Source organism: Elgaria multicarinata, chromosome 2 (genome assembly GCF_023053635.1).
Source record: "Elgaria multicarinata webbii isolate HBS135686 ecotype San Diego chromosome 2, rElgMul1.1.pri, whole genome shotgun sequence".
In the NCBI taxonomy this organism is placed as follows: Eukaryota; Metazoa; Chordata; class Lepidosauria; order Squamata; family Anguidae; genus Elgaria; species Elgaria multicarinata.
In genome coordinates this window covers 2884276-3006171 of record NC_086172.1, presented here as the reverse complement: position 1 = coordinate 3006171, position 121896 = coordinate 2884276, and the positions used below count along the sequence as shown (strand labels likewise).

At 42.5% G+C, this 121896-nt stretch overlaps 2 protein-coding genes and 1 pseudogene across 5 annotated transcripts in view; 1 reads left to right on the top strand and 2 right to left on the bottom strand.

Moving 5' to 3' along the window:
- The first annotated feature begins 16056 nt into the window (after nucleotides 1–16056).
- On the top strand, nucleotides 16057–101458 carry ADARB1 (adenosine deaminase RNA specific B1). Of its 4 annotated transcripts, XM_063115922.1 has the most exons (10): nucleotides 16057–16225; nucleotides 42850–42924; nucleotides 59471–60399; nucleotides 68770–68884; nucleotides 70503–70671; nucleotides 79492–79640; nucleotides 80473–80641; nucleotides 87925–88106; nucleotides 99132–99310; nucleotides 100230–101458. In XM_063115922.1, the coding sequence occupies exons 2-10, from the start codon at nucleotides 42897–42899 to the stop codon at nucleotides 100404–100406; spliced, it is 2097 nt and encodes a 698-aa protein (XP_062971992.1). In that variant the 5' UTR covers nucleotides 16057–16225; nucleotides 42850–42896; the 3' UTR covers nucleotides 100407–101458. The 4 variants fall into 4 exon arrangements, with proteins under 4 accessions (XP_062971992.1, XP_062971991.1, XP_062971989.1 ...); XM_063115921.1 differs by lacking the exons at nucleotides 99132–99310; nucleotides 100230–101458 and adding an exon at nucleotides 91151–91367 and having other exon boundaries at nucleotides 16143–16225; XM_063115919.1 differs by lacking the exon at nucleotides 16057–16225 and having other exon boundaries at nucleotides 42862–42924; nucleotides 59425–60399.
- Nucleotides 101459–104843: 3385 nt separating this feature from the next.
- LOC134391929 (retinol dehydrogenase 7-like) lies at nucleotides 104844–105797 on the bottom strand (annotated as a pseudogene).
- A 10681-nt stretch (nucleotides 105798–116478) lies between these two features.
- MED4 (mediator complex subunit 4) overlaps nucleotides 116479–121896 on the bottom strand; it is an 18888-nt gene continuing 13470 nt past the window's right edge. The window contains exon 7 of the mRNA XM_063115916.1: nucleotides 116479–117396. Coding sequence (XP_062971986.1) covers nucleotides 117224–117396 — 173 coding nt within the window. The 3' untranslated portion in view covers nucleotides 116479–117223. The remainder of the gene's footprint in view (nucleotides 117397–121896) is intronic.

Genomic DNA, 121896 nt, shown 5'->3' with positions numbered 1-121896 from the left:
AAGAACTAGCTCCATTGCCAAGCACACTTCAACAAAGACCTCGCCAACTGTCGAGCGGCCAACCCCAAACTGCTCTGCTGCATTTTTATAGAATCCCGGGTTAGCCAGCTTCCAAATAGCAATTGCCACATGCTTAGCCACTGAAAGCGGCTGCCTCATGACCGTCTGGTTCCTCTGGAGTGCAGGAGTCAGCTCAGCAACGATTTCAAACAGCGTGGCTCGAGTCACCCTGAAGCTCTCGATCCACCTTTCGTTGTTCCATACTTTCAGAACTAAATTCTCCCACTAGTCCTTGCTACTGGGACGGACCTAGTAGCGTCTGAAAAAAGCAGGGAGACGAATGAACTCTGTGCCTAACACAACAAAGTTCCTCTCCTGCTCCAGCTGCTGCAGGAACAGCATCCTCCATCTCTGGTGCATGTTCATGATTTTAAGGAGTCGCGAGCGGCGACGGTGGTAATCATCCTCGATCACAGACAGTGCTCGAAGAGCACATAGGAGTAAATTGATGGAAACAGCCATGATGCTGACTAACTCCATTTGGCTATCCATCTTCTCCACAAAGATCACAACGAACGACCAAACAGGGAATTCTGGGTTTGGAGGAATTATTTAAAAAAGAGGGGGAGCAAGAGAGAATGTCACAAGCATCCCCCAAAGCCAGCCCCTAAGAAACGCCCACTTGGGACGGAAGGGACAGAAGTGTGAACCGCTCAGACGAAACGAAACGAAAGAAAAGCCGCATCAAGCAATAAGAAAGAGCCGCCTCATTTAGGAACGTTCTTTAAAAAGGCGAACTTAAGCGATTTCGGAACGACGTGTGGATCTGCCCTGGGTTACTGTTACCATTTGTTGAAACTGTTTTTGTTTAAATGCTGGAAGCATTTCTTTATTCTAGCATCAGCGTTATAGGTTTTTGACTCCCCTTTCTTTATTACTTGAATTCTGTACTTGCCTTTCTTTTATTTTTATAAATTTGTGTTACTCTCACCCTGTTGTTGGATCTAATTACATATCTAGGAACCTGAGGTTCATTACAACAGCTTTAGAGGAACATGCGTTGCTGTTTGCATATTAAGCTGGATATTACTGGGGATAATGTTTGGTCACTGAACGTAAGTTGCCAGATTCACACGCTTGGGCTTGGCACAAAGTTGACAAATTGACTTGGAAACCTATATGGACAAATCTTCTAGGAGTCCCCAAACTGCAAACCATTTTTTCCAGGGCAGTGCAACCCCATCCAAAACAGATGAACTCCCTAATTCCCAGACTTGGGACCCACTTCTCTACAGTGCCTCCATCTTATCAGGTTTCATTTTCACCTTATTGGCTCTCATCCAGCTCACCACTTATGTCCAAGCACCCATCTAGGTCATGCATGGCTTCTCCTGATTTGAGATGTAATGGAGAAACAGAGCTGAGTATCATCAGCAAATTGGGGGTTCTACAAAGTGGGAACTTAGATGGCAGGAAGCTCATCAAGCCTGCTCCCTGCACCCTGCACTCTGCCCAGCATTCCTGTGCTTACCCTGGACTTGGATGCACCCCCAGCAATGCCCACTGGCTTAACCCTCTCCGAGTGACAGAGAAACAACATGGTGGCCATGGAGCAACTAAAAAAAATCACTATAAAATGATACCACGAAAAGATACCATTTCAGGGGGTAAAAGCCGGGTGTGGCTGCAAATTGCCAGCTGCGTGCTGTATTTATTTATTTATATTTATATGCTGCTTTTTTTCCTCCAGGGAACCCAATGCGGTGTACATAATCCTCCTTTTTGATCAGGTAACCTCCCTTGTGGACTGTGGGAATGCTGTGGACGTCATATATCTTGACTGCAGCAAAGCTTTTGACAAAGTGCCCCATGACATTCTGATTAACAAACTAGCTAAAAGTGGGCTAGATGGAACAACTATTAGGTGGATTCACAGTTGGCTACAGAATCGGACTCAAAGAGTACTTATCAATGGAACCTTCTCAAACTGGGGAGAGGCAACGAGTGGGGTACCGCAGGGCTCAGTCCTGGGCCCAGTGCTCTTCAACATTGTTATTAATGATTTGGACGAGGAGGTGCAGGGAACGCTTATCAAATTTGCAGATGACACAAAATTGGGTGGGATAGCTAATACCCTGGAAGTCAGAAACAAACTTCAAAGTGATCTTGATAGGCTGGAATGCTGGGCTGAAAACAGCAGAATGAAATTTAATAGGGATAAATGCCGAGTTCTACATTTAGGAAATAGAAACCAAAAGCACATTTACAAGATGGGGGATACTTGGCTTAGAAATACTAACAAATGAGAAGGATCTTGGAATTGTTGTAGATCGCAAGCTGAATATGAGCCAACAGTGTGATATGGCTGCAAGAAAGGCAAATGCTATTTTGGGCTGCATTAATAGAAGTATAGCTTCCAAATCATGTGAGGTACTGGTTCCTCTCTATTCGGCCCTGGTTAGGCCTCATCTAGAGTATTGCATCCAGTTCTGGGCTCCACAATTCAAGAAGGACGCAGACAAGCTGGAGCGTGTTCAGAGGAGGGCAACTAGGATGATCAGGGGTCTGGAAACAAAGCCCTATGAAGAGAGACTGGAAGAACTGGGCATGATTATTATTATTATTATTATTATTATTATTATTATTATTATTATTATTTATTTATATAGCACCATCAATGTACATGGTGCTGCCTGGAGAAGAGAAGATTGAGGGGAGACATGATAACACTCTTCAAATACTTAAAAGGTTGTCACACAGAGGAGGGCCAGGATCTCCTCTCGATCCTCCCAGAGTGCAGGACACGGAATAACGGGCTCAAGTTAAAGGAAGCCAGATTCCAGCTGGACATCAGGAAAAACTTCCTGACTGTTAGAGCAGTATGACAATGGAATCAGTTACCTAGGGAGGTTGTGGGCTCTCCGACACTAGAGGCATTCAAGAGGCAGCTGGACAACCATCTGTCAGGGATGCTTTAGGGTGGATTCCTGCATCGAGCAGGGGGTTGGACTCGATGGCCTTGCAGGTCCCTTCCAACTCTGCTATTCTATGATTCTATGATTATATGAAAATGTCTTCTGGTTCCTGACTGTCACCCCTTTCCAGGGAGTTTCCTCTTCATCAGTGTTCCTCACCTCAGCATACGCCACTTCTGCTCCAGCTGGCTGTTGCTCTTCAATCTCTTCTGCTTCTTGTTGGTGTTGCAGATTGACTGTTCTAAGAACTCTTCACCTTCTCTTATTCCTTGGTGGGTGGACATTCGCCACTCAAGAACTCTCACTTTTTCTTCCAATAGTACAACCAGCTTGCACTTGTTGCAGGTATACGCCATGTTGATCTCATGCAGGAACATGAACATTGCACACACTTTGCAGGTCACCACCACTAGAGATTCCTTTCTGTCCATATTGTTTATTTCCGTTTTGTTTCTGCCTTTCCAATTGCATTGGACTTGCCTGTGTTTTGTCCTATACTCTCTGAAAGTACACAACAAAGTCCCCTACTACATGAGTGTATCTTACAAGAACAAAATTTGTTAGGGACCTCCCCTTTGACCTCCCCCTGCCAAACTCCTGTTTGCTCTGAGTTCACTTGCTCCCTTGGAGCTGGCTTTCTTTTGTAGCTCCTAGTTCAGCTGGGGCAGCTCCTCTGCTCTGTTCAACTAGGAGTCAGGAATCAGAATGAGACTCCCCGCCCACTCAGCTACTGAGAACAATCAGGCCACACCCCTTCAGGCCCACGACCTCCCCAGGTAACTGGTTCCATTGTCATATTGACTGTTATAGCTCTCCCACACTAGAAGCATTCAAGAGGCAGCTGGACAGCCATCTGTCAGGGATGCTTTAAGGTGGATTCCAGCACTAAGCAAGGGGTTGGACTCAATGGCCTTATAGGCCCGTTCCAACTCTACTATTCTATGATACTGTGATTCTATAGCCCTGTAAGGTAGGTTGGGCCAGGAGTCTGTGACTGGCCCAAAGTCACCCAGTGGGTTTCCATGGCTGAGTGGGGACTAGGACCCGGATCTCCCAACTCCCAGTCCAACATTCACTACACCATTGCAGCAGCACTGCACAGCCACACCAGGATAAATAGGCCATATGTAGACACCCCTTTGGTGACTTCCCCCCCCCCCAAACTTACAATGGTTTCAAATATGTTAAATAGCATTTGAGACAAAATGGTACCTTGAAGCATAATTGCCACAGGGACAAGGTACAGTCACTCAACATTACTCTCTGGACCCTACCCTGCAGATAGGAGTGGAACCATTGTAAAACATTCCCAATCCTCAGAGCCAGTCCAGGGGGAGATCTACATGTAGGCGAAATAACGTTAGTAATGGGTTACCGTGTCTGATTGCGTCTTTTGTAACATTATATCTCTGCCACTTTCTCTTGTTATGTTTCTTCTCCTGCAACATTTTTATAGCATTGCATGAGATCTTTTGTGTCCAGGACACACTGTATCTTCTTACATTGCATGTTTCCCCTTGTTTGTTTACTGATCCGCCCACTGTTGTGTCTCTCAGGTGCTTGTGCTTTCAATGGGAGACAAATGATGAGGTAATCCACAAAGCTTTTATTAAGCAACAAACGTCTCTTCAACCTGAATAGAGTCTACCTCTTTGAAGTGACCCCCCTAGGCAAAACTATGCAAACTAAGCAAGACAATTGTCTGTTCAAGAAGAGCGAGAAGTTACTTCTCAAATGCCCATAACTTATAGAATCATAGAATAGCAGAGTTGGAAGGGGCCTACAAGGCCATTGAGTCCAATCCCCTGGTCAATGCAGGAATCCACCCTAAAGCATCCCTGACAGATGGTTGTCCAGCTTCCTCTTGAAGGCCTCTAGTGTGGGAGAGCCCACACTAGAGCCCACCTCAAAGCGCCTGTTGCATTGGTAGGTTCTGGCGTATTCTCTCTGACTTTCTCACAGCTTCTTTACACGACGTGTATTTCAGCTTCCGGCGGATCTTAGCATCAGTTAGTGTTTTGGAATACTCGCTCCGGGAAGAAAGCTCACTTCCCAGTGTGTGTGTAGGATTGGCCTTGAGGAGATAAGCTCTGGAGAAGGCTGACTCCCAGCTGGGGAATCACCCGTGAGAGCTTCCTCCTCCACTGGTACAGGCTGGCTGGTGTCCGGCGCTGCATCTTCTAGTTCTGAATCTGATTCTGATTGATTACCTGAAACACCTTCTCCCGAAACAGGGGCAGTAGGGTTAGACATGACATCCACTTCCTGTTCTCCTCCATTCTCACTCATCTCCCGCTTGTGCTTTATCTGCGCTTGCGCTCGATTTGAAATAGTCTTGGCAGGATTGTTAAAGTGTCACTCGCTGTCATCATGGATCCCAGTTTGTACCCCCCCAAAACAGCTTTGGACGCCATTTTGTTCCCATAGGATTGCATTGGCCTAAAGAAACACCTATAACTTTATTTTTGAAGCCAGAAACATGAAAGTGAGTTTACAGATACCTTGGAGATGCTTATGTGTGCCCAATTTTAGATAGATCTGTACATCGGTTTTCTTGCAATGAATGTTTAAAAATGTGATTTCCAGTCATTTCAAAGTGATATAACTTCCTCAAGATACACACATGTAACTTTGCAATGTGATAGAATCTAAGTAGGGATTGTTGGATCCTGGAATGGATCTTGGTTATGTTTTCCATTGCTTTGTTAATTGCTGAGGATCTGGAAGAACAGAAGACTCAGCAGAAACTTAAAGGTCAACTCTACACCTGGACATTGAGTGTCATAATTGAATAATTGTCTAACTGATTGTCTTCAATTAAGGGTTGCAAGGAGTTGCATCATTGTACAGGTTGTCTATAAAAGTAAATGTGTTTTCATGTTCATATACTTCCATGTCCCTTACCAAACTTGATGTGAGCTGTATTGACTGACCGTTTGTAAGTATTTGTATCTGTACTGCCATAACTAACTTATATATTTATTTGCCAGTAAAAGGTTTATTTTAACCTACATGAATCTTTGTCTTAATTAACGTCTTTGCTGACTTGGCTGAGAACCGCTGCAATCTCTGCTAGTCTCTGGAAGGCCCAGACAGAGACTTAACACAAAAGGTTATGTGCCAGATGAATGTTTGGGTCTTCTACTGTTATGTGCCAGACAGCCAGTAAGCTATTTCGTATAGCAGGTGTCTGAAAATCACATGGAGAGAACTGGCAAGAGTGGTTTTGAATTTAAAGGGGGCACTGAGGAAGCTGAATCTGGATAGCCGGTCAGGCCCTAAAAGAAATTAAACCACTGAAGGGGTTGTATACCAGAAACAACCTGTTAAATTGAAAGTATGGCATTAAACGTTGCGAACACTGTCCCTATTGAATTACTTACAGACAAAAATTATATGTCATGGTCATTTAAAATAGAAATGAGCCTGAGAAATCTTGGTCTGTGGGAAGTTGTAACAGATGCCCCAGCAGAAGATTTGAATGCAGCAAATTTACAGGAGTGGAGACGTTGCGCTGAGCGGGCAAAAGCCCACATTGTTTTGTCCATGAGGAATGACCAACTGTCTTATATAAGCAGAGAAGACACTGTTGATGTTATCTGGACTAAACTTAGAGCTGTTTATGTTAGAGATACCGCAGGAGCTAGAATAAGTTTAACCAGAAAGCTCTACCGTACACTTATGAAAGAGGGAGCAGATGTAAAAGCCCATTTGCAGAAATTAAGAGACTGCTTTAAAAGTCTAAATGCAGCAGGCTTACCTCTAAGTGACGAAATGAAAGTGTATGTGGTTCTGTCGAGCTTACCACCGTCTTGGGATGTGCTGGTGACAACTTTAGAAGCAATGCGGATCCAGGACATGACTTTAAATATGATATCGGGCAGATTGATAGAAGAATGTCAAAAGAGGACTTTGAGAAAGTCAGCCCAAAGCAGTTCAGGTGACAAACCAGACGCGTTTTCAAAATGGTCTGGGTATGAAGGGGTTAAGGCTTTGGTGAAGAAGGAGGAAGACGAGTCAGCGTTTTCAACTTCGAGAAAGCCCAAACCTAAAAAACCTCTACGGTGCTTCAGGTGCCAGAAGTTGGGACATATGCAAAAGGATTGTAGAGTCAGATTACAATCAGAGCCCAACAAAGAGGAAAACCCCCGAAAGAAGAATAAATCAGTGCAGCTAGTCACGGCAGAAGCAAGGAGTCAACTCTGCAGGCAAGCGGAAGGAAAGAGCTTCCGGTGGATCATAGACTCTGGGTCTTCTACTGTAATTTCGAATAGACCTGAGTTCTTCCGGGACTTCAGAGACTCTTTTGAAAAATTTATCACGTTGGCTGATGGCAAGAGGATCCAGGTGTCTGGCGAAGGAACATGCAGCTTACCTTTTTTAAAGGAGTGCTTTGAAAATGCATTGTTTGTCCCCAGTTTGAATTTTTCCCTTCTAGGAGTGTCAAGTGTAACAGAAAAAGGTTTCTGTGTGTCTTTTGAAAAAGACAAATGCTTTATTCGTAAGCATGGACTCCTAAGAGGAACTGCAAAGCTGCAAAATGGATTGTATTTCATTGAGGACAATCCAAATGAAGAAGAAATTGCAGAGGTGCAAGCAGGTTGTATGGAAACTTATGAAAATGTTCCTAACCATGATAATTGCATCCATGTTTTACATAGGAGACTTGGACATTCAAGTTTTAAAGTTCTGAACAAAACTCTGAGTTTTTCAGAGGGTGTAAAAGTTCAGAAGTGCAAGAATTACTTAGATTGCAAGATATGCAAGGTTGCTAAATCCAAGGTGAGAAATATTCCACGTGTCAGAGACTGGCAGAGTCAACACGTTCTGGGACTGGTCCACATGGATTTGACTGGCCCGTTTCCAGAGAGCTATGGAGGAGCCAGATATGCTTTAGTCATTCTGGATGATAAGACCCATTTCTCGTGGGTGTATTTGTTAAAGCACAAATCTGAATGTTTAGGCACGGTGAAGGAATGGGTTAAATTCATAGAGAGAAAACTCCAGAAGCAGGTCCGGGAGCTGATGACGGATCGTGGAGGTGAATTCCAATCGAGTGACTTCAAGCAGTTTTGTAAAAAGACTGGCATAAGTCATAAATTCTGCAGCCCGAGGACCCCCCACCAAAACAGCAATATTGAGAGGCGCATCGGCTTGCTGAAGGAGAAGATGGAATGCCTGATGAAAAATGCAGAGGCAGAGCCACAACTGTGGGGAGAAGCGTTTGTAGCAGCTAATTATCTTTGCAACAGGACTTGGACTAAAACCATAAATAACATTCCTTTCTTTTTACTTTACAGCAAAAAGCCAAACCTTAAGCACTTGAGAACTTGGGGGAGTTTTGCAATTGTAAATGTTCCACTCTCACAGAGACGGACTTTTTCTCCCAAAGGGATCAGATTACGCTTTGTAGGTTATGATCACAACAACTGGCAGTTCCTGTGTGAAGGGGGTAGGATAGTGGTCTCTAGGTCAGCTAAGTTTAGTGAGGCGAATTGGAAAAGTGTGCATGACAACCCGGAAGTGCTGGTAGAACTTGATAGCAGGCAGGAGCCTGATTTATTGGTTAACTGTCCGAGTATAGAGGCTCAAGAATTAGCAGAGCAGGAACAGCAGGAAGAAGCTCCTAGACGCAGTCAAAGAGTAAATAAAGGCGTACCACCTAAAAGGTACGGCTTTGAAGCTTGCTGTGTAAATTATGAGCCTAATTCTTACTCTGAAGTAAAGAAATTGAATTCTTTAGAAAGGCAGCAGTGGGAATGTGCCATGCAAAGGGAGTTAGACAGTCTCAAAGAAAACGGAGTGTTTGAGGAGACAAGTTTGCCAGCAGGGCAAAAATCTCTAACTTGCAGATGGGTATTTAAACGCAAGCAGCTAGAGACGGGGGAGCAGAGATTCAAGGCTAGACTGGTCGCCTGTGGGTTCAACCAGGTTAAGGAGGTTGACTATGACCAAACTTTCGCCCCCACAGCCAAATCAGAGACTTTGCGTTTGTTTTTGACTATTGCAGCCAAAGAAAACCTTAAAGTGAGGCAATATGATTTTCAGACTGCCTATCTCAACGCGCCAATCGTTGAGAAAATATATTTAAGGAAGCCTGAAGGTTTAGAAACAGATGACAACACCGTGTGGTTTCTAAAGAAGGCGATTTATGGGTTAAAGCAGAGTGCTAGGTGTTGGAATTCTTTACTAAACGAAACTCTGGTGAGTGAAATGGGATTTGTAAGGAGCCTAGCTGACCCTTGTCTTTATACAAAGGGAAAAGGTAAAGCCTACAAGGCTATTTTGATTTATGTTGATGTTTTGATAATATCTTGTTCTAGTGACGCTGAAATCAACAAAGTAGCTGAGCAGCTGAGTAGCAGGTACAATTTGAAATCCCTAGGTGTTGTAAAGAATTATCTAGGAGTTGAAATCAACAGGGCAGAAGATGGAAGTTTTTTGTTGAGTCAAAAGCAAAAAATTCTGAGTCTGCTGGAACGGTGTGGAATGTCTGAATGCAAACCAGCAAAAAGCCCCATGGAATTGGAAGCCCTAAAGAATTTACAAGGAGAGGACTTTAGTGATCCAGGCTTGTATCATTCGGTGGTGGGAATGTTGATGTATTTAGTGCACTGGTCAAGGCCAGATTTGTCTGCTTCTGTCAACATTTTAAGCAGGTTTGTTGCTAAAACAACTGTGCCTGCTTGGCAAGCAGTGAAAAGGATTTTGAGGTATTTGAAAGAGACCTTAAATCATAGCTTGAAGTTATCTGCCGATGCAGATAAGGAGCTGTTATGTTATGTGGATTCAGACTGGGGTGGCTGTGTCAAGGACCGCAAATCCACGTCTGGATATGTTTTGACATTTGGAAAGGCACCAATATGCTGGAAGTCCAGGAAGCAAGTGTTTGTCTCAATATCATCTTGCGAGGCTGAGTATGGTGCTCTATCTGAACTGTGTGGAGAAGTTACTTGGCTAATTCAATTAATAAAAGACTTTAAGGTCTCGGTGTAGAAGCCAGTAACTGTTTACTGTGATTCACAAGCATGCATAGGTTTGGCCAACACAGAAATGTTCAAATCTAAGTCCAAACATATAGCTATAAAGTATCAAAACGTGAAGGAACACATAGCAAGTGGAAATTTAAAGTTAGTTTATTGTGAGTCTAAAGAAAACCTTGCAAACATGTTCACAAAACCACTAGGTCCCACCAAACACAGGGAAGTTTGTGAAGCGTTAGGTTTCAGGGAGGAAAAATGTAAATAACTGTACAATGTGTTGTTTAATCAAGTGTAAACATAAGAAGGGGTGTTGGAATCCTGGAACGGATCCTGGTTATGTTTCCATTGATTTGCTAATTGCTGAGGAGCTGGAAGAAACAGAAGACTCAGCAGAAAACTTAAAGGTCAACTTTACACCTGGACATTGATGTCATAATTGAATAATTGGTAAACTGATTGTCTTCAATTAAGGGTTGCAAGCAGTTGCATCATTGTACAGATAGTCTATAAAAGTAAATGTATTTCCACGTACATGTATTACTCAGAATATATCACTCAGAATCACTCAGAGATGTATCAGAGCTGTATTGACTGACCGTGTGTAAGTATTTGTTATCTGTGATTGCCATAACTAAATTATATTTTTATATGCCAGTAAAGGTTTGTTTAAACCAATTCAAATTTCAGTCTTAATTAGTGTCTTTGACTTGTGCTGGAAACCGCTGTAATACTCTGCTACAAAGTTATTGGCCAGAAGCCTAGTCTGTGCAATAACTAATGAGGTTGGAAAATCTCCCATAAACCTCAATCATATAAAACCTTAACACCAGAAACCCAGTCTGTGCCATAACTAATCAGCTTATAAAGCCATAGCTCAACAGGGCTTTAGGCATGCCAATTTTGAAGTACATAGGTTCATCCACTGATTTTTAGTAATTTAAAAAAAGATTTTACTCTCAAACCATCCCCCATTCTCAAAAATGCATTAATCTCCGTCATTTTTCAAGATACACACATGTAACTTGGTAACATGATAGCTTCTAAATAGGACTTTAGACATGCCAAGGTTGAAACATATCAGTTCATCCCCTGACTTTTTAGGAATTTTTTAAAGTTTGAGGTTTTACGCTGTCATTTTTCAAGATACTCACATGTAGCTTTGCATCCTGATAGAACCTAGATAGGGCTTTAGGCTTGCCAATTTTGAAGCACATAGATTCATCTGCTGATTTTTAAAAAAGATTTTACCATACCCCTTTCACAAAAATGCATTCATCTCCATCATTTTTAAAGATAAAGAGAGGAAACTCAGCACCATGATAGCTTCTGCATAGGGCCTTAGGCATGCCAAGTTTGAAGCATATCAGTTCATCCCGATTTTTGGGAATTTCTACAACTCAAACCTCATTGAGGACTAGTATCTTGAGAAGTAGTTTCCCAAAAGAGAAAGGAAATTACAGATACAGACATGAAAATTAGCACCATGGTAGGTCTTCAGAAGGGCTTTAGGCAGACCTAGTTTGAAGCATATCAGTTTCTCCCCTGATTTAAGGATTTTTTTTAAAAAAATTGAGGGTTTAAAATTATTTTTTAAAGATTTTCTTTAAAAAAATCTTTAAAAATCTGTGTCAGACTGAGGCTGCATTCAGACAACACAATAGTCAGTGATGGGGGTAATAATAAACTTGACAGTTGTTTATCTAGGGGTTACTCCCCACACAACATGAAAATAATTAACCCTGGTTTGGATTAGGGTCAGCTTGAATTGACTATTACTCTACTCTGAGTTGACTCACTCATCCCCTGCCCTATCTCTCCCCTCAATCCTTCTGCTAGTATTCCATCTATCCATTGCTGCTGAAAATCTATCCTGCCAGCTGGACTGGAGCATCAGCCACTGCTTTGACCAATCTTGCCTTGTGATTCTGTGGCTGACAAAATAACCATCAGTGGCTGAGGAAATAACCAACTTGCCCTCCACACAACACGATAACCAATTGTGGTTCAAATAGCCAACTCTGCATGGTTGGTTATTTGCGTTGGTTATTTTAACCAAATAACAATCCGTTGGTTAAAAAACTCCCTCCACACAACACAATAATCCATAGTGGGTTAAATAACCAACCGTCAGCTATTTAAACCACCATTGGTTATCATGATGTCTGAGCACAGCCTGATTCAGCTAACCTTTGTTTTGTTTTTTCAAACTACCAGCCCTGTGGCAACACAGGATTTACACTAGTACAAGTGTGTGTGTGTGTGTGTGTGTATATAAATATATATATATATATATATATATATATTATAATATGTGCACTTATGTATAATGAAGAATATTACATAATTAAAGCAAGGGATTTAGAATGGCACCTTTTTGCCTCTGCTAATGGCAAACTCTATTAAACTCTTTTTCAAGGTAAAGACCAAGTTGATAAGTACACCTACCACTCTTTACCTTGGAAAAGAATGCAATAGAGTTTGTAAGAGTGCCCTTGAAAAAGGGTTTTATAACCCAAAACACATCAGACTTGGAATAAACGTCTGCACAATCATCCAGCTTACAGTGTTTTTTGTTCAGGAACTTGGTTTTTTTTTCCTTCAGTCTGCACATTTATTTTAGTGCCTTCTCGTTTTTTTTGGTTAGAGGAACAATTACACATCATAGAGGTGCCTCTAGGCAAGAAACACTGGGGAATTATAATGACTGAAAAACAATTTAAGGCTTCTTTCATATTGAGGCCTGGTAGCATTGGAAGAAGGTCCATCTCCTTGTCCTCTGTTGTAGTCATAATATGGTTTGATATCAAATTAATTGTAAAAGAAACCAAACCTGTATTATTTAATCCATACAAGCAATGTATTGGACACATCAAAAATATTAGGGAATGTTTCCAAAAGTTGGAGATTTTAGAGATGGCCGCCACTCTGCAGAGGCCACCAGTGAGGGAGGAAGCTGCAGCCGGGCACCTCTTCACCATGCCTGGGTCCAGCTCCAGCTGAGAGCCCCCTCCCTCCTGCTGCCAACTGTCTCTGCAGAGGCCACCAGTGAGGGAGGAAGCTGCAGCCGGGCACCTCTTCACCATGCCTGGGTCCAGCTCCAGCTGAGAGCCCCCTCCCTCCTGCTGCCAACTGTCACTGCAGAGGCCACCAGTGAGGGAGGAAGCTGCAGCCGGGCACCTCTCCACCATGCCTGGGTCCAGCTCCAGCTGAGAGCCCCCTCCCTCCTGCTGCCAACTGTCTCTGCAGAGGCCACCAGTGAGGGAGGAAGCTGCAGCCGGGCACCTCTTCACCATGCCTGGGTCCAGCTCCAGCTGAGAGCCCCCTCCCTCCTGCTGCCAACTGTCTCTGCAGAGGCCACCAGTGAGGGAGGAAGCTGCAGCCGGGCACCTCTTCACCATGCCTGGGTCCAGCTCCAGCTGAGAGCCCCCTCCCTCCTGCTGCCAACTGTCACTGCAGAGGCCACCAGTGAGGGAGGAAGCTGCAGCCGGGCACCTCTCCACCATGCCTGGGTCCAGCTCCAGCTGAGAGCCCCCTCCCTCCTGCTGCCAACTGTCTCTGCAGAGGCCACCAGTGAGGGAGGAAGCTGCAGCCGGGCACCTCTTCACCATGCCTGGGTCCAGCTCCAGCTGAGAGCCCCCTCCCTCCTGCTACCAACTGTCTCTGCAGAGGCCACCAGTGAGGGAGGAAGCTGCAGCCGGGCACCTCTTCACCATGCCTGGGTCCAGCTCCAGCTGAGAGCCCCCTCCCTCCTGCTACCAACTGTCTCTGCAGAGGCCACCAGTGAGGGAGGAAGCTGCAGCCGGGCACCTCTCCACCATGCCTGGGTCCAGCTCCAGCTGAGAGCCCCCTCCCTCCTGCTGCCAATTGTCTCTGCAGAGGCCACCAGTGAGGGAGGAAGCAGCAGCCAGGCACCTCTCCACCGTGCCTGGGTCCAGCTCCAGCTGAGAGTCCCCTCCCTCCTGCTGTCAACTGTAACTGCTGAACTTTACAACTAAGATTGTAGTGCCTGAATTTGCTTTCCTTTCCCCCACCCTCCTCCCTCCCAATCCCCTTTCCTTTTGTGTCATGTCTTTTAGATTGTAAGCCTGTGGGCAGGGACTGTCAAGAAATACTTTTGTAAGCCGCTGTGAGAGCCTTTTTTGGCTGAATGGCGGCATAAAAATCCCTAAATAAATAAATAAATAAATAATGTGATCCAGCATTGAATTTAGGCAAATACATATAAATCTAGCATGTGCATCACCAAAACACATCTGTCACTTTTCACCTTGGATTATTTTAGGTTTCCAGTGACATAAGATACGTAGTTTGATTAAAAACCTCCCAAGACCAAACAGTGCTGGCATGCAACAAAGGGTCTCAGAGTCACATGTTTGTGCAGGAAGTAGACAGGCGTTCAAAGTCTGGATGTGCAAAGTGGTGTCAATGCACAAACCTTGAGAAACTAATGAATATGTGAGAAGTGTGAATGGGCGAAGTAGTGTCTGAAGCCCAGAAAACCCACCCTAATGTTAGAGTAGAGAAACTTGTGACATACACAAGTTTCAAAAATAAAATAAAATTGGAATTTAAAAATAAAAAAGTCAGCCAGCCAGCAGCAAGCCCAGTTAACAGCACCAGTAGCTTGCAGTGGAGTGAGGATGCAGTCAAAAAGATATTTGAAGAAAGGGGAGATTGTATCACATAGAGTATAGCAAAAGCTTCAAAATACAGTAAAAGCTACGAAAGTAGAAGTGAGTGAAGTTAATTTCAGATACATTGAACGTCTCACTTGTTCTTTATTTCTGTGATTTTAAGATTAAGATGTTATGTAGAACAGAGTTGTCTTAAACGCGTGCTGTAAAATCAGACATGTGACAAAGGCTATGTTTGGGTGAGCACGCCCCCTTGGTGCTGGCCATGCTGTCCTCCTTTTTGGTTTCCAAAATATGGTCAGCCTATTGATTTTTATTGGAGTGTTACACTATTGCTTATGTTACCTTCTTTGCGCACTTTACACCTTCTTAGTGATACCAGGACATTGGTGGGCACATAGAGTCATTTTCCATGAAGGGGAAAATGATGGATCAACAGAAATGTAACTTTACAAAATAATAGGCAAACTGGGAGGGGGGACATTATACAAAATGTGTATATTGAATAATTGGATTTTAGCTTTTAACATGAATAGAATATTGGGTGTTTCAAAATAAATCGCATGAAATACTGTACGGGCATCTGATGCTGCAGCTTGATGTACTCAGTTGACATTTATTAGTATACTGTGAAGCACACAGGTTTTTATTGAAGAAGGTAATAAAGTAAGATTTTGAACTGAAATTAGCTCTGTAACTTCTGTAGATTTTATTCTCAAACTTCATTTTAAGGGCGTGCTTAGTCAGGAAAAAGAGTCCTACAATTCCCAGCACCCCCACTCCCTTTCTAAAAGGTTAAAATGCCTCCGTTGAGGTTGTCACTGACAATAACAGCTTTAAAGTAAAAAAAACACACTCATCTCACACCCACCACTGGAATGGCCCCCGCGACCCCCCCCCCGCAAGCTTCTCCAAAAAAGGGATTCAAGCCTTGGGGTGAAAGACGTTGGACGCCCCTGGCAGCAGCGGAGCGTTTTATGGGAAGGGAACGCCGCGACGCCGCTGGGCAGCCCGGGGGGGCGGGACTCGTGAGGGAGGGGGGGCGCGGCTCCCCTCCCCTCCCCCCGCCCCCGAGGGCCACGGCGGCAGCTGAGGCGGGGAAGAAGGCGGCGCGGCCGCCTCTGATTGGCGGCTCTGCCCCGGGAAAGGAAAGCACGAGCAGAAGAGGCCGTCGCGGAGACGCTCCCGCGCATGCGTTCCAGAGAGCGGTGACCGCTGGGGCTTCCTTTTCCTCCTCCTCCCCCCTCCTTTCGCAGCCTCCCCCTCCCTCCTCCCCCTGACGGCGACGCCAATCAGCGCGGAGAGGCGCGGGAAGCCGCTCGGGCACCGGCTGTGCGCTTGTTCCGCGGGGCTCGCGCGAGGCGGCCTGGTGGGCGGAGCCAAGCGCGCGCGAGAGAGAGAGAGAGAGAGAGAGAGAAAGCGAGAGAGAGAGAGAGCGCTGCCTGCCTGCGTCCCTCCCTCGCTCGGGGCCGGCGGAGCGGCAGGCAGCCCGGCAGGCAGCCAGGCAGGCGCGGAGTCCGCGGGCCGAGGGAGCGCGGCGGTGACGTCCGACCTCCTGCGGCGTTGGCGGCAGAAGGGGCCAGTGCGGCGCCGAGACGAGGGGCGGCGGGCGCGGCTGCCAGGGCGCTGCGAGGTAGGCGAGCTCCCCTCTCCCCCCCCACACACACGCACGCACGCACGCACGTCCCCAAGCCGCGTCCCCCCCCCAGCCCCAGCCCCCCTGCCCGGCTCTGCGCGCGTCGGAGGCATCGGTGGAGGGGAGCCGGACTGCGGCGACAGGTGCAGGCGCGGAGAGGGAGGGCGAGAGAGGAGCCGCCTCCTGCTGCTGCTGTCCAAGGTTTGCTATGGGTTGCCCCCTCCCTCTTCTCCCCGCCGCGCCCCGCGAGCTTACTGCGAGAGAGAGGCGGGGGAGGCGCGGGGACGCCCCCCCTCAGCCTGCCCCCCTCTCTCCCGGCGCGTCCGCGCAACGCTCCTCTCCGCTGCGCCTCCCTCCACGCAGCCAACGCGGCATCGACGCACGACAGCAGCCGCCCAAGGGGGCAGACTCTGCAGGGGGCACAAGGGGTCGCAACGCTGTCTGACTGCGGGGGTGGATTGGCCCGAGGGGGGCGGGCGGGCGAGATGCCATTTTTAATCTTCCTCAAGTGATAAACTCTCCACAAGTAGAAAACCAGCACAGCAGGAAGCGGTCTGTGCTGAGAATTCTTTCCGGTGGTGTATGGAGTGGGGTGGGGGGTGTTGTTGTTGTTGTTGTGTTCCTGGAGAGAGCATTGAAAACGGCATCCTCCTACCTGCAGACTTAGAAGTGGTATAGTCCATGCCATAATTCTACCAGCTCAGGCTGTTGCATGTGTAAATGAGTCCTATAGGCAGACCTGTGGCACATACAGAAAAGGGGGGGGGAACAACCTGAAGCCATTTTTTACCTGCTTCAGATAGGAAAGGCCATCCTTGGGTACCAGCCAGGGTGCACACAAATAGCCCAGATACTCCTAGCGTTCAGAGACCTACTTTGTTCGGACTTAGTAGCACTGCTTTGAGATTTTACAAACATTTAAGCTATGGAACAATTAGCACAGTCTGTAGTTCTTGCATTTCACTTCCCTCTGACTTCACCGTTAACGTTTTTCCCTTCCTACCGCCATATGTATATATAGCTGCCAACTGAGGACAACACTTAATGCATCTGAATGAAGTTCAAAAAGCTTACACTTAATTTGTTAGGTTTTAAGGTGCCACAAGGCGGCTGTTTTGGATGCAACAGCCTAAGAAATTATTTGCTTCTTAAAGTCCATCATAGGGTCGAAAGGCAACTTAATGCAAATCATTTCCTTTGGAGATTAATGGGACAAAACATGACAGCTGACCATTTACTTTGGCTTTGTTTGCCTCTTATTCAGTTAGTTATGTATAGTCTATAAATCTCTATTATAGGTTCTACTCCCACTTTTTATTGTGAATATTAAAACAGAACAAAAATACATCATGAAAAACAAAAATAAAGAAACATTACATATATAGGAATATCATCATTTTTTCCATCAGATATGCCATACCTTTTAAAAAGGGAGAGAGAGTTATGCATAGATTTCAAGAAAAGAAGACCATATATCTATGTATTTATCCACTTGCAAAGTTGCACCAGTGTAACACCTGTCCAAATAATGATAGCGTTGTTAACTCCTCAGTTAACCTCCTTTATGGGAGGTGTGAATTTGTCCTTCCAATGTGATAAGTCTTTTGGCTGTTGTAAGGGCTCTGAAAACCCATTTGCTTAGACCATGTGTTACTTCCAAGAAGCCAGTAGATAGTTTAGCAGGACGTGCACATCTTTCCATATTAAAGATTCTTTCACTACAAAGTTTATCCTTATGACCTCCTTCCAAAAGTGGGCAACTACTGGGCATTGCCCAAACATATGAATTAAAGAAGCTTTAGGTGCATTACATTTCTAACAGTTATGCAAGTTAGACAGATCCTTACTGAAAAGGTGTTGTGCAGTCCAATAAACCCAAAACAATATGTTTTGCTGAATAAGATGTAGCCTAAGATCCATAGAAGGTTCAGATACAGAGGGCTAGGGCAACAATCCAATAGGGCACCCCAACTCTCTGTTTCAGTCCTGTCTTAAACCATGGGTATTTTATTTATTAACTACTACTACTAAATGCTTGCATATATGGTTTTCAGCAGCTGAAACGTGTCATTTCAGCTGCTATAACTGTTTCTAACAGTAGTGGAGGCTCTGAAGCTGTAAAAGCGGCCGGACCAAACCTAGATTCTGCAAGTGTTGCAACTGCAAGTATTGACATTCAGCCATATAGGTAAATTATATTTAGCACATAAATCAGAAAATGACAAAAACTCATCATCTGGGCCTATTAATTGATCCAAAGTAAGAACAATCTTATCCATCCATGTCCTCAACAAGAACACTTTCTTTCCAATTCTTAAATCTTGATTTCCCCATAAGGACAATTTGGCATGAGAGAATGGATCGAATTGTAATTGACGTGATACTATACACCACACCTCTCTAGCAGCCAAGATTGTAAGAGTTTTTTTATTATTATCCTATGTCGAGAACCGAGCGCCATCCATTTGTGAAAAGGTTCTAATCACAAGGATTCCAGAACTGACCAGGGTGGCAAATCTGAGCAAACTCGAAAAGACCAAAACTTAGTACAAGCCAATAGATAGGCCCGATGATACAAAGCAAGGTCTGGAAAACCAAACCCACCTTCTTTATTTTAGGTTACATACTTAAATGTCACCTCTATTTACATAAATAAATTCTCTTACACTCAGTGAAAATTTAAAAAAATCAAATCTGGTTTTAATGACTGATACCACTGAGGTACCTAATGCCTTTTTATTTAGTTAACAAATCAGCAGCATGATTGCAATATGGATTATAAAAGAGTAACAGTTGGTCAGACTGGTTCAGATGCAAAAAAGATCAAAACAAGCTTATTCTGCATTAAAATTACTTGAATTTTGTTTAAAATAGGATTAAAATGGAAACATGGGTTTAGTTGACTTCCATAGTAATGGATTTAAACATAAACTCTTCGGTTACTTACTGTCAGTTTCCAGCAAATGGAAGCAGATAATCTTTTACTTTGAGGGAAGAGTGTTGCATATCCTGTCAACTACTTTGGCTTTCTAAAAACTGTTATTGGACTCCTGCAGAATCTTTCTCTTGATGATGGGCAATTTTGCATAGAGATATTTTGAAAAGATTATGTGTAGAGTTGTTCCTGTATGAGGATTAGTGCAAGCAAGTACTCTTCAGATAGTTTATTTTTAAACAACAGGAAAGGGGCAGATATAGCTGCAGCTCTTCTAATTAACAGAGATATGAACAGAAATATATATATTCTCTAGAGATTATCATACTAGTTAGCGGGAAAAAAGCAAAATGTTTTACAGGGTTCAGCTTAATGCAGAGCGGGTGTTCATGGAATTATGGAACATTTATTTTAATGTTTTCTTGAGGAATGGCAGGACAACAGGACTACATATATATTTTGGTGTTTTATGAATTGTGAATCTAAGAACTGAAGAGATATAGAAAAGTTTATGCATGCATGATGGAAAACTAATGATAATATCTATTTTATTTATTTAAAATACATGTATCATCCCTTTCTTTGTGAAGTTCAAGGCAACCAACAGAAATAATAAAGTACAAGAAAAGCAAAAAAGTGAGGCTATGATGAACCTGTACCTATCTTTATGCAGACATAACAGCTGATATAACCTCAGTTTAGAGATTTTCTGAGAATGTAAAGTTGTTTTAAAATAGTTCAAGATAATGCAATTGTTCATAGCTCAGAATGAAACAAAATGTCAAGATTTGTTTCATTCTGAGTGCTCTTCAACATTTTTATTAATGATTTGGACGAGGAGCTACAGGGAACGCTTATCAAATTTGCAGATGACACAAAATTGGGTGGGATAGCTAATACCCTGGAAGACAGAAACAAACTTCAAAGTAATCTTGATAGGCTGGAGTGCTGGGCTGAAAACAACAGGATGAAATTTAATAGGGATAAATGCCAAGTTCTACATTTAGGAAATAGAAACCAAAGGCACAGTTACAAGATGGGGGATACTTGGTTCAGCAATACTACAAACGAGAAGAGTCTTGGAATTGTTGTAGATTGCAAGCTGAATATGAGTCAACAGTGCGATATGGCTGCAAGAAAGGACAATGCTATTTTGGGCTGCATTAATAGAAGTATAGCTTCCAAATCACGTGAGGTACTCGTTCCTCTGTTCGGCCCAGGTTAGGCCTCATCTAGAGTATTGCGTCCAGTTCTGGGCTCCACAGTTCAAGAAGGACGCAGACAAGCTGGAGCGTGTACAGAGGAGGGCAACCAGGGTGATCAAAGCCCTATGAGGAGAGACTGAAAGAACTGGGCATGTTTAGCCTGGAGAAGAGAAGATTGAGGGGAGACATGATAACACTCTTCAAATACTTAAAAGGTTGTCACACAGAGGAGGGCCAGGATCTCTTCTCGATCCTCCCAGAGTGCAGGACACGGAATAACGGGCTCAAGTTAAAAGAAGCCAGATTCCAGCTGGACTTTTAGAGCAGTACGACAATGGAATGAGTTACCTAGGGAGGTTGTGGGCTCTCCCACTCTAGAGGCATTCAAGAGGCAGCTGGACAACCATCTGTTGGGGATGCTTTAGGGTGGATTCCTGCATTGAGCAGGGGGTTGGACTCGATGGCCTTGTAGGCCCCTTCCAACTCTGCTATTCTATGATTCTATGACATGAGGCTTGTCTATACAGGTTCTTTACCCTGACCTAAATGCACAGATTTGTGTTTCAGGACACATGACGCAGCCGTCCATTCACTGTAGCGCCGGGTTTTTAACGTGAGAATGCGCATATTTGTAGTTGCAATTTACCGCAACATTTAGCTCAACGGCCAAGTTATGTGTCATTGGGGTTGTTAAATCACATTTTGATATGTGGGCATAGCTTTCAGGGCAGGACAAAGTGATTGGCCGATTCCCCGCCTCCTCTGGCTCCCTCGTTCCTTCCCGCCATTTTCATTTTAAATTATATTATTCTGTGGAACTCTGCATATAGAGCTTATAATATTAAAACAAAGAGGAGGAACAGGCAGCCAGAGGGAGGAGACGTGTTCAGTCCCTCTTTCGCTCCTTGGAGAAAAGCCTCTGTTTTCTTTTTGGAGGGTTGTCCTTTGCAACGTGCTACTTCCCCCCCTCCTCATGTCCTCCTTTGTTGCCTTGTTCCTCTCCCCCCCCCCCCCCCGCTCTCAGTTTTTCTCTTCTATGAATCTGCGGAGCTCCGCAAATAAAATTTATACCTTCGCTTGTCTATACTCCATACCATTGCATGTACGCATGTGCACATTAATAACTGCACCCTAAAAAATATATTCAGGAGATAAATCGCTGTTGCTGCTGCAGTGTGACATTCTTTGCCTAGATTCAAATCAACGAAAATTTGGGTTTATATTCAATAAGGAGCAATCCTGTTGTCATATAGACGGGGACATGAGCATCATGTAGTTGTGAGAAACTATTTTTGAAATCTCAGTCAGGGAAAAAATAAATGAGAATTTGAAGTTGACATTCTTATCCAGTTTTTTTATATTTAGGATATCTTTATTTCGGACTAGATGTAAGTTAAAAGTCCTACTGTTAATAATTTCTCTGTCACATTCCATGGACAAAGCACTTTACATCCTCTATGGCCACAGCTAGACCTAAGGTTTATCCCTGAATCATCCAGGGTTTGCACCTGCCTGAGCACTGGATCCCCTGTGTGTCACCTAGATGAACAGGTTTGGCCCCTGGATGAATCAGGGATAAACCTTAGGTCTAGCTATGGCCTAAGTTTCTCCATCCTCGCAGTATTGTTCTGAGGTGTATCACTTGAATTCTCATTTTATGCATGGAGAGCTAAGGCTGAGAAGTAATTACTTGTCTGATCAACCAATGTCGCATTTGGCGCTTCAGCCCAGTTTCAGGTGGGCCTCAGCACTCCAGCCTGTTCAGTGTTCCTTGCTTGTCTGCCTTTTGGTTGTACTGAAGCTGCCAGCAGCAGCAGCAGCAGCAGCAGCAGCAGCAGCAGCAGTTCCCTGCATTCACAGTGCAAAGGCAAGTGTATAGGGCATTCTCAGACCAGCACTAGGTTTAAGACCAGCATGATGCTAAGTCCCAGTTAGGATAAAAAACAGCAGCTAGATTACTAATTGCAGTTTCAGGGCCATCTTGAAGGGCAATACTACATATTGCAGTAATCCAAACAGATTCCTTGTCCTGGTAATTTAGTCCTTTAACTTATGACAGTACATAATTGACTTTCAAATGATACGTTGCTGGTTCAAATGTCCTGGAAGGCATTATTCTGGATGAACTGACTGCATCATAATTTTGAAGAACAGATTGATTTAAATTCCTGAATTCTATTTTTAATTGAGGTTGAAATTTGCCAAATACCTAAATCCATTTTGGTTGATAATTTAAGGTTTTCCATTTCTGCTAGTTCATTTTATTATGCTCTCAAAAGTGGTCATTGAATAATTAAAATGTATTGTGATTATGTCTGACTAAATATAGCAGTTCTAGTGTACTGTTATTGCTACTGAATTTGCCAGTTAATACGCTGGCACCACGTGAGATACATCGGTACAACTGTGTGGATATGTGCATGGGCAGGACAGGGGAGAGCAGGCTTACATGATACTCCTCATCGTTATAGCCCACAATGATGGAAGAACTTTGTGCCATCCCCAGAGTAAGTGTAAGGGAAATTCCTCTCGTTCAGCCCAATAGAGAAATGCAAGGTTACAGGATGGAGGACACTTGGCTCAGCAATACTACAAGCGAGAAGTATCTTGGAATTGTTGTAGATCACAAGCTGAATATGAGCCAACAGTGTGAAGTGGCTGCAAAAATAGAAAATGCTATTTGGGGTGGCATATAGCTTCCAAATCGCACGAAGTACTGGTTCCCCTCTATTTGGCACTGGTCAGGCCTCATCTGGAGTATTGTGTCCAGTTCTGTGCACCACACTTCAAAAACAATGCAGACAAGCTGGAGGGGGTTCAGAGGAGGGCAACTCGGATGATCTAGAAACAAAGCCCTATTGGGGAGAGACTGAAAGAAGTGGTCATGTTTAGCGTGGATAAGAGAAGGCTGAGGGGAGACATGATAGCCCTCTTCAAATACTTGAAAGGTTGTCACAGAGAGGAGGGCCAGGATCTCTTCTCGATCATCCCAGAGTGCAGGACACGGAATAATGGGCTCAAGTTACAGGAAGCCAGATTCTGGTGGAACATCAGGAAAAACTTCCTGACTGAAGCAGTATGACAATAGAACCAATTGCCTAGGGAGGTTGTGGGCTCTCCTACATTCAAGAGGCAGTTGGAAACTGCCTGTCAGGAATGATTTAAGGTGGATTCCTGCATTGAGCAGGCGGTTGGACTCGACGGCCTTATGGGCCCCCTCCAACTCTACTATTCTATGATTCTATCATTGCTCCCTCTCTCCCTGCGCCTCCTGCCTCACTCATGTTGCCATAATAGAGTGTAGGACATGGTAGAACTCTGCCCCCAAGCATAGCATGCTAACACCTGACCATGAAGCTCATTTCGTGAGTTTGGGCCACTCACTGGCTTTTAGCCCAACCTACCTCACAGGGTTGTTGTGAGACTACAATTAAGAGGCGGCGGCACATGTATGCTGCTTTGGGCTCCTTTTAGGAAAGAGCAGGATTTTATTTATTTATTTATTTATTTATTTATTATTTTTCTATATCACCCCGTAGCCAAAGCTCTCTGGGCAATTTACATAAGATAAATGGAAGATGATGATGATGATGATAATTCTTCCAAGTCCTATCTGAGCATCCTTGCACTCTCTTTCCTGCTTGGAGCATTTGCTCTCCTTGTGTTGGTCTGTTGTTACATATGATACCTCAGTCAGTTTTCCTTCAGTAAATTGACCTCCAAACAAGCTGGATGAGATAATATCCAAACAGAGCATTGAACTTCAGACACTCCTCTGCCTTTATCAGTTCACCATCCATTTTACGGCTTTGCAGAAGTTCCTGTTCAGTGACCACGTCTGGTGACAAACCTGCCAAAAATCTGTCAGGCCTTCTAAAACCATGCATTCTATTTTTAGAAAGCTGATGGATTGGTGATTTCTGTTTTTTTACGTGCTAGTATACTGACTTGCTGTAATTTTGGGGGCCAGTTGCAGTAAAAAGACAAAGCATCTCACATAAGCTTTGAAGATGTAACTTCTACTTCTTCGTGATCACTGTGCAGTCACACATATGGGCTCTGTGCCTGGGCTGAGCCTCATCTCGGGAATATTTTCTAGCTGAGTATCATTATTTTTGGTGGGAACCCTCCCCCACTGCCTCAGTGCACATTCTCCAGCTTGTTCCCACCTTCCCCTCAGTTCCTTTGCGACCACCTTAGCTGGTGCCTTGTAGGGACGTTTCTCCATGGACATCGCTATAGCTGAGTTTTACTTTATGCCTGGAACGCTCTTCCAGAACATTTGAGAACTACAAGTTCAACCACAGCTTTTAAAGCTCAGCTAAAAAAATTTTTTTTTCCTAAAGCTTTTAAAACTTGAGTTTGTTCTGACTTTATACTGTTAGTTTTACCCTACCCTGTGCCTGTTTGCATTCTCTTCCCCTCCTTATTGTATTATTATGGTTTTATTAGAATGTAAGCCTATGCGGCAGGGTCTTGCTATTTACTGTTTTACTCTGTACAGCACCATGTACATTGATGGTGCTATATAAATAAATAATAATACTTCAAAATTCTTCCAACTGTTTCAACTTTTCTTAGTATTTTTTTTAAAAAAAAAGTTTTCACTTTGTGTAACTTTAGCACTTTTTGCATGGCCCTAAATGCCCCATTTCAAAAGTGTGTCTGCTGTGGATGAGCACTCTGTCGTTTATGCTTGGGAGAATCACACATAGTGGGAACTTTCCATCACTGCCAATGGTTCTCTAAGCAGATGAGGAAGCCCAGGTCTGACAGCTCAAAGCGGAGCTGTAGAAACAGACCCTTCAGAAGGTGGATAGACCGAATCCCGTCATGGAAAAACATACATCCTCTGCCACTGCCAGGCTTCGACATCAACTGAGCCTTCAGTGTCGATCGCCAGAGTGGACCTGCCTACTCCAGGCTGCTCCCTTTCCATCTACCGCTAAAAAGCAGACATGGAATGGGCCAGGCTCCATATGCGGCCCCTATAACTATGGCTTCTACAGTGTTTAAGCAAGGATTGGAATGCGAAACACTCCTTTCTTGATGTTCCAGATACAATTTCCCATTCACTTCGTTGGTGGACACAAATACATCACCTGTTGAACAGCATACAATTCCAGCAGGCACCTCCGCGTCATGTTCTCACTACAAGCGGATGGGGAGCGCATTGTGGCCCTCTGCACTTTCAGGGTCATTGGTCGAGATGGGAGGTGTCCAGTCACATCAACTTCCTTGAACTGGAAGCCACCTGGAAGGCTCTCATAGCCTTCGAAGTGTACCTAAGGAACCGTCATGTCCAGGTGCTTACAGACAATACGACAGTATTCTGGCATATCAACAAGCAGGGTGGTACTTGGTTGCCAAAACTTATTCATCTCACCCTCAACATGTTTCAATAGATTATCCCAAGGGATATCCGGCTTATGGCTCTCCATATTGCAGGAGTCGACAATATACTGGCAGATTCTCTCAGCCGTCAGCTTTGCCAACATCACGAGTTGCAACTTTCAACGAGAACACTCAGTCTTCTCTTTCAGAAGTGGGGTCAACCAACAGTGGACTTATTCGCAACTGCAGAGAACAAAATGTGCACTGATTATTGTTCGAGGGCAGGCATAGGGCAAGCATCGATGGGAGACGCATTCCTCTACAACTGGCATGGGACCCTATTGTACCTGTTCCTGCCCTTTCCTCTTCTACACAAGGTGGTTTCCAAGATAATAGGGGACAAAGCGGACTACATCTAAATCGCCCCCTGGTGGCCCAGACAGGTGTGGTTCACTCCTCTCATCTGGGTAGCGAGAGGAGAAACTTACCGTCTATACCATCTCTGTTATCCTGCGATCGGGGACAGACATGCCACCCCAATCTCAAGACCCTAAAACTCACAACATGCTGAAGTTGACACTTCATCACGATACCGATAGCCACCCCAATGCTACATCGTTGACACATATGCCAGCAGGCATCGAAGAGGTGCTCAGTGAAACCAGCCACTGAAAGGTCATATGCCAGGAAATGGGCTGCTTTCTCCTCCTTTGCAGCAGCCAATGCCTTCTTGACTGACAATTTTTCAATTGTGACCACTGACATTTGCTAAAGATTATAACATTGACATCCGTTCCTGAAGTGATTGTTCGTTCAGTAGAGTGGTGCTCTGTCTTCAGTCCTACAGTGACACCTACCCACCTCCGCTAAGTGAATTAGCTTGGTAGTGATGCACAAAGGCCACAAAGAAGAACAGGTTGCTTATCAGTAACTGTGGTTCTTCGAGTGGTCATCTGTGCAGTCACACAACCAGTGTCAACACATAGATTGATGCTGAAGAGTTATTTCCTCTCAGTACCTGGATTGACGACAGTATGGTCACAAAGGAACATGCTGGAGCATGCGCACTGAGGTGGTGGGGGAGGGTTCCCACCAGAAATAACAATATTTAGCTAGTAAATAGTCCCAAGATGAGGCTCAGCGCTGGCTGAATACAACAAAGCAGTCCGAATCTGGAAGGCTAAGGCCTATAATAAGCTGAGGTTTACAAGGAATTCTGAATATAACAAAAAATGATCCTTCATCTATATTTGGGAAAAGAAAAGAAAAAGGAAGGTAGGTTTGCAGCTTTGGGAAGATGCTGAAAATGTATATAAGAACTTAAGAGCCCTGATGCTGGATCAGACCAAGGGTCCATCTAGTCCAGCACTCTGTTCACACAGTGGCCAACCAGCTGTTGACAAGGAACCCTTAAGCAGGACACAGGTGCAATCGCACCCTCCCACCCATGTTCCCCAGTAACTGGTGTATATAGGCTTACTGCCTCTGACATATGGGTGATGGTGAAAAGGCGGAACTATTCAACTCCTATTTTACCTCATTCTTCTCCTATAAGGGGAATTGTTTTAGACAAAAGTAGAACAAATAATCTAAAGAGAGAATGTGCAACCCAGAATAGGTAAAAAGCTGTCTTGACCGCATTTAGCGGCATTAAATTAGTTCAGGTCTCAGAGCAAGATGAATTTCTTGGAGAACAGACAAGATGCCAGAGAACTAGAGAAGGGCAAATGTCCTAATCTTCAAAAAGGTGGGAAAGGCTGATTTGGGAAACTACAGACCGGTTAGCCTGACGACTATACTAGGCAAAATTCTAAAACATATTATTAAATGGGTAGTCTGTGAGCGTCTAGAAAAGACTGCATTGGTTACTAAGAGCCAGCATGGGTTTATCAATTCATGACCAACCCTATCTCTTTTTCTAATAGACTAACCTTACCTCCTTTTCTAATAGTGATCTGGTGGATCATGGGAATGCTGTGGACATAGTATATCTTGATTTCAGTGAAGCATTTTCTTCCATGAAGAAACCTTGTCGACAAGGTGGTAAAATGTAAGCTGGGCAATTCTACTGTTAGGTGGATTTATAGCTAGTTGAGCAACCATTCCAGTGAGTTATGATTAATGGCTTTCCATCAGCCTTGAGTGAATTCCTGAATGGAATGCCAGAGGACTTTGTCCTATACCCTGTGCTCTTCAGTATTTTTATAAATGACTTGGATGAGAGTGTAGAAGGGATGCTTATTGAATTTACAGATAGCACAAAGCTGAGAAAAATAGCTAACACATTAGAATACAGAATCAAGATTTGAAGTGATATTGACAGGCTGGCACACTGGGCCAAAACCAAGACTGAGCACGCTGCTCAGGGCTGCTGGAAGCGGGAAGGTGCATGCAGGTGTACACACACACTCTGTCTCCATCGATCTGGGCATTGACTTTCACTGCGCTTAAGAGTGGGCTAGAGAGGATACCCTGACACCAAAACATCATGACACCATCTAGTTTAGGTCTCTCTACCACTATAGCTGTGCTGACTTTAAATCAGTGTATGTAATGTACCAACAGAGAACTATCTCAAGGGATACCAGTGTAGAGAGCTTCTACCAAATCCTTAGAGAGATTGTACCCTTAGAGATATAAAATTCTGAAATAGCCTCTTTGAAACAGTTACGTAGTTATGTAGTTTCTTTGTTGATGTCTAGAAAGATTAGATGGACTTACGAAATACGTGTTCATTTTAAACTCGATATCCCTATAGTGACTGATTCATGGCAGAAAGCCTCCTGCACCTGCATCTAAAGCTTCAGCTGTGCCATTTTTCCGTTTGGACCAAAAGGACTCATTTTTAAAAAAAATGCTCTCTTCAAAAGACTTGATTAATTCTTGTTTTGTAAAAGAGGCACTTGCTTGCTGTTGGGTAGTGTTTTCCAGAAAGATAATCTGAAAGGTCTGGGTGAGCCACCATTCCATGTTCCGTAGAATGATATATGCACCTGAAAGAGTTTTGAGTCCAGTTAAAATTTAATATCTGGTTTGGACAAGAAAGAATCTTTGTCTCATTTGGCATTTGATGAAGAGGGCTCTAGTTTATGAAAGCTTGTGTACGATAAATTTGTCTTTAAGGTGCCATAGGGCCCTGGTTTTCTTAGAACACCATTACTTGTCTGGAGTTTCTGTTTTTGAGCCAATATTTGTGGTAGTAGCATAATGTTTGTAGCAGTGTGGCATTAAACTTGGTGATCTGTTTGTCATCATGTTTTTTTCTCTGCTCTCCCAAACAAGGACAACTAGGGCATGAGATCTCTACTATGTAAGCCCCAGGCCACAGCTAGACCTAAGGTTTATCCTGGGATCCTCCAGGGTTCGCCCCTGCCTGAGCACTGGATCCCCTGTGTGTCACCTAGATGAAAAGGTTCGACCCCTGGACGATCCAGGGATAAACCTTAGGCCTAGCTATGGCCCCAGTTTACTCTTTTAAATGTATTTTGCTTATGTATCTTCCCTTGTTATATCCTTTATTGCTTATGTTGTATTTTATGAATTATTTTAATTGCTGTAAACTGCCCAAAGAACTTCGGGTATTGGACGGTATAGAAATGTAATAAATGAATAAAAAAATAAATACATTAACAGATTATTTATAAGCAGCTAAAGATAATACTTTGCTTATTATCTGTTGTCTCCAGAAGGTTAGCTGCAATATAGATATCCTGAAGGGAAGTCAGCTATTTCCTGGCTGATGATTGCAGCTGCTGCCTTTTTCTTCCTTTCTGAAAACAGGAAACAATGAACCATGAAACAAAGTTCTGGGGTTCAGAATTAGTAAGCTATAAACAAACTTACAACAAAACAAAAATTGGGGGTGGGGAACCTGCGAGTGAAACTTTTGCATTTTGTGCCTTTACTTCAGCAATGCAACAAGGAAAGATCACTTCGTTTACTTAAGAGTCAAATGCAATAGTACACAATGGCTGCATTTGGAAATCACTTTAATAAGATGGGTTAGCAAGCTACTCATAGTAGCTTATTCTGAAAATAAGCTACTGTTATCCCCCACATGATCAGATAAATAAACTACCATGCGTAGTTTATTAAGCTACTGAGTGTAATCTGAGCCACCCACTCCTCCTCCTGCCCTGCTGTAGACCTTCCACCTCAGCACTTGCGCTGTTTCACCCATTGACAACATTGCAGCAGCCTGTTCTAACCTTCCACAATATCCCAATGAAAGGGGAGGGTGTAATTCACTGCTTCCAATGGTAGCTCTAAACTGCTGGAAGTATGCAGGATTGGGACCAAACTTCATACACCGCCTCCGCTAGTCAGAAGGCACCTGATGCATCATCAAAACCCTGCGTGATTACGCACAAAGGAGCGGAAAGGGGATGGAACAAATAAACCCAGGGCAAAGCTCCATACACAGCATCCTCTGACAGGGATGCACACAAGGCAAAATGACAACCCTGTGCAACTACCGCCACCTGACTTAAGATGGTGTTTGACACTCGGGTGTTGTGGGGTTACAGAGTGCACTGCTGCAGGAAGGCTTAGGGTGTGGTCAGGCTGTGAGCACAATCAGTTGCTAGGCAGACCATGAAAATAAAGATCTGCAGACTGGAGGAGAGTGGCAGCAGCGGTTTTGGCCGCTCTTGCCAAGCAACACTGTAAGTGACAAAAAATAACCCACTGTGACTGTCACCCGACCTGATAACCCATGATGGGTTAAATAACCAACTCTGCAGAACGTGGGTTATCAGAGTGGGTTATTTTAGCCAAATAAGACATCATACAAGGACGACCACGGGTCTGGAAACAAAGCCCTATGAGGAGAGACTGAAAGAACTGGGCATAGAATCATTTCATAGAATAGTAGAGTTGGAAGGGGCCTGTAAGGACATCAAGTCCAACCCCCGGATAAGCGCAGGAATGTTTAGCCTGGAGAAGAGAAGAAGGGATAATTGACTGAGGGGAGACATGATAACACTCTTCAAGTACTTCAAACATTGACACACAGAGGAGAGCCAGAATCTCTTCTTGATCATCCCGACCATTGGGCTGTTGGACTACAGGAAGCCAGATTCCAGCTGAACATAAGGAAACCTTCATGTTAGAGCAATATGGCAATGGAACCAATTACCTAGGGAGGTTGTGGGCTCTCCCACACTAGAGGCATTCAAGAGGCAGCTGGACAGTCATCTGTCAGGGATGCTTTAGGGTGGATTCTATGGGTTTAAAAAATCCTGACAGACAATATGATAACTCATAATATTAATATATAGGCAGAATTTGTATGTTCTCAAAATTGCCAGAAATCCAAAATAAACAAAACTTGACTAGAAGGCTGCTCTGTACAAACTAGTTTATGAACTGTCCACCTACTTCTTCAAGTTGAAATTCAGCATAATAAAGAATTTCACAAACTTTTGTAGAGGAATAATAAATAATAACTTTTAAACCTATTGTCTGCTAAGGCTAGTATTTATTACAGTTTTATTATTGAATTTTATGGGCAATATCCAGTATTGCTGTTGCAGTCCCACCGTTTCTTTTGCAGTAGCATTAGCAGTGTTGGATACTGCCCTAAATGAACAACTCTCAGAGCTTTGCAAGAGTGATAGATCAATAATTCTGTTAATGTATATCCTAAATCATTCAGTACATCTAAGGTATGGGAGGGCAACCTCTAGTCAAGGGGCTGCCCAGTCTGGCCTGCAGAGGCTGGACACCCTCTGCAGGTCCTGCTCCCTGGCTTGGGGAGAAGAAAACCCTCTGGTCAGAACCTGCCTTAGGTTGTTGCATGAGGAAAAATGTGAGATAAAAATGTAATAATAAAATTAAAAAAAGAATAAAATATCAAGGGGATGCCCTTGCACTTGACCAGGGTTTGCAGAACTGGATTCTGCAAGTTCCGGCCAATCCCTTTCTGCACCACTCATGCCTCAATCAGGATGCAAGCCAGATAAGAAGGAGGTGCTTGACTTGCTTGGGGCTTGCAGGAGCTGGTTCTCCAAACTCTGCAAGTCCCTTCCTGCCGCACTGGCAGACACATGAGGGACAGGAAGGTACTCTAAGAGCCAGGGAGTGGACATTTTCAACTCTTGTCCTCCCAGAGCAAGGTCCCCCTGGGGGTCGTATTGTTGTGATTCCATGCCCCTCCTGCTGCAGGTGCGAGATAATAAAGCCATCTGCTGTGTAATCCACAAGGCTTTATTTGACAAAAAACAACTCTTCTCACCTGAATTTTATTTAATTATTTATTTATTGCATTTTCTATACCTCCCAATAGCTGAAGCTCTCTGGGCAGTTTACAAAATTAAGACAATTCAAAACAAAACAACAGTATAAAACCATAATATAAAATACAATATAAAAGCACAACCAAGATAAAAACAGCAGTAATGCAAAAATACAAATTTAAAATACAAATTTAAAACAGCAAAGTTAAATTAATTTATAGACTGTTAAAATACTGGGAGAATAAAAAGTTCTTCACCTGGCGTCTAAAAGAATATAATGTAGATGTCAAGCAAACCTCCTTAGGGAGCTAATTCCACAGCTGGGGTGCCACAGCAGAGAAGGCCCTCCTCCTGGTAGCCACCTGCCTCACTTCCTTTGGGTGCATGAATGCTAGGAGCTGTTTTCTAAGCTTAATTTGACTAACAAAGCTAGACAGTTGCCTTCAACTGAAGCAGGACTTTTATCTACAATCCAAGAGGCAGTTTATCTCGGGGAAGGTCTTTTGGGAGGAGCTTCTTGCAAGCCGCTACCATAAGAGACCGCCTCCCACCTCCTCTCAACTCTGCCCTCTTGATCCTGCAGCAGACTCTGGGATCTGTCAACTCTGATGTTTCTTCCCCCTCAAACAGAGGCTGAGTTCCCAGGAAGTGGAGGAGAGGGTCTCAGAGAGGGTCTCTGAGCCATCTGCATTCTTGCAGATAAGCTGCTGGGAAGATTCATCCTTGTCTCCCAAAGAGTCTTGGAGAATCCTCTCCCCTGCTTCCTGTGCTGGCTAGTAAATTTCTGGTCCTTCTTTGTATTCTGAGTCTGCTCGACCCCCCGAAACCCCTTCCCCAGCACTAGGGAGAATAGGTCTGATCCTGACACATATAATGTCAGGGGCTGAGGCGTGGTATGGTGTGGTGGGGAAGAGGCAGGGACGGGTCCCCCCTGACATCATTGGGTCCTGGGCCCTGGTTGCTAAGTAGCACACATAGAGGATGATTTAAAAAATCTATTGCCTGTACATTACTGCTGCTTTTGCTTGTGTGTCTGAAATACAATATCTTGGGATAATACCTTTAAAATAATATCTGAATCGTAATTATGGGGGAAAGCCCTTTGTCATAGTCCCATGGTGAGATAGTTTGGTGCAATATGTATTAAGTAACAGTACAATTCCAGTTTTCTCAGTACCTCTCCAAAAGAGTACACTGCGGACAAACAGAAAAGGTGGAATCCACCAGAGAAATAAGCAAACCCACCAAGTGCTTTAGGAGTCCTCAGCCCAATATACAAGACCTCTCCTCTTACAGAGAAGCTGAAGAGGGCTCCTGCGGGTGGTACTGCAGCTTTGGCCAGTAATTGTAAAATTAGGGACAAATAATGATGCTATTCCATTTTGTTTTCAATACTTCATTAAATAGTTGACTGATAGTATTTTAGAAATGCCCTGTTTCTCTCCCAATTCAGTAGTCTGAATTTCTGTGACTGAAGTTTTTACTGGAAAAACAGCACCATCTTGCGGACAAAATTAAAATATACTGGATACAAATTATTCAATATTTGTCTAATTTTATTTTGGGGTGGGGGGATTTTAAAACAAAACAAAACAAGGAACCCTAGGGAGGGGAAGTAGTAGTACTAATAAGCAAAAATAACAAGGTGATGTGGAATTTTAAAGACTAACAACATTATTATTATTATTATTATTATTATTATTTTAAATTTATTTATTGAATTTTCATATAAACTAAAAAATACATAACTTGCAAATTATATGACTAACACTAAATGATCACACAATCATATCCAACAAATAATACTAATAAGTGCACCCACCCACCACAGGGACCAACTAAACTGCCTAATTAAACATCCTTCCAGAATTGTAGTGACTCTTTTGAAGGTGTACATCCTTTCCTCTTTGATAAAACAAAATTTAAAAATATTCCCCATATATTTTCAAAATCATTTCTATTCGATAGTCCTCTTTTAACTTCAATGCTACATGTTAACTTATCATTAATAGCAATATCCCACACCTCTTTATACCATTTTTCTATTTGGTAGTCACCTTGCACTTTCCATTTTCTTGCTATCATTAGCCTTGCTGCTATCAATAAATTTGTGATTAAATCTTTAATAGTTTGAGTCCCCTGGACCTTATCATAAATTGATAATAATGCTATAGTAGAACATACCTCTAAATTTAACCCAGTTATTTTATTTATCTCTTTAAATACCATTTGCCAAAATTTCTGTAAATATTTACAACTCCACCACATATGAACATAGGTGCCAGTTTCCTGGCATCCTCTCCAACATAAGGCTGGATGTTTCTTATCAATTTGATTTAATCTTACTGGTGTTAGATACCACCTCCAAACCACCTTATAATAGTTTTCCTTTATCCTTACCGACATGATTTTCCAAATACGCATATCCCATATCTTCCCCCAGCTCTGATTACTTATTTGTCATGTTAAATCATGATCCCATGCCATTTTAAGATAATCTTGTTGGCCCTCACTTTCCAACAACATTTTGTAAATTTCACTTGTTATACCTTTTATAATTATATTTTCTTCTTTATCTTCCCTTTGTGTAATCATCTTTTCAAATCTTGTATACTCTCTACATTCTTTATTTTTCTTTATCCATTTAGTTATCCATTGCTCTATACCAAGATATCTTTCTCCCTCTTAACACTTCTCCTGTTTTTTACTACTCATCTTTTCCACCCAGTCTTTTAATTTGATCATTTTCTGTTCTCTTAATGCCATATCCAATTCCTTTTTTAAATTAGCTGGAAAGTTTTCTAACAACAAACTGGGGTCAATGGGGAGGTGGCTGATATAAATTTTTCTTTATGCTTTACCCTAAATCTCTAAAATATTCTTTAAAAGGGGGTTTTCAATTCTTTCCAACAACTTCTTAGTAGGTTTACTAAAAAAAATATTTTCTTGTTTCAAATCAAGTTCTTGTGATTCCACCTACTATCTATAATATATCTCAACTGATATATTATAGTAAAACTTTAAATTAGGGAGACCCAATCCTCCTGTTCTCTGAGATTTATACCATCTTTTCTTATTAACCCTTGCTTTCTTTATCCTCATTACAAAAATTGTTAAACATAGTTTGCCAATTCTTCAATTCTGCCTTCCGATACTTTAATTGGTAACATCCTAAATAAAAAATTAATCTTAGGCAGAATCTTCATTTTAATAACTGCTATTCTACCAAACCATGAAAATCTCATTTTTCCATAATCCTCTAATTTTTTCTTAATCTCTTTCTTTAATTTATTAAAGTTTTCTTTTTCTAAACTATTTAAATTTCTTGTAATATTTATACCTAGGTATTTAATTAAATTCCTTACTTTAATATTAATTTTCTTGCTAGTCAAATCTTGCTCTTCCACTTTTTTATAATTAAACAGCATCATCTCTGATTTGCACCAGTTTACTTGCAAACCTGTCCTTTCCCCGAACTCCTTCAAATGTAATTCTATTCCTTCTATTTTTTCCAGTGGGTTTTCAATTGTTAGTAGAGTGTTGTCTACTAACTTATCTTATATATCTTATCTTATACTAACTTATCTTAAATCTTTTCTTTATTCCCTATCCCTTTAATACTTTTATCCTCTCTAACTACATTAGCTAAAATTTCTATAACCATAGCAAATAGTGAGAGGGGGCATCCTTGCCTAGTACCTTGGCCTAAGGAAATTTGCTCTGTTATTCCATCGTTCACTATAACTGATGTGCTATTTTGTAAGTATAGTTGGTTTATCAATCCCTTAAATCGGTCTCCAAACCCCAAAGTTTCTATTATCATTCTTAAAGCTGGCCATTCCACACAATCAAAGGCCTTGATACCCAAAGCCATCAACCCTGCTTTCAAATTGTTCCTCTTAATTATATTTATTATATTCAATACTCTCCCAATTAGGTTGGACATCTGTCTTCCTGCCATGAAGCCACATTGATCCTTTTTAATATATCTGAACATAAACTTATTCATCCTTTTTGCCATTATTGCCATCAGTAATAATACAACTGTATTATGGCAGGGGTCCCCAACCTTTTTGGACCCATGGATGCATTAGGGAATTTGAGATACTGCTGTGGTCACTGCCACAAAATGCCTAATCAATGGGTCGCTGCTTTGGCATCTCCTTTTGCGTTTATGGATGTTAAGCTGCGTCTTGTTCAGCAAAAACGGGTGCTCTGTGTCTATTGAACACTGCAACATCTCTTTAATAAGGGATTGTCTAATTCAGGTAATTCCTGGCAGTGCAATACACTTAATGCTTCTTTTAATCATATGTTTTGGTAATGTCCAGTAGTTGTTCCTTTTTGTGGGGAGGATTTTACACAGAAAAAAATTGTACTGGTATTTTAATATTCACTGATGTATATGCTCTTTTAATTTTTTTACCTGCTTTATAGAAGTTAACAAATGGTCAGGGTAAATGGATTCTCTGCACCTTTTGACAGTTAACACACTAATATTGGAAGGATAAACATTCACCAGCTTACGAGTCAGACTCGTCCTTGGTCATATCGGCCCCTCAATCCCTCCCATCCCTGGATCGCGCTTCGCCATCGGAAGATAGTGCTCATTTTGTGGAACAAATCCTACACATGACCCAGTCTTTAGGCATTGATATCCAGCAAACATCTGAGCAAATTTCCGACCCATTGTTCGATGCCATTTATGCAGACAACACACCACCGGTTGTGAGACCGTTCCTGCTGACTCTTCTCCACACCTCCCACCAGTCATGGAAGGCACCATCTTCTGTGACGCCTACCTCCAAATGTCTTGAGAGCCTTTATAAGATACAAGAGGATGCTTCCTTTCTTTTCATGCATCCTAAACCAAACTCAGTCATTGTTGAATCTTCACAGGGTTGCTCGAACAAGACACACACAGCCCCTGTAGATAAGGAAAGGTGCAGGCTCAATATTATCAGGAGGCGGATCTACTCTTCAGCTGTGCTCACTTTTGAAGTGTCTAACTACTTGGCAATGATGGTGTGCTACCAGATCATCCTTTGGGACAAAATTTCATCCCTGACTGCTCACCCACGTGATGACCAATGGGAAGTTGCTCAAATGTTCCAAGCCGAGGCTTTGATGCTTTCCCGATTACAGCTTAACTCTTTGCGCCATTTAACTGACTGCGCCTTGAAATTAATTGTTGGGTCTATAGGCCTCCAATGCCATGCCTGGCTGAGGTCTGTGGGCTTAACACCAGAGGCTCGTTCCCACATTGAGGACCTCCCTTTTGACAGAGAAGGGCTGTTTTAACTTCTCAACAGATGATGATATGGATACCATTCAAAAAGCCTTTTCTACTGTTAAAAAAATGGGAATCTCGCAACCAACCCAATATTCGACATACTAGCGCTGCTTGTAAGGCCCCAACCCTCTTTCCAGAGCTGACCAGCAAGCCAAGCCAGGCTGCTATCAGCAGACACATCAACAGCACAAGAAGCAGGCTCCATCGCCTCACTTCCACCAACCACGCACCAAATTGGACAGCTTCGCTAAACACGTGTTTGACAATCAGCAGCATCCACCTCGAGCAACTCTCTTTGATGCCATCCTGTTCCCCTACCACACCATGTGGGCCATGATCACCTCAGTCACCTGGGTCCTCTCCCATCATCTGTGATGGATATCAAATAGAGTTCAAGGTCCCCCCTCCTCTTGGCACCATGTGTATCACCACACCATCACAAGCCCTTCTGGAAGAATCTCACCTTCTCCTTGAAAAGGGTGCAATTTAACATGTAACATCTGACCTCCATAGTGGCTTCTTTTCATGCTATTTCACTGTGCTGAAACAGGATGGGAGATTTCAACCCATTCCCTTTCTTTCATATCAAGAAAGTTTAGAATAGTCACACTAGCCATGATCTTTCCGCTCCTCCAGCGCGACCACATCGGTCAGTCTCAGAGATGCCTACTTCCATATTGCTATCCACAGAAATATCTCTGCTTTGATATCAGTATGGAAGTCTTTCAATTCCAAGTCCTTCCCTTCAGTCTCGCCACTACCCTGAAGGTATTTACAATGTGCATGGCAGCTGTCTGTGCTTACCTTCAGATGTGGAAGGTCAAGATCTTTCCTTACCTCAATCATTGGCTCATAGTAGCCCTGTCACAGCTATCTGCCCTACAAAACACAGCACTAGTGTGTCAACAATGAGAAATCTCAATTCATCCCTTCCCAGAGGATTTCATTCATCAGTGTGGACCTAGACTCTTGCGCCTTTTGAGCCTATCTACCAGAAAACAGGTGGACAGACTGACAACAATCGGCCACTGCGTGAACGATCCAAAGACTACTAGGCCTAATGGCCTCCACTGTTTATGTTGTCCAGTGGGTGCAGCTGTGGATGTGCCCGCTCCAGTCCTTTCTCCTCTGCTTGTTCGACAGTACAACCGATCCACATAGACTTCACCTCTCCATACTGGGGAGAGACCTTACCTTCAGACTTTACAATGGTGGATGAATCCATCCAACCTGTCAAAAGGGATGCCCTTTCTCCACCCAACCCCGTTGAAGACGATCACGACCGACGCATCGAACCTTGGATGGGGCACCCATCTTGACTGTTGTGTTCATGCCTGTTCCCTCTGGCATTCACACGTGCTGGCAAGCTGACATGAAACATGCACATCAGTGAGACTTCTTTAATTGAGGAAATCACAAAGTAGACAAGCTTAATGGTTAGAATTTCCAAAAACACTTAAAGCTGAATGATGGTTAGAAAGCTTTAAGCTCTTTTTTCTGAAATGATCCTTAAGGCAAATACTCAGAGGGTGTGTGTCTATAGGGTACACCAGTAACTGCTTTGAGCTTCTCCAGATGCCACAGATGCTGGCACCTCAAAGGAACATGGCCAATCCCCTAAAAGAAAGTCCCAGGAAAGGTTACTCTGAGCCACCAAAGCCGGGCAGAGAGATCCGTCACACACTTGTCAGTCTCAGCCTACCACTACTGAGCTGACCCTGTTACCATGACTCCTCAAGCCCAGGAGTCCCATCCTTCTGCTAAGGACATATGCAAATCCAAGTCTATGAAAAGCCTCACTACTTTTCACAGTTCTTCGATATCCAAAGTCCAAATAGCAAAGCGTCCATGTGCAGAGTCATTTCAAAGTCCCAAATGGAGATGGAATCCAAAGCAGGAGGGAGGCCAGGCATTGTGTCGAGAGATGAAACCTAGCAAAGCTTTTTCAGCTTTGCATCAGCATTTAAGGCCTATTCAAAGCCACTTGACAGACAGGCCCCCTGACCTGTAAACCATGCCCACGTGCCAAGAGGGTGGGATGTTACAACCCACTTCGAAGAGCGGCCCCCACTTTTTCCAAAACAGTCTGAAGTTCCCAGAGAACCAACAGCTTCAAGGTCGAGAGACAGGGAGTGAACAAGCTACTCCCATGGGAACTTCTTACATAGATAAGCTTTCAGAGAACATCTGACATTCTCAAACCATTTCTGAATTTATCTACCCACTAGGTACAAGGCCTATACCTGACATTGACCATCTCCAAATGCAAGTACTCTGGTCCGACTCCGAACGTCCACTCCGCTTCAACACCCTCGAACTGCTTGCAGTGAGGAAGACACTGGTCGTGTTTGAGACTGAAATCCGACATCACCACGTTCGAATCCTTTCGGACAATATGTCCGTGGTTTGGTACCTCAACAAACACGTTGGCATGCATTCAGTGCGCCTCTTAGCCCTGACTCTCAACATCTTCGACTGGTCGATTCCAAAGGGAATATCCCTGACAGCCTTGCATATTGCTGGGCAAAACAACCAACTTGCAGACACTTTGAGCTGCACCTACCTCATGACCCATGAATGGGAACTTTTGCCAAAGTTACTCCACAACCTATTCAGGTGATGGGGATCACCAAAGATAGACTTGTTCATGTCACCGACCAACACAGTTTGCAGACAGTTCTGTTCGCGGGTGGGCCATGGCAGGTCATCCCTTGGGAATACTTTTCCCAAATAAATAAATAAAAGCACAACAATTCCAAATTCAGCACATACAAAAAAACCACCATTAAAAAGAGCTGAAACTGTAACTAGAGTTCTAAATGGCTGCTGGGACACACTGGCTCTGTTTTCAACAAGATAATCAGCAAGATAATCACTGGTGAACATTTTATTATTAATTATTACATTTATAATAGCCAAAGTTCTTACAGCCAAAGCTCTCTGGGCGGCTTACAAAGATTAAAAACATTAAACATTTAAAACCCAATATACAAACTTTAAAACCATAAAAAGCATAAAAACTGACTACAGGTGGCAACTCAGTCAAAAGCCTCATGATGTGACCATGGCCAATTAAGCCTTGCTTTTTCCTACAATCATCCCAGCCTCTCATATTAACTTTGAACAGGGGCTGACCAGCTAACTTTAAGGCAGGGATATGAAACCTCAGATCCAGTGGACAGACACAGTCTATTTATCTGTTCCCTCTGTTTCCCCTGCTTACTTGAGTCATCACCAAACTCAGGGAGGATACAGCGAACACCATATACTCATTGCACTATGGTGGCCCCAACAACCTTGGTGGCCCCAAAGCTGCAGTCAGCCCTGGCTCTGACGTCCAATCTCTCAAGTGTGCAAACAAACTTACCCCACCCCCACTGCACCCACTGGTACCCCAGAGGATCCTCTCTGTCATGCTCAACTCTCTAACAGGAAAGCCCTTTGAGCCACTAGCATCCGCAAGCCTCAGAATGTTGACACTTAAGGTTACCTTTCTAGTTGCAATCACCTCAGTGCGCCATGCATCGGAACACTCTGACCTCCTGTACCTCGCCTTTCACATCGTTAAAGCTGTACTCTGCCTGGACCCTTCCTTTCTCCCTAAGGTGCTTAGTGCTTTCCACCTCCACCAGGACATTGCTCTGCCCACATTTTTAAAGGACCCTTCCTCTCCACTAGAGTGCACACTCCACTCACTTGACATCCACCGGGCACTTGCCTTCTACAAATCACATACAGAACCCTTCCGGAAATCACCCCATCTTTTTCTGAGTTATGGGGGACCTAAAAAAAAAGAATGCCAGTCTCAACAGAAAAGCTCTTGGCATGGATTACTCAAATGATCCAACTTGCTTATGAGCTCCAAGGACTCCAACTTTCCGGCCCGGTGAAGGTCCATTCCACTTGAGGAATGGCGACATCTGTAGCCTTTGTTTCAGATGTCGCCATTCCCAGGCTGCTGTCTCGAGTCAGTCAGTGAAAGTCCAACTTCCCTGCTGCTGATGGTGACTTCTGCTTACTTCCCAGAATTCCTCAGGCATATGCAAATTAGCCCTACCACCACCTAAGATCCCAGGCTGCTGTGTCAAGTCACTCAGTCAAAGTCTAGCTTCCCTAGGGCTCATGGTGACATCTGCTTACTTCCCAGAATTCCTCAGGCATATGCAAATTAGCCCTACCACCACCTCAGATCCCGTGCTGCTCATGGTGACTTCTGCTTACTTCCCAGAATTCCTCAAGAGCATGCAAATTACCCCTACCACCACCTCAGATCCCAGGCTGCTGTCTTGAGTCAGTCAGTCAAAGTCCAACTTCCCTGCTGCTCATGGTGACTTCTGCTTACTTCCCAGAATTCCTCAGGCATATGCAAATTACCCCTACCACCACCTCAGATCCTGTGCTGTTGTCTTGTGTCAGTCAGTCAAGGTCCAACTTTCCTGCTGCCCATGGTGACTTCTGCTTACTTCCCAGAATTCCTTAGGAGTATGTAAATTACCCCTTCCACCACCTCAGAATCAATTTACACACACAAACACACACACACACACACACACAGAGCATTGATGCCTGAAAAACAGATAATTTTGGAGATGTTAAAGCTCCCATTGGGCATAGCTCCCCTCTGTTATTAAGTTTGGAAGCGGCCCATCTCTGCTCTGGAAGATGGAATGCTAAAGTAGATATGCCCAAAGCAGCTGAGTGACTTTGGCCTAATTCTGGTGGGGGTTGTGGTCTTCCTTTGACACCCCCTTAGCCAGCGGCAGTTCTATCCAGACAAGATACTCTTGCTTTGCTGTCGCTATGTAAATTACACATCCCATCAAAATGAAGTCGTTCACATCCGTACACCGTTTCACTGCTGTTCTGCTCTGTTGTCCTGTATTACTCTGATGACTCCAGCTCATTCATTCTTATGAAACCAGGCAGGCAGTCTTGTTTTAGCGTTTTTAACCAGGTCTGTTTTAATATTATTAACTGATTCACATAGGACTACATCATAGATTGTTCTTCTTACATGGGTGTTAAAATATAATCCGCCAGTGTGTGAATATATGTAACAGGATAAGTATGTGTACATCCTTGCGCTAAATATAAAGCTAGCTTTTTATTAATATTGTATAATGAGTAATATAATATAAATTATTTTATATTGCTAAGTATCTTTCTCGCAAATGCTCTTTCAATGCCAAATAATGATTGATAGATTCAGAGATTCAAAGGTCATCTGGCAGCAGCGGCACTAACAGTGGTTTCACACAGACCTAGCAGAGTAGGGAACAAGGGGATAGTCCAGTAATGTTAATGCCACCTGCAAAGCATTTAGAGCCGGGAGGTCTGGGTTCATATTCCCAAGCTGGAACAAAGCTGAAGTGGGTAACCTTAGGCCACTTGTCCCTACCCCATGGCTGTTTTGAGGAGAAAATCCCATATACGCTAATACCTTTGTTTCTTGAAGAATGTGGCAGATAAATTAATAATACACTTTTAAAACTAGAACAAAAGTGCACCTGAGTTTAAGAAAGCACATTATTAATTTGAGCTAGCACTCTAGAATCTAATGTGGTCCTATGGCATAATCACATGAGCTTAAACTAAGGTTACCATTTTTTGTCTTTCAGAAAGAATCAGTTTACGCCAGTCTAGAACCCTGAAGAACTATTTAACAATGGACATAGATGATGAAGAAAATATGAGTAAGATGTGTATATTACATGGTGCTAAAACTCTTGACTGTTTCTGCAGACTGTCAATACTTATGATTTCCCAGTCAGTAATCTTTTGCTTTAAGTCTGTATGAAATCAAGATGATTTCCCTCTTTTTGTTGTATGAAATAAGATACACTATAATAGTGAAAGCTCATTGAATGCTTATACAGATAATGAGCACAGTCCTGGAAAAAGGACACCTAAGCTGTAATCTTATTCACAACTGCTTGAAAGTAAGTCCTATTGAACTCAGTGGGGTTTACTTCTGAGTAATCATGTATAAATTTGCACTGGGAGGATTGGCGGAAGCTTTTACAGCCTTTCCGTTTCCCATTTTGCTGTTAAGAGCAGCTTACTCACTTACCTTGGGGCGAGGGCGCAGGAGATTCCGGATCCACATCTCTCCATCCCCCTCCTCTCCTTGACCGCTGGAACACCCTGCGGCGTCTCCAGCCTCTGTGACGTCTGTTCTTAAACCTCTCCTTCGCTGCTGCCACCCTATTCTTTATCTTCTAAGAGAATGAGGGAATCCTAAACCTTTGGGTGTGAGTGTGCACACTGTGGTTGTTAAGCTTCCCCTTAAAATGCCAATGCCTATGCCACTTGAAAAGCTCCCTCTTAAGGTAACGTGGTCCTATGAAGTGGTGCTCCAAAATGCAAGAGAGGCTGACATTAAAATAAATATCTGTCACCCCGCTCATGTACTTGTGGGGTTGAAGGAGTGTTAGATCTCACCCAATAGTTCTTAAGTGATTTGAAGGAGGTATGATAAAGATATGATTGCCAACATATGAATACATATCCATTTCTTTTCTCTCACTGACTCTAATCAGATGGGTTTCCAAGTTTGTGAAGCACTGCAAAAACCTGCAAATCTTGTTGTCACAGACAATAATGGCATGAGTGTGCATACCATAGCGGTAGGGAAATGCGAATCGGACTAATGTGAGCTTGCCAAAGTTCTCGTAATTCCATCTTTTCTTTTTGCGTGAAAAACTGCATATTTTTCCAAATGTTTGCATCAGTTGTGTGCATATTCGAAACTCGTGTATTCTTCTCTCATTGTTTAAAGCATATTTAGGCACATTAAAAATACATATTTTTTCATGCGCGTTTTTCAAATGCATACATGCTGTCAAACACTTTTGATTTCATCCTTGAATCACATTCCAAATTTGGAAATGTACACACTTTTACGGATCATGTCTGAGAGCTTGTCTTGATGAGGGGAAAAGAAGGGAGAAATGAATTCTCAGGATGCTGAACTTTCTACAATAAAAAATTCAGCATCCTGAGAATTCGTTGCTCCTTTCTTTTCACTTCATGGGATGCTTTTCTCCCCCTGCTTTTGCTCTTTGTCTTCATGAGGGAAAAACCCCGGGATGGATCTGCGGTGGCCCCAGGTCATTTAGATGACGCAGCAGCCATGGTGGAGCCATCCCAGCGCTTTCCCCTGAAGCTCCAGTTTAAAAAAGTCAAGGACAAACCGCCACTTTTTCTTGTGAGCAAGGCGCAGATGCGTATTCGCCCTCTGTTGCTCCAGGGTTACTTGGAAGCCTTGCTGCCACCTTCAACGCTGAAAAAGCTATTGTCCCTCTCCAGCCTTAGTCTTTTTCTTGGGTTGGTCTCCTTGCAGATGGTGTCTCTTTGCCTTTTATTTGACTGTGTACAGTACCAGAAGGAGCAAGATACATTGGCCAGGATCCATGCAACTAATTCCCCAAACCCATGATCGACTTTTAAGGGAGTTAATTCTTGTAAATTATCTTATGTGATTGAAGATAGTGGTGTATATTATGTATATTGCTTTTGAGATGTTGAAGGGAGAAATACCAAATACCAATATTTCTTCAATTGCGATGCCCCACCCAGGGATGGGACATGCATGTCCCAGGAAGCACAGCCACACAACTGAGCAGGAGGAGCAGAGCGCGACTCCATCTCGCTGGGGCAGCCCCATGCAGGCTCAGGAACGCCGCCGGGTACTGACAGTGGGGGGACCCTTGTGGGTGTCCCCACCCTGTGGCATGAAGGGTTTTTTTCATGGGAACCAGCACCGATAGTAGGTGGGAGGATAGAGAGGTGGGGGTGGGGTGGGATCAGCTAGTCAACACACAGTTCGTTAGTAGTCAACTCATGGTTGATTATGATCATGTTGTGTACCCCTTAAATAGTCAACCGTGGAGTTGACTATTAACACACGATTGACTGTTGTGTCGTCTGAACACAGCCACTGTGTTGTCATATTGTTGTGATAATTCTTAATTGGTTGGGATTGTCCAAGATAGGAGGAGGAGGGGACCATCATAGCAGCAGAGAGGAGACACAACTGTGGATGGGGAAGCAAAAAAGGTACAATGAAAGAGTTTTTAACTTCAAGCACTCTGCCCCCCTCCTTTCAGACTGATCAATTTCACAGGTGAATATTAGATGCAGCACTTCTTTTCCTTAGTTTAATCCCATGGTACCTTGGTAACACATGATTCTCTGAGCATACCTATTCATGTTCATCATAATGTTAATAATGTTCCTGTGTTTGTATCCTGTCCACCCCAGTTTGTCCACAGATGGATAATGAGCTTAGAGCTTAATATATTTTAACAGCAGTTTGAGAGTAAACCAAGGATAAGCAGTTTTCAGGTATTTACCACACCACATCAGTAACTTAAATCTTTGTCCTAGGTTCCTCTGTAACTTAAGAATTTGCACCCATATGGCCTCAGTCCTACATCTAGCATGAATCTCGTTAGTGAGTCTTAAATGTATATAGGTGGCACTTTTCATTAACTTACCCTTGATATTCCATGAGACATGAAATCCAAAAATGTATATGCAAAATTCAGTAGATAATAGCCACAGAAATTTGATTTTTTTAAATTTTAATTCAGAGCAACACTAACGTGTTTTTAAAAAGCAAAAAGGAAAGAAAACTTAATTGCTAGAGCATTAAAATACTTAGGCTGTGTACAGATGTAACATTTTGAAAATTATTTATCTTTCCTCTTAATGATGGCTCTAGCTGTAATCCTGCTTCAGTAGCTGGAGGGGGGAGCCTTGCTTCAGAGAGGATAGTCTTGCTGCAGGGAAAAAAGGTTTGTTTTCCCTATTTAAAAAAAGAAAATTAAATTAAAAACCTGCAGATCTAAGCTGTAGTGCTGGAGAGGGTGGAGTACACTTTTTCACAGAACAGAAGTTTTTAAGTATTAAGAAAATGGTCTTTAAATAGTGGGAGTGATGGGAAACTGCTAACCTTGCTTAGATTTCTTTTAAAAGAACCATGTGTGTGTTTATATTAATTTTTCATCTTCAATCCCTAGATCAGTGTTGCCAATGCTGTTTAATAGTAATCATTAACAACATTGCCCCAGGGTTTGAAAAAGAATAATAATGATTTGTTCTTGAGATGTTGGGGGTCAGGTATTTACAGGTTCAGCTTGAAACAAACTGAAAACCAAAACTTAATTAACAATAGCTTGCAAGAGAATGTATATAAATGTATGTGTATTCTGCAACTGCAATAGTGCTTTATACAGCCATGGCTGCTCTGAAAATGTTATGTTTTAACACAGCTATACTATTAAATTTTCCATTTGAGGTAAAATTTAGCATTTGTATGAGCATGTTTCTAAGAAATTAGTTCTTAGAAATATGAAAACATTTGTTGCTTTAATTTTATTTGCTGATATTGTCTTTTTAACCTGTATGTTTCTACCCAGTCTCTTCTAATTTTCTGTTTTTTGAGCACCGAAAGGAGTAACCTATCAAGCTTTTGCTGGAGGATGTTATAAATGAAAATTTAATAACAATTCCATCAACTTTGTCAACTGAGTGAAGTGGTGTGTGCCTGCTTTTAATTGTTGGGTAAAAGACAAATTTGAATATACTATTCAGAACAGCAACGTCTGAATTTCAATCATGCTTTCTTAATGGTATGAATATATTACCAGCATCTGAAGACTTCTAGTTGGAAATCTTTCTCTAGCAAAGTAGAATTTTATTTTCCTTTGGATTTCTTCATGAGTAGTAATTTGCTTAGCATACTTGAAGGAACTCTTGCCCTGTAACAATAAGTTTAGAAAATGAATTTCTATATTACTACCAAGGCTTCTATGTTAAACCATATTGTATTTCATGTACTATTCAGTTAATAAAAAAAGAAAGTTTATAATAAAATCAGAGATGTTTACTGCCCTCAATAATCCTTGTTTTGTATTGTGAGTATAAAGTTCTTGTAAGGTTTTATGTTAATGTGTATTATAAGGCATCTAGTTCGTTAATAGGGCATTTGGAATCCTAGACATTTAGGGTACAAAAGGATTTGAAGGTTATCTGTTCCAACTTCCTGTTTTGATGTAAGTATATAATTTATTTATTTTTTTAGTAGAGAAGGCAGCTCACAACATTTTATAAAATGCATTGGACAAAAGATAAAAGAAAAGCAGTTCATACGGAGAAGCTTCTTGATGTTGTATTCATCTGTCTGCCTCTTTTTCCTACTCCTGCCTATAAAGCAGCTGGTGTTAGATTGCCCTGTACTGAAGAGGGGACAGTTCAGCTGGAGCAGAAGCAGGCAGCTGATGTTGTCTCCACCCTGGCTTGACTCCAGATTTTGTGGTGGAGGTCTTGGAAGGGTGCTCTCAGTGCCCCCCCCCAGTAGTGGTCAGGCCCCCTCCCTGGCAGTGCAGCTGCAGGAGCAGCTTTGTCACCTTTGTCTCCCCCTAGCATTGCTGATAATGCCTGTCAAAATAAGAAGTTGCTATTGCAGAGAAAGAAAAGGAAACTTTTTTTGCAGAAACAAATGCATATCATTGACCCTCTTTAGTTGCACAAAGTATAAATTTATAATACTGGTTGAACCATATGGAGAAATCATAAAGATGAAACGCCTGTGCTATGTGGCATGCCCATCAAAGACCTATTCTTTCTTCATTATTAAGTATTTATATTACCCATTTTCCCACCTCTCCAAGATATTTGAAGTGGGTTGCACACAAATATTAAATTCTTAAAATCCAATAATCATCTAAAGCTATCCAAACAAAAGCAAGACCACTAAATCTCCAAATAAATAAATAAAAGCACAACAATTCCAAATTCAGCACATACAAAAAAACCACCATTAAAAAGAGCTGAAACTGTAACTAGAGTTCTAAATGGCTGCTGGGACACACTGGCTCTGTTTTCAACAAGATAATCAGCAAGATAATCACTGGTGAACATTTTATTATTAATTATTACATTTATAATAGCCAAAGTTCTTACAGTCAAAGCTCTCTGGGCGGCTTACAAAGATTAAAAACATTAAACATTTAAAACCCAATATACAAAATTTAAAACCATAAAAAGCATAAAAACTGACTACAGGTGGCAACTCAGTCAAAAGCCTCATGATGTGACCATGGCCAATTAAGCCTTGCTTTTTCCTACAATCATCCCAGCCTCTCATATTAACTTTGAACAGGGGCTGACCAGCTAACTTTAAGGCAGGGATATGAAACCTCAGGCCCATGGGTTAAATCTGGCTGGCTGTTATTCCCCAGATGGAAATTGTTCAAATTGCACAAGGAACATAGATGTGTTGGGAATTAACATTGCAGCTGTCTAATGATATTTTGGTTCTTCAGAAGGCAACCAACCCATCACCAAAAAGACTCTTATGGTGCAATCCTACGCATGTTTAGGCAGACTGGCTAGAAGTTGTAGGACTTTTGATCTAAACATGCATAGGATTGTGCCCTTAAGTTGCTACTTCAGTGCTTCATAGTAAGGGACTAGAATAGTCAGCACCTAATGGAATCAGTGGGTAATTTAGTATGGTGGAGTTGGGCAAGGATTAATAAAGAATAATAGGGCATTTGAGGAACCTCATCTTGTTTACATGTGGTGTCCTTCCCTGCATAACTTCATAAGAATAGGAGGCAATTCCTTCTCCAACACAAAGGGGTGTGAGGAGTGAGTTAGAGATAAATGCGCTAGTGAGATAGAACTTGCACATGTCTGTCCCACTCTAGTATGGCTCTGCTGAACAGATTTCTGCAGAGCAGACACCAAGAACACCTAATTTTGCTGCCAGGGTTACCCAACGTAATTTGAGTAAAGTTACATTTATCTTTCCCTAACATTCTACCTTTTGAAGAGGTCTATAGAATATTTGGAGTTAAGGGTGTAGGGCAACCTGTTACCCTCCAGATGGTTCATCTGGAGAATCCTAGGTTTAAATGTTCATGTTGCTGAGTGGACTTAGATAAAATGCCTTCCTTATGTTTACTACTACAGCTCTTAATTAGTTTGCAGACCGGTTGTTATCGAAAAGAATCACAGGATCAGCCATACCAAGGGCCAGTTCATACAACCGTTAATGATGATGAATTTAACCCACTTTTAAACTGAAGTTCTCATAGCAGCTTGTAAAGTTGACACAAGCTGATGTTTTCTTCAGATTCTTCTAGGCTAAATGAGTCTTATGAATGCTCCAACGTATATCTAAATCTGAGCATAAAAATACCCTGGAGCTGTAACGTCTGATTTTATTTATTTATTAGTTTCCGGAAATGGGGCCTTCCAGCCCCTCTGCTTGGTCATCACCGTGTCTTCCAGACAATTAATAAAATTATTCAACTTCCCCCCGGATCCTGGTTCCCCCCCCCCTTTTCGGGGCCTGTCTGGCAAAACCGAACAGTTAGCCAGCTTACAACTGTGTGCAGGAAAAGCAGCGTGATAAAAGTGCCCACATGGTCTTCGTTTACTCCCTCTTCAGCGTGTGAAAGAAAGAGGAAGCTGCTGTTCCAGAAGCACAATTCATTTTGCAGCTGGATGTGGGGCTGAAATGGAAGGCTGCATTGCTCCCTGGGGAAGGACCATGCTGACTGAAGTTAGCCAAGCAGAGGGGGGGGGGGAAATGCAGGTTGCTTACCTGTAACTGTAGTTCTTCGAGTGGTCATCTATGCATTCACACATATGGGCTTTGCGCCTGCGCAGAGACCAGACCAGAACCTTCTGTAGCTGAGTGGAACGTTTTTGGCGGGAACCCCTCCCCCACGCTACCGCGCACGTCCATGGGGTTCCCGCCCTTACCTCAGTTTACAGGAGTCCGACATTGTGCCCCCATAAACATGAGTGTAATTTCAATAAAGTACATTCCACGTATAACTGTGTCATTTGTAAGTCTCACACCACCAAGTGGGGATGGTGGGTGGGTTGTGTGAATGCATAGATGACCACTCGAAGAACTACAGTTACAGGTAAGCAACCTGCATTTCTTCTTAGTGGTCTCTATGCATCACACATATAGGTGAGTAGCAAGCTGACATATCTTTGGAGGTGGGTTGGTGCATCATCTGAAGATCTCCGAGAGCACTGTCCTTCCAAACAAGCAGTCGTGCCTAGCACGGGTGTCCAAACCGTAGTGCCTAACAAACGTGGATGGAGTGGACCACGTTGCAGCTCTACAGACTTCTGTCAAGGGAACACCTCTGCTGAAGGCAACAGATGTTGCGACAGCTCTGGTAGAATGAGCTGTCACAGGTTTCACAAGCTCTAGTTTAGAGATAGAGTAAGCAAGTTCAATTGTCTCTACAATCCAGCGTGACAGTTGCTGGCATGAAACAGGGAGTCCCTTATAAGGCTCACCATAACAAATAAACAATTGCTTTGTTTTCCTAAAACTCTCTGTCCTAGCCTTGTAAAAGGCAAGAGCTCTCCTTACATCAAGTGTATGTAAAGAAAACTCAACAGGTGTTGTTGGATTCGGAAAGAAAGCTGGTAGAGTGATATATTGGGGCAGATGAAAGGTTGACACTACCTTAGGCAAGAAGGCAGGGTCTGTGCGTAACACAACCTTATCTTTGTGAAAGATAGTGTAAGGAGCATCTATCCTGAGAGCTCTAAGCTCACTTGCATGTCTAGCAGAAGTGATGGCTACTAAAAAGACAGTCTTGAATGTTAGAAGCCTAAGGTCAGATAAGGCCATGGGCTCGAAGGGCTTCTTTGTCAATGCCTGTAACACCACTGATAGGCTCCATGGTGGAACGATACTCTTTACTGTCGGTATCATATTTTTAAGCCCCTTTAAAAATTTCCTCGATGTTGGATGTACAAAAGGTGTAAAACCATCCATGCCTCAATGAAAAGACGTAATAGCCGCTAAGTGAACTCTGATGGAAGTGAGTTCGAGTCCCTGCTGATAAAGTGCCAATAGGTATTTGAGAATCAATGACAAAGGGCAAGATTCAGGTGCTTGATCGTTTTCCAAGGCAAAAGTTTGAAATCTCTGCCACTTTGCCGCGTAAGATTTTCTCGTTGAAGGCTTTAGTGATGCCAACAATATATGGTCTACAGTTAAATCCTTGGTACGAGAGGAGGAATGGATGATATTCTCCATGCCGTCATCTTGAGGGTCGACAGGTTTGCGTGTCGAACCCTGCCCTGGTGTTGAGACAACAGTGTCGGTATCGGCGGGAGTCTGATGTAATTCCCGTCCGACAGTCGAAGGGCGTGGGAGAACCACGTCTGTCGAGGCCACCACGGTGTGATAAGGATGCCGTCCGACCTGTCCGACTGGATTTTGGCCAGCACCTTCATCAACAGTGGAAACAGAGGAAAGATGTAAAGAAGATTTCTTTTCCAGGTTCTGGTGAAAGCATCTCCTAGCGAGTGCTTTCCTCTTCCTGCTCTGCTGCAGAACCTGGAACAAGCTGCGTTTTCTTCGGTAGCGAAGACATCGACAGCAGGGAGGCTCCAGTACCGAAAGAGAACGTCTCTTACTTCGGTATCGAGCTCCCATTCGTGGTCGACGTGGAAAGACCTGCTGAGGGCGTCCGCGATGATGTTTTCCTTGCCCGCTACATGGATCGCCGTCAGGTGAGTATTTCTCTTTATGCACCAGTTCCAAATCCTGAGTGCCGATCGATTCAGAGGATGAGACCTTGTCCCACCTTGTCTGTTGATGTACGCCACTACCGTGGTGTTGTCCGTCGCGATCAGGGCGTTTCGGCCCTCGATCATTTGTGAAAAAGTTTTTATTGCATTCTCCACCGCTAGCAGTTCTAGGTGGTTGATATGATGTTCCCTCTGGGAAGGAGGCCAACGGCCCTGAGCTGTGAGGGAGTCGCAGTGTGCTCCCCATCCGATCAACGATGCATCCGTCATGATCGTTATCGAAGGAGTTTCTTGCTGGAAGGGAACTCCTTCTAGGAGCGTCGACATCGAAAACCACCATTTCAGAGATGCCCTTACTTGCGTCGGGATCGACAGGTAAGTTCGCCGGGCATCGTGTCGAAGATCGAAAGTTCTTAAAAACCAGGCCTGCAGTATTCTCATTCTGAGTGTTGCAAATCTGATGACTGCAGTTGTAGTTGCCATCAAGCCTAATAGCCTCTGAATTGTCCATGCCGAGACCTTTCGGCGGCTCTCGGTAGCGATGGCTAACTCTTGAAGGGTGCTTGCTCTGGTCGAGGGCAGGTATGCTCTCCCGTCCCGAGACGATAGGGTTACCCCTATGAAGTCCAGCTTCTGCTGTGGGGTCAAGATGGATTTCTCCTCGTTGACCCACACCCAACGAGACCAACAGGTTGAGGGTGGTTGAAATGTCCGCTACCAGATCTTTTTTCGGGACCGTGAAGTATCGGGAGAAAACCCCCTGGCTGAGTTCCTCTGCGGGTACTGGAGAGATAGCTCCTTTCGCTAGGAGGGTCTGTACCTCGAGAAGCAGAGGAGGGGATGGCGCCGTTACTTTCACCCCCGAAGAAGGAGGAAGGACATCGAGCTCGATGGCATACCCCGAGTTGATGATAGTGAGCACCCAGGAGTCCGATGTTATTGACTCCCATTGATGGTAATGTGGTGCTAGGTGGTTCGCAAAGGGAGGTGGATCTGGGATAAAGAAGTCAAACCCGCTGCTTCTTAGAGAAGTCGGGCTGACGTTTGCTTTGGAGCTGCTGCCTCCGCTGACCTTTCGCTGTCGACAATTGTTGCCTGGCTATGGCTGAAGCTTCACTCTGGAAAACTCGTGCCAGCTCTTTTTTGTCCTCTGGGAGATGTTCACATAGTGATCCTATTTTCTCCCAGAGGAAGAGCTGGTATCGTGCCATGGTAGCCTCGTAGGCTGATGCCCTGATGCCCAAAGAGGCAGAGGAGTAAATCCTCCTGCCCGTATGGTCCAACTTTCTGCCTTCTCTGTCCACGGGTGCAGAATGTGCCTTCTGTGAGTGGCCTTGAGCCGACTCCACTACGATCGAATTAGGTTTGGGATGTTGGACCAGAAACTGTACATCTTCCTCTTGGACTCGATAGAGGGTCTCTAGCCTTTTCGATGTGGCTTGAGTCATAGCCGGTGTTTTCCAAGATAATTGAGCTGTTTGCTTTAAAGCATGTGGAATAGGGATGGCAAGTCGTTGGTTGGTTGTGGACTGGAAAACGTCGTAGATTGGATCGACGACCGATTCATCCATTTGCTGGATCTCCAGTCCTAATGCCTGAGCCATTCGAAGCATATGGTCAAAAAATCTGACCATATCGTCGGAAGGGGAAGAAGGGTCCTTGTCATGAACCTCATCTTCTGGTGAAGGCATCGATGGAGTAGCCGACAACTCCGACTCAGAATCCGATGGGTAATTATCCTCAGGCAAGGATACTGTAACCACCTGGAGGTCTACATGCTCCGTCGGTACCGTGGTAACCGCGGCAGTCGATGCCGATGGCTGCGTACGGTGTCGAGCCGTCGACACCGTGGACGTTTGGCAGGCGGTGGAGGCAGTAATAGATGACACATCCTCGTAGGCGGAGGTTGCGCATAATATTCTTCTTGAGGGTACTGGTGGTCACCCTGGAAGTATCGTTGTGGGCGATATCGATCCCATACATAGTCGCCACATACTGATTGGGGATAAGAGTATTGAAAAGCTCCTTCCCATTGACGCCTTAGAGTGTGCCTTGGCGAAGGCGGTAGAGGGATTAGTCCCTGAACTTCTTGCAGCCTGGCAGGCTCTCGGAAAGAGGCCGCTGAAGCCGAATCCCGCAACTCGAGGATGTGTCGGTACCGTAGCCATCGGTACCGACTGGGATCTCGATACCGAGGGAGGCCTCGGTATCGAAGCGGTCGGTATGGCAGGAGGAGTAGAGTGACTCCTAGCCAGTTCCGCTGTGCGGGATGACCCTAACGAGGGTTTTTCCGCGTCTCGCTTCTTCTTCTTCTTCTTTTTCTCCATTTCAGAAGAAGATTTGGGAGTCCGGGCCTTTTTGGAGATTTTCCTGGCCGCGGAACTCGCCAGTGACCATCCAGGCGTTAGGGGTATCTGAGCCCTATTAGCCGCTCTGGAATGTTCAGGCACCTCAGTGCAACGGTCATCAACGGACTTACTGGCTGCTGTTTGTCCAGGCGTTAGGGGTATCTGAGCCCTATTAGTCGCTCTGGAATGTTCAGGCACCTCAGTACAACAGTCATCAACGGACTTACTGGCTGCCGTTTGTCCAGGCGTTAGGGGTATCTGAGCCCTATTAGCCGCTCTGGAATGTTCAGGCACCTCAGTACAACGGTCATCAACGGACTTACTGGCTGCCATTTGTCCAGGCGTTAGGGATATCTGAGCCCTATTAGCCGCTCTGGAATGTTCTGGCACCTCAGTGCAACGGTCATCAACGGACTTACTGGCTGCCGTTTGTCCAGGCGTTAGGGGTATCTGAGCCCTATTAGCCGCTCTGGAATGTTCTGGCACCTCAGTGCAACGGTCATCAACGGACTTACTGGCTGCCGTTTGTCCAGGCGTTAGGGGTATCTGAGCCCTATTAGCCGCTCTGGAATGTTCAGGCACCTCAGTGCAACGGTCATCAACGGACTTACTGGCTGCCGTTTGTCCAGTCGTTAGGGGTATCTGAGCCCTATTAGCCGCTCTGGAATGTTCAGGCACCTCAGTGCAACGGTCATCAACGGACTTACTGGCTGCCGTTTGTCCAGGCGTTAGGGGTATCTGAGCCCTATTAGCCGCTCTGGAATGTTCAGGCACCTCAGTGCAACGGTCATCAACGGACTTACTGGCTGCCGTTTGTCCAGGCGTTAGGGGTATCTGAGCCCTATTAGCCGCTCTGGAATGTTCAGGCACCTCAGTGCAACGGTCATCAACGGACTTACTGGCTGCCGTTTGTCCAGGCGTTAGGGGTATCTGAGCCCTATTAGCCGCTCTGGAATGTTCAGGCACCTCAGTGCAACGGTCATCAACGGACTTACTGGCTGCCGTTTGTCCAGGCGTTAGGGGTATCTGAGCCCTATTAGCCGCTCTGGAATGTTCAGGCACCTCAGTGCAACGGTCATCAACGGACTTACTGGCTGCCGTTTTGTGCATCCTCGAAGATTCAGCCAAGACTCAACTTTATGGCCTTCACCTAGGCACAGGACGCACAGGGAGTGCCCGTCAGTTGGAGGGAGCTTAGCTCCACATTTCACACACTTGCAAAATGGGGCCTTAACTGCCATACGGCTAAGCGCCGCGATCGAAATCACTGAGGAAAATCTAACTACTAAAAAAAAAAATATTTTTTTTTGATAGAATAGAAGAAAAGATGTTAAGAAGTGAGAAATAAGCGAAAAGAGGAAAGATTTGAAGTAAAAAAGGATTTTAAAGAGAAAACGCTAAGAGGTTTGGTTCTATGGTCTAAGCACAATGGCGGACGACGAAGAACTGAGGTAAGGGCGGGAACCCCATGCACGTGCGCGGTAGCGTGGGGGAGGGGTTCCCGCCAAAAATGTTCCACTCAGCTATAGAAGGTTCCGGTCTGGTCTCTGCGCAGGCGCAAAGCCCATATGTGTGATGCATAGAGACCACGAAGAAGAACTTGTGTGAGAGAAGGTGGAAAGGAAATGCCTTTCCTTTTCTCTGCACCCCCCCCCCCCCCCCGCTGTCCTTTTCCACTGCTAATGGCGACCCAGGAATGAATGTTAAATTCACCTCATCTCTTTCCCACTGACGCTGCCCCTGCCTCTTTTTCCCCTTTTGCCATGAGTGGGGCCAGCTTTGGAGCACGTTGCTTCCTCTTTATTCTCTGTGATCATCATCCGTATGAAGGAAGAGGAGGAAGTATTGTCATAGAATAATAGAATAGTAGAGTTGGAAGGGGCCTATAAGGCTATCAAGGCCAACTTCCTGCTCAGTGCAGGAATCCACCTCAAAACATCCCTAACAGATGGTTGTCCAGCTGCCTCTTGAATGTCTCTAGTGTAGGAGAGCCCACAACCTCCCTAGGTAACTGGTTCCATTGTCGTACTGCTCTAACAGTCAGGAAGTATTTCCTGATGTCCAGACAGAATCTGGCTTCCTGTAACTTTTGACCGTTATTCCGTGTCCTGCACTCTGGGATGATTGAGAAGAGATCCTGGCCCTCCTCTGTGTGACCACCTTTCTAGTATTTGAAGAGTGCTCTCATGTCTCCCCTCAATCTTCTCTTCTCCAGGCTAAACATGCCCAGTTCTTTAAATTTCTCTTCATAGGACTTTGTTTCCAGACCCCTGATCATTCTCGTTGCTCTCCTCTGAACATGCTTCTGCTTGTCTGCATCCTTCTTGAAGTGTGGTGCCCAGAACTGGATGCAATACTCAAGATGAGGCCTAACCAGGGCCGAACAGAGGGGAACCAGCACCTCGTGCAATTTGGAAGCTATGCTTCTATTCATGCAGCCCAAGATAGCATTTGCTTTTTTTGCAGCCACATCACACTGTTGGCTCATATTCAGCTTGTGATCTACAACAATTTGTCCTGTCCTCTCTGAAGGTACACAACAAAGTCCCCTACTATGAGTGTGTCTTATGAGATGAAAAAATCGTTAAAGACTTCCACCTTGATCTCCCCTGCTGAACTCCCCCTGACAAACTCCCCCTGTTTGCTCATTCTGATCGCTTGCTCTCTGGGAGCTGGCTTCCTTTTGTAGCTTCCAGTCTAGCTGCGGCAGCTCCTCTTCTCTGCTTCTGCTCAGCTTGGAGTCAGGAATCAGAATGTTGTTAAGGTATGTGTGTACCATACAGATTGCTTCTAAGTGGAGGGGGCAAACTATTGTTCCTTTTCCTTCCCATTTCTGGAGCATTCTGCTGCTTCTCTTTGCTGGTGTCTAGATTGCACCCTCAAAGATCAGAAGCGGTGAGTGAGCAACCCCCTTGTAACACAGTTCTCAACTAGCCCATCTGCTGCAGCTTTTGCAAATCAACCAGTGAAGTGGGGGAGGGAGGGAGGTCTGTTTTATGTCGCTGCTTGTACTCCCTCAGAGTGCTCCCAGCCTGCAGATTTTTCAAGGGCTTCAGCATATCTGCCTGCTTGCAATTGGGGTGGAGGATGAAGCACTTTTTTCAAGTGGGATGCTGATACCCTTCTGGCTAGCAGATATCACACAAAACGAGGCTAGGAAAATGGAGCTGCTCTCTAAAAAGAAGCTTTCCCGGCACTTCGCCTGGAAGTAATGCATTAAATTCCGACTCCACCTGGCATCTGGTGGCACCAGCTGCTCCTGGGATTATATACCAGGAAATAAGCTGGTATGAATCCCCAACCTTTTCCTTTTTTTGTAATCCCTGACTTCCTGCCCACATGTGACATCCATCTTTAATTATGAATACATTTTTGCCATTCCATGTAGGCTTTCTTTTTCCCCCCTGATATCCTTTTAATTTAATTAAAAGGATCAAATGTATCAGAATTTAGATAATGAAATATTACCATCCGAAAAGTTTTGTATTGACATGTTTGCTTGTGGTGGCCTGCCCAATGTCATTGTTTATGACTGTGTAATGGTGCATAGATCAGCACGCCTTTATGCACTTATTTGTCCGTGTTGAAAGGATTCTGCTTTTATAAGTTCATAACGTAGATGTGGGTCTGTGTTAAATTAGATCTGCTCACAATCCAGTTATTCCAAATGATTTTCAGTAAACATTTTTTATAATCACTATCAAAATAAGCTATTCCTGTTCTTGTTCCTAGCTTCACTTTATCCAAGTTGATAATGGTACAATTATTTGTATTATTATTTTTGGTGATAGTAAAGCAATTTCAATGGTTGAATGACAGCCACAAGCACCCCCCACCACTTCTAAAGGAAGTATTGATCTACAGGGATTCTGGTTTTGGCTGTTATTTTATTTCTTCCATTCCAATTGCTATAACATGCTATAGTCAAGTATTTGGATCTAGGCTAAAGGGGAAAAGCACAACTAATGGATAATTTTGGGGTGTCATTTTGGTAAATATTAACCTTACAAATGAAAACCTGCAACAAATAACAGAGAAATGAACAGGGCCAGAGGATTTATTTTCATTTTTTTCTTTTAAATTCTCACCCCACCCCTTTCATTTCTCTTGCAATTAATCATTTGTTGCAGAGAATTGGGCTTAGAGAATTATTCCACCCTGTAGTCACTTCAGTGGTCAAAGGCTTCTGAGGAGAAGCCAGCAGCAGACCTCATGTTTCTCCTTCAGCCAGCAAGATTCCCTGCACTGCTACTAAGGATGTTCCCTAGTGATATGGGGTAGGTGTGCATGTGCAACTTCTCTCAGTGCAGTTTTGCAGAGAGGCCAGGTGGTGTTTCGATCTCTTCCATTTCCTGCAAAGATAAGAGACCTTGATCCCTTGTAGAAATCTTCTCTTACCCTGCCTAATCTCCTAGTCCACAGATGCGTATACCCAGGTGACTATTAAGTCTAATAGGAAGACTGGTTGAATCTCTTGGAGCTTGATTAATCAGGCTGTTTAAAATTAGTATGGTTGGACATTATGAGAAAATAAATTTTTTGTGTGGTCTGCTCATTTAAATATGTAAATGTCATGAAATAAATACCATTTTCTTGGAACACAGCACATTGCTTGGCAGTGGGATTATACTAGAGGTGACCACTGCATGTTTAGGGAACTGTCTTTAGGGGTGTTCAAACTTGTGCCTGCTGGCCATGCCTCCAAATGCCAATTCACCTGCCAGCCACACTATGTCAGCTCATTTAACATGAGGTGAAGAGTCACCCTACATGTGTATGGATATATATGCATAGATGTCCTCAAGGGAGCAGGAACCCTGATTGGCCAGAGTTCCCAGTTCCCTGGAGATATCGCGTTGTGCTGACATAAGCATTGAGGGCATGGTCAGTGGGCTGCAGGTGTGGGGAGCATGATTAGCGAGTATGCTGCTGTTCCCCTTGGTGTGTACAGGGGAACCATGAGAGATGGTTTGTGTGAGCACCCCTTTTGCCGTACACATTATGAGTTTCCATAAGGAATATCTCTGAAAAACCACTGTAACTGGCTACCACATGAAGTGTGGAACCATTTTTAGAAGCCAGTAACATATTTTTATCTGCACATACCAATACCAAATGTTTAAATACTTAATCAATGTATGTCTTTGGGCTATTAAATCTATAATTAATAATATATCTAAGAAAGCTATTAACTTTTGAGCACGCACCACTTAACCAGTTGCAAAGATCGATAAAGGAATCTCTAAATTTTACATTTACAAGGTCCTGCAACAAAGGCATTGTAAGTTACTCTTTCTGGGCACCACAGGTTCAGGCAGCACTGATGTTAAAGAGAACCACAACATGGACAACATTTCATCTAAAGATGGGAGTGTGCAAGGTACCAGGGAGGGAAATCAACTCTCCAATGGTGGTGCCACTAGCAGCAGGAAACGTCCATTGGAAGAAGGGGATGATGGGCGCTCCAAGTTCCGCTCAAAGAAGAGGAAGAAAACACCGGGGCCGGTCTTGCCCAAGAATGCTCTTATGCAACTGAATGAAATCAAGCCTGGTTTACAATACAAGCTTCTCTCCCAAACAGGACCAGTTCATGCCCCAATTTTTGTGATGGCAGTAGAAGTTAATGCACAGGTGTTTGAAGGTTCTGGCCCTACAAAAAAGAAAGCAAAGCTCCATGCAGCCGAGAAGGCTCTAAGGTCCTTTGTTCAGTTTCCTAATGCCTCTGAAGCACATCTAGCAATGGGGAGAACTCTTTCAGTAAATACAGACTTTACCTCTGACCAGGCAGATTTCCCAGACACACTGTTCAATGGGTTTGAAAATCCAGTCCATTCTGACCATTCATTTTATTTGGAATCCAATGGAGATGGTTCCTTTAGTCCCAGTACAGACTACAGTTTATCATCTGCTGTGGCTAGTAATCTTATCCAGTCATCTCTTCCTGCTCCATCACCATATCCTTCGACAAGTGGGAAGAATCCAATCATGATATTGAATGAGCTTCGGCCAGGATTAAAGTATGAGTTCCTTTCAGAAAGTGGAGAAAGTCATGCTAAGAATTTTGTGATGGCGGTGTCAGTGGACGGCCAAACATTTGAAGGATCTGGAAGAAACAAAAAACTTGCAAAGGCTCGGGCAGCTCAGTCAGCACTTGCATCTTTATTTAACATGCAACTGGATCAGACACCATCTCACCAACCTATTCCCAGTGAAGGGCTTCAGCTGCACCTGCCGCAGGTGAGAAAAACACAAGCGTTTACTTTTACATATTCCTTTACATATAGAACCTATATTCTAATTTTTGAAAATACAGAAGTTAATTTTTTTTAATATCAGTGCATACATAGGTGTGGTTGTTGTTTTTTTGTAATTGGATTTCTCCAGTTAATTATTTTTGGCAGGGCTACAAAATTGATTCACCTAGGCATTAAATACTGCTGCTGTTCTTAATTACATTTTGTGTTTGATAAGGTAGAAAAGCTGTGGAAGGACAGAATAATGTTTCCTGAGAAAATAGGGATGGTGCTACTATTAAACCTAATGTATGGTCTGATTAATGAGATTCTGCCATGGGGAAAATGGTGTTTAGGATAAAGGTGAAACTACTGTTGTATCAGTGGAATGCATTATGAGCTTAATTGTGTTCTGTGTAACAGTGCAGTTTTTCTCATAAATCACTATTACCTTGTATAGCAAAGCAGTACTCTGTAAAAAGGAGCTGCCCCAGCTGAACTAGAAGCTAGAAAAGGAAGCCAGCTCCCAGAGAGAGAGAGAGAGAGAGAGATAGCAATCAAAGCAAACGAACAGGGAGGGAAAACATGAGTTTTTCAGGGGGAGGTCAACAGGAGAGGTCCCTAAAAAATAACCTTCGAGCATGAGGAGCCCCAGTGACAAAGCCTAGGATACAAGCGACTTCAGCAACTGGACAAGGAAAGGTAAGTGAGCTTACTTATCTAACTATTTAATTACCTGAGGTAATCATTTATAATCTAAAATTCATAAATGGCTTCTGAAGCCAAAACTAAGCCACTGCAAAGGGAACTAAATCGCAGAGCAGTAACCACTTACAAATTTACAGTAGAGCTCTAAATATCAGGGAGGGAATCCAGCAAGAACTTACAGCTCTCGCTGTAAGATTACAGAGTAGTTGAAAAGAATGATCCCATCTACATATTTTAACTAATCCCAAGCTATAAGGGACGGGGAAGCAATTTGTAGCTCTATATTGATAGGAGTCACTGTACAGGATCAAGTATTGGAGGTGTCTGCTTAGAAACAGAAAAAAGTGTACACTAGCTTCAGTTTAGGGCCTTAAAGAGCACTCTATATAAACCAAGTGTAAGAATTCAGCTTATCACTTAGCTAAAAACAACAGCATATACGCAGAAAAAAATAGAATAAAAAAGACTCCTTGCTAGTTTCAGTTTAGGCTCAGATCTTAGACCCTAGAGAGCAAGCCATTAAGTACAGCAAGTTTATGTAAGCTTAAGAAATCAACTTATCCCTTGGTTTTCATCTTTGGTTTAAAGAAAACCCCATACACATAACGGAAATAAGACCCACTCTTTGCTAGCTTCATTTTAGGCTCAACAGGGCAAGGAAGCCAGGGCAGTAAACTCTTCCCTTCCCTTCTCAGGGATTTATCTGTATGCCACACTGATATCTTATTGGTATAGGGTGGGATATAAATGTTTAAAATAAAATAAATAATAATAATCAGTTATGAAGGTAGAATGCATTGAGTGCCACATGTATGATTATCCGCGTGATTATGGGTGCATGATCGGTGTAATGAGCTCCTGCCTTTCAGGGAATAAATTCTTTCCCTTGAAGCCAAGGCTGATGACCTGCAGATGCCAAGAGAGGCAGAGAGGTTGTCAGATGAGACCTTCAGGGACCAAACCGTGAGGTCCCACTCCTTTGGTGACAGCTCCTCTGCAGTCACGGAGAATGAGGGTATTGAGGAAGGAGGACATCACTTTGAGGAAGAGGGAAATGATCCCATTCCTCAGGAGACGTGCAAATATCCTCTCACACCGAGAATGTGCCTATGGGGGGAGGAGGCTTGTGGTAGCGGGAGAGAGGATACAGACTTTACAGGAAGGACAGGGAAGGGTGTACTGGGTGTGGTGTTGCTCTCTAGGTCAAAGAGGGCATTGTGTCAAGTAGTCTAGAGCACCTAAATGGGGAAGACTCTTCCACGGAAATGCTCTGGGTGACAATGCAGGGCCCCAAAACTAATGTAGTGCTAGGAATGTGCTACCATCCCCCAGACCAAAATGCTCAGAGTGACCTTGAGATGGAGAATGAAATCAGGGAGGCCTCCAAACAAGGAAGTGTTGTAATAATGGGTGACTTCAATTATCCTCACATTGACTGGACAAATTCATATTCCAGTCATGACAAAGAGGTTAAATTTCTTGATGTCCTAAATGACTGTGCCCTGGAATAGTTGGTCATGGAACCGACCAGAGGGGAGGCAACTCTGGACTTAATGCTAAATGGTGCTGCCTGGGACCTAATACGAGATGTAAATATTGTTGAACCAATTGGTAACCGTGACCACAGTGCTATCAGATTCAATATATACGTAAATGGGAAACTACCCAGGAAGTCCAACACATTCACACTTGACTTCAAAAGAGGAAACTTCTCTAAAATAAGGGAACTGGTGAAAAGAGAGTTGAAAGGGGAAATCAAGAGGGTTAAATCCTTGAAAAATGCATGGAGCTTACTCAAAAGCACAATAATAGAAGCTCAACTAAAATGTATTCCACAGGTTAGGAAAGGTAGCACCAAGCCCAACAGGTCACCAGCATGGTAAACAAGCAGTGTCAAAGAAGCTATTGTAGAAAAGAGGGCTTCTTTCAAAAAATGGAAGTCTTGCCCAAGTGAGGAAAATAAAAGGGAGCACAAGCTGGCTCAAAGGAGATGCAAGCAAACAAGAAGAGGCGCAGAATTGGATGTAAATGGGCAAGGATTGAGGATGATTCACTTAGGCAGCATCAACATTCTTAAAGGCATTTACACCTTCTATAGAACTAGTTACAGAGGTATAATCGTAGCCAGTGTGGTGTACTGGCTAAAGTGTTGGCCTGGGAGTTGGGAGATCTGTATTCTAGTCCCCACTCAGCCATGGAAACCCACTGGGTAACTTTGGGCCCGTCACAGATTCTCAGCCCAACGTACCTCACAGGGTTGTTGTTGTGAGGATAAAATGGAGAAGAGGAGAATTACTACATTCCTTGGAAGAAAAAAGGCAGAATATAAATCCAATAATAAATAAATAATCCCAGGTGCATCAAAAAGGGTGTGACACAAATAAACCTTTGGAAATTTGCAGGATTGGAACCAAACTTCATTCACAGCCTTCCCTAGTCGGGAAGCACCTGATTCACCTTCAAAACCCTGTGCATTACACCCGGAGGAGGGAAAATGGAAAAAAGGGGTTGGTATAAATAAACCCTGGAAAGTTTGCCGGCATAGATGTCTTTAAGTGCTGTCAATATTCCCACAGTGCAAATGCACAGTTGCAAATTTTTCACCATAGCCATTGTTGCGATAAAAGATTCACCGTGTTCCCAATTGTGCATTTCTACCCACTGCTGAAATAGAGGGGCTGCAGCGATCTGAAGTGCTCTTGCCACACAACTCTATAGATGAGCCAATTAGCCCACGGTGCCTAACAGACAACACAATAACCCACGGTGGGTTAAATAAACCACTGTGCCTTATTTAACCCATCAAGGGTTATCGTTTTGTCTGAACCTGGTCAAAGTCTTACTGGATGTTAAGCAGTAGTACCTGAGACTTATGTGGCAGGTAACACATTTAATTCCCCAAGTTCAGTACAGCGTAGCTCACAGTTATGCCCTCTAAAAGAACACAACATACTTGTGCTGTGAAAGCACACCACACAAAGGAGGAAAGTGGTAAACCCCACACATACACAAATCCCCAAGTTTAGTTGATGCCATTCTGCAACAATTAATGGACATGTCACAAAACATCGCTATGAGTAGAGCGGCTTAGCATCAAAATCATGCACATTGTGCTACAAGTGTGAAATTTGGTATAGTGGTATTTATTTACCATGTAGATTAAAATTAGATATAGGGGCATCTTGGGAAATAATTGTAACAGCCACCAACTTGGAAAATGGTGCCCACAATTCAGTTTTCTTACAACTCTGTTATTTTTAATTTCACAGAAAAGATGTCTCAGTACAAAATTAAAGAACAAAAAAAATGCTACATAAAAGTTCCGTATCAATCTTTTCTAGGAACAAGCGTTGTCAAGATATTGAGGTTTGATTTCCACCCATTTCTCAGAGAAGTCAACAAGATACACTGTCTCACCCTCATTTCAATCTTGGACTTTGTGTTGCAAGCCTGAAACTTTCAGAGGTCATATTTTACACATTTTGAACAAGAATATGTATTGAGGCATCAATTTGAAGTGGGGGAGGGAGATTGTGAAAATAATGCAAAATTTCCATAATAGGCTGCTTTTTATTTGACATTGATCTCAAGTATAATATGATTTATTCTTATTTTAATCTACATGGAAATAAATACCACTATACAAAATTTTACATTTGTATTATAATGTACATGATTTGGCCAGAAATTGTAAGCCCCTCTGCTATACATGGGTATCATTTATTACAAATCAGAACTGAAGGGCAGAAACAGGAACAATGAAGAGATTTAGAGAAATAATCCATGATGTAAACAAATCAAAACAGCCATGTAGAATAATAATTATTATTATTTATTTATTACCTGCCTCTCCCTCTGGATCGAGGTAGGGAACAACACCAAACATAATATAATACATAAAATTAGTTAAAAGAGCATATAAAACCAATACAATATTAAAATAACAATCACAGCATCTTAAAATTCATAGTTTTAAAATTCATCTGGGTAGGCCTGCCGGAAGAGACTAGTCTTTACGCTGTCTTAAACTCAGAGCGAGCATTAAGCTGATGAATCTCCGGCAGGCCATTCCACAGTCTGGGGGCGGCAGAAGAAAAAGTCCTCTGGGTAACTGTTGCCACCCTAGTCATGCCTGACTGGAGTAAACCCTTCCCAGAGGACCTGAGTGTGTGGGGCGGATTGTGTGGGAGAAGGCGATCCCGCAGGTAGCCTGGACCCAAACCATATAGGGCTTTAAAGGTGATAACCAACACTTTATACTTCGCCTGGGAACTAATTGGCAGCCAGTGAAGTGATTTTAAAGTTGGTGTCATATGGTCACCTCTGGGTGTACCAGTGACCAAGAAAAGGGGAAAGCAAGAGTAGGGAACCAGAAAGGAAGGAGTTGGGGAAGATGTGATTATCTGTCTTCAGTTCCCCACCCCACCCCCGTTTCCTGTTGCAGTTATTCCATTGAATCATAGAACAGTAGAGTTGGAAAGGGCCTATAAGGCCATCGAGTCCAACCCCCTGCTCAGTGCAGGAATCCACATTAAAGTATCCCTAACAGATGGCTGTCCAGCTGCCTCTTGAATTCCTCTAGTGTGGGAGATACCACAACCTCCCTAGGTAACTGGTTCCATTGTCATACTGCTCTAACAGTCAAAGTTTTTCCTGATGTCCAGCTGGAATATGATTTCCTTTAACTTGAGCCCGCTATTCCATGTTCTGCACTCTGGGAGGATCGAGAAGAGATTCTGGCCCTCTTCTGTGTGAGAACCTTTCAAATATTTGAAAGTGTGCTATCATGTCTCTCCTCAATCGTCTCTTCTGCAGACTAAACATGTCCAGTTCTTTCAGTCTCTCCTCATAGGACTTTGTTTCCAGACCCCTGATCATCCTCGTTGCCATCCTCCGAACACACTCCAGTTTGCCTGCATCCTTCTTGAGGTCTGGTGCCCAGAACTGGATGCAATACTCTAGATGAGGCCTAACCAGGGCTGAATACAGAGGAACCTGTACCTTGCATGATTTGGAATCTATACTTGCATCCCAAAATAGCATTTGCATTTTTTGCAGCCACATCACACTGTTGGCTCATATTCAGCTTGTGATCTACAACAATTCCAAGATCCTTCTCGCTTGTAGTATTGCTGAGCCAAGTATCCCATTTGGTTTCTTTTTCCTAGATGTAGAACTTGCCATTTATCCCTATTAAATTTCATTCTGTTGTTTTCAGCCCAGCACTCCAGCCTATCAAGATCACTTTGAAGTTTGTTTCTGTCTTCCAGGGTATTAGCTATCCCACCCAATGTTGTGTCATCTGCAAATTTGATAAGCGTTCCCTGCACCTCCTCGTCCAAATCATTAATAAAAATGATGAAGAGCACTGGGCCCAGGACTGAGCCCTCCAGTACCCCACTCGTTACCTCCCCCCAGTTTGACAAGGTACCATTGATAAGCACTCTTTGAGTCCGATTATGTAGCCAACTACAGAACTACATCCTAGAGTAATAAAGGAGTTAGCAGAAGAACTCTCAGAACCACTGTCTATTACCTTTCCAAAATCATGGAAGATGGTTGAAGTGCCAGACGACTGGAGGAGGGCTAATGTTGCCCCTATTTTCAAAAAGGGCAAAAAAGTGGAACCTGGGAACTATAGACCAGTTAGACATCCATCCCTGGGAAATTTTTGGAGGAGATTATAAAGAAGTCAATCTGTAAGCACCTTGAAAACAATGCAGTGATTACTAGAAGCCAGCATGGATTTGTCAAGAACAAATCCTGTCAGACTAATCTGATCTCATTCTTAGATTGAGTAACCTCCTTTGTGGACTGTAGGAATGCTGTGAACATAATGTATCTTGACTTCAGCAAAGCTTTGGCAAAGTACACCATGATATTCTGATTAACAAACTAGCTAAAAGTGGGCTAGATGGAACAACTATTAGGGGGATTCACAGTTGGCTACAGAATCGGAATCAAAGAGTGTTTATCAAAGGTACCTTCTCAAACTGCAGGGAGGTAATGAGTGGGATACCGCAGGGCTCAGTCCTGGGCCCAGTTCTCTTCAACATTTTTATTAATGATTTAGACGAGGAATTGCAGGGAACGCTGATCAAATTTGCAGATGACATGAAATTGGGTGGAATAGCTAATACCCTGGAAGACAGAAGCAAAGTTCAAAGTGACTTTGATAGGCTGTAGCATCAGGCTGAAAACAACAGAGTGAAATTTAATAGGGATAAATGCCAAGTTTTACACCTAGGAAAAAGAAACCAAATGCACAGTTAAAGGTGGGGGATACTTGGCTCAGCAATACTACAAACGAGAAGCATCTTGGAATTGTTGTAGATCACAAGCTGAATATGAGCCAACAGTATGATGTGGCTACAAAAACAGCAAATGCTTTTTTGGGTTGCATTAATAGAAGTATAGCTTCCAAACCGCGCGAGGTACTGGTTCCCCTCTCTTCAGCACTGGTTAGGCCTCATCTTGAGTATTGCATCCAGTTCTGGGCACCACTCTTCAAGAAGGATGCAGACAAGCTGGAGGAGTTTTATTTGTTTATTTATTTATTTATTACATTTCTATACCGCCCAATAGCCAGAGCTCTCTGGGGCGGTTCAGGGGTCTGGAAACAAAGTCGTATGAGGAGAGACTGAAAGAACTGGGCATGTTTAGCCTAGAGAGGAGAAGACTGAGGGGAGACATGATAGCACTCCTCAAATACTTGAAAGGTGGTCACACAGAGGAGGGCCAGGACATGGAATAATGGTCTCAAGTTACAGGAAGCCAGATTCCAGCTGGATATCAGGAAAAAAATCCTGGCTGTTAGAGCAGTACGACAGTGGAACCAATTACCTAGGGTGGTTGTGGTCTCTCTTGCACTAGAGGCATTCAAGATTCAGCTGGATAGCCATCTTTCAGGTTTAAGATGGATTCCTGCTTTGAGCAGGGGATTGGACTCGATGGCCTTATAGGTTCCTTCAAACTCTACTATTCTGTGATCTTATGATCTTCCTAATGCATTATTTTTGCCCATGTTCCATTTATAATTTATTGTTAACAGCCCAGCTCTCTAGTTTACTGAGATAACTTTAAAGGGCTTATTCTGTCCACTAAAATATTTGCATTTGTTTCAAACTTGACATTCTCTGAAGATTTTCTGATAACACTGTTCACTCTATCAAAGTCACGAATATCTTGGATGATAATGGGCTCTGGACTGACCTCTATGAAACACTCCTTAATACTACCATCTACTCTGAAATCAAGTAATTTTTACCCTTTGAATGTGCTTTTCAAGCCACTTACATATGCTCTCCATCAGAATTCCTTCTTAATTAGATTCCTTAGCCTTTTTTTAAAGAAGTGTCACAAAGATGGCTAGAACCTTGACAAATCTGGGTGCTATATGTGCAGCTTCACCTCTTTGCATTTGAGAATATACCTGTTCCATGGTGGGTACCAAAGGCTGTCATAGAAATGCAGCCATGATCTGAAGATATGGCTAAAATGTGTGGTTATACACTATTCAACACATTGAATTAGAATTACAAAAATATATTTGTTTTTAAATCTATTGTGAAAATTTTGAAGGCAGTTTTTAGAGCTCAACATTTATAATATGTAACAACACATCTGTTTCATTGAATTGTCCGTCATTTTAATGTGATTTTTGCAGGTTTTGGCTGATGCTGTTGCTCGCTTGGTAGTAGATAAATTCAGTGATTTGACAGATAACTTTACGTCACCACATGCACGTAGAAAAGTGCTAGCTGGAGTTGTCATGACAACAGGTAAAAACAAAACTAGAGCACATACACACCATGCTGATTTGGTGCTTTGTCCCCTGTTGGTATACAGTCTTCATGGAAACAGATGTCTAGAGACTGAGACTGAGACAAAGAGCCTGCAAGTATAGGCGCATGATCCAGCAGGACTACAGAGTTAACACCCTTGGAATGGTGAAAATTATAGTTCCAAAAACTGAACATTTTTATACCTGGCAGAGAAGTACTGCTCTGTTAATATTACAAGTTGGCTGTATGCAGCATGTGTGTCAGCAAGAGGTTTGACTCCTAGGTATTTGTTTCTGTTCCGGTAGATAACTGAACTCCCTTGGAGATCATTTGGGTTGCAGGGAAATAGTACCACAAAAAGGCCCTAAGTTGCCCATAGTTACGTGTGCTGCTCTTTATTGCTGTAATGTGTGTATGTTTATCATACCTGTGTTAAATGAAAACTTCATCTCTGAAAACACTCAGAGCTGTTTTTCTGTAGCATCCATGTTTGCTAAATTATTCATCGTGGCCCAGTTTGCTATAGCATGCCATTTACTCTTAAGTTATGCTATCCTTTTCAATTATGTCACTCTTGCAACGTAATTAATATAGCCAATTGTTTTAGTTCTTTCCACATAGTATAGGCTGAAACTTTCTGTTTACTTCCTTATAGCCTCTCCTCTCAGTGATTTTCTCCCAGCTGAGAATCTTCATTAGTCTCATCATTTGGCTTTAAGAAACAGAACAAAACACGAGTGAAATAGCCAGTGCACGGGTGTGTTTGAATCTAGATTGGAACATTGGCTTTAACCATTTGCCCCCACTGTGGTCCACATGCACACACTAAACCTGCCATTCACAGTGGGAGGAGACCTCACATTAGTGCCAATGGGAGTTTTCCTCCCCCTGTGAATAGCAGAGGCCCATGGCAGCCTGGGAGAATTTCAGTTAAAAAAAACCCTCCCTTCCCACCACTATCATAACCTGGCTCACACACAAACTTGCACTGGCTATCTTGTATGTGATGTCAAACTATGCAACAAATGTTATGCCTAGTTTGGCCCTCAGAGCTCAGATGAGGAGAAAAGTGCCAGAGAGTACAGACTCCACCTCTCACACATTTGCCTCTTTGTGCTCTAAAATTCAGACGCCCACAACCGTGCTTTATATGTGACAGGGCAGACCTGGATTTAAATGAATAGATTTCACTGCACCACACGTAGTTTGAGTCTAGTAGTGGTTGAACTACATGGGCAACCCAATCAGATTCATCATATCACTCCTTATAAATTGATAACTATACAAATGTGATGGACATTGAGGTGATATTTGGCTTCACACTACTCCAGATTTTAATATTTTGATTAATTTTTATATGGTTCTAGAATCTGAAAGACAAACCAAATTACATGAGCAGATCTTATTATGACTTCCTTTCCTTCCCAAGTATGCCTTCAAAGTATGTGTGGTTAGTATATAGCTGAAGGTCATCTAGCCAATATCTTGTGCTTAGGCAGGGTCCCACAAGCCACATGTTTAAGCAGAATAGCCCTTGCAACAGAATATGTATTTAAGGAAATATGTCTTCCAGAAATATCTTTATATGCATTTCCTTCTGAAACTTGTTTTCTAGGTACTGATGTGAAAGATGCTCAGGTTATAAGTGTTTCTACAGGAACAAAATGTATTAATGGAGAATATATGAGTGACCGTGGTCTTGCATTGAATGATTGCCATGCAGAAATTATAGCTCGGAGATGCCTGCTTAAATTTCTCTATACACAACTTGAATTGCTCTTAAGGTACGTGTACGGAACAATTCCCTCACATCCCAGCCTTTACCACAGAAGCAAGTTCCATTGCTCATATTGTGCTTAGGATCAGAGACTACGAGTAGTATATGGCCCTACTTCCTGTCAAATTTATGCAAATGAGCCATGTGGCTTTGTTTTGGTCACGTGACCAAAACAAACACCACGTGACCGGAAGTGACGGCGCCAGCTGTCAAAACAAGCACCACGTGGCCGGAAGTGATGTCACCAGCTGTCAAAACAAACACCACATGACCGGAACTGACGACACCAGCTGTCAAAACAAACACCATGTGTCCAGAAATGCTGGCACTACCTGTCAAAAGAAAGGCCACGTGGCCGGAAGTGACTTTTTTCTGCGGCGACCGGAAATGATGCTTTTTTGCAGGCGACCGGTGGAACATGTCCAATCATGTCTCCCCACAGCCTCTCAGCGGTTGGCTAAGGAATATCACATGGCCTGCCCCACAGCCAATAGGAAGAGTTTTCAGAACCCCTAAAGGATTCACCAGGGTGTGCAGTGCTTTTCAGACTTTCAAGCCGTCGGGAACAGTTGCTGATTTTAAGCAGGAGACAACATGGAAACCCCCAGCACCCCGATGAGACCTATAGAGGTATCTACCCCGCTGGCACCAGACAGGCCTAACCCCAGAAAGCATTATCTCAGCACCAGCTCTGACGATGAACAGTTCCCACCAACAAAGACCCCACAGGAGGAAGATGAGGAGATCTCACAAATATGGCAAAGCTTGTTGGAATCTATCTCGATACCAAACTCTATAATGCAGGTAAAACTTTTTTTTTCCTGGCATCCTATTTATGTGCAATAACAACTTGTAAGAGTTACAGAAAATTACATTTCCCCCTTAAATTTCCAGGAGCCAGCAGCAGAGGCTGTAACAGCTCAAGAATCTGAGAAGTGCATCAGTACTAGCACCCCGTCGTCACCTATTGAGCTCTGGAATATGGCTTCTGCAAGTAACATTCACGTTCAGGTGTATATGTGTGTGTGTTTTCAGTGTTCTGTCTAAAAAGTTTTCCAAATAGATTTAATGTTAATAGTTTTAAAATATCTTTTAGGCTCCTGAAGCATTGGCAAACAAGCAGCCTGCGCATCTCACCCTGAAAAATCTTCTTGGCCTGTCGATTGATGAAACACAGCACATTTTACCAAGAAAGCGTTGAGGAGCTATGCATGGAATTGTCAGAGCAACCATTTATGGCATCTTGAAACACTGCCTAAGCCAGTATCTGTATGAGAGCTGTATCGGATGTACCATTCAGGCACCTGGACAGAGCTCTCACGAATATACAGTATGGACAGAAAATGACATTTCCACAAAACTATGCATTCTTTGTGCAAAACTCTGGTTTCAGCTTGTGTTGCATGTTGTTATCCTCATTGGTTGTTCTCTAAATTGTCTTGCTTTGACCTCAGAGAATGTGGACCAGGTCTTAATTCTGACTACAGAGATTAGTAGAGCTATAAATCCTCGAATGTACCTTGAAAAAATTATGAAGACCACCGACCAATCCTTTCTTCAGCATGTAGAACGCGTAATCAAAGATCGGCCCTATAAGTCATTTCTCACATCTGTAAATGCTGTTTTTAGAAATTCTGTCTAAATTCCTTCATTGTTAAATTGTTTTGCATCGTTGGGAATTAAAAAATAAAGAAAACTTTATTTCTTTATGTAAGCAATAGTTTTATTTTATTTCACACCACAGGTACATAATCCCATCATGGAAGAAACTAAGCCATTATGGGGGTCAGGGAAGGAAATGAACAAGGGCATACCCCATAGGCAAATCTAATCACTGTTGCATGGGGCAGAAGGAACTAAGCCATTGTGGAGTCAACATTGGCTTTCACCAGGGGCAAATCTAATCACTGTTATATGGGGATGGAAGTCTCAGCCAATGGCAGTCTTCAAAACTAGAACCTGAAGGACAACGCCCGGAGCCAAAAAGTATATAAAGAATCAGAGCAATGCAGAAACCATCTTTGGTGCCCATAGGAATCTGAAGTTCTCTGGCATGTAAATGGTGACTGATTTTTTCTTTTCCTTCAACTCTCTATTTCTAAAGAAATATTTTTCGGCTTATTTATCTCTGCTAAATACAGAGAATAGCAAATCCTAAATGCAGGCTTATTTTAATTTTGATTGTGGTGGTGTAGAAACTCTTTATTTTCTATTGAGGGAGCATGATAAAAAATAGCCCAAGCATATTTCTCTTGCAACACAAGCTGAAACCAGAGTTTTGCACAAAGAATGCATAGTTTTGTGGAAATGTCATTTTCTGTCCATACTGTATATTCGTGAGAGCTCTGTCCAGGTGCCTGAATGGTACATCCGATACAGCTCTCATACAGATACTGGCTTAGGCAGTGTTTCAAGATGCCATAAATGGTTGCTCTGACAATTCCACGCATAGCTCCTCAACGCTTTCTTGGTAAAATGTGCTGTGTTTCATCAATCGACAGGCCAAGAAGATTTTTCAGGGTGAGATGCGCAGGCTGCTTGTTTGCCAATGCTTCAGGAGCCTAAAAGATATTTTAAAACTATTAACATTAAATCTATTTGGAAAACTTTTAGACAGAACACTGAAAACACACACACATAAACACCTGAACGTGAATGTTACTTGCAGAAGCCATATTCCAGAGCTCAATAGGTGACGACGGGGTGCTAGTACTGATGCACTTCTCAGATTCTTGAGCTGTTACAGCCTCTGCTGCTGGCTCCTGGAAATTTAAGGGGGAAATGTAATTTTCTGTAACTCTTACAAGTTGTTATTGCACATAAATAGGATGCCAGGAAAAAAAAAGTTTTACCTGCATTATAGAGTTTGGTATCGAGATAGATTCCAACAAGCTTTGCCATATTTGTGAGATCTCCTCATCTTCCTCCTGTGGGGTCTTTGTTGGTGGGAACTGTTCATCGTCAGAGCTGGTGCTGAGATAATGCTTTCTGGGGTTAGGCCTGTCTGGTGCCAGCGGGGTAGATACCTCTATAGGTCTCATCGGGGTGCTGGGGGTTTCCATGTTGTCTCCTGCTTAAAATCAGCAACTGTTCCCGACGGCTTGTATTATTATTATTATTATTATTTATTTATATAGCACCATCGATGTACATGGTGCTGTACAGATAACACAGTAAATAGCAAGACCCAGTCTGAAAAGCACTGCACACCCTGGTGAATCCTTTAGGGGTTCTGAAAACTCTTCCTATTGGCTGTGGGGCAGGCCATGTGATATTCCTTAGCCAACCGCTGAGAGGCTGTGGGGAGACATGATTGGACATGTTCCACCGGTCGCCTGCAAAAAAGCATCATTTCCGGTCGCCGCAGAAAAAAGTCACTTCCGGCCACGTGGCCTTTCTTTTGACAGGTAGTGCCAGCATTTCTGGACACATGGTGTTTGTTTTGACAGCTGGTGAGGTCTGTTCTGGTCATGTGGTGTTTGTTTTGACAGCTGGTGTCGTCACTTCCGGTCACGCGGTGTTTGTTTTGGTCACGTGACCAAAACAAAGCCACATGGCTCATTTGCATAAATTTGACAGGAGGTAGGGCCATATACTACTACTACGGATCTGAACCAGTGAGTTGCTATGCTGACGCAGTGGCTCAGAAGATGGGAGGCCAGGGCCTAATGCTGATAGAACGGATCCCTTCTGCAAGCACTTTGATCTGACACCAGCACTGGCAGAACAACAATAATTGTATCGGTGCTTCTTTACATCTTTGGCGTAATGAAGGCAAAGCTGCATTAATAGAAGTATATTTTGGGCTGCATTAATAGAAGTATAGCTTCCAAATCGCATGAGGTACTGGTTCCTCTCTATTCGGTCCTGGTTAGGCCTCATCTAGAGTATTGCGTCCAGTTCTGGGCACCACACGTCAAGAAGGATGCAGAGAAGCTGGAGCATGTTCAGAGGAGGGCAACAAGGATGATCAGGGGTCTGGAAACAAAGCCCTATGAAGAGAGACTGAAAGATGTTTAGCCTGGAGAAGAGAAGATTGAGAGGAGACATGACAGCACTCTTCAAATACTTAAAAGGTTGTCATACGGAGGAGGGCAAGGATCTCCTCTCGATCCTTCCAGAGTGCAGGATACGGAATAATGGGCTCAAGTTACAGGAAGCCAGATTCTGGCTGGACATCAGGAAAAACTTCCTGACTGTTAGAGCAGTACGACAATGGAACCAGTTACCTAGGGAGGTTGTGGGCTCTCCCACACCAGAGGCCCTCAAGAGGCAGCTGGACAACCATCTGTCAGGGATGCTTTAAGGTGGATTCCTGCATTGAGCAAGGGGTTGGACTTGATGGCCTTATAGGCCCCTTCCAACTCTACTATTCTATTATTCTTTTTACCAAAAATGGGGCTAGTAGAAGCATATAGGTTAAGTGTACATTAGAAGTCAGATGTGATGACCAGAAACCTGAAGTGCATGTCAATCATTTACAAGTTTACCCGGATTTTCAGTCTTTTTCCTCTTGAATGGCTCCCCGGCTCTATCCTGCAAACTGTTTTTTTAAACTTGGGGGAGGCTTCAAAAGTATTTTGAGCAAAGGGAACAATGTCCTGTATTTAGAGGGAAGCAAGAACAATGTATCAAAACCAGGCAAGGATTACACCCTATTTGAGTCCGATCTCCTCCTTAAATCCAGGAGGTAAAACGTTTACATCCTTAATAGCCTCTAAGTTCAACATTGTTACTATCTTTTATATCAGTCATGAACAAAATGGATTTATTTCAAGTACACAGGTTGCAGATAATATCCACAGAATCTAAACATACCTCACTATTGTAAACAAAATAACATCTCGCCCACATTTCTGCCATTCAGGATGGCTCTTGCAATGAGTCATCTTATCAACCTAAAACTGCTATGGGTTTGCTCTTGCCCCTTTGTGTTGTTGTTGTTATTATTTATTTATTTATTTATATAGCACCAACAATGTTATTGTAATGTCAAGTCACATATCTTTGAAACCTTTGTTTTACACAATAGAAAACCCAAGGCTTCAGGTCCTCAGTGTTCTCCACCCCCCAAAGGCAAGGTCCCACTCTACTGCTGAAATCACTAACTTCCTTGAGACTGTCTTGGAGTCATCTTTGCCTTGAGTGGCTCAGTTAGATGATGCAGTTGCAGATTCGAGGCCACCCCAGGGAAAAGTGGTGAAGATGCACAGCGGAAAAGTCGGGGGCTTTTCTGCTGGTCTGTCCTCGCTCGGAGCCAGACCAGCTGGAAGCCACTGGAGGGGAGAGGGACGGGGCGGGCATGTCGAGCCTTATGGCCGCCACAGAGCGGCACTGCCTCACTTCATTAGGACAAGTTGCCACCACTGCGCACCAGCAAGAGCGCGAGATTTGACTGTGGAGCAGCACCAACCTGGTGGCATGAAGACAGCCCCCTTGCCATCTAGAGGCAATTCCATGCTGCTGAAATCGCTTGATGCAGTTTTGCCCAATTGGATTTATTCATGCCTATTGTTCCAGTGACACACACTGGGGTCACACTACAAAAATCACTCACTTTCCTAGCCTGTCCATTCCTGGCAAGTTTACAGCGCATTTACCATTTCACAGAGCATGGCAGACTTTAAATTTCTGTGGCCACCCACAGCCAGATATTTCCTCCTGTGGATCTCAGACAAACCCAGAGAGAGGTCTGGTTGCCTCAGTTGGCCCTTACAAGCCTACATAGGATTGCTAAGAGGTGTGGGACACCATTGTTCTACTTTGCTTCACCTTTTTTTGCTCAGATTCCCTAGAATCTGGCTGAGTGGGTCTTCATTGTAACTTGCCATGGAACCATTTATTTATTTATTGCATTTCTATACTGCCCAATAGTCGAAGCTCTCTGGGCGGTTTAAAAGGATTAAAACAACCAAACACAATTCAAGGTATAAAACAAGCAACTATAAAAGCACAACCAGGATAAAACGGAGCAGCAATGCAGAGATTTATACAGATTTAAATACAAATTTAAAACAGTGAAGTTAAAAGACTATGATGATAAACTGTTAAATTACTGGGAAAATAAAAAGGACTTCACTTGGCATCGAAAAGAGTATAACATAGGTGCCAGGTGAACCTCTCTAGGGAGATCATTTCATAACCAGGGTGCCACAGCAGAGAAGGCCCTCCTCCTGGTAGCCACCTACCTCGCTTCCTTTGGCAGGGGCTCATAGAGAAGGGCCCCTGAAGATGATCTTAGGGCCCAGGCAGGTACATATGGCCCCAAGCCATCTAGAGCTTTGAATGTTAATACCAGCACTTTGAATCGGGCCTGGACTGACAGCCAGTGAAGCTGGAAAAGGACTGGTGTAATGTGGTCTCGTTGGCTAGTCCCTGTTAACAATCATGCTGCCCTGTTTTGTACCAGCTGAAGTTTCCAGACCATTTTCAAAGGCAGCCCCACATTTAACGGCATTGCAGCAATCCAGATGACAGGTTATCAAAGCATGGATAACTATAGCTAGGCTATCTCTGTCCAGATAAGGGCGCAGTTGGTATATCAGCTTAGGCTGATAAAAGGTGCTCCCAGCCACTGAGTCCACCTGTGCCTCAAGTGACATTTCTGGATCCAAGAGCATCCCCCAAACTATGAACCCGATCCTTTAGGGGGAGTGCAACCCCCTCCAGAACAGGTTGAATATCACCTAGCCAGACAGACAGACCACCTGCTAAAAGTACCTCCATCTTGTCTGGATTGAGTCTAAGTTTGTTGGTCCTCATCCAGCCCATTACTGTGCCCAGGCACTGATTCAGAACAGCCACTGCCTCACCTGGGTTTGATGAAAAGGAAAGGCATGTGAAATAGTCAGCAGAGCCCACCACACATCACAATAATCAACAGTTGTGCAGATAGTCAACTCTGCACACCGTTGATTATTTGCATTGGTTATTTTGGGGAAATAACCAACCATGGTGTGGAAAAACAATTGTTGACTATTTAATCAACCATTGACTATTGTGTTGTCTGAACCCAGACACTATTTACTTAGACATTCAAATCTGTGGTGCATTCACACTTGCAATTCTGAGTAGAGTTCTGGTTACTCCACTTCAAAAATAATATTGTAGAGCTGGGCAAGGTGTAGACAATAACAACCCAAATGAACAAGGGACTGGAGCATCTCCCATACAAAAGAAAGGTTCAGTGTTTGGAGCTTTTTAGCTTAGAAAAAAGGCAAACAAGTTCAATAATAGAAATGTAGAAAACTATGCATAGTGTGGAAAAAGGAGATAGAAAGGAGTTTCTCTCCCTCTCTCATAATACTAAAACATGGGGTCATCCCATGAAGGTGTATGGTGAGACATCCAGGAGAGATAATGTGCTACCACAAAATGTAATGATGGTCACCAAGTTGGATGGCTTTAAAAGGGAATTAGACAAATTTATGAAGATAAAACTATTAATGGCTACTATTTATTTATTTTATTTATTTATTACATTTATAAACCACCCCACAGCCGAAGCTCTCTGGGCGGTTTACAACAGTTATGATGGCTGTATACCAGATATGATGGCTGTGTCAGAGGCAGTAATGCTTCTCAGTACCAGTTGCTGGGGAACATGAGCAGGCAGATGCTATTGGACCCATGTCCTGCTTGGGCGCTTCCCACAGGCATCTGGTTGACCACTGTGGGAACAGAATGCTGGACTAGACAGGCATTTGGTCTGGTTCAGCACAGCTCTTCATATGTTTTACTTTCCTTTTCCTTTGACATGTCCCATGCTGGAATTTAGGGAACACAGTTGCCGTACACATTTAGGGGAAAATGTGAACCCCCTTTTAAAAAAAGTAATGTTGAGGTCCAATGTGAGGATCTGAAGAAGAGGTCTTAAAACTGTTCATAACGATATTGAAAACTGTTGGGCCATATACATTTTTCAAACCATTTTCAAAGTGTTATATCCTGCTTGGTGTAGATCTGGCCCTGGTCCATTAACTCAATATGTATTTGGGTTCATTATAGCAAATATGCTATCATACTGCAACACAAAAACCACAAGCGAAAAACCACACTTGTCCTTAACAAAAAAAAACACTGAATGACTGCAACAGAGTTAAGGAAAACAACATAAATGGCACCAGCATTTACAACTTGATTCCTATGTCAACAAATATGTGTTCAAAACATTTATTACATTAAAAGAATTAAAAACAAATCAAAAGGAGGCCAAATGCGTTTCAACAATTTTGTTTTCCTCAGTGGCTTACATAGATACAATGAAAACATAAAGAAAAAATAAATACAAATAATGATGCAATATCTGTATATCTTTTGTTATCATAGCTGTTTGGATCAAATTAAAACTTATCCTTTTTGTTTAAGTCTTGATTTAAATGGAGGATGGGTATTGTAATTCTTTGCTTGGTCATTCTCTATTGAACTAGGAAAGAAAAAATGTCTTTTTTAAAAATAAATAAATCTATATATTATAATTAAAATTGCAATTTTCAGGCTGACCTTTTTTAAATTTCCCAACATGGGTATCTTAAATTTATTTCGGTAAGTTATGAATAACATCTTTTTTAAAAAAGCTCAGCCTGAAAATTGCAAATTTAATTATTATAACTATATATAGATATTAATGTAATAAATATTTGTTTACACATATGTGTTAACATAGCATTCAAGTTGTAACTGCTGGTGCTACTTATGTTGTTTTCCTTAACTCTGTTGCAGTCATGCTAACATACTGCAACATCTCAAATTCAGATGAGCTAAACTTTGGTTCTTCTTTGATGTAGTTAAAAAACACCATTCTGAACACATTTTCTTTTTCTTTCAGTAATAAGGAAGATCAACAAAAATCTATTTTTATGAAGTCAGAACAGGGTGGCTTTAAATTGAAAGAAAATGTGCAGTTTCACCTCTATATCAGCACCTCCCCTTGTGGCGATGCTCGGATTTTTTCACCACACGAAGCAGCGCAAGAAGGTAGTGCTCACTTTTTCCTTACTAAAGGAGATGTCTGAGATAAAGCCATTTATTGAAAATTGCAGTGCTAGCTTTTATAGTTTATAGAAATCTAGTTTTTCTCTTCTTGAAAATCTAAACCATTTAAATTTCCTCATTTTATAAAAACAGTGCTATATAAAAAGGCTGCCTTTTCTTAGGACCACTTCATACATTGGAACAACCATGTAGGAATGAATCTGTTATGCCTTGTAGTTCATGTGTGAATGTAACATGAAAGTATTTAATGTGGCTTTCCTGGAGAGTTGTAAGCCTCTTTGAAAATTTAATTTAAAAGTGAGATTTTGTTTTAAAATAAATGTCCTCCCATAAAGGGATTTTGAAATGTGTGAAGTAAACCTCGGCGAAGAAATCTTGGGTGTGATTTTCTTTATAAATGGGATGCCAAGTAAGGTTCTTAATGTATGCCTTTGCTTAGCCTTGGTTTTGTTTTTGCTGCTCTTCTGTGAATTCCCTGGGTGCTTCCAGATGGAGGGCTCCGACCGCTGTCACGTTGTGCAGCTATTTTGTCTTTTCCTCCTTAACGGATTTTCCGTGGAAAGAAAGAAGATGGAAGAAATGGTGAGAAAACACATGAGGGTTACAAGTGAAAGGTAGCGCTGTTTGAACCCCACATAAAGTTTTGTGAATTAGGCAGGATGGTGGTGATAAAAGCCAAGTCTGGAAGCCCCCTGTGTCCAAAATGAGTAATTGAATATGGTGTTAAATTTTCTTATAAAGCAGTTACCAGTACCAAAAGCGGTAGCAAACTTTCATGTCATGATTGGTAACTGTGACCACTTCTGTCACTTAGATCAGGGAGACAGACATCCGAATCGGAAAGCAAGAGGACAGCTGCGAACTAAAATTGAATCTGGAGAAGGAACCATTCCTGTTCGATCTACAACTACAATCCAGACATGGGATGGAGTACTTCAGGGAGAAAGATTACTTACTATGTCATGCAGTGATAAGATAGCTCGGTAAATTGTTTCTCTTTTATCAAACTGACAGCTTTTCCATATTGCCAAACCCTAGATTTTTGATTGCCTCGTATTGCGATTTGTATTGAGTTTTGCTACTGGGTATATTTGACATGTGATGTTTACTCATTTCCATAAGTTCTTTCTTTTTGTAATGCCAGTGTGCCTGAAGGGTTGCCTGTCTCCACATGTGCCTGCCTGTAAACTAGAATAATGAACATGGGCCATTCTTTGGGTGTGGTGAGTGGCTACTGGCAAAATATCCTTCTTACTCCGTGGAAAGATTGCCCCCAGGGAGTCTCACCTGATGCTACTTCACTAAGTGAAGACCTTTTTATTTTTCCAGTCTTTTTATTCAGTTTGTATAGCTCTGCTGATTGCTTTCTTTTATTTCGTTTATTTATGTTGATTGTTTTTATGCTGTTCTTTTAAATTGCATTTGTTTTCCATGTTTTTCTTTTACACCCTGGGAATTTGTTGAGGGGCACACTATAAACTGTAACTCTATAAAATTCAAATAAATACATTAAATGTTAGATTTATCAGCTCCTCCCAACTTTCTAGATTTTCTGGATTCCTATGCAGTCTTGCAGTTGGACAGCTTCTTTGATGTTTTTTGCCTATGTTTTTAATTGTGGCTTTTGATGGAAAGCAGTCTGTCTTTAGAGATTAAGAGGAGAAATTAGGATGTGGCCAAATCAACTTGAATCTCATAGAGGCATTTTGCCTTCCTGAGGTTCCTTGATGGTTTGATGCATGTTCGCTGAAGTAGGTTCTGATTGTTCCTGACCCCTAACAAATCAAGACATGTGTCCAAATGACCAAGACACAGCAGCCATAAGGGAGCATGCCAGGGGCAGAATCCAACATTATGGAAGTGGAACTCTGCTCATGCAATGGGACTTTCTCCCCCTCTCTTCTCCCCTGCAATCCTCCACGCCCTCTGAAAATCTGTTCCAGTTGTTCCCCTAATCCTCTAGAATAGATTTTGAGGGTCCATGGGGGTCTGCAAGAGGGAGGGGGGATCACCCACTCCTGGTTCCAGTGGCAGAAACAGCTCTGTCAGCGGAAGAACCTAATGAGATATCTGTCACGAACCCCGCTCACCATGAGACTCCTTTTTACCTCTCTCTTTAAAGGATCCCAACCATGAATGCAGTTGGTGTACAGCTGCCCTCTCTGTGGATTATTTTTTTTCTTTCTCTTCCCACTTCTGGGCATCACCGGCTCTGTGATTCTCTGACACTTCTTGGTACCACAGCACCGCTCTGTGCTCCTTTTTATTCACCCTTTTTCTTTACCACTGCCACCATATAATCAGGTACTTAAAGAATCCAATCCAGAGTGAAACAAATTAACTTTTATTTAACAAGAAGTTCACACGTTTCATTAAGCTTATGGTTTCATTTGTTCTAGTACTTAGTTGTTACTATACAGTTGTCATGTATTGAGTAGGGGGCCTACTCTACCCTCTAAAGTCAAATCTAACTTCTCTTTCTCCTCTTATTCCCCAAACAATAAAACGCAGACCCTACACTGATTTAACCTCTTCAGCAAACTAACCCCAACTTTCTCTCACTCCCAACTGCCAACTACTAACTGATTTCAACTGTCATTCCCCTTCCTACACTTGAATCCAACAGCCAATCAACATTTACTGCAACGTTCTGTTCACTCACTACTACTCCCAATGGAATTAGCCACTTACCAGCCTTGGTCCTTTCTAACCTCAGAACCTACACCAAATGGGTCCGGAACACCCCGGTGGGTAATCAGTGCTAATCCAAACAAACAAACATTGAATCCCAGCTGACAAGCTTCACCACAGACAGGATTGTAAATAAGAATCTATTTATTGTAAAAATTGCAAAATTAAGCAAGTGGCATGGTGATTATATAAGTATACAATCTCTCTGTCTATGGTTACAAGAAAAGAGAATGAAATGCAAATACAAGATTAATTAAAAGAATCGCAGTTGCCAAAGCAGGTATTACAAACTTAGCTAATAAGATAACAGCTTGAGCTCCTCCTTATCCGCTTCCATTTACTTCTTGCGGTTTAAAGCTAAACTAAAACACATTTGACTGTACTAAAACATAGTAGTTAACCCTCCCTACTCTTCCTCCTGCATGCAATTTGAATCTAAAAGCTATGTTGAAGCATTACTAAGTTACTAAGTTCCTCTAGGTATGTGAAGAATAAAAGTTAGAGTGAAACAGAACATCCAAGACTTGGAAATAATTTCAAGTTCCAGCTTCAGAAATAACTCCAAGTCCTAAAGTCTAAAAATACTCTAAGGCTGTAGCTAGACCTAAGGTTTATCCCAGGATCATCCCGGGTTCGTCCCTGCCTGAGCACTGGATGCCCTGTGTGGCACTTAGATGAACAGGTTTGATCGCAGGACAATCCTGGGATAAACCTTAGGTCTAGCTAAGTCCCAAAGTCTAAAGGCATAAAGAGATTCATAGTTACCCAAATCCTTGGGTCCTTTTCTTCTGTTGCCCCTGGATTGTGGAATGGCCTGCCAGACAAGATTCGTAAAATTAACTCTCTATGTGATTTTAAGGCAGCTTTAAAGACTAGCCTTTTCCGGCAGGCCTACCCAGATCAATGTAAAACCAAGAGTTTTTTAAGATGTGTTGATTCCTGTACTAATGTTGTTCCCCACCTTGATCCAAAGGGAGAGGCGGGTAAGAAATTATTATTATTATTATTATTATTATTATTATTATTATTATTATTATTATTATTATTATCCAAAAGTCAGAGGTGAAGTCGAAGAGCAGGAAAAATAAAAATCAAGCCTTGCAGCCTCTGTTATCTGTGCTTTTATACTCTTGCTCTGGCCAAAGGTGGGGGTCCCAGTGAGTGATGAGTCCATCATCTCCCAATCACAAATGGCATGAATAAGTGGTTAGACCACCCATTCACCAATTAGAAGTTAAGCGTCTCCCCCTCCCCAATATCTCACATGTTATACACATGTAAAACATGGCTGCCATATGGCCATCTTATCTTGATTGGCGTATGTCTGTCTAGTACATCTTCTTTGAATTCACGTTCCTCTTGAGACATATTTCGTCATATCCACCCAAACACCTCCTCCCAAGTGTCATGTTTGCTCAGTATTATGACTTTCCATGCCCAACTTCGACTGAGGATATTCTCTTATCAGCAGGTGCACACCACAAGATGTCAAAACAAGTTTTTTCCTCCTAGTGGACTTCTGAGCAAGCTCAGTTCTCTCATCCAGCTTGCTCACACACTCTGCGGGCACACTGTGGCCTTGACTGTGCTCTGAGAAGCCGCTTGTAAAAGTCCACTGTGGTTCCTCCCCTACTTTTCTTCAAAGACAGTCTTGCAAGTCTTAGCTAGAGTCTTAGGGCCTTACTAGACCTGCCGGCTTACGCCGGCAGGGAGTCGGGGCCGAGGCGCACTAACATTAGCGCGCCTCCCCCGAGCTTCCAGACGGCGGAGTTGCAGGGAGGACGCAAGCCCTGCGTCGTCCGCCATTTTTTGTTTTTGTTTAACAGGGCCGCGTGTGGCCCAAAGACGGCGGACAAGGTAAGGTTTTTTTTTACTTTTTTTAAAAAAACGGGGGGGGGCGAAGGATGGCAGGGTGGGTGGCACGGGGGAGGGCGGGGGAGATCGTGCCGCGCGCCGCCCGAGCAAGCAGCCAAGTGGCGCTTGCCCAGCGGGCAATGCCTGGCATTTTCTTGCTCGGGCGGCGCGCGGCGCGATCTCACCCGCCCTCCCCCGTGCCACCCACCCTGCCATCCTTCACCCTCCCCTCTCTTCCCCCCACCCGCCGATGGGCACAGCGCTCCTATGAGTGCTGTGCCAGTCAGGGCCGCGGCTTTTCGCGGCTCCTCGCGAGTAGCCTGAGCCCGGAGCTGGGGAAAAAGCGCGCCATAAGCACATTCGCTTATGGCGCGTTGAAGGAGGCCTCAGCGCGGCCTGCCTCCGGATTCCCCTGTGCGTCATCTGGACGCACAGCAGGGAAACCGGTCAGAAGGCGCGCTAAGGCCTCGTCTAGGAAGGCCCTTAGTTAATGGTATAAAATCAGTAGGCATAGAATCAAACTTCAAAGTCTTCGTGTCCATGGCTCAGGGGTCTGGAATATACCTCTGCGGGTCTTTCAGATATGAGTGGGGTCTTTTAGGGGGTCTTCTTGTAAATCTCCCCAAAACTCTCACTCCAGCCATTCCACCATTCCAGGTCAAATCATCCATATTTAACCTGAAGTAGCCTTCTTCATGCAGCATAATTTAACCCTTTTAGCACCAGATTAACACCATATGAAGTCCAAACAACATTTACATCACAGATACGTATCATAAAAAAGTGAATCATCACAATATCACTCCAGGAAGGCTCTTGATTAGTCAAAATTTGGTTCATAGCCCAAAGGACATCTAAGAAAGCAACAAAAGGAGAGTGATAAGTGTGTTAAGCTATCTTCCTGTTTGCATTCCCTTTATATAAGTGATATATAAGGTGATATATAAGGTGAAACCCTGATCCTATTTTACACGCAGAAAAACTTTACCTCTGAACATCCCCTACAGAAGTACAACCCGACAGTGTAAAAAAGTCAAAGGAAAAAATATAAATGAATTTTCAGTCACCGTTATTGGTGTACAATGTGCAGATACACCTTGTGCCCTTCAAATGTGTTGGATTACACCTCCTGTCTTGCCAAGTGCAAGAGGTTCATGGGATATGGAGCAAGGACTACACAAGAAGGGAAGATTTGCAGCTTTTATTAGATAGCAGGCAAGAAAAAAGGATACAAGAAGCTGTAGCAAGCTTTTGAGCAAAGATTATCTTACATTCCTTATAGTTGCTGGGAGCCCCAAGAATGTCAACGGAGTGATTCCATCTGCTGGCCAGTCATGCACACAACGTCCTCTCCTGCAGTCTAGGTCTGTGTCGAAGCTCCTCCGACAGAAGCCAGGGAGTCTTGTTTATACTTGAGAGCTCTCTAGCCCACGTGCCGAATTGTACTGTCGGCCTGCTTGGTCACACCGTGGGATGGTAACGTTCCCGACCCTTATCATTGTTTATGAACATCTTCACAGGGGAAGCCAGCTGTCCCACAGACTTGAAAGTTGCACTGTCTTGTGCTTACATAGACAGTCCTGGGAACCTTGCCAAGAAAGCCCACCTGTCTAGAGATAAGGGCCTTCCCCTAGACTTCAAAGTCATTGCATCTGCCTGAGCTGGTGGCTGTATCAGTCGACACAGATAACTCTGGCAGCCTCCTTTTACTCCCTATTTTGTATCACATGGCACAGACAACTGATTATTGTAATACATAGAAATCATATTATTCATAATTAAAGGAAAAGGCTTTCTCATAGGAGTTCAGGCATTGAGGCGGGTGGCTGGATATCAAACTATGCTCCTCATTTTTACAAAAGCCTTCCGGCTTATTTTCCCATGCACCCCCATATTCTCAAACAGATATTGGTGAGGAGGCCAATGGCCATACTAGTTGGGGATGATGGTACTTGAGTCCAACACATCTGGATGATACCAGTTGGAGGAGGTTGCTAAAGAAAGTATTTCAGATCATGGATGATCTGTAGTATTGTAGTATTCGTGTAGTATCTGTAGTATTCACTGTAGTATTGAAGTTCACTCAACTAGGAATCAGAAAGTTGGCTGAGAGGAACTTGATGAAGTGATAAGAGGTCGTGCTTCGTGGAAAGAAAAGCCCACAATCTGTTTGCCCTTGGAATTATTCTCATAAAATTGGCTCAACTTGAAAGAAAACCATGAGTCATGGTTTTCACCCAATACCTGGGTGTTTTTGAAAGGTACTATCACAAATGCAAATGAATGCTAGGGTCATGTAAGAGTATGGTTTTGTTTCCTTGTGGCAGATTGTTTAAACTAGATATTGGGGCATGCTTTCATAAGATTCTAAGAAATGTGTTGTAAGGGTAATATTGGGCTGTGAAGCTTAGCTTATCATGAACAGTAAATTACAGCTGCATCCCTGGGTGGATGGATGACAGTGCAGACTATAAAGGGGGAGTTAATGAGTGGGGTACCGCAGGGCTCAGTCCTGGGCCCAGTGCCCTTCAACATTTTTATTAATGGTTTGGATGAGGAGGTTCAGGGAATGCTTATCAAGTTTGCAGATGACACAAAATTGGGTGGGATAGCTAATACCCTGGAAGACAGAAACAAACTTCAAAGTGATCTTGATAGGCTAGAGTGCTGAAAACAACAGAATGAAATTTAATAGGGACAAATGCCAAGCTTTCATTTAGGAAAAAGAAACCAAATGCACAATTACAAGATGGGGGATACTTGGCTTAGCAATACTACAAGCGAGAAGGATCTTGGAATTGTTGTAGATCACGAGCTGAATATGAGCCAACAGTGTGATGTGGCTGCAAAAAATGCAAATGCCAATTTGGGTTGCATTAATAGAAGTATAGCTTCCAAATTGCGCAAGGTACTGGCTCCCCTCTATTCGGCAGTGGTTAGAAACACCCAGAGAGCTTTGGCTATTGGGCAGTATAGAAATGCAATAAATAAATAATAAATAAATCTTGAGTATTGTGTCCAGCTCTGGGCACCACACCTCAAGAAGGATTCAGACAAGCTGGAGCATGTTCAGAGGGGGGCAATGAGGAGGATCAGGCGTCTGGAAACAAAGTCCTATGAGGAGAGACTGAAAGAACTGGGCATGTTTAGCCTGGAGAAGAGAAGATTGAGGGGAGACATGATAACACTCTTCAAATACTTGAAAGGTTGTCACAGAGAGGAGGGCCAGGATCTCTTCTCAATCATCCCAAAGTGCAGGACACACAATAATGGGCTCAAGTTATTGGAACCACTTCCTGACTGTTAGAGCGGTACAACAATGGAACCAGTTACCTAGGGAGGTTGTGGGCTCTCCCACACTAGAGGCCTTCAAGTGGCAGCTGGACAGCCATCTATCAGGTTTGCTTTAGGGTAGATTCCTGCTATGAGCAGGGGGTTGGACTCAATGGCCTGATAGGCCCCTTCCAACTCCACTATTCTATGATTCTATGATCTGTTGCTGAGGAACATGGGTGGTAGGGTGCTGTTGCACTCGTGTCCTGCTTCTGGGTTCTTGGTCAAAAGCTGGTTGGCCACTGTAAATAGAATGCTGGACTAGATGGACCCTTGGTCTTATCCAGCATGGCTCTTCTTATCTTCCGTCCTGTAATTACTCATGTTTGTTATGTTTGCTGGGTAAATTATGTGCTTAACTTAAATGATATTATTTGTTTCCCTTTAGGTGGAATGTGCTTGGTATTCAAGGAGCATTACTTAGCCTTTTTATGGAGCCAATTTACTTCTCTAGCATTATCTTGGGGAGCCTATACCATGGCGATCATCTATCTAGGGCAGTATACCAACGGATAGCAGAGATAGAAGATCTTCCACCTCTCTATATGCTTAACAGACCTTTACTCAGTGGTAAGCATGTAGTAAACAAGAAACTGAATTTCTTCTAATGCTGCTATATTTCCAAACTATTGCAAATAGATTGAAGTGACTCTATTAAGAGAGAGAGATTTTAATTATAGTTACCAAAATCAAAAGAGGCTTGGACTTCACTTGAGTGGTGCTGTGGTGTTAGGACAGAAGCCATTGCAAAGTTAGGCATAGCTAATGCATTGAAATCTATGGGCTAAAGGACATGTAATACTGTCCTTGCATGTGGTTATTAATTGCTGTGCTTTATTAGGCGAAAGTTTAATAAGTTTGAATTTTGGTAACTGAGAGCAGAATTACGCATGTGTAATTTCATCATTCTTTTCAGAGATTTTTTTTAAAAAATACAATGCTGCAACTGAAGCTGCACTTTGAAGGGAAGACTGGCGTGAGAGGAGAAGCGTTTCTTAACCATTGTGCTGCTTTTCTGTTGAAAATTGCTGTCCCCGGCTGTTTTACCCCTGCTGGTGAACAGATATGAATACTTCTCTCTTACCCCCTGTGGTGGTAAAAGCAGCCTGGAGGGGAGGCAGTTTTCAGCAGGAAAACCACACAAGGCTTAAGGAGGTCTTACCAAGTGTGCCAGCCTACCTCTTCAAATGGCAGCCTCAGTGGCTGTGTTGGATAAAAGAAAGAAAAAAGTCCAAAACGAATAATGAAGCTACATGTAACATACAGTTCCATCATAAATCCTAGCTATGAATTTCCCAGAAAAAATATTCCAAATGTGTGGACCAGGATTTTTTCCCCTTAGCTGTTAATGCCCCTAAATCCCATGATTTATCAGCAAGTTGGATTGCAGCTAATAGCAATTGTGGCTTGGAGGGTCTAAAATTAGTACACAGTTTTGTAGTGCAGTCTGAACTCCAAGTGTTCCAACAATCTTTACAATTAAGAAATAATTCCACTGGTGCAGGAGTGGACAACTTGTGCCCCTTCAGATGATTGGCCTACAACTCCCATCAGCCCTAGGCAGCATAGCCAATGGTGAGGGCTGATGGCAGTGATAGGCCAAAACATCTGGAAGGGCACCAGTTGCCCACCCTTGCACTGGTGGTTTTTTTAAAAAGGCCATTCAGAATGACCATATCAGCGCCATTCTGGATCTTGTACCCTCTCAGATATGTCACAGAGATTTTCTGATAATTTTGAGTCAGCTCAACATGAATGCAGAAATATGAGGAAAAGGTTTTACATCAGGGAAGCTTTTGCACCAGGTTTTTCTTCCACCCTTTTTTTTAAATAAAGAAGAATGATCCATCAAAGCCAGTTTACTATGAGAACTGCTTCACTTTGGATGGCCTTTTGCCCCACCATAGGGATGATTGCGTGATGAGTGGTGGAGGTTTATAGCAGGGGTGGGGAACCTCTGATCTGGAGAGACAAATCTGGCCTTCCTGGGTTCCCCAAATGCCCAGGCCCCCTTCCCGTGATCCCACCCCATTTTCCCTAACCATTGGTCATTTGGTGGCTTTGTGGATTTTACCCCATTGTAAAAAATTGAAATAGAATAGAATATTTATTTCTTACTCACCTGTCCCTCTGGATCGAGGCAGGGAACATCATTAAATACAAAGTCACAATAAAATGCATAAAACTGGTTGAAAACATATAAAACGGATACAATATTAAAATAACAATTGGACATGTTTAAAAACAACTGGGTAGGACTGCTGGAAGAGATTTATTTATTTATTTATTTATTTATTTATTACATTTTTATACCGCCCAGTAGCTGAAACTCTCTGGGCGGTTCACAAAAATATGAACCGTCTTTATGGGTTTCTTAAACTGGGCAAGACTATTAAGCTGACGAATCTCTCCTGGCGGGGCCATTCCACAGTCTGGGAGCAGCAGAAAAGAAGGTCCTCAGGGTAACAGTTGCCAGCCTAGCTTTGGCTAACTGTAGTAAATTCCTCCCAGAGGGCCTAAGTGTGCAGGATGGAATTTGTGGGAGAAGGTGATCCCGCAGAAGGTGATCCCGAGAAGGTGAACCTGGACCCAAACCGTGTAGGGCTTTAAAGGTAATGACTGACACTTTGTTCTTTGCCCGGAAACTAATTGGCAGCCAGTGGAGTGATTTCAATGTTGGTGTAATATGGTCACCCCTAGGTGTGCCAGTTTTGCCATATTTTGCACTAGTTGAAGTTTCCAGACTAGACACAAAGGTAGCCCTACATACAGTGCATTATAGAAGTCAAGCCTTGAAGTTACCAGCGTGTGACTCTCCTAAGACTTAGATATGGGCAGTAAGATATTTAAGCTACAATATACTGGTCCTTTCTGTATTTTTGATCCCTTCCCTTTGTCCTTGTCCTCTTGCCTTCAGCCTTGCTACCACTGGAATGTGACCCCTAAGCGCTTCTCTGAAATTGAATTCATCCTTTAGGCAGAAAGTCATTCTCTACTCCTCAGGGTGTTATAGATATAGAAGGTCTGGTGTTTCAAGCTTCTGGTATTGTAATGGTTAGACGGAGCGAACCCTAAAGAGCAAAACACAGTCAGCGAGTGCTTGTCCTATTCACTATCATTATCTCCAGGTCTAGAGAGTGGCCCTAGAGTGTGTGTGTGTGTGGGGGAGTAATCGCCCTTTCCTTCATGATCATAGCATACACAATAACATTACGTTGTAATGGTCAAATTAACCATGAGAAAATCCCAGATGCAAAATGTCCTCCGAGATTTTTCCATTCTGAGGCACTGACATTCTCTGCTACTGAATGCTTTTTCTGCTTGAACCATTCTAAAAGTGGTCTGTGTTAACAAAGTTAGTTTTAATGAATGTACTGTATGCAGTGGCCAAGTTGCTCTTTCACTGCAATGTTGAAATTAATTAACAACATGGGATAAATGTATGTCCTGCAGGAACGAAAAGAACTCTATACCACTATTCAATACTGAGGTTCAAACTCAAGGTTACCTGGTCTCAGAAGTAAAGAAAATATCTGAATTTGGTGAAATCTCTCTTCGCTTCCACTCACAGAGTAGTGTGTGAGGTCTCACTATTACTTCTCTTACTATTGCAGATACTTGAGCAGCTCACGTCATTTATCAATGTGACAGTTGATTCACAATTTCTGTATCAGTAATCAACTAAAATGGATGGAGCGAACTACCCAACTGCCATTGGTTGTATTTTTTCTTGTCATCAGACTCTATTGTATGCAGCTTTTGCTTAAATTAGCATGGCAGCCAATTAGCCTGCATGAATTAAATACAATAAAAATACCCAACCCTCGAAAATCACTTATCATTTTTTGAAAAGGAAGTTGAGTTGATTGATTGATTGATTGATTGGGAATAGAATGTGGTGAGGGAGGGCTGGCCCTCTTCCCAGTCACCTCTGCCCCTTCTAGCCAAACATGTTTCTGACATGGGAATCATACTGCAGGTTGGGCCTGGTTACACGGGAAAGGAAAAGTTCGGGGGGGGGGGGGGGCTAGAGCAAGTGGTTTATGCCATTTGTAAGTGGGGGGTGGGAACATTTTCGAGGGTTGATGTTACTTTGTTGTAGCTCAGGTGGCTGCTTCTAGAGCCTGTCAAGACACTCATTAAGTATACATTGGCCAGGTTCTGAAATTGATCTGGGTAGAGCATTTCCCATTTATTCTAGCTAGCTTGTGGTATAGTTGTATGTGGAGTTGTGATTCAAACCATGTAGTGAGAAGGAATTAAAAGGTAGAAAGGGATCTAAACTGATGGAACAATGGGTAAATGGAATGTGTTGGTGTGAATGCAAAGAACCAAGACAGTATTTATATTAAAGACGTTTTGTTGGCATATTTTGAATCTGGTATACTAGGGGTGACTAACATGCGGCTCACAAGGTATTTTGGCCCATGACTCCCATTGTCTCTCACCAATGGCTAAGCTGGCTAGGGCTGGCAGGAGCTGGAGGCCAAATTTCTGGAGGGCCACAACTTGCCCATCTTTGCTTTATACCTTACATTTTTAGAAGATGAAATAACTCCCTGAAAGTTGAAGGTAAACAATTTCTTTCTGAAATGTGTTTCTCCACTGCTGTGTGCATTGCTTTGATTTGCAGAGCTTGGCTATTAGCATGTAATTTTTAGTTTTTGAGAGGGAAACAGCATGCTTTTATAAATAATGCTATTTTTCCCCAAAAAGAAATGTGCCGTCTTAGGACAATAAACATCACAATTTTCACCATGATTTTTAAAATCTGCTTACAATATAAAGCCCCTAAGCTTTGGTGCCACTACTTTATTGCTTGCAGCCATTTTGGCAGTTAATAATTCAGAGAGAGCTTTCTCTGTTTATCTGTCAGGAAATTCACCTAAGAACACTGTGGCACCTTAAAGATGGTTAAACTTATTGTACCATGAGTTTCTGTGCTCCTAAATCTGATTCATCAGATTCATTACATTAGCAAGTGAAGGTTGTGAAGACGTATTTAGGTACTTAGGCACTTCCAGGGCTTGCACATGCTAATGCTAGTATCTGCATAGCTTCAGATAATAATAATAATATAATAATAATATAATTATAATAATAATAGTTACCTGCCTCTCCCTCTGGATCGAAGCAGGGTACAACACAAATGCAAACACCATAAAATACATATAATTGATTAAAACATATAAAACTAATGCATTATTAAAAGCAGCACATTATTAAAAGGCATCTTAAAATTCCACTGGGTCTATGGCCTATGGCTTTCTTAAATTCCAGAAGACCGTTAAGTTGATGAGAATAGGGTGCAATTTTATACCCATTACCTAGGAGTATAAACTCTTCTATATCCCATACCACAACTTGCCCCCAAAATCTAGATAGAGTTCCAATACAGAGAAATGTGTGGGAAAATCTGTATGTACCCTCAGGAACTAAACAAAGTTAAGATGCTAATAGTATAAGAAAAAACCAAACAACATGAAAAATGTAGGCATTTTTAAAGCAGTTTTACTATGTTGTGACAATGGGGAAATACCAACAAACAATTATTAAATTGCTATAAGCAGAAAGTCTGCCTGGACTGCAAGTTATGTTCAGGAGCCCACATCATTTCCTGGAATAAAAAAAAAACCATGCAAAGAAGAGAGTATGTGTGTGAGGCACAAAACCATGTGCTGCGTATCATAGGAGGTTCGTAGAACTTATGCTACCCAAACTTTAGTACAGATTGAGAGAATAATGGTACAATAATATTGTCTTAAAAGTTCAAGATCTGTTTACTACAACTATGGGTAGTGTCCAATTCAGTCTTCCTGCTTCTCGCTTTCAGCATCGGGGGGGGGGGGGCTCCTCCCTTTGCAGTCCCTGAAGCACCCTCAAAAGCTGCTGTAGAGGACTGAGTTCCCTTCCCAGCACATCTGAAAGGGTGGGAAGCTGCAGAGGGACAAAAGAAGAAAATCCTGCCGCATCGTGTGATGTTACATTTCACCTCATATCTCTTCTATCTCTTAGTTTCTAAATGCCTTTGTCCACATTCTTCTATCTCTATTCATTGACAAGAGGTTCTGACAAACTTCTTAAAACAAGTTATTTCATGGGTTCATTTCTCAATACTGCAGTCCTATACATGTCTACTCTGAAGCAAGTCTCTTTGGGTTTGATGATCTCTGTAACAACCAAGGGACTGTCCCAACATGTCAGTGGCCCAACACATGTAGCCAGGCGTACTCTAGACTTGGATTTTTCAACCACACATGGAGATGGTGACCTGAAGGGGGGGACTTTGAATCAGTCCTTTGTCATGGTTGGCTCATCACCTGCTGAGTTGTAGACTTATGGCCACTTTTCCTCTTTGCCAGGGAGAGGCACCTATCAAAATAGTCCACCCCTGTAGGCTTATTATGGATCCAAATTTCTAGAGGGCTCTGGGGAGGTTTCCATCTGATATGACTGGCTTTCGAAATTGTGGTTGATCTGGGGAATGCAGAAGTGACCCAGGCAGTTGACTTGATTGTGCCTGAGCACCCTCTCTCGTATAGCTCTATGGTATACTCCAGAACTGAGTGTCATGAAGCAAAATAGGAGACAGCTTGAATCCAGATGAAGAAAAAAATCCTACTGGATGCAATCAAACAGTAGTGTGTGCTTATGGTAAGGTATATTCAGGGGCAGTAGGGGCAGCAAAGAAAGAATTGCCTGTATTGAATCCTCTATATCCACCCAGAGTCCAAGGCCTATTACATGCTGGCCCTAAGGACACTGTGGATCGATCTGAGGCTTGCTTGGCACTTCCAGGATAAAATTTCTTGCATCTCCCAGAACATATACCTTAGTGTTACAGCAGGTGAATCAGGTGAGATATCCAGAGCACATCCTTGTCCAATTTTTTGGCATGAGTTTCATTTGGTATGTCTTGAGGATATTAACAAGGTGCATAGACACATGCAACCACTTGGATCCTTGGTCTTCTTGGCTTATAAAAACATGGCAGAGAGGGAACAACCAGCTAGGTCAGGGAGGTGATTAACACCATTTTGCAAAAGGATGTGGTCTCGGGCCACCCGAAGGAGGCAGTGGTGAGACCACTTCTGAAGAAACCATCCCTGGACTTGGAAAATCTTAATAATTTTAGGTCGGTGGCAAATGTTCCTTTCCTCAGCAAGGTCCATAAGTGAGTGGTTGCCAACTAGCTCCAGATGCTCTTGGATGAAACCAAGTATCTGAATCCATTCTGGTCAGGGATCAAGCTGGATTTGGCACAGAAACAGCCTTGGTTGCCCTGTTGGGAAAGAGACGTAAGGAGTGTGACCTTGTTGATTCTCCTTGAACTTTTGGCGACTTTCAGTTTCATCACCCATGGTATCCTACTGGGAAGATTGTCTAAGATGGGAGTGGGAGGCACTGCATTGCATTGGTCAGCTCCAGAAGGTGATGCTTGGGGAATATTGCTCAGCCCTGTGGATTCTCCAGTGACCTCCCTCCTAAAACATATTTATTTTGAAATATCCACATCATCCGTTTAGACCATCCTTTTCCCAGAATGTCTCATCCTTGTGTGATGTATTGTCCATCCCCAAAGTTGGACATCAGTTCTGCTTTTGATGTGGTCATCTGTCTCTTCCAGATGCAGGGATTTCTAAACTACAACTCTGTCTATAACCCTAGTTCCCTTCTAAGGAATACATAAAGTTGGAACAAGTACAGGACAATTAGATCTAATACAGCAAGTGATATTACAATGGTAGCCAAAATTGTGGAGACTTTTTGAATTTTTCATGTTTCTCAACTTTTCATGCTTATAGAAAATGTTCTATTTCACGAAATCCAAATGTTTATATATCAATTGAAAGACCTGATTCACGTAATGCAACAATCCTGCTTCTTTTCCTGGGAGTCCAACCAACTCTTTTCTTTGGTGCCATGGCTCTATTTATGATGTATGTACATAAACTTTTAATTTGAGAAATACTTCAAATATTCACACAATCTCCAATTGCGCTTCAGTTACAGAACAAACAACAAAACTGACTTTCCCCAACTTGAAACATGATGTATCACAGCTATTGCCATGTGATTGGTCCCCAAAACAAGGACTGTGATTGACCAGTAGGGTTTGCAATTCCAATCCGCTTCTTCACTCAATCACATCTGTGTTTGTTTTTAGACTAAAGTAAGCATAACTTCTTTTGTACTGCAGATATTTGCATTCAGATTTTTTTATTGAATTCAGCATTCAATTCACTTTCAATTGATATATAAATATTTGAATTTTGTGAAACAGAACATTTTCTATAAGCATGCAAAGCTGCAAAACATGAAAATTTCAAGAAGTGTCCACAATTTTGACCTTATTTATACTTATACCCCAAATCATCTAACCACAGATACAATGTTTTCCTTGTACCCTTACTTGCCCCCTTAACCTTAAAGCATTACCCCCATTACACATACTCAGTAAAATTGCAAGGCCTAAGAAAAATTCCTTCGAGATCCCAGCATAGGTCACCACCAAGTGACCAACACAATCTCAGTCCCATATCCTAGCAAAAAGCCTGATAGAAATGGGTCCAGATAATCAGTTTCATCCAGATGTGTTTGGATGAAATCACTGCCTTCTCAGTCACCTTGGCCAAGAATGGCACATTTGGGTCTGCCCTTTAATTAGATAGATCTCATGAGTAAAATGAAGGTTTCTTTAATTAAAGGTGTTATTATTGCCTCTTTTAAACAAGAGGGATTGATTCCCTCTCCCAAACCAACATTAATCACTTCTCTTACCCACAGCATCAGTCTCACCTCAGCCAATTTAATCACGCAAGAAGGGCAAGGTTTGAATACAAACGTGGTGGCCCTCACCACTCCAGAACTCTGTCCATGTCCTAGAGATACACAAAACTGGGGGGGGGGGAGGAATCCAAGCTAGTAGAGTTTATAGTTCTTCACTACTACACTGACATACACAATTTGCATAGGGAATGCTATTAAGTCTTCTTTACAGAATAGTTGTTGGGAGAACATTGAAGTAAATTAGTGTAAATGGTTTCCTATATTTTGGGATAACTAATGACCTCAAGTTTTTCAAATGTATATAGTTTTGCTAGTATTTGGCGATAGCTCTGACTTTTCTGTAGGAAAGGGTTTTAATGGACTGAGCACAGTTTCATTCCATTGGTACGATATGGGCAATTTTATTTTGAAGATGATTGGTTGCATTTAAGTAATGTCTTTTTTCCTTTATCCAGCTCTTCAGTTACACTTAAATCTGAATTATATTTTTTTTATTGTAAATATCAACAAACAGAACAGAAAATACATCGTGAAAACAGAAAAACACGCACCATACATTGTGTATATAAAATTATCATCCTTTTCCATCATATGTACATTTCCCAAAAAAAAGGGGAGGGAGTTACACAAAGGTTTCAGGAAAGGCAGACCAGATATCTGTGTATTTTTCCACTTGCAAGTTGCATCTATATAACTCCCATTCAAAAGTTGATAATGTTATTAAGTCCTCGATCCATTGCATTATGGGAGGTGTGAATTTGTCCTTCTAATGTGATAGTGTAAGTCTTTTGGCTGTCATAAGGGCTCTGAAAAGCCATCTGTGCTGACCATGTGTTAACTTCCAAGAAGCCAGTAGGTAATTTAGGAGATGCACATTATTCCATGTTATATATTGTTTCAGTGTAAAGTTCATCCTTATTATAACCCCCTCCCAAAAAGGGGCAACTATGGGACATTGCCAAAACATATGAGTTAAAGAAGCATTAGATGCATTACATCTCCAATTATGCAAGTTAGACAAACCCTTATTGAAAATAGACCCAAAACCTTTTTTTTTTGCTGAATAAGTCATAACCTGAGATCCATAGAAGCTTCAGATACAGATGCTAGAGCAACTGTCCATTGGTTAAGCAAGATACGGCACTCCAATTCTCTATTCCAATCTAATCTTAAACTATGGGTATCATATTTACTTGCTGCTATTAAATACTTATATATATGGGTCATGGATCCACATGTCAGTTCAACTCTTATATGTGTTTCTAACAGTGCTGGAGGCTCTGAAGCTGTAAAAGCAGGGCCAAACCTAGATTCCAGCAAGTGTTGCAATTGTAACTATTGCCCCTGAGCCGTAGCAGGTAAAATATATTTAACACACAAGTGTGAAAAGGACAAAAACTCATCATCTGAGCCTATTAATTTATCCAAAGTAAAAATCATCTTATTCATCCATGTCCTCCACAGAAATGCTTTCTTTCCAATTTTTAAATCTGGGTTTCCCCATATAGTCAATTTTGTATGAGAGAATGGATCAAAGTGTAATTGACCTGATATTATACGCCATGTCTCTCTAGCAACTAGAATTGTAAGAGGGGAGTTGCTTATTCTGATAGAACGAGAACCGAGTGCTATCCATTTGGGAAGAGGTTCTAACCATAAGGTTTCCAGAACTGACCATAGTGGCATTTCTGAGGGACCAAAAGATGACCAGAACTTAGTACAAGCCCGATGGTACCAAGCTAGGTCTGGAAAACCAAATCCACCTTCTATAATTGGAAGTTTCATCCATTTCAGAGATCTTCGAAGTGGAGAAGAATCCCAGAAAAAATTATGAAACAAAGCATTAAGTTATTGAAAATATTTACCAGGGATAAGTAAAGGAATCCAATGCATAACATAAAGAATTCGAGGTATAAGGTTCATCTTAAGTGTGTTGACTTTACCCCACAGGCTCAACTTTAACAGTGTCCATCTATCTATATCTTGTGTAATCTTGTGTTTAAGTTTATTTTGATCAATTGAGATATTTCTCTTGGAATGAGTATAAAATCGAGGCACCACCGAAATTGACCATTAGCCGATGCACTAGGAAATATACTACCTCCAATCGGCATCAACTCTGACTTTGACCAATTAATTGAGATCACCAAAGGTGTTAAACAATTTCATCAAAGCAGGAATAGATGCCTGGAGTTTAGAAATAAACAATAAAAGTTCATCAGCATAAAGAATAATTTTAAATTCTAGGTCAGTATGTACAAACCTGTGAATTCTACTATTCTGTCTAATTGCACAAGCCAGGGGTTCCAAGCATAGATCAAATACCAATGGGGAAAGTGGACATCCTTGCCTTGTACCTCGCTCAAGCTCTTTCTCTTGGAGTCAAATATAGAATTCTAACCTACTTCAAAAATTCTATTGGAAAGCCAAAATGACTCAATGTAGCAAGCATAAGCTGAATTATAATAAGATCAAACGAGATGTGATAAATACAGTCTTAAAAACTGTTTTCTTTATATATGACTTCTGTATTCTTTCCCCTATTCTCAACCTTCACATGCCTTAGTGATGCTGGAATATTTCAGACACATTCTCAGGTAATGGAAGCAGGATGTTCATGGCTTAATATCCGAGTCTCAGAACAAGAATACCGAAGAGGAGTGGAGCAATTTTTCAACCATTATTTCAAAGGAATGTAATACAATATTAATTTCTCTGGAAAGAGAAGCTGTAAAATACATATGAAAACTGTTCGTATGGTTTTCTCATTGAGAATTCTCTCCCCCCTCCCCCGTCCCCATTTAGGTATTAGCAATGCTGAAGCCCGCCAACCAGGGAAAGCGCCTAATTTCAGTGTAAACTGGACAGTCGGAGATGCTGGTCTAGAAGTTATTAATGCTACAACAGGCAAGGATGAGCTGGGTCGGGCCTCCCGTCTTTGTAAACATGCAATGTTTAGTCGCTGGATGCGCATTTATGCAAAGGTATGTCTTTAAAAGCAGATTGTCCAGCACGACTTTTATAGCTCCTGCATTTAACCATTGAGGTTTGGTTCCATCTTTTATTTGGCAAGCAATTCTCTCTCAGAACTGAATGTATCAGGTTTTGAAATCCAAGAAAGATTAAAGTGTGTGTGTGTGTGTGTGTGTGTGTGTGTGTGTGTGTGTGCTGCTCTAGGGGCAAACTGTTGAATGATGGATAATGTAACTTGATATATTGATTTCTTGTAGTCAGCGAGGAGGAAAGGTTTCCCCTTCTGCTATTGATCACATGTAACCGTGGGGAAAGAAATCTGCCTGAGGTCTTGGAGAGCGGCTTCCAGTTCTGAGCAGTGGCCTCGACGACAAGGCAGATTCATATGTTCAGTTTTACTAAGAAAACATGTAGAAAGCTTCCATGCTTATATAGGCTGTGCCAGACCTCATCGCATGCATCGTTTAACTGAAGTGTGTGTGGTGGGAAATGGCTGCCATGCTTCAGAACAAGCCTTCTCATAGATGAGCTATACTGTGTACCTTGCAGGAAGAGGATACAGGAGTGAGACTTAGTATTTCCATATCTACCTTTGAATCGCCAAGCATAATTACATTCAAATTGTTCTGTTCTCAACACCCCTCTCTAAAATGAAATTGCCCCATCAAAGCCTGAATTAAGAATTGACTGGAGGAGAATGGATAGGGTTTAAATCCAACTTTCCTATATGATTTTTTTCAGGCTTTAGATAATTACAGTTTAATTTTTTTAAAAAACCACAAAATTAGAGAAGGGTTAGGGTTAGGGTTAGATTTTGTACTGACAATAGTTTTGTGTCTAAGCAATTAAGAAAACACATTTTGGAACCAGCAAGACTTTGCTCTATGTAACAGAACTCTTTCCCCCCTCTCTCTTTTTCTTTCTTTCCAGCTTTCTTCTAGCCTTCGCTCAAAAGTCAGTAAACCAAACCTGTATCATGAAACTAAGCAGGTAGCTGTAGAATATCAAACTGCCAAAGAGTGTTTGTTTAAAGCGTTTTTGAAGGCAGGGCTTGGAGCCTGGGTAGAGAAGCCCACAGAACAGGATCAGTTTTCCTTCATAGTTTGACCTGTGAACTGACTGCACTTCGTTTGGAATAGGAGCTATGGTGGAAACTCCAACATCCAGCACCAACATTTCATCTATACAGTTATAACAGGAGCTTTTAAACCTTTGTTATTTTTGGAGGGGTCTGATTTGTGACCAAGTTTATTTTATTTTTTCCCTGAAGTATTAAACTAATCTAAAGAACTTCTGTCTGCAGGGGGGCGGGGGGAGCCACAATACAACTGACTTAAAGTGATTCCTCTGGAAAATTTAGAAATTATTTTAATGCATTGTTTCCAAGTGCATGATTAATGTAAATCACATAGGATTTTACACTATATTTTGAGTACGTGGTTTGATTTTGTGTTCTTTTAGTCTGTGAGACAGATAACTTATGCACCTCTTTTAGATTTTTATTTTTAAATTGATTAAGCATATAGGAAGGATACAGATTATAAACACAGACTGGAGTTTGTATAGCTAGTTTCCCCTGCTTCCTTGTTCTTTAAAAACCAGCTGCTGAAAAATGTGTGTCTTTGATGTATGTATTTATTAATCTGTGAAGCAATTTTTAACATGCTACTTTTTATTCTATTTTAAACTACTTGTCTTCACTTCCATTTACATATATTGTGAAATTATTTGGGGTTTTTTACCATTGTAAACTGGAAACAAAAAATATTTGTAATTTAGACTTTATTGTTCAAAAACCATTTTAGACTTTGTTGTTCAAAAAAGAGTTTAGAAGATGTTTTTGTTTCACAGGAACTCATTGAAATACAACAATAATATTACCAGTGATGTGGTAATTTGTAACACTTAATTTGTGAGGAAATATACTGACTTGCCAAAAACCAACGAACACTACACCTGTTAAATTATTAGAGGGCAAAATATTTTTTAAACTATGTGTTCCTCAGAGTTCCATCTTATTTTCGCCAAAACTATTCTGTCTCTTTGAAGTTACATTGCCTGTGATTGTACACATATGGATATAAAACTATCTACCCAGATTATTCTGAAATACAGTTGTGTTTGATCTAGTACAATAGGAATAAATATTGGGAACGTTATGTTTATTTATAAAATGTCTGACCCATAAGCATGTGTGTACAGGTCTGGATCTCTCAAGGGCAGTAGCGTTGGCTGAGGGAGTCAGTAGTACCCATGTTGAGCATAAGGCCTGTATCTCCGCAGAAGACCCGCTGGGGCCACTCCTTGGAACTGTGCCCACAGCCTGTGCTGCACAGCTAGCTGGCTACAAAACGGTTGACTCTAACATGCATTGTATACATGCCATCGGCTGTAGCTGAGCTCATCTACAAAGCCACGCATGGCTCTCCTACCGACTGCCAATGTCTGAGAAAGTACTATCTCCAGCTAGTTCACATTCCCCCCTAATTTGACATGGTAAAGGAATGATAGAATGTGTCAAGCACAGTGCCATAAAATCAAATATATGGTGGGGCTTAATAGCTTCTCACTAGAGGAAGTTAGATATAAACATAAAATATTGTTAGGATTTTACTTAATAAATCTAATTGTAAAAGTAAGAAAAATATAACAATTATAATAGGGATTTGGGCTGATTTTGTCAGTTCCATTCCAGGGAAGCATGCCCTCTAGGTTTAGCAAGGTCAGTCATTCTACTTGTATGCATAAAGCTAGATAATGCTTACATGTTTCGCTGAACCAGTACCAGAAATTAAAGTTGTAGTATCAGTTGTATGTCACATATATCTTGGGCTCTACATGGTGTGATGTTCATATTGAAGGTATCACATCAGCTACAAGCATTTTAAAATATTTTTGTGACTATGTGTAGTAATTAGAAATGGTAGATAGCGCCTTCTGAATATTGTCTGGGTACTACTGCCTACATTGTGCTGTGGTGATAAATACAAAAAAATATAAAACGTAATGTGCATGTCCAGGAAAGCCCCTATGCATACATATTTGTTAAAAGGAGAAGGTAATGTTAACTTTTTAAAAAATGACTAAAAGGCATGATAGCAATAAGTTAATACAGACTTTAATAGAATAAATCAGAATTTTATGTGAAACTGAATAATGTATATGGCATCTGTAAATGTTAATGGACCATTATTTACAATACTGTAGCTCAAATAATATATAGGAGACAAGCAACATATCCACATGCTTAAAATTGCTTACATAAATAATTCCACTGAAGCATATTACAGTTTAGACATTCAAGGCCAAATTGTAAAGTAAAATAGGTTGTGAATAGGATTGCTAACTCTTGGAACCAGACATACTAGTAGCCCGGCAAGATCTGGTGACAGAGCCCTGTGGTTCATGGAGTGGAGTCCAGAGTGGATCTGGTGATTAGAGAGAATGTTGGAGTGGATTTTGGTGGAGCTGTGGGCAGCGTACAAAGGTGTTTAGCAGGTCTGGAGGCAGAGCCCAGCAGAAAATCCATTGATTCAACCAAGGAGTACAGGTTTTTATTTTTAAGACAAACAACTAAGGAGGGAAAATAATGGAACCGGCTTTGTTTTTCTGGCACCAGGCTCAAAACAAAAATTGGCCAGATCGTTGCTCTTTTTCATGGTTGCTTGGCAACCCTAATATTGACCGTTCTGATGGTTCTCACTGTGGTGGTTTCAGTGGGCAAGAGTAATTCACGTGAAGATTGCACAATATATTGTAAATCCTCTGCAATTTATGGCTTGCTACAGAACATGTTATATATCTTTTAACTGACAGAGTGGCCAGTTTTAGACATAATGCTGAACCATAGTTTATCACTATTGTAAATTTCATTTAAGTTCTATACCCCTAATAACCAAAACTCTGGGTGGTTTACAAAGATTTTAAACCCTAAAAATACAACTTAATTGTATTTTAAACAATGAACAGTAAATCCCAGAATGAGCAAAAGTTGAGTGCTCCCCCCTCCTTTGCAAGGCTGTGAAGGATAGATCGAAAGCAATTGCTTTCCCTTTAAACTAACCAGAGTTTATTGTGTTATCTTGAATTGGGAGAAACTGGTTAGTTTACATTATGGTGTGTTGAAACAAGCTAAGATCAAATAGTGGTTTATGAACGTGGCTTATTTACAAATCATAGTTTAAACTCATCAGAGTTTCCCAAGATTGGATTTAACAATAAATTCTGGATAGTTTACAAAAGGAATGAATGCTTCTGAAACCCTCCTTGTTGCTGTACTAGAGGGGCGGGGGGCGGGTGTAGCATGCCGGTCCAAACTTAGTTTCTGCTCATTCACTTAATACTAAACCATGGGTTTAACATTACATCCAAAACAGGCCATTGTCTTCCTCTTCAAAGTGTGCAGTATTTGTCTCCTTTATTTTCTGTTTTCCAGCCCACTTCTATGTTCACATCCCTGCTCTGTCTTTAGAATAAGAATGTGACTTGGTAGGTTGAAACTTACAGTTGCTTAATGCATTATGACTGATTTCTTGACCATGTAACAATAACCTTCCACAGTAGATCAAACTATAATAGTGTAAGATAGAAAATAGCAAAATACAGACCTTTAATATTACTATTCCTCTGTTCTAAATTAAACATTTTCATTTAGGCTGTTCTACTGATCTCATTTTATTTTGAAGCCACTCTTCTTTACGATGACAGCTGGCATTTCTAGCTGTGTGTGACTGAATTACACTATAGCCAAGTTTCTATGAATGCACAGCACTGTATGAACAAAAATTAAATTTGCAGTATGATTGAATTGTTGATTCAGCTCACATACCTGTAAAGAATGAAATTCAGTGGGTAATGTGTAGTGAAAAGTTCCTTGCTACTGAAATCTCATAAAAGATGGAAACCAGCATGAATCTGACAACTTACTCCTATCATCTACCCACTTTGTATTTCCATTTTTCTGTGATTGGCAGGGCGACAAATCTCTCTACCAACTGTAATGAAAGGGTGGTATCATATAATGGGGAGGCAGGATTGGATTTCTCCTCCTTCTCTTCCCCAGTCAACCAGCCCTTTTCTTCACAGAAAAAAAGATCGAATTATTGGAAACACCTAGCTAAGGGTGCTGCAGTGGAAATTTATTTTGTTTTGCTGCAATATGACAAAAGTTCTCCAGAGTTTGAAAAACCTTTGCCTCTCCCCAGATGAAGCTCTTTTCACTTTTTAAAGCCTTCTTTCATGTCTTTTCAGTTTAAGCATCAACTATTGGTTGAGAAAATTCAGCTGATACCTTTTAGAGGTGAAAAAGATATTTGGTTGCAATCCGAATGAAGTGTTTAACTATAGTGCTTAAATGGGGGTACTTTATTGGAAGGACGTTTATAACTTCACTCATTTACGTCTTATTTCAGCTCCCAAAATGAGTTCGTGAGCAACAGACTCATTTTAGAATTCTATTTATTATTTATTACATTTTTATACTGCCCAATAGCCAATGCTCTCTGTGCAGTACACAATTAAAACCATACAGTATAGCAAAATAACCTACGCTGCTGGTGCTGGCTTGATCCCAGTGTGGGCCAACACATAGTCTGCCACTGCAGTTGGCAAGTGTGAGACAGGAATGTAGAAGAACTTCGCATCCCAGCCTGAAGAGTATCGAGTGTGAGGGCAGCAGGACGTCAGGGCTTGTTCTATGCAGTCAGTGACCAGGCGGAGGTCCTTGCTGCTTGACTTCCAGAGGAGTTGTAGTAATTTCCGAAAGTCATCAAAATATTGCTGTCCATAGATCTCTCTGATGTCAGAAGGCACCCGGCTCCACAGAGTGTTGCAGTCCTCTTCTATTTTTGGACACCAGGTGTGATGAAAGCGCCAGGCTCAAGAATGCTGACTTGGACTCTGAAAGGAAGCAGCTCATGCCTCAAACTGTCGGAGAAATCTTCCACACCATATTTGGACAGGGAATAACCTCCTCCAGTGCGTCCCAGTCTTCCCATCACACTGGCCATGTTGACCACCATCCCTCTGGCTTGTCTCACCAGAGTCAGCAGGGGCAGCATCACATCAATCACCCCAAGCAAGTTGACATTGATCACTTTCACGAAATCAGCCTTGGTCAGCCATTGGTTGGGACATACAGGAACAGCAATACCTGCATTGTTTACCAAGCCCCAGAGTGCTTTGTTCCCTATGCATGATTTCACCCACTTGGTTGCTGCTGCAACACACTCTGTGCTGATGACGTCCAGAATGGTGGTTTTCAGCCGCTCCGATGTGGCTTTCTCCAGCTGCTCTGCCACCTTCTGAGTGAGACAGGCTGCCAACACATGCAAGCCCTGGAGATCCAGCTACCTGGCCAGCTGGTTCCCAAAGCCGGAATCACAGCCGGTGATGAAGACATATTTCTCTCTGAGGTTCTCCACAGTCTGCCTCTCCCGGTACCATCGGCGAAGGACGTAGAACCCCAAGAGGGCAGCCAGGTAGAGCCACATGGTTAGAGCCTGTTTAAACAAAGGCCTTCCGGCTTCAGTTGGGTGGTTGCAGACCGTGCACAGGCGTTGTTCCCTTCTCTAGCCCTTTCTTTTACGCTTGCCGCGGTTCAGGTGTTTGAAGGGCGGTCGCTGAAATTTGAGTCATCCGACTGGCTGCAGGCAGCAGGCAAACTCCCTCCCCCGCATCCTAGTGTTTAAAAGGACTTTAGAGGTCATCTAATCCAACCTCCTGCTCAATACAGGCTTTGTAATGCAAGGGTAGAATTACAGAGCACCCCTGACAGATGGCTATCCAGTCTCTGTTCAATGCCTCTGGTGAAGGAAAGAGAGCCCACCATCTTCTGAGACACATCTTACTGTTATGACCTTTCTCATAATGATTCTGGCTTCTATGGGCTTGGCTATCCCTCCCAGCATTGGGCTATCTGCAATGTAAGTTTACAGTATAGTACAAGTCTTGGTCTTCAAAATAGATAAAACAAATGAGATGACCCCTACTGCTCCCATAATTAGAGCTTTGACCACATTTAATGCAATTTTTTTTTTTTTGCAAAAATGGTATTTGTTGATAATTTTTTGTAATGTGACCATAACTTGCCAGTAAAAGTATATCCATCTCCTGCTCTGCATGGATTGTGCTCTTAACTATCTTGACATCATTTTGAGATCTGCTGAACAAGTGTGGTAGCCTCTGGGGTAAGAATGGTGCAGCATCCCTTGTTAGAAATAAAAGGACGTGAACCATTTTTTTAAAATTTAAACTTTAGTGAAACATTTTTGTCTAATAGTACAATACAGAACTGTTCCTCCGCTCCAAACGTCACACCTCCTCCTATGACTCAAATACAGGAAACATAGAGAAAGAGAGACAGAGGAGGAGGAGAATAAACACACTGTGGGCTGAAATGGCAACTCTTTGTTTCTCAAAAAAGCAGTAACACACCTTGAAGTTTGTTCAACAGCTGACTATGTGGGTGTTGTTGTCAGGAAGGGTTTTGTTTCACGGAACATGGCCTATGGTACAAATAAGGAGGATTCCTTGCAGATGATAATGCGTACTTCACGAGGCTGGGAAGAATGTGCTTCACAGGAGCATCACAAACCTGATCTAGAGTGCTTTAAATTGAATTGGGGGGGGGGGGGCAAAATTACAGAGCTAAGTATTACAGAGGAGAAAATCAAGGATGAAGGAAAGAGACAAGAGACTGGAGTCCATGGATGTTGCACCTTCCCAAATTCCCTGCTGTATTTACCCTAAAAATTAGTGGGATTCACCTCCACTGACTTGTCTCCTTTGTCCTGGTGATCTTCTCTGTAATACTTACCTCAGCAGTTAGCACTGAGCTACAGCCATATAGTAATGTATGGAACAAGATGTTAGGTATGATCTGACAGGTATTACTCAGACTTGGTGGGATGAGATTCATGATTGGAATATATCCATTGAAGGTTATACCTTGTTCAAAAGGAAGAGACCCAACAGAAAGCTATGGGAAGTAGCATTATATGTATGGAATGTTTATAGCTGTGTTGAAATTCATGATTCTGAGAATGGAAGCACTGTTGAAAGCATTTGAGTATAGATAGAGAAACAAGGGACAATTATTATTACACACTACCAGCCCAGCCAGAAGACAGACAACGTCATCTGAGTCCTTTGCATGCAATGCACCGTGACAGCAGACTATAACACTGGTGTGATGGAGCTTATGGGTAGAACTTTCCTGGAACAGATGACAAAACTTTTCACATAGCCAAGCAATAGTAGTGATGGGAGATTTCAGCTATCTTGACATCTGCTGGAATTCTAAATGCAAAGAATGGAATATCCAATAGCTTTTTTTACTTGTCTTGCTGACAACTTCATCTCTCAGAAGGTGGATCCAAGTTTCCTCATGGATCACAAGCTAAATATGAGCCAGCACTGCACTGTGGCAGCTAAGAAAACAAAAGCAATCTTGGGTGGTATTAAAAGAAGCATAGTGTAAAGATCATGGGAAGTAATAGTTCGCCATTTCACATTAGTTAGGTCACATTTTGAGTATTGCGTCCAGTTCTGGGGACCCCACTTCAAGAAGGATGCAGACAAGCTGGAGGGGGTTCAGAGGAGGGCAACAAGAATGATCAGAGGTCTGGAAACAAAGTCTTATGAGGAGAGATGGAAACAACTGGGTATGTTTAGCCTGGAGAAGAGAAGATTGAGGGGAGACATGATAGCACTCTTCAAATACTTCAAAGGTTGTCACACAGAGGAGGGCCAGGATCTCTTTATTTATTTATTTTTATTTTATTACATTTATATACCGCCCCACAGCCGAAGATCTCTGGGCGGTTTACAACATTCTCGGTCATCCCAGAGTGCAGGACACGGACTAATGGGCTCAAGTTACAGGAAGCCTGTTAGAGCACTACGATAATGAAATCAATTACCTAGAGAGGTCCTGAGCTCTCCCCCACTAGAGGCATTCAAGAAGCAGCTGGACAACCACCTGTCAGGTATGCATTAAGGTGGATTCCTGCACTTAGCAGGGGGTTGGACTCGATGTGCTTATAGACCCCTTCCAACTCTAATATTCTATGATTATATAAGCAAGCAACTACTTTCTATTCAAAAGCCAGGCAAAATGCTGCCTAAAGTGCAGTTACTTCTCAGGTGCTGAAATCAATTAGATAACACCTCCTGAAATACAAATACTATATACAGCCAAAGATACCCCTATAATGGAATTGTCATTGAAAACTTTATCATTTTAGACAACCTTCCTCAGGCAATGGGACAGATGGGTTTCAGTGCTTGACTCTGGTGTAAAGATGAAGGATCAGGATAATGTTTTGGATTTCAACTCCCATCAGCCACAGCCAATGTTCAACAACACTGGGAGTTGTATTCCAAAACAACTGGAGGGCACTAATCTGGGGGACACTGCACTACAGGATTTCCAAGGCAGCAAAGAATCAGTAGTAAATTAAAAGAAAAAAAAGATTGGTGATTTCAGGATTTAGCCCTTTGAAGGCCATGAATTATGGAATCCTATCAACTGGACAGTACTACTAAAATAATGTGTCAAATCTGGATGTACACCCAGCTGTGTGTGACTTCTTAGTAATGACTAACAAGTTTCATTAATTTCAGTGGGTCTCCTCTAAATGACAAAATCTAGATCTGCCCCATTAGGTTTTAATAAGTAAACATTTTGAAGATGCATCTTGCCCTCTGTGTATTCCCTCCCTTTGGAACATTTGCACATATACTTAGGGCACAATCCTTTCATATGAATATAAGATCCATGCTGGAGCACTCCAAAAGCCTATATAGTCCAGCGTTCTGTTCTCATAGTAGTCAACAGAAGCTCAGAAGCACAATGTGAATGCAACAGCACTCTCCTGCTCATGGTCCTCGTAACTGACATACAAACGAGGTAATATATATCCATCGTGACTTGTAGCCATTGATAGTCTTATTCTCCTACTTTTCTGTGCAGGTGCAGCATCCACATTCACATGAATCCCCATAAGTCATAATACAGCTATGTTTTCCTTGCGTCTCCACCACCCAAACAGCATATGAAGTCTGTGCACCAAGCTATTGTGTAGAATGGGAGGTCTGTGCATGCCTCATGTCCCTTGGCAGATCTCCTCCTTACATTTTGTCAAAGAATGGAAGGTCTGAAGCCCATGCAACATAACGAGACTGAGGGGGCTGGATGGGGATGTGGGTGTCAGGTAGAAGTCATGTGTGGCCTGACTCAGGTGACAGAAGGCTCCCCCAGAGCTAACGTTACGTGCAGCGGAATACCGCAGGGCTGTCCTGGGCCCAGTGCTCAATAATAATAATAATAATAATAATAATAATAATAATAATAATAATAATAATTTTATTTCTTACCCGCCTCTCCATTTTGATCGAGACGGGGAACAACAGTAAATGGTAAAATACATCAAACTGAATTAAAACATAATACACATTATTAAAACATCCTAAAAAACATTCTAAAAACTTGGGGGATACTTGGCTCAGCAATAGTACAAGCGAGAAGGATCTCGGCATTGTTGTAGATCACAAGAGGAATATGAGCCAACAGTGTGATGTGGCTGCAAAAAAAGTAAATGCTATTTTGGGCTGCATTAATAGAAGTATAGCTTCCAAATTGCACGAGGTATTGGTTCCCTTCTATTTGAGACTGGTTAGGCCTCATCTTGAGTATTGCATCCAGTTCTGGGCACCACACTTCAAGAAGGATGCAGACAAGCTGGAGCATGTTCAGAGGAGAGCAATGAGGATGATCAGGGGTCTGGAAACAAAGCCCTATGAAGAGAGACTGAAACAACTGGGCATGTTTAGCCTGGAGAAGAGAAGATTGAGGGGAGACATGAGAGCACTCTTCAAATACTTGAAAGGTTGTCACACACAGGAGGGCCAGGATCTCTTCTCGATCCTCCCAGAGTGTAAGACATGGAATAATGGGCTCAAGTTAAAGGAAACCAGATTCTGGCTGGACATCAGGAAAAACTTCCTGACTGTTAGAGCAGTACGACAATGGAACCAGTTACCTAGGGAGGTTGTGGGCTCTCCCACACTAGAGGCCTTCAAGAGGCAGCTGGACAACCACCTGCTGGGGATGCTTTAGGGTGGATTCCTGCATTGAGCAAGGGATTAGACTCGATGGCCTCCAACTATACTATTCTGTGATTGGGGAGTTTAGCAGTGGCAGTGGGGTGGGAGATGGGATTTGGTGGCTCTTTGTTCTTTAGGGTCCTTTTTCTTTTATTAGGCTGGGCACTGGTTGATGATTTTTGGGTCTTGGCTTTTTTATGGCCTCTAAGGACAGCGATCATCCTAGAGCAGGCAGTTCAGTTCTGATAACTACTGGGGAGGATTTGCGGGGTCTTGTTTCTGGGGAGGCCATAGTTGAGCAGGAAGGACCAGGTTTGGGTCATCGGCCATTTCTAGCACTCTTTTCACCAAGTTTGTTTAGAGGAATCATGGCAGTTGTGGCAAACCTCCCCCAAATGGGATTACCCCAGGCAGGATGAGCACATGGAGTGGCCATCTCTTGTGGGGAGTTTGCTGCCGCAGCACATACACTTCTTAAAAGAAGCCCATAGGGTCATGTGTCCTTGGGCATGTGGGGACCGAGGATCGCAGGAAAAAACTGCAAGAAGTAGAGAAGAGAAGAAAGTAGATGAACAAAGGTTGTCTCAGCAAAAATGATTGAATTTTGAAGCAAAGCTTTCCCTCGAGGCAATGTTTAAGGGGGTCGAAAAAGAATTGAGGGACCTACCAGCGACATGTGCAATAGGATGGTGGGGGAGGGGTTTCCGGCTGAAAAACGTTTCTCAGCTATGGAAGTTCTTCCCGATCTCAGGCTCCACGCAGGTGCATTGCTCACAGGTGGGATGTACAAAGAACTAATGTCGTGTGGCTGCTCTGCAGATATCAACTAGAGGAGCATTGATGCTGAAGACTGCAGAGATGGCAGCCTCACTTATGGAATGAGCAGAGAGATACAGATAGATACGCACGCACGCAAGCACAGCAGGAGTAGCAGTAGCAAAAGACAAAACAGCAAGATGCAAACTTTGAGAGCTTTTATTGTTTTAATTGCTATTTTATTGTATAGTTATTACTTTTAATGTTTTAAGCTGTTTCTATGTATTGTTGTAAGCCACCTTGGGAGGGCTTCTGCCCTGAAAGGTGGCCAAGGAATGTTTTAAATAAATAAATATTGATAAGCTGAAAAGAAATAATCAGAGGACTGAAAGACGCTGATGCATTTGAGGAAATTTTAACGCCATTCGTGACATGCGATTTGTGCCATTCCTCCTCAATAGGTTTGCCTAAATGGGGACAAAATATAGATAGCATCCAGTAGCTCTGTGAAACACATGGTGTGAAACAGATCCCTATGGCCAGTAACACCCCCAATTCTAATATCCTGCATGCCAAAGAGATGGTTTCTAGGAAAGCTGTGTGCAATAGCTCTAAAGAAGTTTAGGCAGAACTTCCAAATGGGGTATCTACAAAGTGTATGTGATTTCAAGAGGGCTGTCACTCTCAAGAGCAGTTTGATACTGGGATGTGCAGCCATTAAGAGACCAGAAGAGCTGATATTTGCCCTTTTGGAAGGGAATAATAACCTTAATCTCTGCTTTCATTCTGTCTTATCTTGCCTTTGTATCACCTGGCGAAGGCCTTCCAGGTATCCTCATAAGATTCCATTTATAGGTGTCCAGTGAGAAGCCAGAATATCAGTGACATTCCCTTTGTAGACCTTATGCTCCAGCTTCAACTGTTCTATAACCAAGTGTGGAGCTGAAGCCAGTCTGAATCTGGGTGGAGAAATGCTCCCTAGCTAAGGTAGTTCCATACACTGGAAAGGGCTGAGATTCTTGTACTGCACCCCCACTAGGTAGATTGTTTATTTGCGTAGTCATCAGGCCATCACAAAGTAAACATTTAACAAAGAATACATAATTATATGAAGTTAACAAACACTCAAATCACATAGAATAAACAAAATTCTGGGTATCTAGCTAGTTGTCAGGAGATATTGGGTCCTTTGGAGAACAGAAAAAATGTTTTACCTTGAACCTACCTGTCATGCCTCACCTCAAGGAAGATTCCTCCGATGAGGAAGATGGAGAGAGCTAGTCCAATGTACTGCAGTTAGAGCCAGATGGAGATTTGCAAGCTTTGGCTGACAGCACTCCCCTGGGGCCTCTGGAAGAGCAGCCTGGCACATCTAACAGGGTTCCTGAAATCCCTCCAGTGCAAGAAGCAGAGCTGGACATAATTCAGCCAGTTGAACACCATAGGAGTAAACGACAGAAGGAGCAAAGGGCAAGAAGCTGAGCACAGTGTGTGTGTGTGGGGGGGGCTCGCTTAAGAGCAGCACGTGGCCCTAATAAGCCAGCTGTGTTGATTAATGGCTGGCTATAAATCAGCCACGTGCCAGGCACACCTCGCTGTACGCAACCTGTTGATTTCCTCAGCTTCTTGGCTTTGTTTCAAGGCTCTGCTTCCTGGATTCCTGGACTTTCGTCACTCTCCTTGACCATGTTTCTGGACAACCCCTGACTTGCTACTACGCTTGGCTCCATGACCTTTTGGCAAGAGAGCCCTGGAACTGCTTTGACCGTGCTTCTGCCTTCCGTTGAACTTCTGGAATTCCCTCAGGATGACCTTGGTTTTGACTGATTGTCTTCAGAAACTGGCCTAGGGCACTTACATACTGTAGATTACTACTCTGTGGAGGAAGAGTTACATATATCAAATGCCAGTGAGTTTTAGACAATAACCTTCTTGAATGCTTTATAACCACCCAACTAATGGTGGAGAAAACATCTCTAGCTAGTTGAAACTTTTGAACCCTCCTCCATACTGACAGGATATTTTTATCCTGTTAGAAAAAGCATAACATTCCTACAAACCACTGCCTACAGACATAAAGAACTAATAAAAGGCTTAGAAAGCTTCTTTTTATCTTTTTATCTAGGGAATAGAGTAAGAATACTTCTTGTTCTTGGTTCTATTATAGCCTCCTCAAAGACTCTCCAAAAGGATGTTCAAGACCAGGCAGCTGGTCTTGAACATCCACTGGGTGATAACTTTCCTTCAGTTAGGGGAAACAACGTATCGGACAAACACTGATTTGTGTATTCCCTCTAATGAACATCGAATCTCTGCCAGCTAAGTCAGACAGAGAAACCAAAGCTGCTCGCTGAATCTCCCTGCAGTTTATAAAGTCCCTCTTCACAAGAATACAAATCACAAACTGAAAGAATACAAAAGCACCAACCTTACAAACTACACTGCATTCTTTTCCAAGGTAAAAAAAAGTGTTACACAAGAGACATCTCTCAGAGGATACTACTTCCCCCCACCCTTTCACTGTAACTGTGGCTAAAACCTACACCTGTGGGCTTCCCATCCGTCTGCCGAGCTCTGAAGGGAGTTGCATGACTGGTCTGGACTCCTATCAGGTTTCCTACGAATCCTGCATCAGCTTTAATGCTTCCCACCCACCCACTCCCACCACATGGCAAGAAAAATTCCTGAGAAATTAAAAGTTCAACAAGTACCTATCAACAATCTACCTCTGCGCTAGGCAGGAATGAAGCTGAAAGTAGGTTGCTCCTCCGTTAGGGAGTGCACTTTAAGCCTAATTTGCATATTTCTGCTTATTGGAGTGAGTAGAGGATAATATCCAAGGATATTATCTTCCTCTGTAGAAAACTTAACTTACTTTTGGAAGCCATTTAAAAATCTAGGGAACAGAATGTCTAAAACAGCACACATTAGACAACTACCATATTGCTGCTTCCACTGAGCTAAGTTTCTCAGGAGATCCAAAGCAAAGCTCTGATTGGCAAGGTGGAAGGGTTCATAATAGGGCTGTGCACAGACCACCCCACCCCCCAATCTGTTTTGGAGCCTGATTTGGACCTTCTGAATCAGGCCCGATTCGCCTCAGACCCAGATCCTAAGCGAGATTCGGACCTCCAAATTGGGATTCGGATGACATATTTTTCCCCATAGCCTTGCATTGGGAGAAATAAAAAACTGTAACTTAGATAGAAACATGAAAATTGGTGACAGAAGGCATCGATCTACACACGTGTGTAAATTTTCATAGATATCTGTGCAGTGGTTTGGTGGCCATAAACTTTTTAAAATGTGATTTTTCGCCATAGCCTTGCATTGGGAGAAATGAACGCCTATAACTTTTTTATTTTTCAAGACAGAAACAGGAAACTTGTTGTGGTAACAGATGGTGTCATGCTTGTCATGTGAGTAAATTATCAGAGAGATCCATGCAGCGGTTTGGTCACAATGATTTTTTTTTTTAATGTGATTTTTTGAGGAAACAAAGCAGCCACTCGCAAAGAGCAATTTCAAAAGGTGTCTTCTCTAATCAAGAATCAGCACACACTGTCCCTGAATCTTGTGTATTCTGAACCTATTAACACATCCGGTCCTACCCATTCAGATAAGAAACAGGGAAATGCTGCATGCAATACACACATTACCTGGCTGGGAGCAATATGGGGAGAGGAATTATTGAGGGGAAAATCTTTTAAAAATTTCTAAAAATCAGGGAATGAACCAATGTGCTTCAAACTCGGCATGCCTAAAGCCCTATGTCGGTGCTATCATGTTGCCTAGTTACATGTCTTTATCTTTAAAAATGACAGCGTATTTTTAAAAAATAATTTAAAACCTCAAACTTAAAAAAAAATCCTAAAGATCAGGCGTAGAACCAATGTGCTTCAAAATTGGCACACCTAAAGCACCAATTAGGTGCCAAATTTCATGACTTTACCTTTAAAAATGATGGAGATGAATGCATTTTTGTAAGTTCTCATGTAAAAAAAAAATCTCCAAATTGATTCAGACCTCCCCCGATCAGTTTTAGAGAGGTCCGAATCACCGTGATCTGCTTCGGATCCGAAGCTGTGCACAGCCCATCTTCGGATGCTGCATTTTTCCTATTGGTCATACACTCAAGCTGCCTGACATCCGAGCTTTTATAGGCTTCTCTCCCTCCCTGCCAATGTAGAAGTAAAATATACTAGGATCATAGTAGAGTTGGAAGGGGCCTATAAGGCCATCAAGTGAAACCCCCTGCTCAGTGCAGGAATACACCCTAAAGCATACCTGACAGATGGTTGTCCAGCTGTCTCTTGATTGCCTCTAGTGTGGGAGAGCCCACAACCTCCCTAGGTAACTGATGTCCAGCCAGAATTTGAGTTCCTATAACTTAATCGCATTATTCCTTGTCCTACAATCTGGGATGATCGGGAAGAGATCCTGGCCCTCCTCTGTGTGACAACCTTTTAAGTATTTGAAGAGTGCTGTCATGTCTCCCCTCAATCTTCTTCTCTTCTCCAGGCTAAACATGCCCAGTTTTTTCAGTCTCTCTTCATTGGGCTTTGTTTCCAGACCCCTGATCATCCCGGTTGCCCTCCTCTGAACATACTCCAGCTTGTTTGTACCCTTCTTGAAGAGTGGTGCCCTGATCTGGATGCAATACTCTAGATGAGGCTTAACCAGGGCTGAATAAAGGGGAACTAGTACCTCACACAATTTGGAAGCTACAGTGTACTTCTATTAATGCAGCCCAAGATAGCATTTGCTTTTTTTGCAGCCACACCACACTGTTGGCTCATATTCATCTTCTGGTCTACAACAATTCCAAGATCCTTCTCATTTGTAGTATTACTGAGCCAAGTATCCCCCATCTTGTAACTGTGCATTTGGTTTCTTTTTCCTGAGTGCAGAACTTGGCATTTATCCATATTAAATTTCATTCTGTTGTTTTCAGCACTCCAGCCTATCAAGATCACTTTGAAGTTTGTTTCTGTCTTCCAGGGTATTAGCTATCCCACCCAATTTTGTGTCATCTGCAAATTTGATAAGAGTTCCCTGCACCTCCTCATCCAAATCATTAATAAAAATGTTGAAGAGCACTGGGCCCAGGAGTAAGCCCTGTGGTACCCCACTCGTTACCTCAGGGGAAACAATGCAGAAATCCAGTGATTTAGTATAGGTGTGACTGGGCAGTACAGTATCCATTCCTAAACAAAAGGTAGCAACAAGTTCTTTCCAACTCAGGTCTTAATTTATGCTTCATTCTGCACACACAATTGTTTGATACAACAGTATCTTCAGATTGCATTTTCAGAAAAAAGCTGAATGGTGGTAATATTTTATTTGTAAGATAGCTATTCACAATATATTACAAAATTAGTTCAAAGCATATCATATTCTATAGAAAACATACACAAATTTGGTCATGAGGTGAATCCTAGCAAAAAAAACCTTTAGCATTTAAAACCTTTTTCTTTTGTATTAAGAAGTCATCGAAAAGTTATAGATATTGGATTGAATCCAGAGATCTTGTGAGCAGAGTTCTGCTCATTGAAACCTTCTGTTCATGAAATGAGGAAAGTCAATTTGCTCAATTCCCCATTCCCTCTGCACTGCCTGAAGATTTGCTCTGGGGTGTTGAAGGACCTTCCAGAATGGTGTGGAAATTTATTATTGCCCATTTCCCTTCCAGAAGTCTCTGTGGAATCGCAGCCCTTTCCATGAACAGAAGGAATATTTCATGAACAGAAGGGTTACTCTAGATCCAATCTATGATGGTTATTACTACTCATACTCATCCAATTTATTTTTCGAGAACTAGTATCATGGGAATTTATTTTTCAAGAACATGTGTCATAATTTCAACAGATTGTGACATAGCCACTAGATGTGTGCCTAGTTATCTCCAGTATTGTTATCAGCCATTTTGGATGAGCACTAATTCTGTACAGTTTTCTGCTGTGAACTGCACCCTCCATCTGGATTGTGGAACAAGTACTGAGTGTTGTACAGTGTACAGTTTGCTTTCACTAGCACAAAAGTTAACACATTCTAACGAGTCCCTAATCTGAGTCACTACTGCTAGTAGAGGAATCTGTTGACATAACCTCTACATCATCTTCGTTCTCTTTATTATGTCCAGGAGGTTCCAGGATAAAGTCATTGCTGTGGTTAGGCGGTAGCATGCTTATTGACATGTCACTTGATTGCCAGGGATACTGAGGTGCAAGTACATCTGAAAAAAAAAAACAAAGTGATACACAATCACACAATAACCTAGTGGTTTTCATAATGATGTATTTTAATAATTTGGAAGTAAATTTCATAGAACAGGGCTTAAGGTCTAACAAAACATTTGTTATAAAACTGTATAACATTTCAACCCAAGACAAACAATTTAAAGCATAACCCAGACAAAGCTAAGTAGGTTTTAAGTCCCACTGGTTTCAGAGGGGGAGAATGTACTTGATTTTCCTATTAAACTCTTCTAGGATAATGGAATTAAGAATTTAAGGGGCCTTTTCAGACAACATGCTAAGCCGTGGTTAGGCTGTATCCCTTTTGCAGCAAATGGTGAGTGAGTGTGTTTAAACTGTGGCTATGTAGGTATGGAATGGTTAGGAATGGCTCAAATGACATGCGAAGCCATAATGTTTAGCTCAAAATGCTTAACCATGGTGGATTAGCAGGTTGTCTGAACAGGATCAAGAACATAAGGAGAGCCCTGCTGGATCAGACCAAGTGTCCATCTAGTCCAGCATTCTGTTCACAGTGGCCGACCAGTTGTCAACAAGGGACCCAAAAGCAGGACATGGTGCAACAGTACTCTCCCACCCATGTTCCACAGCAAATGGTGTATATAAACATAACACAGGGTGCAGAGTGCATACTTCAATCATAGCCACTTAGGCCACATGTCATCAAAAATCTACCACCTGCGCTGCTGCCTCAAAATGATTTATTTGCCCAAGCCAGAGCAGCAATCAGTCTCTCTGCTGGGACTACCCTGCTCACATGGGCTATGATGGAGAAGTGGAGGTCCCAGCATTCTGTTCACAGAGTGGCCCATTAGCTGTTGACTGGAAACCCACAATTATTATTACTGGATGGTTTACAAAAGATTAAACCATTAAAAACAATACACAAAATTTAAAACCATAAAAATTGACAGTATGCACAAAGACAACAAACATCTAAAATAACATTTTGAGCTGTCAGCCAAACCTAAAAACAGTTCTGGGATTGATTAAAACTCATCACATGCTGCTAAATGTCTTGACCTGGTGCCAAAAAGACAGCAATGTTGGCACCAGGCGAGCCTCGCCGGGGTTATCATTCCATAATTGGGAGGGGGAGAAGTAACACAGGCAAGGCCCTCTCCATTGTTACTGACTTCTGAGCCTCCCTTAGAATAGGCACCCGGAGGAGAACCTTAGATGTGGATTGTAGTGTATGGGTAGGTTCATGTCGGGAAAGGTGTTGTGATCCCAAGCTGCGTAAGACTCTATAATCAACACCTTGAATTGGGCTCAGAAACATGCAGGCAGCCAATGCAAGCAGGCCAGAGTCGATCTTATATGCTCAAATCTCCTGATCCCGTTTTCAATCTGGCTGCTGCATTTTGCACAAACTGCAGCTTCTGAACCATCTTCAAAGGTAGCCCCAAGTAGCGTACATTGCAGCAAACTGACTTGGAGGTTACCAGAGCATACACAACAGAAGCCAGGCTATCCCTGTCCAGATAGGGGTGAAGCTGGGCCACCAAACCAGGTTAGTAGAAGGCACTCTGTGCCACCTGAGCCTCAAGTGACAGAGATGGTTCTAGGAGAACGTCCAAGCTATGAATATGCTCTTTCAGGGGGAGTGTAACTACCCACTAACAGCATCTCAGTCTTGTCCGGATTGAGTTTCAGTTTATTAGACCTCATCCAGTCCATTGTCACGACCATGCACCGGTTCAGCACATCCACAGCCTCACCTGATGAAGATGAAAAGGAGAAATGGAGCTGCATGTCATCAGTGTACTGACGACAACCCACCCCAAAACTCCGGATGACCACACTCAATGGTTTCATGTAGATGTTGAACAACATGGGGGACAAATCTGACCCCTGCAGAACCTTATACTGGAGAATCCACGGGGCTGAGCACGGGGTGGAGCAATGTTCCCCAAGAACCACCTTCTGGAGCCGACCTGCCAAGTAGGAGCGGAACCACAGCAATGCAATGCAATGCAGCGCCTCCCACTCCCAACTTAGACAATCATCCCAGAAGGATATCATGGTCAATAGTATTGAAATCCGCAGAGAGATCAAGGAGAATCAACAGAGTCACAGTACCCCACTGTCTTTCTCCCAACATAGGTCTTCATACAGGGCAACCAATGCTGTTTCTGTGCCAAAAACCAGGCCTGAAACTCAACTGAAATGGATCCAGCTAATCCGTTTCATCCAAGAGAGTCTGGAGCTGGCTCCCAACCAACCACTCAAGGACCTTTCCTAGGAATGGAACATTTGCCACCACCCTATAGTCATTAAGATTTTCAGGGTGATCTCACTACCGCCTTTTTCAGGCTGGCCTTAGGTACTGAGCACCTTACCTTGGCAGGGGGTAGGGAAAGCACCATTTGCTGCAGTGCCTCAGGCAGCAAAATGGTTTGAGCTGGGCCTACATTCATAGGAGCATTCCCTGAGGTTTAAATATCACAACATATGGTTTGAAAATCCATAAAATGATTTGTTTTTAAAATGCCTCTCTCACTAACCCGACTCAAGATGAACTCAAAGCATTTTATATATAGAAGTGTGTCTGTTCATGTAAGTTTGGCAGGGAGAAGTGAGAAACCAGGGAAACCTAGGCATACCTGTGTCTGACTCAGAAGTAGCTATGAGAGCAACCTTTTCCTATATTGTGAGTTTTGCCATAGGAACTGATGTGGAGAGCACTTCTACAGTTCTGTCTTCTCCATATCGGGCAATACACACTGCCTTGTGGGGCAGGGGAGGAATTATATGCCACTCTTCACCAAAAATATTTATTTATGGGCTACAAGTAAATTAATAAAATACAGAATGAAACCCTCACACCTATGTTCCCTAACAACTGGAGCACATAGGGACTTTGCCTCTGATCATGGAGGTAGCACACAGCCTTCCCCAAAATGTCTCCCTATCCACATTCTCCACACCATGAGTATCTTTGTACACCTCTATCTTGTCTCCCCTTACTCACCTTTTTTCCAAGCTAAGCAATCCCATGTGCTGAAACCTTCCATCGTTAGAGAGTTGTTCCAGCCCCTTGAACATTTTAGTCGCCCTCCTCTGCACTTTTTCCAGCTCTGCAATATCTTTTTTTAGGTGTGGTGACCAGAACTGTGCACAGTATTCTAAGTGTGGTCACACCAAAGATTTGTATAAAGGCAGTAGGACACTGGTAGTTTTATTCTCAATTCTTTTCCTAATAATGCCTAACATGGAGTTTGCTTTTTTAACAGCAACCACACACTGGGCTGACACTTCCATTGATTTGTCCATCACAACCCCAAGATCTCGTTCTTGGTTGGCTACTGCTAGTTAAGATCCCATCAAGTTATACTTGAACACGGGACTTTTTGCCAACATGCATCACTTTACACTTGCTTACATTGAACTGCATCTTCAATTTGGATGCCCATTCTCCCAGTTTGGAGAGATCCTTTTGGAGCTCTTCACAATCCTTTTTTGTTTTAACTACCCTTAATAGCTTGGTGTCATTGGCAAACTAGGGCCCTTCACTGCTCACTCCTGATTCCAGATGATTTATGAATTGGTTGAAAAGAATTGGTCCTAATTCAAATCCCTGTGGGACCCCTCTATTTTCTCCCCTTCATTGGGGGAATATACTGTTTATTTCTATTCTCTGCTTTTTGTTCTTTAACCAGTTACTCAACCATAAAAAGACCTCTCCATGACTGCCAAGTTTGCTCTGGAGTCTTTGGTGAGGGACTTTATGAAAAGTCTTTTGGAAGTCCAAGTAAATGATGTCTACCAGATCACCCCTGTCTATATGTTTATTCAAACCCTCAAAGAACTCTAAAGATTAAGTGACAGGACTTACAGAAGCCATGTTGATTCCTCTTCTGCAGGGCTTGCCTTTCTATATGCTTACTATTTTTATCTTTAATAATGCTTTCACCAATTTACCCAGAACAGACATTAAGCGAACTGGCTTGTAACTTCCGGGATCTCCCCCTGGATCCCTTTTTAAAAATTGGTGTTACATTGGCCATTTTCCAGTTCTGTGGTATAGTACCGTCTGGTATAGAGTCATAGAATCATAGAATAGTAGAGTTGGAAGGGGCCTATAAGGCCATCGAGTCCAACCCCCTGCTCAATGCAGGAATCCATTTTGAAATCAAATCATATCTTTATTTTTAGCTAGAACTTTAAAAGGGTCCAGAATGTCAAAGTAAATGCTGTAAGAGGATTAAAAGAAATAGGAAGAAGTGATTTACTTTGGCTAAGTTGTGCTACAGGTATTTTAATCCAAATGAGGTTTTCTTCTTTCATCCAATAGCTCATAACTATTATTAAAGTCCACAACAGCACAGTACAGACATAATACACCTTTTCTAACCACAGTTAGCTTAAACTAGTTTGGAAACCTTCTTCTAATTATAGTTTCAAACTGCGGTTTAGCAGTAACCAGGCTTATTTGGCTAAATAAGGCACATACATTTTTTCTTGCTCTAAAATAG

Excerpts from the sequence above, each read along its gene's own strand:
- ADARB1 (XM_063115922.1), top strand. The coding sequence starts at position 42,897 with ATGGACATAGATGATGAAGAAAATATGA. Across the intron at positions 70,672-79,491 it reads CAACTTGAATTGCTCTTAAG|TAATAAGGAAGATCAACAAA; the intron begins GTACGTGTACGG and ends TTTTTCTTTCAG. Across the intron at positions 88,107-99,131 it reads TAACAGACCTTTACTCAGTG|GTATTAGCAATGCTGAAGCC; the intron begins GTAAGCATGTAG and ends GTCCCCATTTAG.